We start from the raw sequence: 121,896 nt of genomic DNA, 5'->3' as shown, positions 1-121,896 counted from the left end.
GAAATATTTCTAAACTGATTGAAGTAAAAAACAACAGAATAGAAGTACTCAAATAATAGTCATCCGCGATTAATTTTTTCAGCGAGGGTGAATCGAGAGGTTCTTACAAGAATTCTCGAGCGTTCGACAAGAACTGGCTTTTTAAGTACGAGTGGCGAAAGCAGCTGTGCGAGTGACGATCAAGGAGGCAGCTAAAGCTAAAGGAAGAAAATTTGTGGGGCGGCGACTAGAGTTTAGGCTCCGCGAGGCTTATAATACAATGGACAAATATTTTCGCCGGGCAAACAACAACCCGTGAACCGTCGATTCATTTTTTTTTTTTTTTTTCTACCTTTCTTTTCTTTCTCTTAACCACCTGAACCTCGTCATTTCGGTGGTGAAACTCGTCGCATTTTTTTTTTCTCTAGTATTTTTCACGTTCTTCCTTTTTATTTATTTTTCATTCTATGCAAATGAACGACCTAATAAGGTTAGAAATGATTTTTGGTAAGGGGCAAAAAAAAACTGAGCTTTTTGACAATTCCTTAGCAATGGGCAGGAATGTTTCAAATTTATAATTTCGATCGCAAAGTATGAAGGAAGTCGGAGACTTCAACGATCGCGGATACTTTGGAAAAATCATTTTCTTTCTCTGCGGTTTTCGTAACCAAATAATGTCGAATACTGCAACGTTTCTGAATAAATCTGTCACGTACAAAAGGTCGATAAGCAGTTTGTTCTTTTTCAATTGTTATTATTATTAATATCTTTTTTTGTCTTTGCATTCGTTTTTTTAATTGATACAATTATTTACAGAGCCGTATTGCGGTACATATGTATATGTGTATGGTCATACTTGAAATGATATATTATTGCTATATTACATATTTTACATATTTCCACAATGTTGTTGTTATTATTATTATTGATCTATGTGATGTTTCGTTCTCTAAATATACGCATATAACGACATCGTATCATTATTATAATCATTTATCTACTATTATATGATACACATTTAGAATTGCGCTTTCCTAGTAACCCTAATTCAGCGGTTTTACTGGCCTTTTGTATCTGACATTTTATTAGTTTTCGACATCGTTTTTTTTTTTTTTTTAATTCTTTTCCTAGACATACTTACAAATATATATTTCTTACGCTTTATATGTTTCGGTAAAGGTTACTTACCATTTATACGTTCATTCTCTTTCTTCTGTCAATTTGTTACAATGATTTACAATATCTCAGAATTTCTTTTTCTGCTCTCACTCGTTCTAACATATTTACCTATTACCTACACTATCTATTATACCTATATCCTTAGAACGATCGTTACAACTAGGCAATATACTTTATGATAATTATTACTGATGTTATCATTATTATTATTTTATATCACAATTCACATAATAATTACAAATATATTCTTCTATTCGTTGTAATCTAATGGAAAATCATCACTTTCAACTATTGCCTATAATAGCTAATTATTATTCACATAATATACGTACATAATTATCATTATCATGTACATGCAATTCGTGTATTAACTTTTTTTTAGTTTCTTCATATACATTCATTATATATTATATGCTAAGTTTGTTATCTCCTTGTTGAAATATACGTATATAATACATATATTTATGTTGTAAAGCTTTTTTTTTTAAATAACTAATTAGTCTACTACATGTTATTGATTTATTAATTCTTGTTTCCTTTCTTTTTTTCGTTCGTTCTCTGGTTCAACAGTTTTCGTATTGCGACGATCATTATTTTTTTATTTACACGCTGCGACTAGCTACGTCACGTGTAACTAAAAGTACACGTGTTATATTAACATTGGCGAAAAATTATGTGTTTGCCTTTTCCATTCCTTTGGTTTTCTTTGGTTTAAGTAACTTTGCTACTACCGTTGTTTCATGACGAGTAAAAAAAGAAGAAAAAAAAAAAAAGGATAAAATGTCTAAAAATAAACCATAATCGATTAAAGTAAGAATAAATAAATAAATGATTAAATTTTTGCGTGATGCAAAAACATTGATGCGTTGTACGATTAGAAAATAGAAAAATACCTATACGTTTACATAGAAAAAAGAATAGGAATAGAAGAGAAAAGGTCGACTTTGCCTATTTTTTATGATTTTTGTTTTTTGCTAAGGGTTTGTTCGATATAAATCTGTCATACATTTATCCGAGATAGTCTGCGGGGCAATTACGATTCCTCGGAGCAGAATACCCGGATATTTCACGCTAGACAAACTGAGAGGGTGTTTTCCAACAGCTGGCACAGCAGGGTAAAGCACTTTTTAGGGTGTCTTTGAATGCTTCGCGAAAATCACGGTTGAAATACGCGTAGATTAGGGGGTTCAATGCACTGTTGAAATATCCGATCCAAAAAAGAACGGCAACAACAGCATCTGGACAGTAACAAGCGTCGCCGCAAAGCGAAGTCGTCAGGTACCTGAAAAAGAGAAACGACAAAAAATCGAAATTGAACAACATTCGAGGTCAGTTTCTGTGGAGAAATCTTTTTCAAACTGGGGATGTGTTCAACCGATGGTACAAGAATAAAAAATGATGACCTTTGTCACCCCCACGGTCACACCTTCGTTTTTCACATCATGGCGTTCGAAAAATGGAGAACAGTAAAAACTTACAAGATATATTCAGATTGCAGAAACATGAATAAAATCTGAATCGATCGATCAATTTCAGATAACATTTTCTGCTTCTTATCCTGTTCTTTTCAGACTCATCCTTCATTCGCGAAGCTTCACATTAGGACGCCAATAAGGGAAGTGAAAATAGCTATTTATGAGATAAGTCTGACAATGAGAAGGGGCGTCTTATGACATGGGTGAGTTCCAGAGAATAAGCCGATTGGGGTAACGCTGTGTGACCGGAGAACGAGTGGCGAAGAACGTTGAATCGAATATGGCGGTCCATACGTGAATTTCGCGATATCAAATTGAAACTGATCGAAGACGTTTGTCGTGTGGCATAAAACTGAAAATTCGGAACAATTTTTTGCCGTTGTCACAACACGCAGATACCGCTCACTGTACAAGTGCCAAGCGATTCGCGCAATTCGAACATTATCTCTCCACCCCTAATTCTCTCGGAATTGCTGTATGCCTATATGTATACCGTTCCGTTGATCCGAATTCGGAATGGGCTTTAACGACCTTTGGGACGCTGTGAAAATTAAACGCTTCAGGTGTACATGGTATGTATATAACATAATCGGAAGTACCCCTATATACGTACACATTACTACATATATACGCGGCGGAAGACTGTAATCAAAATGAAAACTAACCATAGGTACGTACATATGTATCCGGCATACATAAGAACAAAAACACGCATCGCAAAGGTCATATTCTTTAGCGTTTAACGTATATATATAATACCTATGTCTACCTGCGTATTTATATTTATCGAGATATGTATACAGTATTGTTCGTGGTTACAGGTATGTTTTGAATAGAGATATACATTCAGTACGCATATTTAATTCTGTACCTATGTATGTACCGTGACAAATGATCATTTCTAGGGGATTCGGCGGGGTTGCAGGCGCTGCAGGTTATAATTTGCATTGACGATGTAGAAGTAGAACGGGCCATTAGTTTCTCTCCCAACAGCAGCAGCAGCTTTCTGATGCTGATGTTTGCTGCCGTTGCTGCTGCTGCTGCTGCTGCTGCGGCGTAGGCAATAGACTAGAATTTACTGGATTTAATCAACACCGCTAGTATTTACCCCCTGCAAAACTTCTCGTTCAAATATTACTTGTATAGATATGTTCTTTCATGTACGTACACATACATTATAAGTTCCCCCGCTGCAAATGAAACAACACGGGCGTAAATTTGATCTCATTTAACGAGGTCCGATGATCTTAAGGTGATGCAACGGTTCTGCTCTACCGACTGGAATATGCATAACTTTTCTTTGATATCTTGTTTAATGAGCAAATAATAATTAGTGGAATAAGCTATCCGAATCTACAGTGATGCCTAACCTTCAATGGATTTTCAGATCGGCTTATTTTTCGAAAGATTTATTGAACATGCGTACATACAATTTTCAAAAATCATTTCTTGTCATCAACTGTGTCGATTTTCTTGGCTATCAGATCTGATAAAAAACAGTTGAATCGATTAGCGGTTCTCACTCGAAAAGATGAGATTAAAAAAAAAAAGAAACAGCTCTATCCATTGTGTTCGCTTTGATCGAAATGATTGATTCTCTGATCATTTCGGATTTTTAGCTGTCACGTTTCGCAATCCTAAATTTCTTTGGCAAAACATCGTTAGTATATACTTGTACAACGTATACATAATCGGAGTTTTCTCAAACCCCCGAGCTTTCGGTTATAACGATTTCCAATTTCAAGAGCGCATGCACCAGTCGCCACCTTTGTACACGTATGTATTATATCTCTGAGTATATTTTTGTTTTATTTCATATTACATAATATTCTGACACCAATATGAAAAAAAATTCGGTAACATATTATACACGATAAAGATGAAATGGAATTTTTCAGCTTACCAAAGAAAAAATGGCAGCCAACAGAGCATGAAGGCCCCCATTATGATACCCAGAGTTCTCGCAGCCTTGTGCTCTGCTCTCCAACTCTTGGTTTGCTGCCGTATCGTCGTGCCTGTAACAAATGAAATAGATAATCGATAAAAACTAAATCATATTCCGATAACAAAGATAATGGATTTTCTTTACTGGCAGACAAAAGAATAGCATGGAGACCAGGTAGCTCCGTAAAATTACATTTCATCAAAGTTCGTAATCACTTCCACGGAAATCGTCGCCTCGTGGAAGTAAAAAAATCGCAGGCAGATATTAGGAACGTATTAATATCCATATAGTTTCTTTGATAGATGAGCCGGAGAGAAATCTCATCGATTTCTTTAGTTAGATGTTACGTAGAAGTGAGGTGAACGGTAGGGGTTCGAAATGGAGTGGGTTAGGTCGTAGAGAATGAAGGGTAGCCAACCTAAATCTGCTTCACTGCATTAAGACACGCAAGCCCCTTCAACTCCGTTAACTTTCCCTACCGCCCTATACCGTTACAACGTTATATTATCTAAACAAGTCCGAAAATAGTAATCCACCGAATAAGTTCAAGAGTTACGTTCATTTTTTATCATGAATATGATTTAGAAACGTGTCATATTCCCTTCGTGCGTTTCTGTATTGATATCGATCCAAAATCCTAATCGATTTTCAAGATCTTTACTTATCTTTCCGTCTATTTACCGAATTTGTTTCCATTTTCATCCACAAACTTTTTTCCAGTCCGTCTATTGTTTTAAATTTTTAAAGGATATACGCGACGAGTGCAGATTTTCATCAGGGACAGCTGTTTTGAGATAAAATGGCAAAACTCGGAATCGATTCAGTTCACGATGAAAATACCATACGTATATGTTTATTTCATCATATCCGAAGTTGTATAATATTTGTAAGCCATGTGTAGGTCATAGGCTCATGTTTATTGGTGGGCGAAAATTTGTAGAACAATTCTGGTGAATCATGTTGGCATGTGCTACTTGATAATTAAAAACATAACAAATACAATAATTTCACAAATTACGGTAATGGGCCGCGTTTGCTACATAAATATTCCATATAGTTTCCATATATTCCATAAAGATTCATATACAGGCATCTATATAAATCGAATTACGTGTATTTTTCATCTCTACCTATTTTGTATTCATGTTTTTTCTCCTCTTCCTCTTTCATACTTTCAGCCCACCGCCTTGGTGATTCGTAACTGTACCGCTGGGGTTTTCTCGTATTCCGGTGGTACCTGGTACCGGATGTGCGTCATGTATAGAGTTTCTCTCTGTTCTCTTTCTCTTTCCATTTCGTTCGCGATTTTTTTTTTTTTTTTTTTTTATTAATTTTCTCCCCCTCATTTTGGCCAATTTCATATACACGTTACGCGCTGTAACGTAGATTCCATGTACGACGTCACTTGAAGCGCTGCATTACTTAGCCAAAAACGGAATGCGAACGGAGCGAATAAAATATTCGTTGGAAAAAAAAAAATGAGAAAATTAATGGTGAAACGTGCCGCTTGTTCGATGAGTTTTCATATTTTCGCCACGTATGGTTATTTTGTAACGCACAAGCTCTTCGTTTTCTTTTTTATTTTTTTCTTTCGCTCACCCTTCTTTCAAGAGTAAATCAGATGACGCCTACTTCTGCGACCTGAATTGCAAAAGCAATATAAAATAAGGAAAATAATTTATTCCTCCGACGGTTGAAATTCACTAGATTCTCGGTTGTGTTATTTTTCTTACTTTGTCGATGCTCGTGAAGGCCGAGGTGTTGGTCCTACATTAAGTCAGGTGCCGAAACGGTTTTTCTCACCATAATTAGCGACGTCGTATAATTTTTGATAATAACGAAGTGATCGGGGATATGAGAAGAAGTAGCGGAAGAAGACCCTTCGGTGAAACCGTCGGGGGATGTATACGTAGTACGTAATATACGTGTATAATACGAGAGGTAAAAATGTTGGAAGGAAAGGGGTGGTGCAAAAGAATCGATTAGCAATTTAGCACACATGGTTAATATTATAATGATTATTTGAAGTACCTAATTGATCTACTCGATAAAACATTAGAGAGTCTAAATGAATTCTATACATGCACTGCGTCTGTGTATATGACATGACAACTATACCGATTTTCAGATCCCGGTATCCATCAAAAGCAGCTCCACTTGCATAATTGAGAACATGAGTGGCAGTACTAGAGCAGAACACAGGTCTATCCAACCCACACATTACTAACGCTATCACCATCTTTCTTATAACCATTACGTAACTTAATTTTGAAGTAGGATGTTCTATACACGTTATTCTATATTCATAGACGATATACGTGTACCGCGTTGGGCGTACACCACAATTGACGATTAGATATTTTTGAAATTTAATTTGTTCCGTTTCGTTTTCAACTTGACGAGGCGTCGTTAATTTGAAGTCGTCGATATTCTATAATCGTATGGCGAACCTTTCTCCTCCCATTTTATTCCAGGGATCAAATGTATTTTTGTTCGGCAATTCGGCTATATTTCATAACGTTTTCTTTTTTTTTCTGTTCAGGAATTGATCTCTCGCTCTCGCTCTGCAAGCTGCGCAGGTATTTAGCACTTGACACGGCGGGCGCGCGTCCGTAACACGGCAGCTTATATACATTTGTACATATGTATTCATCCACATGTATACGTAGAGTGTAGGAGAATATTTAGCCGTGACCTAATTTAACGGATTCGTGACCTTTTAGGAAATGTCGCGACAATTGTGTATATCGTGTGTAAAGTGTGTCATTATCATCATCGTCGTCGTCGTCGTCGTCATAATTATCATTTTATTATATCTTTACTTTTTTCTTGATGCACGACGATGTTACGAAAATGCACAAAAGTGAATAAACTTTGCGCTCGGTGTTTTCCCACGATATCGTGAATTTTCAATCGAACTCCGAAAAATTTTAATTCGGACGAAAGAAAGTGAAGAAGAAACATTTGTGAAACGCGATCCCACAGGGGGAATGAAATTCGTATACCACACTGCTTGTGAAAATCTTATCTCATCTTTTTTCACTCAATTTCATATTGAAATTCTAGTCACACCGCTATACCCGTATAATATCAGGATTGAATGAAAATTGATCCTCCAAATTTGAAAAATCGCTGTAATAGATATATGTAACATATAATCTTTACGTATATGTAAGTGAGATATGCGTATACCCCATCGTTTGTTATGTGCAAAGAAATAAGTACAGATTTAGCGAGAAAAAAAATATCGTTGAACTTGATGCTGTAGGATCATAGGTCCCCGAGTTTAAATAACGCAAGAAAAAAAAAGGCAATGGAAAGAAAATTGTTCTTACGTCGAAAAACAAAATCTATCCGTACAGCGGCAGCACATAATCTGTTAACGTCAAAGGCACTGTGTCAATCCTCGTGTGTCGATCGGACACAATGAATGGGGACGAGTCGAGAGTTAGGTCAAAGCACACCGCAGTCGTGGCTTGGGGATGGATGGAAAACGTCAAAAGTTCAAAGGTTTTTTCCCCTTATTTTTTTCCAATTCCTTATTGGTTTCTTTTTCTTTCTATATTTCCTCCGAATTGCCGTTGCAGAGACACTGGAGATGATGTAAGATGATCTTTGCGCCCAAATGCGTACAAAGTTTCCGGAAAATGTGGTATAATGGTCTGAACTGAGAAAATCTATCTCCATAAACGAGATAATTTTACTTTCACAAGAGGCCATTTTTTTTGTTTTTTTGTTTTCTCATTTCTTTTCGGAAGAGGGTTGCACGAACCGTGGATACGTTGATAGATTGAAATAAATCTACGACTACCCGTCTCGCTTACAATGTACGCGATGCAACTGGCGTTTGTCCCGTAGGATTGAGAGAGCGAAAAAAATCGCTGAAAAAATTTACGCCGTACAAGGGGGAGGAAAAATTGGTATGATGGAGACGCTGAAATGAACAAGTTTTATCCATTTTCCGTCTCACATGCGAGTTGCAGATGTTACGTATACATGCACGGATGGATTACATATGTATATGTGGGTGCGCAACCCCTATGTATGGAAGAAGAGCCATAAACTGTGATAAAACACACAGACGCCTGCATAGCTTCATGAGTTTCAGCATCAGCAGCGAGCGCCTCCTTTTATTTCCGTCGACTGGTGGTCCCTTATCCCTGGCATTAACGCACGTCTCACCGCGTTTACGGAATAGCGAGTAGCACGAATGAAGGATCTCTGGGAAAGGATGTATCGGAGTATATTTCCGCACGTGTTGTACTTTTTTAGTTCTTCCCTCTCTATTTGTTTTCCTCCGCGTTTTTTCTCATCCTTTATCAAAGGTTAACGCGGGTGACGAAAATTAATCTAATCCCGGTTGGAAGTTGATCGGTGTACCAACAGTGCGAGTTTACACGTTGCATTATACATGCGTAAAATAGAGAATAAGGGAAAAAAAAAGAGAGAGCCTTAAAAATAGAAAACACGAAAATAAAAATGTAATCGCCATCGCGCGAAATTCAGTGCGCTCTGATCTAATAATAATTTCCGCCCTCTTCCCTCCCACGACGTGTTCCGCTTTTCATATCCGTGCGCGCTTTACGGAGGGCGATAAAAAACGTGGAGGTGCGGAAGACTTGAGCGTCGATGACTCCGAAGGCAGAGTCGATGGAATCAGTGGATGATTACGATTTTACATTTTTGTAATAAAAATTCAAACGCTCTTTTTTTTTTGGAGCACAGGATTTTGATGCGATAATGATTTTTGTAAAAAGCTCATAGAAGATGCGATTAATAGCGCGTGTCGTGATATTTTTATATTTCAACTAATTAATGCGGTATGTTTCAGCAGGACCTTCCATGCGGAAGAAGAAAGAAAAACGAAAGAGAAAATAATTGCTGCTTCAATTCTTTGTCTCGTTGAAAAAAAAAAAAAAAAAATATGGGATCCTCTTACGTTTGTAATATACAGGGAGGTTTAATTTTGAGATGGAAACTTGGAAACTCTACGTACATAATGCGGATAGGAAAGGCGACCGGGTCAGTGAACTAACTCCGGTGCTGCAGCCAGGCAGCTATTATATGTATACGTGTGGTATATAGATATACAGCAGCGGCGGCAACCAGCAACCAGCAGCTCCAGCGGGAAACCCGGGAAAAGTCGTTCGATACCTCGAAACCAGACTACGGGAACTGGGGGAAACTGGGAATATAACGGGAAGCCGGGAATTCACCCCGCGAGCCGTGCAGAAATGCAGACCCCGAGGGAGTCAGTCGGCATCTACATAATATACCCATGCATATGTATATATATATACCTATTTTAGGTAACTTTCTATATGTAGGCATGTACCTACTGCTGCACACTCGGCAATGCCTTCTGAAAGCTCTTCTTCTTCTTCTTGTTTTATCATTTCAATTTTTTTACTTCGTTTTCCCTCCTCTGCTTTTTCGTTTCTTTTTTTTTTTCTTTGCGCGCGTCTTTATGTCATCTCTCTTTTGAGATTCATATGCAGAGAATGTATTATCACCGTAATCGTACTCGCGCGCGTGTCAACGAAAACTTGAAAATTCACAACGTTGCAATTGTAACTATGTACACATCCACACTCGTAAGATTGTACGGGGTATCCGAAAAAGTAGTGAAGAAATGCAACGAAAAAATGTACGTACGTACAGGCATATAGTATATATATATATACATAAAAATGTCTATGACTATAATCGGGGTCAACAAGGTCACGCGAACGTGACCCTGAATATGGAAATGTACCAATCAATAATTCGCTCTGCATCACACGCTTATCTTGATGTTGTGGTTATCATTGTCATTATGATTATGATGATTATTATTTTTATCATCGTCGCATCGTCGTAGTCGGTTCCATCGGTGTCTAGGCGATAAAGAATTCACGTACGCGATTTTCTATTCAATCTGCAGTTCGTGCTGAGATTTGCATAATTGGGAATTTGTTTTACAATCTAATTTCAAAGAAAATAAGGGAAGTTATGTAAAATAGGATACATTAGAATAGAAAATGTAGATTTTCCACTTTCCCGCTTATACGCGCGATGAACAAGAAAATGGGTGTTACTACGTTGTGTAGGTAAGGGGGTCGATATCCGGAAACTGTTACTTACGTCAATAGCGTAGTAGTCGTATTGTGTGTAATGTATATCCCATGTACATATACATAGACAGGGCAATTTATTGTAGTTGTATGTACGTACATACGTATACCCAGGTATTTCAGAATATACTAAACACGTGATCTGTTCTATTTCCTAAAAGAAATATCTCACGATCAAAAGTAGCACCAAATGAAACGGAATACGAATTTACATACTATATGAAAGCCTCCTGCACCTACATTATTATTTGTAAAAGACCACCCTGTAGATTTGGGTTATAGGAACGATCAAACAAAGTCGGTAAATGAGGGGGTTTGAAAAAGATCTGCTGGGAATTCAATTCCACCCCTTTTCCTTTCCTTACCCCTCGCGACTTTCTTCCTCTATTCCTTTACGATTTTGGGGTCACTGGTTCTCTGAAAGGGTTCCAATTCTATTTATCCGATATAAACGACTGCACACATATATACATGGTCTGGAAAATCCTAATGCTAATCGATGTTCAATTTCTCACACCTTATGCACACCTGACACCTCCAACCACCCCACTCTTCCTCATTTTTTTAACCTGATTGTCTCGTGGTAAGATTTTCAAAAAAAATTCCCCTACAACTCTAAAAAAAAAACTATTATTCCACTAAAAACTTTCGAGCTACTTTTTTTTCTTAATAATCAGATACACCCAAAGTCGAAGGGGAGGGGAAATCATTTTTTTTTGTTTGTTTTTTTTTACACTGATCTTCCGTAGGAAAAAATCGCGGTACAGCTAGTGAGAAGTACGTGTAAGTACTGAAATAAATTGAACGCCACAGAGCGCGCGGGGTGAAGAAGCATCAAGTTGAAAGTGGCACGAACGAATCAATGCTTATGTTATACAGCTTGGGTTGCTTCGTTCACTCTGTTCAGAATTTCATGTCAAGAACTTTTCTGTCCTATATATTACAGAGGGGAAGCGAAGCCGTTTCTGAGGCTATAAGCTTCTTCAATATCACGATCGCTCGGAAACTGCACCTATAACCTATACGTCAAGTAGTTAGCTACCCCCTTCCAAAAACTAGAAAAAAAAAAAAAAATACACGTAAACCACCCAAAATAAAAATGAAAAGAATAACGATAACATATTTCAACCAATGTCATATCTTCTAATTTTCGGACGATTAATTTCTGAGACCTATGGGGTGTATGAGGGTTACTCAATATCCGATGGTTAACGTCCCTGAACCAATAGAGACGTGAAACACTTTACATGTACCTGTAAGTGTAACAACGAATATACATTATGAGTGTATCCGTATCAAGTTTCTATATCAAGTTTTATGTGTATAGGCTTAAATATAGATGGAATTGCGGGGTAAATGAGTTAGATGGGTATATAGGTATATTTATGAGGATATACCTATACGTCTGCGAAGGGGTGATAGACGCGACGCGCAGCTTTTCTATAATAGAAAACCATGGCGGATGAAACTTGAACAGCTGACGTCGTGATACTGTTACCGTGACGAAGAGAGAGAGAGAGAGGAAACGAAAGGGATAGAATTCTCGAGTAGCGAACCCTTCGAAAACAATAACACGTAATTAAACATGATTAGTATACGTACATCTCACCCGTATACAACGCATAATTGATCACACAACCGTCATCATCCGCATGATACGGCGCAAATTGTTCGAAGCTGTTGATGAGGAGAGATTGTAACCAAAAAAATTATCTTCTCAAAGTAAAACTAATAAACGGACAAACAAAAATAAATTCAAGGTGATGCGGAATCCCCAACTCCCGTAGTTATCGGTTCCAAAAGTGCGGTTCAAATGGCTTAAGAATTAATTATTCGTCGTCTGATCATTGGTTGTCATCACAGGTTAATCGATTTTGGAAATAGAAAAATTTATGATCTAGGTTTCGCGTTCGCAAAAAGCTTCCGTTCAATAAACGGGCTAGATATTATAGGCGCAGTAGATATATATATAGATGAGGTGAAATGAATTTCCCTCGGGAACTATAGCTGGTCTGTCTTCCAGTACCTCCATCAGGCCTCAATCTTCGCTTTTCCCGTCTCAGTTTAAGCGAATGATGAATTGTCCAGGTGAACGAGAAATCAAATGAATCGTTTTGTGTTCTACCGAATAAAAACGAACCCCGCGTTTCATACCGTAGATTCGTTTGGTGGACGAGATGAATTAATTTCATTTTTATTTGAGCCGAACTCGCGCCAACTGTCAAATCTATCGTCACGCGATCCAACGCCGAGATCGTACATATTCACTCCGTACATTGAAACAGCAGTGACAAAAATCTAGATCATCCAAAAATCTGTAAGATGAAAAAAAAAAAAAAAAATTGGAAAAAGGAGGGGTAACATTTTTTTGAAACTCCAAAGACGCACAGGTGGATCGTTAATAACAATTTCGAAGTTTTAATGAATCTCTCTTCCATGTTTACCGTGGCCATCAATTATTCAACCTGTCGAACAAGGAGATCAATTAGCTACTGAATTTTTCAAAAGAAACAATCACCGCGCTCCACGCGGTCAATTTATCGCACCGTTTCCGTTGTACGTATAGTATATGTATAGAATAGAACCTCGTCAGCAGCTGGAGTGAAGTGGAAGAGAAATGAGGGGGAAAAAACGAAATGATAATCGAACCGACGATAAAGAAAAAAGAAACTTCGCTAATCGTCGGAATTAAAATATTGATTCAGCACTTTTACTTTGTCGGATTTTGTGTTACGTGAGAAAACCGTTCTCACGTAGGATGGACAGCGAAAATGTAGGGAAAAAAGTAAAAATCGAATAAGAAAAAAAAGAAATAATGAAGAAAAACGTTATGTCATACCCTTACTCAAACGTAAATGACAGCCCCGTGAAAATGACCACTTTCCACCGATTAGAATCGCGGCACATAAATCCTGAATTAGGTGCCCATCCATTTCGTTGATTCTTGTCAAAAGAAGATTTGAAAATAAAGGAGAAAAAAAATGATCATTCGTTCCTGACCGCGTTGTATTTCCTCACCGTGGAAAATATAAGTAGGTGTTACTCTCCGCGTAATGTACGACTACTGTACAGAATTATATCATTATTATCATCATCCCTCTCATTGTAATTGTTATAATTATTATCACTTTCATTTCTTTTGTTCATAAAAACGAAAATTTGTGAACATGTGAGAACCATTTCTGATTCCATGTTAATACGATTAAGAAGAAGAATGGGATTATACCTAGAGTTTTGGTTTTATTACAGGGTTGTACTTCGTAAACTATTTGATGAATAACTGCGGTAGAAATGTGCAGACTATAAAACGAAGAACGTACGCTGAAGTAGGTGGGTACATACGGATAGTTACAGTGTGCGATTTTTCACCCACGCAAAATTTTCTTGGCAAGAATTATGTACCGAGGACCGTTTCCTATACGTATATAACATCAACGGTGTCGGTGACAGAAAGAAAAAATGCACCGCAAGTCGTGTAATAAATGTATACGCCGGTGCGATGGATGCCAAAATTTCCATCAACGCAATAACTTATGCCACGCTATAACAATTTGTCTATTCATATATGAATGCAGATATCATGTGTTCAGAATTCAATTTTTGCCGAACACGCAGTTGATTTTTGAGACAGATTAAAAAATGAAGAGCTTACAGCGAATCCTAGAAATATCAGGGTAAGGGGTTTCCCCCAATATATGTTTTGTTACATTTATGCGGTACGTTAGAGTTACCCTTTGTTATAAGTTTTGACGTTCGTTTTTCCACAACAATCTACTCACCATTTTCCGTGTTAAGTTCGGTCGCTGCTTTGAAAGAGGGTCTTCTTGAATCAGCATCACAATTAGCGTCGTTCGGGTGAAGAAGAAGCTGGTGAGATGCTCTCGAATGATTTCTTGACGTGGAAACTCTGTGGAGATGGACGCTGTTCAGGACAGTGTTACTAGATGCTCTGCTCAACGCTTCTCTCTGCCTTATCGCCTCTTTGTATATCTTGCAGTACATTACGATCATCACTATTCCAGGGATCCAGAAGGACACAGATGAACTGATCAGCGCGTAACCTCGGTTCACCACGAATCCGCATACCTGACATTTTTTTAAACGAACCATTTTAAACACCCCCCGATCTCATTTCTATACGTGAGTCTTATCCGCGACTCGTTTCGTCTGGATTCGTTGAAAATCTCAGGTTGAGCACGAAAATAAATCAACACATTTCGAGATGAGCTGATCTATGGAAAAAACTTGGAGAATTACCGTTCCGTCGAGTGATCGTCTTTTTCATTCGATAATATTGGTAATTTACAAGTCTGTTGCAGTCGACTTGTGTTGGATGAAATGAAAAACTTGAGTGAGGAAATGCACTCATCGAATAATAATACCGCGCGTGAACGCGTCAATAAATCGTGATCACTTTTTTTTTTTTCTTTTCAATTCATCAACGTGAAGAATAAAGCTTTCGGTTCGAAGCGGAAAATTGGAAAAGAAAGAAGAACGGATTCCGTCGTGGAGAAAACGCGCGTTTGGAAAATGGGGTTTGAAAAAGTCGCCGCCAGAATGGTGACCGACGATGCCGAGGACTATCGATTTCCGTTCGAACGATTGCTACATTTCAGGGACAACTCGTACAAACAATTGGCGAGATTTGAGAATAAAATGAAGCGTATTATAACGTGTAGGGAAAAGTAAAGACGATTGAACCACCAGCTGATTTGGACCATTCCGTAGGAAAATATTAGGTAAGCAATGTACTTTCTATAGAGTGTTCCAGTTCATCTAGTCGATGCAATCATCCTTTTCCCGATACGTCTTGTACAGCAATTTCAGCAGCGATTTTTTTTTTTTAAATCGCATCTCTACAGCGCGCGTTTCTCGGTAGCGTGTCGAGCTTTCGTCAATATTTTTACGAGATCGAACGACGGGACGATCTAGTTTTCGTCGGCAAGAAAAGGTTTCCAGAATTGGTTGACGCGTACCGCAGCTTTCGTTCGTATTTCAAGATGGACCGATTCATCATGTGCCACCTCTAGATAACGATAACAATGCCATTTCGTACCTCAAGATTTTCGGCTAGAAAGGCGAGGCGTTCCTCGGTGGTGTACCATCCCATAAAAATGGGTACGAAACTGATGAGAGCAGGAAGGAGCCAGGCACTTCCGAGCATCAGCGTAACGGTGGCACGTCTCATGATAATGGGGTATTCGAGGGGTCTTACAATTGCGTAATATCTATCGACGCTTATGCAGCAAAGATGTAAAATTGAGGCGGACGAAAAGTAAACGTCGAGTGAATTCCAAACGTCGCACATGAACCTCCCGAACATCCATTTTCCCGATAGTTCAACCGATGCATTGAAGGTCATGGCGCAGATAGCGACGAGCAGGTCGGCAGCGGCCAAACTGACGACGTAACAATTCGTCGGTACCCTCAATTTTCTGTGTCTTCTTACGCTCGCTATCACCAGAGTATTTCCAAGTACAGCTGTTATCATTATCGTAACCATAACAACACCTTTCAACACTGTAAACGGTACATTTAAGACGACTTGATTATTGTGATGATTTTGATGATGATGATTATTGTTGTGATGTGTTGAAGCCACATTAGCCACTTCCGGCAGGTCAACTACGTCTGAAGTGTACGCTGGAGTTACAGTTTGCGCGGAAGATGCGATCTTTTTAACCAACTCCAAGCCAAAATCGTTCAGACTCTCTATTGTAATTCTTTGAGACACTCGATTTATACTCCCAAGTTCGGGTGGTTTGCTCGGTTCCATTCCTTGTCCTGAATTTTATTTTCCCTTCCTTCTCTTCCCGATTCCTTCTTTATTTCACGTCATTTTTTTTTTTTTTTTTCTTTTATCTATTTATTATTCTTTTCATTAGAGTTATTCGACGCCAGCTGCTGCTGCTGCTGTTCTTAGCTATAAGAAGTTTTCGTTACTTTTAGACAGACGCGACTTTTCCCACTGCTGCGACGCTCTCTGGGTCCATCTCTTTTCGTCAGAACTCCCTCTTCTCTCTTCAAGATTTCGATATTAATATAATTTCGTTATTTTCATAACGTGTTTTCGCGATTCGAGGACGCACCTGTCTTTACATATATCTAAATCAGTCAAACTATGAAACGGCGTATATATATAATAATTATTATATAAATACCTATAGTTATTTCTGGAGTGTGAGATTCAATAATAAAACTCTATATGCATACGTTCGAACGAATTCATTCATCTTTTTTTTGTTTTCGAAACTTCCCCGTTGAAGACATACCCGTTGCCAAAAGTTTTAACACCGAAATACTCGTGCAGCCGGTCATCCAATTCTTCATCGCGTAAATGTAAAATAAATGTACACACATATACCTATGTATGTACTTTCGATCGAATCGTTACCTATGTATACGATACATCGCAGAAGAAACTTATCTTTTATCTCTTTTTAATCTTTTTCCCTTCAATTATAGATTGGAATGAAAAGTGAAAAGAAAACTTGAAAGCTGCTGTTGCTACTGTACCTGCCTTCTTCACGAGTCGTGCTTCATTTTATAATTTCCTCTGAGAGCACTTTCAAATTTATAACAAGTATACCTACTATATAGTAGACAGGGGGAGAGATTCTAAATTTATTATGACAATTGGATTGATTTTTCTTCTCTTCTTTTTTCGCTTCTGTGCGATATGGGTAATTCAGCCTTCCTGAAATAAGTGAGAAAACAAAAAAAAGAAAGTTTTCTTTACCGGGATAAAGAGTACGTATATATACATGTATACATGTGATAGAATTAATCTGATTTCTTCAAAAATTTTCAGAAAATCGTTGTCAAAAAAGAGGAGCTGCGGAAGTTCCTTAATATATGAACGCCCGGAAATTTGATGATGTACTCCACAAAGGTAGCTACTCAGCATTTTTTTTTCTTCTTCTTCTATTTTTCATTTTCATTCGAATCTCTCGGAATTTACATACATTTTTTTTTATAGCTGCCTATTATACTTTATAAATTAATTTTAGCCGTGTTACGAAGACGCACTGCGGTAGTCTCAAATTTTCCTCGAGTCATTTTTCTTTTTTCTTTTTTTTTTTTGTTACTTTGAATCAAGTCGAATAAATTCTGTTGTTTTTTCGCTTTTTTAAATTGTAGAGTCGATTATAAGAAATTTTTCAATCACGCACCTAAGAAAATTGTATTATGAATCATTGTTTTTTTTTTTTTTAATTAATGACAATGCAGACGTGGGCAGTGTCATTTAGATGGGATTAAAGAACATCGCGATTATTTTTAATTTCTGAATGCTGAAGTTTTCATGATAAAATAATTATTGCTGGTGTAGTCTACCGTAGAAGGATCTAACGGACACTATAATACGCGTACATACCACTTGAACGATGCCGGCAGACTGAACGTCGCGACGCACTCGGCACGGCGCCGCGTCGTCGGTTCGTCGTCGTCGACGTTGTTATGGACTAACGCAAAAGAATTCGATTCAAAAGTGGAGAGAACTTTTTCTATCCACGTACATATAAAATGGCGAAACGCGAGTAGGAGACAATTTTCATCCGCAATGTTGAACCTTGACTTTATCGGAGACTGTATAACCGGCGATTCTAGTAAAGTACAAGCGAGATCAATGGGGTGGTTTATTATTCTTGTTTTTCTCGGGGTCGTCTGAACTCAACTTTGGGAGGTTTGAAATAGTGCCAAAGAACAAACCCACGTAACCTTGAATTGGAATATCCGCAAAACAGACCTTGAAAATATTATATTCTGCTCGCGATATCGACGATTCTTATAGGGTGTCCCGTTTTCGAAAAAAATGCTCAAATACATCGAACACTGAGCGTTCAATTTAAGTAACAAACGATGTTGGCTGTAAAGAAAAAAATTGGATAAACACATTTGTTTTTGGGTTTGAATCCTCCTCTCAAGGGCAAATTGAGGCCCGATTCTTGTTTCATTTTTCAACAGGAAATGGAAAAAACAACCGATAATCAACTGGCGCAACAAACGCCCCGAATCCGGTGAATGATTTCTTTTTTCACGTAAAACAATTTTTGTTCGAAACATTTTCCAGTTCAACGCTCAGTCTCCGATATATTTGAGCCTATTCCTTTAAACGGGACACCCCATACGGGGAGACAGATAAAAATCAAAATTGTACACCATTGTATACCTCATATACTGTTCCTGAGATGAACAAGTGGGCGAAATGTTTTTTTCACTTTTTATTTCTTTTGCATTCTTCACGTTAATTGGTCTAATAATCGCGAGTCAAGTTAATTCGAACTGGATTTCAAAAACTGGCGTACCTACTGCTGAAATTCCGGTGGTTAAACTGAGAAAGAAGTGCACCTCTTATCGCCATTGATCATTCAAGAGTCACTAATTGACGGTCCTTTAGACGATGACTCAATTATTTTTTTCACTTTATAGCGAGACGACGGTCTCCGAGCTTGCACCAGGGATCAAAAGAATAAATGTCACAAAGAGTCGCGTAAATTTTCTTGTAATTCTCGCAGTATTATTCGGCGTGTAGCAATTTTTGTTTTATTAATTTCCGCACCATTAGTTATAGCCAATTTATTACGCTCGCTATTTTTCCGACTTCTCTTTTCCCGTCTGGAATATTAGAGTAATCCCAGAAATAACCTACGATATCGATCGGGGGTGGGTACGAAACACTAATTAAAATACTTTTAAGGGGACAAATATCTCGAATACAAACTCCGTTCAAGGATAACGATTTCGAGTACACACGTGTCTGCGAATATGTTATTCGTCAGGCATGTTCGATGGCGTCGTTTTTGTTGTACGCAAAATAAAAGGTGGGTGTGGAATTTAAATGAAAATTTTCCTAAATATTTTTCCCTTCCCACGAGTAAGTAAAACATTCGATACATGCGAGCCGAACGTGGGTGAAGTATGCGATTATATTCGGTTTTATAATAACATCCCACGAGTTATGAACGTAACAGAGATGATTCCGTATCGTCGGATTAATCTTCGATATTTATTATCGATGCGTCGCGAGGTTGGAAGAAAAATTGACTACCCATTTCATTCAATTATTATCTTTTTATTTGTGAACTTCATTATAAAAGTTACCTCTCAATGAACAGACTCGTAATGAACATCTAATTAAAGGACGTTGGATTAAATTTGGTAACTTATTGACTAATGGCTGATTAATGTAAGATTATAAGGTTCTCCAAAATTCCTAATGATTATGATAGCGTGTTGTCGATTTAACTCAGCTGATTACTCCCTTTAATTACGTATTCAACGACTTTCCAAATTTTCATATTACTCTCGTAACTTTGTTAGGGTACTCGACGGTAAATAACGCGATTTAAGTATCAAGTAAACCCACCTCACCTCTGCGTATACGGGGTGTTAAATATCAAAGTATGTTATACATAATGAATGTAGGTCGGGTTGATCGAAACTGACTCTGAAGTAAATTCGAGAAAGAATGAGCGATCTTATTCGTGCAATTTATTTTCACTATTCAATTAGTTCGTCGAATTTCTTGAATTTCGGTAAACTTCGTTGGTCACACACGGTAAACGGCTGTACGGCTTTTAGTACAGATAATTATTCGGACTGCTTCTCAATTAACCGAACGATCATGAATGGACTCCGGGATGTCAACAGAATTAACTCCGTTATTGCGACCGTGTCTGTCAGCTACACAGCGGAGCGTACAATCTCTTTATATGTATACTAAATTGACCGCGATATTCGTGACTCGAACTAATTGCCACTAAATCGATCAATAATCGTTAAGGTTCAAGACTCTCCAATCTAACATCAGTTCGCTTTAATCAAACATTAATAATTACACATCGCCGATCAAAACTCGTTGATTGAAATTACACCCACGGCATTGTGAGTACAAATTTATGTACAACAGTCGGATTCTCGAAAGACCTTCGCTGTTTCAGGTGAGTCGGTCTAACGCCGGTTATGAATATCATCACCACGTACACCCTGCGAGAAGAAAGAACTCGGTTGCCTCGCATATTCTCTCTTATTTTTTATCGTCGGAAAGGGGGTGTAGCGAGACGATCGGTATCGGGGAGCGTAGATCATCCCCGCTCAGGTTTCCTTGAATAAGTTTTAGGCGCGAAAATTCCAGGTCCATTCGCCCGGAAATAAGGGGTAGAATAAGGAACGGAAGAGGCGATGTATGTAGTATATCTTCGCTGTGAGTATACATGACAAAAGACTGAGATACTAAAGTAGCGCGACTTTTCCGGTCGACTTATACTCTCTGCAGGGTGCTACCGATCTTCCGGTGTGAACGACGAAAAAGGGAAAAATGGAACAAAAAATACCTGTTCACCCCAAAGAAATCTCTTCACCTGTTTTTTCAAAGCAAAAAAATATTTGTCGCTGGTCACAGTATTTTTCAGTTTTTCAGTTTTCGAAAATTCAAAATTCAAAAACGGCTGGACAAAAAAATTGGAAAAGAAATCGCAAAAACGTTTTGAACCAAGGGCTGTGATAGAAAAATCGCTGGCAAAATCGAAGATGGTGACTTTTTTTGGTCCGTCGAAATAACGTGAAATTCCCCACATGTATAGTCCAAACCTGTCTCGGGTTTCTCAAGAGTGACCCATATTATACGTACTTATGTAAGGTCTGCGATACATATTTCATCCATGCATACCCATGCACACGTAACGTACATATATCAAGTGCGAAAATTTTCCGGTGCGAACCATCCAGAGTTTTGTGTTAAACGAACCGTTAACTTTTTCCCGCCCCCGAGCGCCCGCTCAGAGATATCTCGTTATTTTTCTTCTTCTTTTTTTCCATTCCCTTTATTTTTTCCTATATTTTCTAGCACGGAATGCAAACGCGGCCTTTTCACAAGTGTACGTGTATAATATATTTTAGGAAGGAAAAAAAGAATTTGTAAAAAAGAAACCTATTCCCGTGGCAGGATTGGAAAAATTCGACTATAAAAGAAAATAATCGATCACACCGACAATTTTCAGATTTGGAGGACGATTTTCATGTGCAACAAAAACAAAAAAAAAAAAAAAGGATGAGGAAATTATAGAAAAGGAATGAGAGAACGAAAAATAAACGCCACACGCGCGATCAGAGAGGGTAAAAATGTTTTATTTATGGAAACATTTTTTATTCGCGTCCCGGTGGACAGACGGAATATGTACGTGTATACGTGTATTTGTGTGCAATGGTTGAGAACAGGGAGGAGATGGCCGTCAGTTTCTTTGTGTGGAAAAAAAGGAAGCGAAGCAAAAAAAAAAAAAAACATAAAAATGTAGATAGAGCTGAGGGGTTTTTGCGGTACAGGCGGAAAGCTCTGCAAAGTGTAGGAGACCTTCGGTTTAAGAAGAAGAAGAAGAAGAAGAAGAAGAAGAAGAAGAAGAAGAAGAAGAAGAAGAAGAAGTAGGAGAATAAGAAGTAGGAGAGGAAAAAGAAAGTAAAAGAAAAAAAGAATAAGTGAGAATGTCTGTCCTTGTTTGCGACCCCCTCGTACTGTGGAATATCGATTTCTAGCTGATGAACTTGACACATTGAGCATTGCAGGGGTGTGCAGCGGAAACCTAGAGAGCTTTTGCTCACACGTATCTTTTGTGTTGCCAGTGTTGGTATTGGTTGTGTATGCCTTGAGAAAGGTCGACGGGAATGACTACACGATTATCTCAGAAATGTGATGAGCTCGTTCAGAAACGCATTTCTTTTTTTTCTTCTCAATTTGTTCCCATGATTCAGTTTGAAATGTGTAAAGAATAGTGTTCGTATGTCGATCGCGTATCGAGTGCCGGGGAGACAGAAGGTCGTGATCCGCGAAATAGTCGCGTGCTTCAAAAAGTAAACACAATTTAAAAAAAAACATTGAAATCACGTCATTCTCGTTGATTCGCGAGTTCGATCGTCGAGTACGTTGACTTTTCAGGGGCACGCCCCACTTTTTACAGCTCGGAAGGTTTAACTTGTCTGAAATATCACGCGGAGCTTTTTGCCAAAAGTCGACATATATTTCTTAAAAACCATCAATTCTCGAGCTACGTTCGCTTGTGCCAAGTTAAATGCCCCACCCTGTATACGAAACAAAAGTTTAATATTCTTTCGTATCACAGTACATGACAGCCAGTTCGAAAGAAAGAGAAAATAGTTTTAACGGAGACATATTTTTCGCCAGAGTTCTGCAGCTTCTGCGTTCTTAAAAAATTTAAACCCTTTCGGAGAATAGAAATTTTCAAACGTAATTTCGAATATACCGATAGTAGAATGCCGATGATTCTTCATCCGGCTTTCAAGTGACTTTCAAATCCGAACGAACCTGTGGATGATTGGCCTCGTTTCGACGATGAGCCAGCACCAAATGCGAATACCAAATTTCCAAAGTTTGCCGACAAGTCCAAAGTTTTTTTTGTTTTTTTTTTTCCTACAATTCAATGTCTGGTGATACCGATGTGAAGAGGCGGGAGTAGGAGCAGCAGGTAGTTCCCCACTTGAGGTGGAAAGAAGAAAGCACTTTAGGCAGTGCAAATTGATCAGCCAATTTTACAAAGTGACTGCGAAATCCGTCTCCGCAGACGAAGGGGCACGTAAATCCTCTTGGCACTTCGGATTTACGCACAAGAGAGGAAGAAGAAGAAGAAGAAGAAGAAGAAGAAGAAAAAAAAGCAGGAGGAATAGAAGGTGAAGAAGGATAAATCCATCACATCACGTCCTGGACGTGTGTCCCCTACGGCTATAGGATAAGTATACATGTATAACATATTATGTGACCTATACCACACGCACGTGTATGTTCAACGCGTGCATCATGTGAATCGGCAGTTTAATTTTATGGCCGAATTTTGTATCATAATAATGATAATCGCGATATTAATGTTATTTTCGACGTCAATCGCAAAATACCATCACTTTTTGTACTCTCATGTGTTATATTGTACGTATTTGGAATTTTGGAAATTGATGTGATTCCTATTTTCCCTGTACCAGATTCAATACCATCAGCTTTTTGTTGTTTTACATATTATGGTAATATTTTATCATCTCGCTGACGCAAAATCTCAGGGGAGGTTGAACGAAAGAGGAAAAAAAAAGAAGGCAGGTTTGGTTAGATGCAAAACCTTCGTCACAATTCCTTCACCTAAAGGTGGGATATTTTTGGTGAAATTTTTCCTGTTCCCGAACACGGTATTTTCAAAATGAGCGCATAAATAAATAAATGAATAAATATTTCGTTCCGAATGATCATTTACTGCGTACCTTATTTCATACCTACGGCTGCGTAAAAATTCCTCATTCTCGTGTAACCTGTATCGATTTCTCGCTGCTTCCGTATTTCATTTCGAACACTTACAAAATATTTCTATTTCCGTGAAATGTGTATTTTTAGAAACTCCACACACTTGAATGTAACACAGATGTATGAAATTTCGCAAAATTCTTTCAATCTTTTTTTCTCTTTCATTTATTTATTCATTTTTTGGTCGTCATTGGAATTGACTATACCTTATAACATTATATCATCACATGTAACATGTGTAATCTGTGCATATAAATTGGTAGCTTGTTATCCGATGTAAGGAATTGAAGAAAGTCAAAGGCGAACAAAAGTCTCTTTTCGAATTTTATCGAAAAGTAAAAAAATTACAGGAACGAAAGAAGGGAATGCAAGAAATATAAGTACGTTCGTACAAAGAATGCAGTGACAGAACGTGAGTCTAGAGATGAATATGAGTACCCGAACAATGTACATACAAATCAGCCCGGTTCTTTTGGAATCTTAAAACCATATTCATATCTCTATAGATATCTCGTTAAATTGAAAGTTGGGTATACTCAAAAATAAAGTGTGAGGTGTTCTGTGTAGATATTATATTGATTCACGCTTTACCCGAAACTTGATTACGGTACTCGAAGAAAATTCACTTTTACATAACACGTATATTTTCCGCGTATGTCGAGTTTCTCTTTTTTCATCTCACATAAAAAGTTTTTCCAAACATTCGAGTAATATACAGAATCCCAAAATATACGTACCTACAATTAATGTACTCCGTATGCGTAATTGGAGGTACAATTAATTCTAACGGATAGGGGTTGAATTTTCACGTATATCTCGAACAACATAACTTACAATTACAGTTCACCAGTTCTTGAAAACTTCAGCGTGATCTTCACCACGGAAATAAAAAGCAAACTTCTCGCAGTTTACACGCTCGGATCCCGGATATTCGTACTAATTGGGTAACGAGGATTCTCCGCTGATAATTAATCACTTGTGTCAATAGATAATATATGCTCCGGCGAGCACAAGTATCAGGTGAGAAGACTTGCACGCGTGTCGCAAAATCGACGTTCCTCGGCGAAATGAGAAAAGGAAAAAGAAACTTTGCGAATATCCTGGGTGATCGATTAAAGAGAAGAGCAAAAAAGTCCCACCACGTTAGGCTGCAAGCCAAATTCGATTACCTTTATGGATCGTAAAAGCCTTTTAAGAACCCCCTGCATCGCAGTATCGGCGGCAGCGATGTGTGCCGTCGCGGAAAAAAGATCGTAACGCGACGTTGACGCGCGAGTTAAGGAAAATTATTTTCATTTCCTCGTAGTCTTTCTTTTCTCGTCTCCTGGCAAGAGAATTTTTAAGTAACGTTTATTCCTTTTTTTTTCTCTCTCTTTTTTTTTTCTCTTCTTTTCTCTGACATTCGAGTGTCTCGTTATAAAATGCTCGGTATAGCGCAGTGGATTGCAATGTAAATGTGCAGCAACACGTGGATAGTTAAATCGAGGCATTAATGCTGAATGTACTCTATACGTATGTGCGGACGTATAACATATATATGCATCTACGTACATAATGTATTTGCATACATGTATAATGCTCGTTAACCGTGACCTGCGTGCGGTGTTCACAGAAATTCGAAGAGCACACTTTTCAGACCATTGATTACTCTATCAACGAGTTTTAAAAATCAAAGAAATTTTAAATTGCACGCAACGTACGATGTGAAGCAGAATATTCCTGTTTCGTTGAAATTCAAAGTCATCGATACATATGTATGTACCAATATGTAACTCACACGTGCTAACGATAAGCTTTCTTTCATCTCGATCTGAATAAATTTTGGAGCGACCGGTTGATTCGACAGTGCGACGACGTACGCGTTTGTTAGTCTCGATCGACCGGGACGTGGGACGTACAGACCAATTTTCTGTACCACGCAGTTCTTTGATTTCTCAATAAATCAGAAGCCACCGATCCTCACTTTCATATCAAGTGGTTCAAAATACGAGAAGATCAGTTTTTCTGGTTGACGCACCGGACGAACTTGGGGCGTACGCGTACCACACAGTCTTGGTTTCGTTTCGGCAATGTGTAATTGGAAAAATATTCGGGAGCGGCGCTTCCGAAAATTAAATCTCGTATTCTATACACTTGAAAAGGAAGACGAAGAAAAAAAAAAAAAAGACGGACACGTACGAAAATGGCGCATTCAGAATATCTTGAAACGGTCAATATACTAGTTAGCGTGAAGTAGAAATCCATAAAATCCCGAGATTTAGTCGAGAGATGAGCGTCGTGAGGCGGGAAGGAGGCACGGGGCAATGGAAGGGAATGATGAAGGAAGAGGCGACGAGGTGGGAAATTTGTATGCCAAGGGAGAAGCGACCATCCGGATCCGAGAAGGACAAAGGGAGAAATGGCTGAATGCAAGCCAACATCTCTGCTGTTTGTATAGAGAGACTCTTCGCTGGAACAATGCGATCCTTACAATAGAACTATTTTTCTACGACTTTACCGGGAGATACACCATATTATCGGCTATACACATCGCTAGGAAATAATAGATATCTAATATGTTATGTACGTTACTGATGAAGGTTCGTTGTAATATAGTAAGTACGGAGATGGAGAACGGGTATACGGGGGACGGAAGGAGATCTGAATATTTTTTAATTTCATTTTCTTACGTATACGCAGAATGTAAGATGTATATAGAGATATATTTAAGCACGAATGTTGAATGAAAGCGAAGAAAGGGAAATTAAACGAAAAAAAATCAATTGAGAATTTTGAAGGAAATCAAGTTCTACCTCATTCCATAATTTATTCAATCCGTGATATGAAATTCGGGGGGGCTGGTATTGTAGGTTGATATTCGATATCAATGAAAATCGATTAAATTACATACCCTCGATTCCCTCTCGTGTCGCAGTATTTACTCGTATAATATACATTACAACGTCAGTTGATCTTTTATTTTGGTTTTCTTATTTTCATTTTTCTCTCATCTTCGTCCGGTTTCGGAGCCGGAAATAGACTACATTATAATTTTCAATTTCTCGTCACGGATGATCAAGCTCATCGATGAGCTAATATGCTCCGAAATCTCGATTTCGAAATTCTTTTCAGTGCCGTAAAAAAGGGATGGAGAAGAGCTGTTCGCTCGGCTTAAGCGAACACAATGCAGACAAAGGAACGTTTTAAATCTACTGATGAAGTCGACCAACCACAATGTGTCCTTTGATCATTATTCGATTAATATTTTCGACAAACGGTTTGGCCGAAATGTTCTTCCTTTTTTCGGATGAGGGATCTCTGTAATCTACTAGCTATTCAAGCGCGCATGCACATAATTGAAAAAGCGAAAGATCGGGCGGCCATTTTGAATGAGATGAACGGGAACTAGTGGTTAAAAATTTTTTCATCATTCTAGATTTATTTAGCGGTGAGTTGTGTTTGAAATTTCATCTGAATTTTAATTAGGAATGCAAACGATGCGAAGAATTTCTATACAAAGAGTCGAGCTTCTGCCATTTCGGAAGCGGGAATGGTGCAGGTATGAAAAGTCCTATGGAGAATCGTAGGCAGCACGAGATCTTCAATTTCGTGAATAGCCCAGAGCGCAAACACGTTCACCCACACCTACGGTAATTTAGGGGTAGTATATTAAAATTTCTTGAATTGCATTTGAGAGATTTTCAAGTGGCTGTGTTTTAATCGAACCTCGTTTATCGCGAAAGGCGTTTTTATAGTATTTACGAAACGACGCTCTCGATTCGTACGAAATTACTGGAAAACTTCGAGTTATTTTAACGGAATGTGACTGAAAAGCTCACTTCTCAGGAGAAAAAAATCTCTACCCAAGTGTACAAAAAAACTTATACGAATTGCATTCTTAAAGCAGACGGAACATCTTCTTTCAACGACCTCTTAATACTGCACAATGCTAGGAAAACATTCCTCTTAAAAACGAATCGAAACTATTTGTGAGTTCGAATGTCGAACATTCGGGGACTCGAAATTCACGGATGCGTATACGATTCGCTATGATCCGACTATTTCATATAACGCGGTGTAGACGATGCAGGTGACGTGGTTTTGTATTTGAACCAGCCGGTGGTTTCGGATTCCGTAAATCGTGTGGCGTCACTGTCTGTGTATGTGCGATATATATAAAATGTATAAAATACATGTATATATATATATATATATATTTAAGTATGTAACGGTTGGATGTTGGCAGCTGGCAACGATCCAGCTCCTCTGCTCCAGGAATGACCTCCGGGATAATACGGCCTTCGCACAGCATGGTTTCCACCGAGAGATGTAATATAATAGAAGGAGACACGGAAACTGCGCTCTTATGGAATCCGGTCATCGTCAGGCGCAACCCGCTACCATCGCATATCATAACCCTTCCATAAACCGCATACACGTATTTGCGATTTCAAAAAAATTTTACATTTCATCTCGTTCGACACACTTTCATGCGGTGCACGCTACCAAACATTTTAAGGGTTTATTTTCACTCTTTTTTGAAATTAATAAAATAAACAATCATCGTTGGGATACGTATTATAGTTCAAAATTATCAGCTCTTGAATGTTTTTGAATCGAGAATAAATTTTAGACTTTTTAAAGGATGTTACGTATCTTGATTAATTTTCAGGTGTGTTATCAGTCCAAGAAACAAAAATGTGGGAATGTATGCCTTGAGAAGTGCATAATGTTCCTTCAAAAACTCAAAATTTGGAAATTATAGGTAAACCGTGAAAACTGTATGAACGTTGCTTCAAAATGAACGTGATTGAGACGTTCAACTTCTTTCAGATAGTTTCTAATATTTGTCTGTGACACTTCTATTCGACTGAAAGTTGAATGCTTTTGGTGTTACCAGAATAGCAAATTCCTCAGAGCAGAAAAAAAGGAATCTTCGAATCAGGTTACACTCGATCCCCCGTGTATGACACCCACTTTCGGAAATTCCGTTGAACTTTTCAGGGATAAGCAAAAGGAGATGAGTATCACGTGCAAAGGTCGTATGTCTGACGTGAGAAATGAAAAACATCGTGAAGTTTCAAATCTGTGAGCCACATTCCCGTTAAACTAATTTTATTTTTACGCACGGTTTTTTCTTTTTTTTTTTTTTTTTTTTTGTTTCGGTGAATCCTCTTTCATTTTTACGCAAGTTACGCCCTTCTGGTTTCCGGTTCTCGGTTTCATTCACTCTCTCTCATACAGTGGGAGTTCTATTTTCATTCATTTTTCTTTCTAATTTGCAAAAGGAGACATCGCAAAAGGTGATGCGCCGCGGATAAAACATGCAGAGGGTATATGGAGCGGGTCTTTTTTATTCCAGGAGGTTTTCTAACCCACGTTTTGTACATAGGTACACACACACCAGCGGTACATGGTGACCTGTTTTAGGCGATGACAGGCGAGCTGCGGGGTTTTAGGTTGAAATACATTATTTAGAAGTATCGAGTGAGACTCTGGAAAAGCGTCGAGTGGAGGGAGGAGGATTCCTTTAAGGTTTTGCTTAGGCACGCGTACACACCAGACTTCACCGACTAGAAAGAGCTTCAAAGAATTTCCCAACTCCGCCCGGAACAAATAAAAAGATAGAGGATGAATACCATGGAATTTTAAATACGGGTGCGCGAAAAAAACTTGAGAAAAATTTCAAGGGGGATTCGAAAATTAGCAATATCCGGAATTCGATCATCTCCGATTCGATTCACTCGATATTTTCACTCAACCATACTTGGACCACAAAAACACCCGATTTCATCTAATCAGCGTGCATCCGTCATGTATAGGTGAATTCTATGGTACCCGTGTACAGGACGGCATTATAATAAGAATTATGAGAATACATTGATGTACGAGTACAGCATTTTCAGAAGGTACGTATGAAGAATCCTTACATCGGAAGCTTTAGAATTTATCCTGCGGTTCCATGTAACACATATATTAATACGGCTCCTGATCCGGCCGTACCTATTCCACATTTTACAAAAGGGAATTCCGGATCTAATGTAAAGAAAAGATGAGGAAAATCTTTCAAAGTCTGTTTCTATAGCATCGCGTATACTAATTACAAATTATACGTAGTCCAATATGTTCACTGCAATCCCGTTATACATTATTACGATGCGGATGAAATTCTCCGATAAATTCAATCGAAAATCATCGGTCAAATGTAATTTAATTCTTATCCACCAATACATGGACGGATATTGAAATTTCCAGGAATCTGAATTCTTTCGAAATTTGAAGGTAGGTAGTACATCAACACAAATACACGTGCTACCTACAAACTAAAAGTAGAAAATATGTAGAGTATTCTCCGACACTGCAAGTACACAAGAATTTACCCGTTTCGAAAATAAGGGCAAAGGTATGAGAACGACGATAACAAAAGTAAAAATTCCTTTCCGTTGCCCTACCAACCCCCCTGACCCTCGGGAGGAAAAAAGGAATAGAGTGTAGCGAAAAAGAAAAGAGGTGTTGGAAAAGCTCAGGCCGAGAAAGCATCGCGCCGCGCGCGTGTATGTATTTATCCAGCTCAAGATCTTCAGGTGAGGAACCATCATCCTTCACCAGTAATAAGGACTCTCTCAGAGTAATGAATCGTCCTTTTGAACCATCCCCGTGAAGTTTGCATCGCATGCTTCTCACCCTCCTTTTTCTCCCTAACTATGTAAGCGTTGATTATAATTAAGTCGCAGTAATTAAGAAAGTTTTGATGAATTTGTTAGAAAATTGTGACTCAGAAATTCTCTAACAACCTCTTTAAAAAAACGACGGCTGCTGAATATCGCGATCATAATTTGAAGAAATTTAAAATAAAAATAACAAAAAATACCAACGAAATAAAGGAAGATCGTGTACACCGACACAAAACCCGGTACATGCCAACGTGTATATTATACCGTATCCCGAAAAAGGATAAAAAGATATCTGCAGATGAACGAAGCGGCTGCGGTAAGGCAAATACGAAATCCAAAAAAAGTGAAAAATAAAAAACGAAAAAAAAAACAGGGTAGCATTTTATACTGGAGAGTGTTGCATGAAAAGTCAAGTTCGCAGGGAAAGGTTTCAGTGATATATTATGCATACCTACGAACTGTGTGTACGTATACAGTATAGGTAATGTACGTACATGTATACAAGTAAAAGCTGAGCAGGGTTGCCAGAGTGCGAAAAGCTGAACCCGCACGGTCAGCCAAGTAGTAAAAATTGGCGAACTTATATAATATAAATACCGACCTCGACCTTCGCATGCGTTTCTTTTACACAGCTATCGTAATCCCGTATACGTTGCACGAGCAAGGTTTTCTTGCACGCGCCAAATGGAATGTGTAGAAAGAAAGAAAAAGATACGAAAAAACGGAAGTTCGAAAAAGTAATACTGATAATTATGCGTATCCGCGCGGTTGACTCGTTACATTATCGATAAAAATCACATCACGCATGTGTAAAGATCGTTGAATCATTTTTTTTTTTCAATTTCACTTTCATTTTACACGTACCGTACGTTCGTATGACAATTACCTGCACGTGCGCCGCACCGTAAGACCTTACACGGTATACCTGTAGGTGCATTACAACGACGAATGCGAAAATTATACTTCAAACTGATTGTCAGCATCGAGATTCAGTCATCTATCGATTGACCTAGTTTAGAAGCGTTCCGTGGACCGTTTCATTTGATGTGAAATTATCAGTGGTGCAAATCTCCATCGATTCCTGACTGCAACAGACAACTGCTGCGATAATATCGCGCTAACAAGAGTAAAAAAAATGAAGAAAAATTCGAATCGAGAATACAAACAAATCGCGGTTCCTCGATCGAAGCTTTCAATCGAGAAGAGAAGTAGGAAGAAATGCGAGAAAGAAAATTTTTTTTCTTTCATTCACTCTTGTGATACATATCATATCATTCGGCCCTACGCAGGTTGAGTTTATTCGAAAAATCTGAAAACACAAATTAGAGAACGAAATCTTTGAGTTCGCGTAACAGGAACTGTAATATACGCGATAGGTGAGAAATAGGTAACGGACGAAATGGATGTGCGGAAGATGTGAAAATTTTGTTGCTGCAGAATAACGGCACTCACATCGAGTTTTATGTTTCAAAGTTAAAAGCGTATTGGTTTAGTGCGGATTGATCACTGGCTTTCACACACCATCAGTTTTCACCCGTTTCGCATGGCGATTGTTTCCCCTCGCGTCCCGCCATTATTTCCGTTACTTGATAACGCTATTTTACCATTGCGGTATCATCATCTGCGGGTTAATATGCGATCAGCGCATATAACTTTTATGTACCCTTTCTTTCAATGGCCCAAAAATTTTGCAATTTATGTACAATAAAACGACAAAACGTCGATGACGGTATGAGTATGAGTACGCAGTCCCTTATTTCATGTATCACGTGATACACTCTACTAAAATGTGTCCTCACTAAAGCTCCATTAACTTCTTGTAAAAATAGAGAGAAAAAACTTAGATTGAAAACTGCAGACGGTTGATAAATCAAGAAGTTTTTTCAAAATCTTTGAATTTCGATTGAACGAAGGACGCGGGTGGAGGGAGAGCCGAGAAAAATTGAAAAATCGTAGAAAAGTGTAGGAAACTAGTTTAGGAAACAGCGAAGAAAAAATTTAAACCAATTATTATCGAAAAAGGTGCGCGCATTTGCTGAAAACTTTAGAAAACTCTCGTAAACTAAACTTGAACGATAAAAGGAAACAACAAAACCCGTATAATATATATATATGTGAAGTATAAAGTTTTGCAAAACTTTATGTCGTCGCATATACTTTACGCATATACATATAATATGTATACATATATTCATAATATTGCAAAGTTCGTAGCAAATATTGATGCACCGTTGCTGCAGCCGGTGCTGCTGCAGCTCGGATTTAGCTTCGGAAATATAATCCCTCTGAAAATCCAAAGCCGAAATTTTAACAAGCGTAATTAAATGAAATGTGTGCAACATATTTTCTCCAAAAAAAATCCGTACGATTCATATTATGTTTTAGAATTAGAACGAAGGCTGTCTTTCATCCAGCGAATTGTAGTCCGTAATTGCACGTGTGATAAAATCGGTGAAGCGTTGAGAATTGAAGCAGAATGTGAAAACCTATAGGTGGGACGAAGGAGAATTCCGAGGACAGGTAAGGGGGCCGGTGTTAAAATGAATTGTTTGCAAGCTTATCGTCGAGGATATTGTTGCTTCGGAGTCATCTTTCATTTTGGGAAAGAAATGCGCGAAATTGCACTGCCACCTGAAACCATTACTCATTCGGTATCACCGCTCCCTTTTTCCTTCTTCCTTATTTTAGCCGACTACCTCAGCAATCACGCGATAACGGCGCAATAACGTAGATACATTATTTATGAAAACTATATCCAAATACCGCTTAATTTGCAGTATCATTAATCACGAATTCCCCCCCAATAACAATAAACGAGTGAATAATAAGGAACAAACAAACGAGGGCGAACTTATCCTTTCATCTTTCTTCTGATTGCTGATTTTTCTTTTCTCGTAATTTATTTAAAAACGTTTTTCCCTCTCCTTTTTTTCTCTCACCTTCTGCACCACTTGATTTTTTCTCCATTTTTTTTTTTTTTTCTCCTCAGTCTCTCTCCTCTTTTTTTTCGCGGACTGACAGTGACGGAGAGGTTCGAAAGCTCTGCAGGTTCAGGTATTTTCTCGGCTTCTGATCTCTCGTGTAAAACAGCAGAATAATTATTCCGGGCGGCGCGCGTGCTGCTGCCGCTGTTGCTCCATGGGGTATGATATGGACAAATGACGAGAGAAGTCGGTTTTTTTTCCTAAAGTTTTTTCACTTTTTTCATCAACATTTTACACCTCGATAAATAATGAGCCGGCGATAACGTTGTATAACGTAACTAATTACGTACCTCTTCATTTTTTCCTCTGCTTTATGTCGCTACCTTTCCGGTTTTAATTTTCTTTCCTATAAATACATACCATATTCCCACTACTTCATTTCGCATTTGGTTCTCCATTTGTTTTTTTCTCTTCCCTTGGGATCAAGTTGAACTTTTTTTCATAGATATAATAATGAGTACCCATACGTATTTTCATGTATTACGTCAAGTTACAGATACGTCTTACGTGAGGGATGAAACATATGGGACGCGAAATGGTATGGGCAGTTGATATGACTGATGACAGATTGTAATCTGATTTCTCTCGCCCCCTCTCACCTTTCCTCCCCATTTCTTTCTCTTTGCCCTATATACTGCACATGTCATATCCGCCGGTGGCGACGCGAGCAAAGGTACACGACTACAGGAGTATAACGTGTATTTATACTTCACACACAACGCGGCGCGTATACGTATGTATGTACATAGGAATGTACGTGCGATATCTACTACACGTGTGTTCGGGAGAGTACGACAAAAGTTGGAATCCCTGACAGCTGTCGGAGAGTTACAGTGATCTCGTGCCTGTCTCGTTAAACACAATGCATAGAAGTGACCCTTTCCCCTCCCCTGCCACCCTTTTCCACCCCCCGACGAAAGGCTTTTTCAACATACAATGCAAGCCTTTATTCGCCATTTCACTCTCTCCCGTTCCTTTCTCTTTCTCTTTACTCTTTACTCTTTCTCTTTCTACACCCTCGTCAACCTTAATCTTACTGCACAGTAGGAGGAGGTGAGAGACCATACTCTAAGCTACCCTAACCAAGGAGAGGAGGAAATATTATGAAAACTAACTTTGAACAAACGAGCAAAGTAGGATATTGTCGGATTTCAACCTCCTCCCCTCCTCTCCCGTATGTACATAGGTACGTACCTACACATTTCGTATATATATATATATATATACTATACACGTATGTAAAACAAAACTTCGAAAGACCCGCGCACCCTGCCTCGCTTGACGTGATATTGTTCATTGTGTTTGTGGTTTTCAAAGGCTAAGAATACGGTAGGATACGAACATTGCGAAAAATGATATAATAATAACGAACACACGAGATAAAAAGGACGGGAAAATTAAAGTAATCAAGGTAACGAAATACGGGACACAATATCTCGTACATTCATTCCGCCCTGCATCACGAGATTCAGATAAGAACTTTGAGTGCTTTGAAAAAGAAAAATTAAAAATACTAAAATTTCGTTCAAAGTAGCTGAATAAATATTAAATTATTATTACGTTCATTCTATACTTGATATTTAACAATTACCTCGGCCTCCTCATCGTGCTCCTTCTCCCAGTCCGAGAGTCAGAAATAACTTCTCCTGTATGTACATACCTTTTCCACTTTCGAAATTCCTCGAGCCAGGAAGAGAGCACGAAAAAAGAGGTCCTTCGATTTAGTTATACCCACGCACTTTTTGAGGGCACCTGGTGCTTGAAAAGATAATTAGAAACTCCCACCAGGAGCGACTTCCTTGTAGATATAATAAGGGAGCGTTTAAAACATTCAGGATGTTCCGCAGTGTTTTAGGTTGATAACTACTATACCAATAGTTGAAGTAACCGTGACGATGAAAGGTAGAGAAAAAAGAGAAAGAAAAAGCTTTCGAAAATCCGTCGAAAAACTTTTCATCTAAATGTTTAATCTGCCCTAATTAGGAATTCTTTATTCATCACCGCCCTTTCTGGGACGCCCTAATTTTTTAATTGAATTTTTCGGTTTCTTTTTTTTCAGTTTCTTTTTTTTTTTTTTCATCATTTAATTTAATTCAATTTTTAATCTTTAATTTATTTTTTCATCTGGTCTAATTTTTTATTTCCTCGTATTCACGTCCAACTTTATACATCAATTGACGATAAAAGAAAAAGAGAGAAGGACACAAGACAAAAACGAAGGAAAAAGAAATACACAAAGAGCAAAAAGTATTTCACCCTCTTGAATGAGCCTCGTCAAGTGGAGTCGAAAAGCTATATCCTGCGACGTCACCGCGTCCCATGAAATAGAACGTTTTCCGGGGGCGACGAGGCAAGATGGCACGTTATAATGTACGTACGTACGTACCGAAGGGATGTTGGAAATTTTTCGAGTTGGAAGAATAGGACCCCAACCTGAAAACCGATGAACCGAGAAAAACACTCCGGAAAATTACAACACGGTTTCAGTATGTATTTACAATTGTAATTCACCGATATTCCTTTCTCCTCGGCACACCCACCCCCTACATTCCAGATTATTCCAGATGTCCGACCTCAACGCTCGACCTACTCCCGCTTCTTTTTCGCTTCCTAGTTTCTACGGTTTTTTCATTTGATTTGTTTTTACGTGGGTAGGGACACCGCGAAATTTAACGATCGACCATTGAAACAGGAGAAAATTAGGGTGGGAAGGTCGGCGACAATTTTACACAAAAATATCCCGCGTTTATCAAAATGCCCTTGAAGGGAAATGTTTTCCAGATAACCTTCGGGTTATAGTTAGACATTGTACAGTTATGGTTATTATACCGGATAAAATTAAATTACAGTTACCTATTTTGGAATGGAGGTCGTATCGTGATTCGCGATTTTAACTTTACCGAGACGCGTGATGCTACGGGTTGTTTCGGAGTTTCCGAGTGGGGGGACGGAATAAGGTTGGAGGGTTAGGAAAGAGGGAGATTTGATTCTGACCGAGGTAAACCTACAATATATATATATATGTAGAGAGAGGTTGGTAAACACGACTTCCGGGAATAGGAATTAACGCTCTTATCGAGGTAGCCCATGTTTTAATTGGCAACAAGGTAAGATGGGGGTGCGCGATTTTCCGCAAAAAAAATTATGACATCTGCCTACGTAAAAAATCACCTCGTTCCGATAGTTTCTTGACGAAAATTTCGGAATTTATTCAAAAATCCCAAAAATCCAATTTTTCACTTCCAACCGTCAAACAAGTTCAGTTGCATGTTGAAGTCATCTCTTGATACTCGGGAAGTTTGAGAACCAAATTTCGAAATTTTTTCGATAATAATTTTTGATTCTCGATTCGCTCAATGAATTTCAAACGGATGGAAAATAGCGTGGTGGAAAATGTCCCGTGGAACGCCTCGTGGATACGTATAATCGAAGGTAACCTTAGCACGTGGAAAAAGTGTAAGGGCCGTTGTTCGCACGAAGACAGCGAAGTAGCGGCGGTGGTAGTGGCATCGGTAGTATCGGTGTGGTGGAAGTAGCCACCTTCTCTATAGTGGGTGGTGAAGTTGCATGACGGTAAAAACACCCGTTACGATAGGATCTATACGCCAGCTACCTATACGTTGTATAACTATAGGTGGCAAAGTAGTGGCAAGGTCTCTGGTAATGGCAACCTCGCCACGAACCGCGACCCAGACCTCGTCCCGTTCTACCACCGACATACCTATAACCACACCAACCCTTTCGTATGATATACTATATACGAGTTTTCTACTTTTACCATTTCAACCCATAGGAAAGTCCATTTTTATTTTATGGGAAGCCATCGACCGAAATACGCGCGCTTCGGATCACATTCGACCTCCGCGCGGTCATCCCGAACGTCGTTGTATGTTTTTCCGAAAATATTCAGATATAGATTTCGCCAATTTTTTTTTTTCATCGATTTTCTTCACCACCTCATCCGATTCACCGCGATGATTATCCTATTTCACAGACCACGCGTAATTCGGAATTATTGATTTTTTCATACATTTTGAATTTTTGTTCGAACCGAAAATTGAGAAACACCTTCCCCTCTGAGGGAGAAAAGTGGTTGCATTTTCATCGGCAAAGGACGTGGGTAAGGAAACGTTGGCTGGCTATTCCCCGCATCGATTTATCGAAAATGTCGGGGTCTGAGAAAATTGATATTATAATTCCGAGTCCCGCGGGTTGCAAGCGGTATAATTTTCTCGTTGAAATATCTTTCGCGATAGAGAATTATAAATTATCTAAGAATTATTTCGCAGTGCGAAGTCAGTTTAACGCGGTACACCCAATATTACAGCGTTGAAAGTCCCCCCCCTTAAATCGAGGCTTTGCAAAGCCACTCGGCGTACCGCCTTCGTCATATCCGCTGCCCTCGAGGTTTGAAAGAGCTTTGCTGAAGATAAATACGATGTATATAGGGTACTCGCCATTGTTATTTTGTTAAGAGAAATCTTTAGTTTTGTACAACCCACGAACGATATCAACAACGCCTACGATACGTGTATATATATATATATATATATACGAATTTCGGAGATAGAGGCCATTGTTCCAATGATAACTATACGATTGATGAGAAACTGCGCGCGTAATTTGAATAGCTGATTAATCGACGATTATATTCGTCAGATTGACATATTTTTGTTACTTTGTTCCTCGCGTTCGCATTATACCTGCTATCCTTGGAATGTGCTTACCATCCCTCGGTTAAAATATACATAAATAACCCGTGAGAACCGATAACGAGTCAGAGTTACATCTATATAATTCTTCGCGTCTCTGATGCTCATTTTTCTACTTTTTCGTTATTTCTCATTATCTTTTTTCTTGTAGCAGCGTACACAGGATGAACCTCATTAGTTGTAAATGAGGACATATTGCATCATGCTTGCCTCCTCTCGCCCCGACGATTTGTCGGATATGACGATTTACTTTCTTACAATAATGACCTGCATCGCAAAAAAATTCACCTCCTTCTTCCTTCGTTACTTTTTTTATTTAATTTGATTAATTACGCTACCGTTATTTCGACGATCTGCAGAATTTTTCCGAATAATTGTTGTACCTACCACTTCATCATATTCACTATTCTCGCCCGTCTTTCCTTCTGCAAATATTAATTGGAGAATCGAGGCTGCGGCTTTGAAGATTTTTTCACTTCGCATATTATATTCCGTGTAGTCTAGACGTCGATTGACTTCAGCCATTATAATGACGCAGCGTTTACACTCGAATGAAGAAAAAAAATAAAATGATCATTACAGAAGTATTACATCTGATCAAAATGACTACATTTCATGATACCGTTTCGTTAACTCTTGATGAACGAGCTTTCATCTTTGGAAGACCGCATTGTTTGAACTTTCCGCGTTGTTCGAGCAACGTAATCGGTACGAACGTAATTCTTCTTTCCTCCGTATATTCGTGTACTCGCAGTTATTCACCACAGAATTACGAACCTCCTCAACATCGTAATGTATGTCTAACTTATATTACCAATCCGTCTTCCCTCGCCTCCGTTTTTATTATGCAAATCTTTGTTATAGTTAACCCGGCGCAGCCTACGCAGGAAAGGAAAACACTTGACCTCCTCCTCCTCCTCCTCCTCCTCGTTCTTGAATTCTTCAAGTTAAACTCCCACTCTGTAATGCTTTGACAAGAGTTAAGCTCGAATCAAATTTAATTTAGGTAGAATAATACTCCGCCAAGTCTACCGCGTAATTACGGTAAACGCACGGTCTACGTGTAATTAATATGTGCCGGCTTATTCCCGAACATCGCTAATGTTCGAAACGTCATTTTTGTTTTAACTTTGCAATTTAAGTTTAAACAAGTTCCTCCGAGACAACGTGAACATTTCTCTCTGGATTAAGCTCCGTATTGCGAGTCTTTTATAACTCGTCAGATCTAACTATTCGATCAGATCTAATCGAGTCTGCATTTTAAGACTTTCGTGTGTGATTAGATCTCAGGTGAGATTCAATTTGAGTTCGGAAAACGTCTAATGAGATCTGAGGCCAGACTCCGGTAGGTTTTACGAGATCTGATTGGGTCTGATTCGAGCAGACGTCAAATTTAGTGATTAGTGAGGTAATGTCGGTTGAGATATCGTTTGGTGTGGACGGTTCTGCTATGATCAAAGCTGATTCGACCTTGGAAAATACCCGATGTACAGATTTTCTCAAGCCTGAATTTCTGCGGACGCAGATCCGTTCGGATCTCCCCGAATTCGAATGAAATTTTTCATTCATTTTGTTCTCAACGAATCTCGAACGGCGAAACTAACGGGTACGACCGGCTTCTACTTCGGTATTAACGATCCCAATCGCAACGCGCACAATTCAAATTTTCACGCCTCAGTTGAACCCGACAAGTTTCCCGTAGCGAGGAGTTTTGCTGTGAGTTTTTGTCGTCACTGTTCCGTTCTCAAGTGATTCAATTTAATGTTGTACACGGGTATATACGCTATAAAGCAGATGAGAATGTGCTCAGTCAGCTCGAACACACTCTACCATACGATCCCCAGGTGACTAGCGTTCAAAAACACATGAATTATTCAAATAACCATCCGATAAATCACTCTTATTTTAATGAAAATGAATAGATTTCGAATTACAATTGAAAGACTTATTTATCGAATTTGTTATTCGAAACAAATTGGCGATTTGATCTGGTATGTATGTATAGTGAACGCAGAACTGACCAAAGTTTTCCGATCGTATTTCATTGTTTCTTCATAGGAATTAGAGAAGCTGATAATTATATATAATTATGGTGCCCAGCTGCGACAATAAATCATCCCCGACGTTGTGAACTAGTCCGGAAGTTTAACAGTGAGAAACTGCGCCTCCTTTCCTCGATGGGGATAACTTTACCCCATGAAATTCACATCTTGGAATGCGCGTTATAATTATCATAATAATAATAATAAACCACACCCCGCAGGATATTCATACCGAATGTAGTTTAAGAGGTTCACAGGTTAGACGAATTCATGTATGCACGTACGCATGTATATTATGGTCTTGAGCTGGGTCATTTCGAAATTCAGGATACACCTCTCGTTCAACCGCGCATACATAAATGTATGTAATTTAATGTTTCACCCTATCTATCTGCATTTTTACCCTCAATTTTGATTATAGGCACGTATCTCATTGCGCCAAAGAATATTTTGGCAAACTATTTTTTTATGTGGTTTAACTCATGCACAACAGATTCGCGATACGAATCGAGCCAATCCGAGATGATATTTTTTGTACGGACGAAGAATGAAAAATGAAAAACCGAAATAACAAATTATGTAGTCACATAAAATATCGTCAACCTTCAGGTACTGGAAAGGACCATTCCATTAAAGTATGGCTAATTTTGATTCTAATGTTTTTGTACACCCTTATCGCATGACAGTTACTATTATAATTATTAAAATTGTTGATGTTGTTATTAGCATTATTTCTTTTTCTCGTGGAAAACGCGAAAGAAAGTCATTTAGATAACGGGGGTAGCGTAAAAATTGCCTGTACTGATATCAGGGCGCTTCGTTCGAAACGATATCTTTTTTTCAACTTCAACTGAAAAGTCTTGTTGTCCAAAATGGAGAAAAAAATTCGATATCTCATTTGTCAGAATCATTAGCGACGGCGATGAAATGTGAATAGCAAAAAAAAATTGAATGGACGGTATGATCGTAAAAAAGGCGTACTACATCAATTAGCAAAGAGTGCATGAACATAAGTTAAATTTGAACAATTCTCGTCGATGGAAAACGATGGATGAATCGAAGTCAGAAGCGCAACAAGAGACGGGAAATGGGAATAAGAAAACTATAGGTACAATCTTACGATTCAACGCTATGGTATACTTAGTATGCGAAAGCGTTTTCAATTTTCATTTTTATTTTTTAAAATGAATGTGTCGATATTTTATGGATAGGTACTATATTGATTGCTCGGGTATTTGCATCTGCCGCGTGTACATACGTTGAGACAAGAAAAAGTATCTAGGAAGCGAAACGAAAACATGAGGGACGTGTTCAATCAGACGAAATATTCTGGAGACACGTCAAAATGCCACTCACGACGCGCGACGGATACGCCCTGAGGCCCTGCAGCGTTCAACCCTTTCGTTTGTGCTATCCGCTGCTGATACTGCTAAACGCTCGCATAACTCAACGTGCGTTTTCAACTGGAAGGGTGAATTTGAACTTCTTGTCGAAGTGCTTATTCATTTCGTTTTTCTCGTCGCCGTAATTAACCTTTTGATTCGCGATTAATTGTCTCGAGGAAACACGACGGTACACATTTATTATTCGTTGGAATCTGGCGAGAAGTCTGGAAAATCTTAACGCTGGAATGTAGAAAAGACTCACTTTGCTTTCATGTTTAACGCGCCGTTTTTCGGGAGAAAAATTCCGGCCAAAACCAATTCTCCTCGCAATTTTTATTTGATTTGTGAGAAAACAAGAAAATTCAAATCGAATTTTCCCCCAAAGCCCAAAAAAAAAAAGATAACGCCTCACTTCAAATCCAGCTGCGGTTGTTCCCTTTAGTTTTTTCATTCCATTTCTTATACTTCCCTATAAAAATGTCACGATTTTTCTAAATCCGTCTCTAAACTCTGTTATAACGTCTGCCCCGATGTGATTCGAAACTCGAACGGGAATCGATTTCGAATTGTATACGATGCATTTATCTGAAAGGTTGCTAGAAACACCCGCGACTATACCTATGTACATTGTACTAAGCGGGCGTTAAATCGTTCAATATAACTCACCATTGATGGCATTCAGTTCAGTCGGCGCTTTGCATTGTGCAGTGTGTAAAGCAAGTTCCCCGGTGTCAGCAGCTGCCTGAAGTAGGAGCTGTTGATGATGATGATGCCTCGTCGACGCTCTGTGTTGATGTACACTGTTTAAAACTATGTTGCTAGACGTGCGACTCAACGCTTTCCTTTGTCTAACTGCTTCCTTGTAAATTCTACAGTACATCACGATCATCACTAAACCAGGTATCCAAAACGATACGCACGAACTCACGATGGCGTACGCTCGGTTCACCACGAGACCGCAAACCTGTAACAACGGACAGAAAAAGAAAGAAAAAAAAAAAAAAAGAGGGAAATCGAATGAAACGATTGAAATTGATTGAATTTTCAATTTTATCGACTAGATTGAATGCCGTCCAATCGAACAACGATGACATTTGTAATTATATTCAATAATCCTTGTTTAATTGGTACGGTCACGTATCGAAAATCAAAATTCAACGAAATTATGACACCTGTGACGGTGAATAATACGATTCACCGTTGGAAAATGGCAATATTTAATTTCGATCTTTGCGACATTGATAAAAACAGGATTCGTATAGGTCATACGTCACGAATCGGTGAAATGAGCAGATCAACCGATCGATGGATATTTATTGGATTTCGTCGGACGGATATTTACCTCCGGATTGTTGATCATGAATTCCAGGTGTTCCTCCGTGGTGTACCAGCCCATGAATATCGGTATGAAACTGATAAGGGCGGGAAGAACCCATGCAGATCCAAGCATACAGGAAACGGTGCCCTGCCTCATTATCACGGTGTATTCGAGTGGACTAACGATGGCGTAATACCTGTCAACGCTTATGCAGCATAAATGTAAGATGGAGGCGGTCGAGAAGTAGACGTCGAGCGAGTTCCAAACGTCGCACATGAATCTCCCGAACAGCCATCTACCACCGGATAATTCTACCGAGGCGTTGAAAGTCATTGCACAAATTGCAACCAATAAATCAGCTGCCGCTAAACTAACAACGTAACAATTCGTCACAACTCTCAATCTACGATGTCTTCTTACACTCGCTATAACAAGGGCATTCCCAAGTACGGCTGTTGTTATTATCGTGCCCATAACTATACCCTTTAACGCGACTAATAGGGCGTTCACGTTGTCTGGTAAATTTTCAACCGTCGGATTACCCACTGGAGATGATGACGTCACGTTTGTTGTGTTTACAGGAATAGAAGTCGGCTCGTCCCTGCTAGGTAGGGTCGTCGTTCCCGATCCAGCTGAAGCCATCACATTTAACATTGCTTTTCGAAAGGAACGAAGCTGAACTTAAAAATGAAACACTATTTATATCTCTCTCTTTTTTTTTTTTTTTATTCCCACATCGTTAAGCTGTACACTGTGGTCGCACTTTGATAATTAATTTTATTTTCCCACTTTTTCTTTTACACAATGATTTCAAATGATTCACTGCGGATCGTTCATTGATGGGTTTTATTGAATTTTGATATTTTCAAATAGGAGAGAATAGTTTTTTACCAAGTTTTCTGCGTTTCATTCGGACGAAATGAATTGTCGCTATTTCAATCGCTCGTTAGCATTGCTCGAAGCCGCATTTGTGTTTATTTTGTTTTTCCTATAAGTTTTCATTCCAAAATAGCGATATTTGATTTTGATATTAGTGTTTCTCGTTTTTCTCTTTATTTCACAATTTCAATTTTAAATCCCACTTCGATACCTTCGTCACTGGTTTTTACTTTTTCATATATTCCAATAACGCGCTGCACGAGTCGTCGTACTACGGGATGCACAGTCTTTTAGGTATACGTGTAACGTGCATCACGATGCCTAAAAATGTTGCAAAAATATTCTTCGAAAATTCATGAATTCATTCGAAATTCCTCGATAAAAAAAAAAAAAAAAAAAAAACAGCAGGGAAAAACACGACGGCGCTATAGTGAGGATGAAAGATAAAAATGTTCTACACCTTTGGTATGATAAAGATAAAATCGATGTACTAGCGACCGTTGCGATGAGAATCGGAAAACAGGACTAACCGAGGATCAGAGCGAAACAAAAAAATCCCAGTTCAATTAATCGATGAGAAAAAAAAAAAAAAAAAAGACGTACAGTAATTTTACACACGTTACGAAATAGCCTGACTTTGATGGAAAAGCATGATGTGTATACGTGTCCCTATAGTTGAGGGTTGTTTATTACTGAAAATAGGGATTTGCACAGGTTTACCTAGATATGTATACATATGTAAATGAAGCAGGTAACTAGCACGTTTGCAATTGACTCTGGCCGTGTATGTTGACACTGGGACCGTATAATAACGACATAGTTTCATCAAAGGGAAAACAAAGCGTCCAATATTCCACCTCGAATTATAATTCCTCAACTCTTGACTCGACGAGCGTCAATCTCCGAATTCGCATGCGTTCATTTTTCGCGAAATCATAAAACTAATATTGAAAAACACGTAATACAGCGAGAGAACGGATTACCGCTCGTTATAACGCCGCACAAGCGGCTTGATAATTCGTACCTACCCTGCGATTTATCAATTATTCTGGCTATTATTTATACCACCTACACGAATTATGAATAACTCGGGTATACCTAAATTAAATGTCTAAATATAGCTAGTTAGCTGAGTTATAGTTTGACCAATAATCGCGACTATGAAACCTAGTTGATATTTTTGAAAAATTTATCGCACGTCCGTGTTATACCGTCATACCGTAGGCACTGCGCGTAAATAAATATTTGTTACAATAAGTAATTCGTCGTAGCAAGATAATTCGTATGGATATATCCGGATTCGTGCGATATCGTTGATAATCACGTAACGCGTTAAGTAATACAATATTCACGAAGCGTGTCCACGTGATACAAAACATATTGAAGATGGGAGGAAACCACATAAGATCGGCCGCATAATACCGTTATTAATGATGTAACCTGATATTCCCCATACATTATAGGTATAGGTATAGGTACGTACGTAAAATAACCTCGTCAGATTTTGATGTATACGACGGGTTAATTAATTGCGAAAAATTACTGGGTAAGATTTGATTGTATAATTAAACACGGCAATCGCAGCAATTAACGGGACAATTAGAGACAAAAAAAAAAAAAAAGAAATGTGGAATAACGAAACCGGTTAATTAAAATAATCCGAAACACGGGTCACGCCCGCCGTGCTTTTTCACTTTATTTCCCTCCACCGCCCCGGCAATAGCGACTGCAGAAAGACTAAGAAAAAAATCTAATCAACCACCCCCTCCCCTCCCATGCCGCCCTCCAGCTGTTTATCAGTATGTATAATTACCTCGTGCAAGGTACGTATAGAATATGGATATACGTATACATACATACATATATAATGTCATACGAAATGGAAGAAATTTAATTAACGCTCCTCTGTTATTTTGTTAATCAATTTCTGCGATAAATCGAATGCTCTTGAAGTGTTTCGATATTTAACGGTTATTGAATTTTTCCTATCAATTGTAAGGGAAAATTACCGGTTGCGAAATTAACGTTACTTTTGTTGTGCTTCTGTTAAACAGTGGCGGCTTTTTCATTCGTAACGTTAGTAATGCTAATAATAATAATTATTCTTGTTGTCATGTTATAATTATAATTTCAATGATGATAGAAACGATAACAATAACAAGGAACGCGACCACGCACGCTCGTAAACGGTAAAATTAATTATGAATGACTGTTTTCCGCGATGAATAAGATGTTTTATAGATATACGGTTGTACCGATCGATGATATATACGTGCATCCGGTTTTCGTGATACTAATTTATATACATGTATAAAATATCGAAAATAAATGAGCTCCTGTTCTGCGGGTATACGATAAAAAAATGTGTTCTGATTGTGATGAGGCTGCGTCGCGATATGATATGTATCTACAACAATGAACCGTTTTGTACCGCGCGAAATTCGCGATTTGTAGGCTGCGGCGGATCGGGGCGCACTGTCGTCTCCCTGCTTACCCCCAGACTCGGGGTGCGCGGCCTCCTGGTGCCTGCGCCAGACCCTCGGAAAACAACCCCCAGGACGCGCCGAATACACCAGGTCGCGCAATAGGCATATAGAACTATTTTCCAGGTGTATACATACGTATGTACATATTACAACGCGTATCGGTAGAGATGGAACATCGTATAGAAAAATCGTGCAGACTCACGATGCAACCGCGATCACCTTACACGGCCTGCCCAGATTTTTGAAAAGTTCTGCCCAGTGTGCGAGAAAAATTTATTCTATTTTTGGAATTGCTTTTCTTTTCATGATCTATTTATTGTGCTGACTAGTATATCCTTATACCTGTTATCGTACACCGAAGATTATATTGTAACTGTAATGACAGCAGGTTACTTGATCCAGCTCTTGATTTGCTCCACGCCGAGATGCGCGCGTACGGGTAGGTTTTCTATACCTCTATTCTCTTCCTGGTGGCTATATACGTTGTTGAATTTCTCACGACCTATTATCATTTTTTTCCATCACCCGGAATTCCTTGCATTACTCTCATTGTTTATGCTTCGCTTAACTCGCGTAGACCGTTTTGGAACATCGATTAATTTTGCTACAGTCATTTTCCCACACCCGATCCCCTCATGTAGCTACTACTTCGATCCAACGGAGGATCAAATGTGAATTTTCATCGTCACGTCGAATCGCAATTGTGGTTGATCGGGGGTCGAATGGTTGAGGTGTGAAATTAAAGGATGATGTAGATGAAAAAATTTTTTTAACGTTTGGAATTGGCAGAAAATATGTTAAGCAGAAACTTAGAGAAATGAAAAGTTGCGGGATTGTTTTTTTTTTCTATTAAATTTTTAATAAAGACATAATAACGTCGGTTTTCGAGAGTCATTTAGAGGATTAGAAATTCTCATTCGTCACCGATATTCACGAAACGTCTTTTACCCCGTCTTTATTTTATGAAACGAATTCGTCGAAGGAGACCAGAATTCGAGTACAAACGTTGATGATTAAAGAAATTCTGCGATTTGTGGGGTTACATACAAGGTTCAGACTGCTTGGATCGCTCTGAAACATCAATATTTGTGCCTCGAATTTTGCATACCTTCGGGACCGCAAAAGAAAATATGACTCGCGATGAGCGAGATGAAAAAATGAATTTGACAAAACATGGAATTGCAAAACACCTTGAACATACATTTTTTGTTCGGCTAAGACCTGGGCAAGATTGTTCCTCAGCCGAAAATCAATTTTGATGGTAAAACTTGAAATTCAAAAATAGAGCCAAAAACGTCGTCTGCGGCCAAGAATTTAAAGTTATCTGCGAATATAGGAGTTTAGGAAAAATGCTTTGGATGCAAAATCGAGTTAAGTAAAAAGTTTTTCAATAAATGTAAGTCAAACGATTTCAGCGTATCATATTTTGCTTCGTAATTTTGAGAGCACAAAGTTGAAGGAGGTAAGAGTAGAAGTGTAAAAAATAAAAAGCAACCAAAATTTTTATGACTGGGTACATTATTTTTGGTGCACATGATCTATACATCTTCTAGCGGTATACCTATATCTCACGCACCAATTGCCTTCGTCATTCAGACCGTGGTATCTACGGTTATAGCATTATAAGGTATATGGTAATAGAAGGTCGCAGCAATCGATACCGAACATGCGACAGTCCCAGCGCAAAGTAGATGTCTGTGTGGCCTTGAACTTGGTGTCGGAAAAACTATTCGGCGGAATTTGAAAAATTTCCCACTCGGCGAATATCACCCCATCGCTTCGAAATCCCGCCGTTCATAAATGTACGTATATGCGTTCGAATCATAAAGATCAACATTTCCCACTGTTCATGCAAAACCAATCTCGGGTATGATGATCTACCATCCCTTCAAAGAAATATGAAGTGAAAATTAATACAAAAAAACAAATATCGAATTGCATTAGAATTCAGTGATGTTGAAAATGTTGTATAATATATAGTAACACTTGATTGTGACTTTTAAACAAAATCAACAAAAGAAAGTGCACCTTTTTCCAATGTGTACCGACTCATACCGACCGCCGATGGTTTATCGTTAGCTGGAATAAAAATCGTCCAGCTGCTGAAGCTGCAGTCAATAAATTCCATTGCAAATACGAGCAGTAAATTCGGTTTTTTCCCACGGCTGGTAAGTTTGAAATCGCACAATACGTTATAGATTTGGAGGGACTGAAACAGAACAATTATTTCACCGCGAGTATTTTTCAAAGTGAAAATTCTACTCTTCAGAAGGCAAAATCAAAGCAGTCAAACCTTTTAATGGTCGTTCAAGACAATTTTTGAGCGATTTTTGGGCATGAACAGCGAGTCCGTGGATTCCCCACGACGTAGAGACCTTGACGGGACCACGATGAAGAACATTGCTCAGCTGCGAGACCCCAGCATGTTTTTCAAACAATAATTTCTCAGTTACAAATAAGTTGTCAAGCAATAGCCGAGTTTATTTTACGTTTAAATGAGTCTGCTTATTTTGGTGTTTTTACACGGTACTTTTTTTTAAGTATATAATATCGTACTGTAATAGAGCTTGATATAACTCTGAATATACATCACACGTAGGAAGAAGAAAATAATTTACTTATATTACATTATCTGCTTAATTATATCACATGCATAATTTTTTATTTCATTTTGCAATAGCGACTAGATAGTTCACAATAAATCATGAATTCGTTTTTTTCCCCCACGAGAAAGGCACAAGAATTTGGTGCATTTCATGGCACTACTTTAGGTGTATAATCTTTCTTATATAATAAGCATAAGTTCTTGGAACATGCGGCGATTTATATTTTATATTCAATGAAGCGCCAAAACTTTTTGATACCCTGAAAACTGAAAATTCGTTCTCCCCTTTCTTCCCGAAGCATTCGCTGATCTATAAATTTACAAATCGATGTCTTCCTGTTTAGCTTTCGGTGCTATTGCTTCCTTGTTTTCATTGTCAGGTTCCTTAATGGTAACTTGAACGTCAGAAATGTCCACCGGTTCACTTTCCGCTTGCTCATTTTCAGCACCTTCTTCGGCAGGAACTTCAAAACCTATCGTGGCGCTGATTTTTTGACTGGCCTGCTTGAACGAATCGGACAGCATCGTCTGAAATGCGAGTTCGAGTTGACTTATTCAAATATTTTTTTCGCCAAGTTACTGATTGATCGGTTCGATTAGTAGTTCACCTGTACGACGTTGATGCACATAGAAGTCAAAGCAAGGCCGAATACCAGGTAGACGATTGAACACATCATGTACATGGGGTGCTGCGAGAGAGTGAAAGTTGTGCGAATCGAAACATTTCAATCAATAGATTTCTTGAGATATGGGTAATGACTCACCTCGGGGACGAAATCACCGAAACCAATCGTACTCATGGATATAAAAACGAAGTAGAAGCTCTCGAAAAAGCCCCAGTTTTCCCAAATATGATAAACGGTAGCACCAACGAATATGTAGCCTAGCAATATCGATATGGCTACTGATATCGGGAGATTGAATTCATCGTCAATTGCGAAATTGGACATCGCCGGTGTTCCCGGAGTGTCTGGAATCGGTATGTTCCCGTCCAAATTAAAAACAGCTGGCGGCTGAGATTTCTGCCTCTGAATTTCTTCCACGTCTTCTGGGTTCATTTGCGAGGGCCTTCGGAAAGTCGCAAAGTCGTAGACGAGCTGCACTCCTTTCATCACTTCCTGTGGGAGTTGACGGAAAAATTAACGTGAAACTCATTTGAAAATCGAACAATCTTTTTTTTGTACTTCTCTCTCACCTGAACAGGTGCGGTCCTTCTCACTTTACGACAACTACCGGTGTAATAAAGTCTCCTGACGAACGCCCAAAGAAATTTTATCCCCCGCGTAAAAAGCTTACCGAAATCCGCCAGAATTATCAGAAACATCGGTATCCCGAATATCGCGTAAACTATTGTGATGGCTCTTCCGGTTAAGGTCCTTGGGGAGATGTGACCATATCCTGGAAAACCGAAAGGAGAATCAGTTTTTGCACGCAATTACTATTTTCCTAAGTTTAATATCACAGCTGAGGCTTGGTCAGGATGAAACAGAAGGAAATCATGGCGGTTTGAATCAAGCCCCGCTCACCGATAGTGGTGATAACGGTGAGGCAATAAACCACGGCGTTTAGGAAAGTCCAGTTTTTTTGACCGCTGTAGGAATGAACACCGGCTTCGTGTGCATTGTGAAGTTGTTCTTCGAATTCCATTAGTTTTCTACGAGCCATGCTCTTCCAGTCCTCTTCTCTCATATTGTGGCTATAATTCCAAAGATTATCGAGAAAGTCTCTCTTCACTCTCTTGACTCCGCATTTGTAAAATGTTTCGAAGGCTCCCTCGGTGAATCTGAAGACGAAGGCACCCAAACCGCAGTATATAATTATCAGGATAAGCTCTCCTATGCAGGAGTTTCTTAGTTTTCTCAAGATCGCAGTTTCCCGTGGATTCTGATTGACGAAAGCCTTGAATTCGGAAACAATTTCCCTCAACGCCCTCAAGAATTCCACGAAAGAAACTTTTTCATCTCCATTATAAGATTCTCCAGGGGGAGTGATTTTTCGATCCGGATTGATTTCATCCGTCTTTTCTTTCTTCTTGAAAGACGGTATGTTAACAAACCAAGAAAACCAGGACCGTTTTGGCTGCTCAAGTTCTCGATCTCGGGTTTTGAGGATTTCTTCGGGATCCGCATGGAGAACACCGACCTTTCGTTTTCTCAGGATTGCCGGAATCGAAGCTTCATGTTCGGTTTTTTGATGGGAATAACGTATATCGTCCAAAGGATCGGATTCGAGGATACTTCGGTCTCTTTTCAAGTAATCTTCTTGAGCTTTGGCGAAATCCTGAATCAAGCTATCGTCGCTAAGAGGAATTATCTGCTTTTTCATCTCGGAACTTGATCTCTTTATCACCTGACGTTGGTCGGTTAAAGACTTTTGTGGAAACGTCTCGCTCTTTATCATCCCTAAATCCTGTTGTTGGTCGTCCGTATCGCTTGGATACCTGTGCCGACTAACCGATCGTTTTTCCCTCGACTTGGCCGTAGAGTCCCTACTCCTAGCTCTGATTTTCGAACTTTCGCGTTCCGCGCCCTGCGGATCTCGATGACCTTTTTCCCCCTTTTTTGGGCTGGCTTCATCTTCCGTACCGGTTGAATACCTGTGTTTACTCGCGTGTCGTTTTTCGTGGATCGGTTTTGGCCTCGATTCGTTGTTCGAAGTATTCCGATCTTCGTCGGTGTCAGTTGGCACGGCGTGACTGCGACTTTGACTTTTCCAAGTTCCTCCACCCTTCGCCCTCGGACCTTCGGGAGATTTCTTCCTGCGAATCGACTGTAAGACTTTTTCTTGATCAGCGTCGCTCGAGTCGCTACCGTAACTTTTTTTCACCTGAACTAGGTGTTTGTCTCTGGAACGCTTCTTCGGTCGTAAAGGTTCAGTGCCCTGATTTCCAGCCGCACCGTAACTCGTACCGATTATTTCGCCGCTCGGTTGTTCCTTCGTTTCTAAAACCTCTGAAGGTTTTGAAAAATCGGCATACGCAGCGCCGGGTACATCGATAGCGTCCTTCCCAGCTGATATTGAAGGCGATTCAGAATCAAGTGGGTTTACAACGGTCTCGTCAGCCACGCTGCTAAATTTAGTAGTCTCATTGTCGGTGGTCGTCGGGACCGGGTTTTCAACAGTTTTCACTTCAGATTCACTTTGCGTCTGGTTTTCTCCAGCATTTTCACTTTGCATAATATTCTTGACAGCTTGTGCAACTGGCGCATCGTCTTCGAGACTTTTTTTCTTCGGCGTCGAAGACGGAGTACGAGGGGTGCGGTTCTCCTTCTGCGGAGTAATCAAGTTCTGATCCGGATGCGCGCTATTCTCTGCCATATTTTCGGTGTCTTCCACCATCTTCTCCATCTTGGCTCTGGCCTTGGATTCGTCTTCTCCAGATTCTTCATCTCGTTTCGGAGGTTCCGGGGTTTTTTCACGTCTCCTCGCCGCTGCCTTTCGGCGTCGATGCACCGTATAACTGTCCTCCATTTAAACCACGAAGAGAAATATTTTATATACGGCGTCCCGCGACGCCGCTCCTTACGTCTTTTACCGCAATGAAACTCGAAGTCATGTACAAAAATAAAACTAAGAATCCCCCTCTGATCGCGTCGCGCTCCCACCACAACCTTCGACGAACTCTTCTGATCAACCCGCCTCACCCGGATAACGCGACGCCAAAGCGACGCGACGCTTTTCGACCTACGGAAAGCGTCGGGTGGCACCCGGTTTTGCCGCAGTAGCGTCTGAGTATCGAACGAAAACTCGCAGCAGAGGGAAGACCGCTGGGCGTTCGAAACGCTTTGTGTTTGTGCAGCTTTACGTTATGGCGGCGAAACATGCATGGGAATGACCAACTCGTCCCATTGAAATTTTATACCATTCCAGCGATTCGAACCAGACGGAGGATAGAATTATTCAAATTCTGTAAGAGTTTTACGACAATGAGAGAATTATTCAAAAATCTCAAAGATTTTTTGGCAAACTCTTTGCGGTGTCACACCAAACTCAGAGCCGATCAGAATCACTCAGAGAGACAGGAAAAAAAAAAAGAAAAAAAACATGAAATAAAAGAATATAAACTCAACGGTGCCAAAGTTAATAATAAACAAAGCACTTCGCGGCTCTCACCCAAAATTTCACTCGTTCGCTTCTTCAAAAATCATTCAAGTAACGGAGTTTCGTGTGGTACAAAGATAACAAGTTCCGTAAATAAAATTGGTACAAAAAAAAAAAAAAAATGAGCGCAAGAGGAATAAATTAGTATAGCGAGCGGATCTGAAATATTTTTCAATTTACATTTTGGGAGAAAAAAAAATAAATATCAGAGCAGCGCGGCCACTCCGGGCTTTTCGAATTTTTATTTTTTCAATTTCTTTTTCAGGTTCCAAGTACCGAAAACCGGGTGACGATAGGAATGCAACCGGCGCGTAAAGCTCCGAAGAGTTAAAAGCGATGCCAACTGATCTGCCCACGCTATCTATTCTCGTTTTGAACTCCAATAATTAAAGGTTGCGCAATAAGCGTAGAGTTTCGGCTTCGATAAAGCGATTAATAATGAGAAAGAAAAATCGCCGCAGAAATATACGTGAATAATACTACAGTGAACTATTCAAATGGCGTGAATCGTCCACTCGTTAAATCGACGTAGACCATCGCCACTCGCGCCCGCCATCCCTCGCATATCGTATCTCACCCCACGCCACGTATGTGTAATCGAGCGTCAAATTTACGTACCTACTCACATGCTAATATTTTCAAACCAATCAACGGTCCATAAATTTTTGCTCTCGATTTTATGCCCAGAATTTTTTTTAATATCACGGAAAATATTACGGAGCTGTAAAATTTCGTATTTTGAACAACTGGAAATTGTTCGATTTTCATGGTTTTTATGAACCATATACTATCTGTATAAGAAATTAATTTTTGCGGAGGTTTTCGCGATGAGAAGTATACTCTGTCGTAGAATTATATATTTTCAACATTCTTTTCGCTTGAAATAACGTAAAGTCACCGAGAGTCGACGGAAATAGATTTTATGATATTGCTGCAGTTTGAGTGGAACTTTATGCCTATTTGCCGATTCCCTTTGCTTCGGTAATTGACGTTTAGCGACTATGTGAAGTTTAAGTTACGTGTATATTTTCCAGAGGTGTAACGCTCCGACAAAACGATCTGTGAAACTCACCAATTTCAAATAAAATTTTCCCATTACAATTTTATCGTAAAGTTCTGCACGAATCGTTTCACTACGCTACGCGAGATGTGTAGTCAAACATATACCTATATACAATCTTACGGATGTCCAAAGATATGATACACCTAAAATGTATACCGGGTTGATTGATGAACCATCTCATCGGGAAAACTCAGATAAACATGTCCGTTTGAAATCAACATGAGATGATGGATTTTCAACTTGTTGAAAAAATAAAAAACGTTCCCCATGGCATCGGAGTCGGTGTTGAAATCCACCATCGTTACCGTTATTATTATTAAGGGCGCGTGTCAATCATCGGGATCGGCAATACATCGCGTGATTTATCCGCGGGTATGTCCTCGTTATTTTTGACTATACGTATATAACCCATAACGATGCGTGAGTTTAACGACTGACAAAATATAATACGTCTTAGCTTCGGTATAGAGAAAACTCTGTTGGACGATGATAGACTCGAGCCAACGAAATAGTTTGCCAACTGTGTCAATGGTTGAGAAAATATTTCGTCGAATGAGGATCTTGAAAACTTGACGGTACAACGTTATCAAGCTTAATACGTGCAACAAATATACTCTTATCGGATTGATCGTCCGGTTAAATTACTGATACGATCTGAACAACGCTGTCGTTGAATTATTGTTATTTCTAACATTCGTGTCCATGTGTATCAGATTCCATTGCATTCGAGACTTGTGCAAGGTCTTCACGTAGCCAACAGTTTCGGATTGCTGCAGTTTGATTGGCATAATAACACTGGCGACGGATCGACTGGATTCTGAATTAACTAGATACGCATCCCTATCGATTTTGAAAAGTGGCGTTCCTTATTATGAAATAATTGCGCGTATCTGAGTTTATTTCACTCGTCGTTTTAGCCGGGCGTAGACACCCATTCAAAAATACATCTAGGAAGCTGAAAGCTAATCTTGTTTCCTCCCACTGATCCGTGAGCGGTAAGCACCTCTTCAGAGTTCTCTGTTCTCTAACGTGTTTTGTGTTGTCGTCTGGATGCGATGGCGATGTATTTTTAGAAGGAAAAAAAAAGAACTTTCATAGATGCTGCGGTTCTAGATTACCTCTGCAGAGTATATTTGAATTCTTCAATCGCCTCGTTTTAGTATACCAATGAATCTACAAAGCGTGGGAATTGATACGCATAAATTAATCAAGCTCACCTATGGTGGTGTAAATTGTACCGCAGTAAAAAACCGCGTTCCAAAATGTCCATATTCTTTGCTCGGTACCGTCTTCGTTCTGCTCTTTTATACCGTCTTTGAAAACTTCGTAGAGTCGAGCCTCGTATTTGATGAGGTGATTCGTTGCCTTCCCTTTCCAAAGATCGGGATTGTTGATCACGTCCGGGTCGTACCAGAGATCTTTTATTACAGTGAGGGTGTCGTTTCTGCAACAATTTAATTTTTCGTTCGATAGTCAGCGAGGACTTGGAAAAATCATTGTCCTCGGTTAGCATGACACCGTTTCCAGGACTAATCCGATTGCCGCCGTTTTCTGCATCACTATATATCAACGGTATAGTATGCTCGTGTGCACTTCACGTGAAATTCCAGAGAACAGTCAGGTCGGTACCGCCATGCAATATTGATTTCACCGCATGAGTTTTACGTTTCGATATTCGCCCGGGCTTTATAATACCACATGACTGAACACGAATTAGTCTACGGTGTAACGATCGGTGTTTATGGGAAAATAAAAAAAAAATGAAAAGACAGCACATTCGTCGAATCGATCGCCGCCGAAATTGTTGTTTTTTTTTTTTTTTTTTACCGTTTTGAAAATTAGGGTACTGCTTCGATTTTATCGTACTTTGAGTTGCGTCCCTGACCTGCGGTTGAAAATTATGCGGCACGAATATGGAGAAAAAACGAAGAAGTGATGAAAGAAACTTTTTTCAAGAGGTTTTCTCACTGCAATCGATGTTAACAGCCAAGGCTGCCATGTGGCTCTGTAGTTTGTTTAGTTCGAAGATTGCGCGGCACATTTATTAGACGATCACGATATAGATATAGATCATATACGTAAGAAGCAAGCTTATAATTTTAAACTTTCAACTACACGCACTGTTTTATAAAATGAAAGTTCAACGAATGGCGTGATACGAGGAATTTCCTTCATATGAACTAGAATGAGAAGTATACGGTATCCTATGACTGTATCCCGATTGTTCGTTAAGCTGATGAGATAATGAATGAGAAACGGAGGAAGTGTTCAATCAATTATAAAATTTGGGGCACGAAAACAATCGCGTAATCGAAGGACGAATATGACATCTCACCTATCTTTTCTCATATCTCTTCTTTGCCGATTCTCGTAAGGTCCTTCAACCGTGATGAAAATAAGGGCGCCAAGTACGCTGTAGAGGAAGACAACAAGGAACAAAAAAATATGCGTGAACCATCTTTTGCTCCACGAACTGACCTGAAATTTCATTGTCAAGTCACAAAAACATTCGGAAGTTTTTTCATTATACTAGCTTTTCGCTACAGCTTTTTTACCTTCTCGTAAAGCCAAAGAGCACTTTTTTCTCCAACACTGAGTCCAGACTTCGTCCAATCTTTGATACCCCTGAATTGGGTGAACATGAAAGCGCTGGCTTTGTTTGCATAAATAACGTTCGGCTGACCGGAAATCGGTGTCATGGGCATGGGAGTTTGTCCATAGGGTGTTCCTACGTATGTCATTGGTGTCTGGGGATACCCCATGTATTGCCCTGGTACCGGAAGTGTGATTTTCGGCCTTGGGGGCAACTGGCGAACACGAGGAGAATTCGACATCTCGTCGTTTATATTTCACCAGTGAAGAAAGGTAGGGAAATGAAGGAAGAATTTATATGTTCCGATACACCAATCTTCTACACTTTGGCTTGGGATTCCGCGATGCCTACCAGTAGACAGTTTACTCACAATTTTCGTATTCAGTTTACACGAGCGGTAATGATGGGTTTGAGAAGTTTTGCTAGTATTCTCGTAGTGACCGTTCACATTGTCCAACAGATTTAAACACTGATTCATTAGACGATACGTAAAATGAAAATAAAATAAAAATTAATCAACAAATAAAACAACAGCGTATACACGTTATATATCCCTTGTGGTTTTTCAATTACAGGTATTTCAATGGGAGTTAATAATTAGCTGGTTTCTATTTGGCAAATTACGTCATTCGTCATCATCATCTTCCGCATTGTTACATTTTTTATCATTTTGTAAGAGTTCTTCATTTTAATCGGTTGAAACAAATATTGACTCAACTTCGATTTCAATTATTTCAAACGCTCTTAATGAATGGTCAGAATTTGAGAGGTATTTTATTTTTCGGAAAGAGTCTGTTGAAAACAGATAACAGTTTTCTGTGTAGAAAAAACATCCGCACCGTATTCGCGAGCTTGTCGCGTCGACGTCGCGGCGTCAACTGGCGTCTGAACGGCGTGGTCGTCGGCGTCGAGAGTCCTTCGAATTGCAAGAGCTTTTATTGGGTATAGATATCCCTGACTATCGGGAAAAACTTTGAAAGAGATTTGCCAATCTTACGCTAGATTCTATTTGCATAACTACGAAACAATTCCTGTTCATTTATGCTACTTGATCACATTCAACGTAATGTTCGAATGAAAGATCACACGAATCAAATTTTCCGAGCCCAATATCACCCTCGATTAATTTTCCGCTTCCGTCACTGCGGAATTGCTATTATTCTGTTTTTTTTTTTTTCTTATACTCTGTCTTTCATCTCGTTCTTGATCCTCTTCACGATTGTCCGACCCATAATAAGATCACGTATACCCTACCTCACCAAAATGTCGTCAACACGCATGAACGTTTCTGGCAATAAACGAGATGGTATCTTCACTACAAGTCTGTAGAATGTTCGCAACTTTTTCCACTTTCGTGACAAATTTATATTCGTCCGTTAAAACTATGAGGCACATAATAACGTAATTTACTATTGATACATAAAACCAACAAGCAATCATCACGATGGGAAACATATTGCTAATAACAAATTGAAGATAAAATATTTCAGAATTCGTAAAAGGAATCAAGTCTACCTGATTCAGGGTTACCTCTAAATTACAGCAAGCAGTTGAAAGTTTCATACTTATAATATTGACATGCCTTGATTATGTACCATGTAATTAATTCCCGAAAGTAAAATAAACCGTATATACTTATATACCTAGACATAAAACTTAGTTTACGTTGCAAAAACTTGAGGTTTATCTAATTCACTTTCGAACTTCGTATGTAGAGAAAAATTATTCAGATTCAGATTTTCAAATACACGTTCGCCGAATATTCGTCAATTTTATCATATCTATGATTTTGCAATATTGCCCGTAACCTACATCGGACGATTTCTTATAGTCATATTCCCCTCTCGAAGTATTCCAAAGGCGAAACGATTTCGAACGAGTATCATGTAGGCGAGATTATAATAAATCGTCGTGCAAGTCGAGCTCCGCAAACTATTTTCGTCGCTTGGGACAATTTTTATCCAACGCAATCGTCACTTCAAAAGCGCGCTAGTTATTATATGTGTACCTGATCTTACAAATTCAGATATAATTTGTGACGGAAAATTCATGACATGCTTGCGCCATGATTGTATTTGGCTTTTAATATTTCTCCCGGGTGAAATATTGACATTCCCTTTCAGGCTTGAAGTAAAAGTGCACTCACTCCGCTCCTATTCTGCGTAAATAAATCGATAAACCGCGCAGGAGATAAGGTTCTTCCATTCTTCACGTATTGGCTTGGGAATATAAATTATGATGTACACGTAGTTTTCTATTTTACTCTGAAGATGATATAATTTTTGAAACTTGAAACTGGCAATCGCATAACAGAAATTGTAAGAACCGTTTATCATCATGGAAACTCCAGATGCTGAAGGCACGAAAATAAAGTTGTGAAAAAAAGCTGAAATAAATATTATACGTTTGAATACACTTCCATTGAAATAAATCTTTTCCGAAGATGACGATACTCTAACAAAACTCCCTTATTTCAGGTATTTAAGCAATAGCGTGAGATAAAATACAAGCCGTGGTTTATTTTATTATGATGTGGTGTTTGATACTTCTGTTTTCTGATTTATTTTGATTCATTTTTTTCTCTCTCCATTCACCTATCTCTGCGTGTGTTCGTTTCGTAAAAATTATCGTGGTAGGCTCGTCATTCATCTGTCAACGTTTTTTTACTAGAATCATCAACTGTGATTTATTTTTTATAGGGTGAATGTATTTTATTTGGCATAAATCATAACTGCATCATTAAGGAGAATAAAAACCAACGAGTAAACAAAAATAGATACAGAATAGTTTATTATGTTACAGAGTGAAACATTATTTACACACTGTGTACATATCGGTACACAGATCGAATTAATTCTGGCAAATGGAACTTTGAGATCGCGAGCCACTCCTATATGGTAACGATAATTTCGTATTTTGGCCACATTTTTATCTTAAAATGAGCGATTTATCTTTTATAGTTTTTTTATCTCGCTTGCAACCCTGATTTGATCACAGCATATATATAACATATTAATTGACCCACGTTAAAAAAGGATGCTTCAAAGCTTTAGCACAGAGGTCAGTGCCTTAAGAAGAAGAAGAAGAAAACGAAGAGGCGCCACAGCCAAAAACTCAGGAAAGTCGCTCAGAGCTAAATCTGTGATGCCTGAATCAGCGTCGTGTAATCGGTATATAACTAACTGAGAAACCAAGGAACTCAGATCACTATAATTGTAACTCGCGTGGTTGACTATCTGGTCATCTCCACACATACACCCATGAAATGAATTTTTTCGCAGCATACGACCTATAGTTTGTTTGCATATGGTCCTGCAGTAACGCTTCACCACGTGGTAGCCATATTTCTGATAATAAATTGTAGACCGTCGCATTCGAAAGCTAACAAATGCAGTCGGTAAATTCACTGACAATGAGTCTTGAAGCTGAAAACAATGACGGTTTTTTGTTCACTCAAAAATGTACGGAGAAAATTTTTTCGGATCTTAGCATCTACATGTATTCATCGTTATACTTTTTATAAGTGGTTGTTCAGAGTTCCACGAAGTTGTCGACGAGTTTAGGGCTGGCCACTTTTCTTTCAGTTTAAAAAATATTTGTCAACCTCTTATAATTCAGAGAAAAAGTGTCTGTAGTCAGGGTTTAATTTTAGTCTTCATCGTAGTCTTTTGTCCCGTTTCTCGATAAGATGTGAGTGTCGCCTTGATCTTTGGCACCTGGCTGATTAATAGCATGGGTATCTTAATTGGAACTGCGACAATAGAATAATAACTAAATAAAGATTACTGTTCATAATCCGAATTTCATATCCATTGAATCGTGTTTTACCAGTAACAGGATAATTTTAAGTAAGAAATTATGAACGTGTGGAAAGATAACGAAAAAAGTCGCGATACTTTATACATGTTCTTCTATCCTTCGTTACGGTTCGTGTATGTTGCATTTTTTTCATAATGTTACCTTCGCTGATTGGAGCAGCGCCAGCAGGTATCACAGCTACGTGTAGCAACTCGAATTATTTTGCATTCTTAATCAGCAGCAGATAACGTAAAGTTATTCTTTGGATTTCTGCCTTAACGTTTTTCGCATATATCTTTTGAGGATACGAAGGGACTCTTGCAGCTAAAAATGCCAGCTTCTAATTATCCATTCATTCATTTGTGTGTTTCATCCCTTGGTGAAATGGTAGAAGAATCCAAGCGTGTAAAAACCTGGCTAAAATAATTTATATGGTATGTCACGTTATGATATTATGTAGCATTGAGTAATTATACCAGTACGAAGTATACTTACTCAATGTAGGGCTGACCACTCTTTTTTAATTTTCAAAAATATTTGTCAACCTCTCATAATTCAGAGAAAAAAAAGTTGGGCTCTCATTAAATCAAAAAATGCCTCTAACTTTTTTTGGGTCGAGGTACAAACGAACAAGAAAATGGTACAAACAATTGGGAATCTATTCACTTTGAGAAAATCCAAATTTTCAAATTTTGGGTGCCAGCCATTTTTGAAAACGCTGTCACTTTTAGTTCATCGTGGAAGAAATAAAAAACAGAATGGTACAAACAAGTACAAATGAAGTACAATCGATTCCAATTAAAAAAAAATGTATTCCTAAGTCGGGTGCCAAGTCCACATTGGTGCTAATTACGCTATAGTTTCAGGTAGGATCAACTATGAAAATCATCGTAATTTGACCAGAAAGATATGCACACGATATTTATACTTCCATCCTAAGCAGTTGAATTTTATTATTTAATTTGCATCGCAATTACCGCAGTGATAACACCTTTGGGTGTAGCCAAACCCAAATTATGTTATCTGACGAATCCGTAAATTAGAAAGAATTTCAAAGTATGAACAGTGTTGGATAAGGCTTGTAGACGGAATGGTGCACAAGGATAAGTTAATATGATCCATAGAATCGAGTGTCGGTGATTTTTTAAGATTTTACAATAGTTTTTCACAGGTCGCTATTCGAGGTCTGATCCCGAGAGTTTTGGGAATCACGATATTCTGCATTTTGACTATGATATAATTGCCATGATATTTATGCATACTTGTTGTTAGAGAAAAAGAAAGAATAACTGTGGATTTTGTGTAAAACTCGGGATTATCTAGGTAGTAATCATTAAGAATTTATATTTGAAAATCCTTTTGTGCGATTTCCTACGAGGTCGACTTTGCCCTGTCGACTTCGAATGTCGCGCACGCATTCATTTGACAGCTACGGGTATTTTGACAGTTCGCTTGCAGAAGACAAGTGGATGACGAAATTTGTGTTTCCCCATCGGCCGGGCGTTTGGAACTATCCATACCATCTAGGACACCTTATCTATTTAGCGTAGCAAAGATCGTGATTACGTCTAAACGAATTACACAACAGGTATGCGATTTTACGCAATGACATGCTATTTTGGTTGCCTCTTCTGCAGACCTCACGAACCTCACGTATCAGGTTATCTCTTATCATGAGGTTGGATTCAGTCAATAATACCTTGAAATGATGCGGTTATTGTGCTCGAAGCTAAAAACTTCTCACTAATCATCAATCGTGGAAAATCAAAATAACATGCTGCACGGATCGGACTCCAAAATCACTGGGGTTAACTCAAAAAATGTGTTCCTGTCATCTATGATAGTAAGTGTTGAATAGAACAGTTGACCTTAAGAGTTAAGAGCTGTTTACACACTGAATGATTAGTAGATACATAGATCCTGTCGTGCAATGACTACTAGCTTAATTGCAGTCTGGAGGTGTTGCTGGGACCGTATGCGACCTGACTTGCTTTCCTTTGGACACGTTGAAAACTAGACTCCAGAGCCAACATGGATTTATGAATTCCGGAGGATTTGGGAAACTATACCAGGGAATTTTTCCTGTAATGATCGGTTCTGCCCCAGCAGGTATTACCTTTAGATTGAAATTCTCCCCTCAAATGCTTAGGGATGATTCATATTTCAATTGCAGCATCTTTGTTCTTCATAACATATGAGGGAATAAAGGAATATCTTCAGCCTAAAGTTCCACTTTCTTATCACCACTTCATTCACATGGGTGCTGCTTCTCTTGGTGAAATGGTAAGAGAAATCAGGTGTTAATTTTTTAATTTTTCAGCAATACCATTCGAGAGACATACTTAAGCGAATCGATCAATGTAGGTCGCATGTCTGGTTCGTGTGCCGGTAGAGGTAGTAAAGCAGCGAAAACAGGCGCTGTTAGTTGATAGCGAGACTCTGAAACTGAAAACTTTATACCGTGGATATGGAAGCACAGTATTGAGAGATTTGCCTTTTGGTCTAATACAAATGCCAATGTGGGAGTATTTCAAACTTTGTTGGAAACACTATGTAGGCAGAGACTGCACTCCGTTTGAAGGGGCTACCTGTGGAGCTCTTTCAGTTGCAATCGCTGCTGTGATAACTACACCTTTAGATGTTGCTAAAACCAGAATCATGCTGTCCGATACTTCGGCAAATAAAGCAGAAGTCAAAATATCGACCATGCTGAAAGAAGTTTACAGAGAACATGGATCAAAAGGGTAAGTCCGTGATTAAATGTGAATCATGCACTGAGTTATCAAATTATTAAATACAACAGATATATTTCATATGATACATTTTTTACAGGCTGTTCGCTGGCTTTGCTCCTAGAGTGTTTGGGTTCACGTTGGGAGGCTTCGTATTTTTTGGGATTTACGAACAAGTTAAAGCAATGTGTGGCACAATTTTTCCATATAATAGTGCTTCTAGCAGATAACGTTTCAAAAATAGATATTTGGAAAAATAGAGAACTTCAACACAAGTTGGACGGTAAAGTATCGTTTACTGAATTATTAAACAAAACATTGAATATCTTTCATCACCTTTGATATGAATAACATTCTTTAATACATATCTGCCGTGCAAGTTCTTTAAAAATTTTTGAATAAGCTATCCGTTACCTCAACGTCTGGTCACTAGGCTTACACTGGGATTCAGAGTTTCTCAGCAGGATCTCGATATTTAGATTATAAACTTTTTAAAGAATTATGATGATTATTTTATAATGATCGAGTACTTTAAATGCCGCGTAATTAAACGAGAAATAAGCTACTCATGTACCGTGTACTTATTTCACCAAGCTTTTCAAGTTATAGCTTCAATATGGAGAAATGAATCTACATTCTCAAGTAAATCGGCTGTACAAAATTCCCATGAACCATTTAACATACATGTATATGATCTACAAATATTGTTACTTTTATTGTTATTACAATCGATTAAATAAAATAAATAAAAGGTAAATATGCACAAATATATATTATCGTAAATAAAGTAAAATTTTGCTTTCCCGCAGAATTTCGTTGGATTTTACTAATGACGAAACGTTATTTTCACCAAATTATAAGCTGTCCGTGACCTATGAAATTTTTATTTGGAAGCCTACTTCAAAAATATAGTGCAAAAACTTGATGTGTGAAAAGAGTAATCAAACTCATACACGGCAGTCTTATTTCGTCTTGTCATGTATTATTACTTACTTTTTTTCGTTGTTGGAACCAACAGGCTTTAGGTCCCTCTGATTAGCGTCCACAAACTTGTTCTTCAAATTTAGACTACTATCTAAAGTATTTTGGTCAATGAGACTCTGATCCGATAGATAAGAATTGGTTTTAATCAGCAGTTTCTCTGTGGTAACTTTCCCCTTTTTTGATATCAACTCGGCAGTTTCATTTTTCTCACCAGTTTCCATAAGAGATTTATCTGTTTTACTGCACTCATGATCATTAAGCGAATCTACTTCTACGAGTTTTCCTATTCTACTTGGTGCCATCAAAGCTAATCTATTAGCAGATTCCTGATAATCATTAAGCATTTCTCCACCACTTATCTCTCTCTTTTTTCTTTCTGCATTCGCTAGTATATCTCTGCCAAGTCCAAGTTTTGCTGCTTTACCACTTTCATCCAATTTTGCCGTTTCTTCGTTCGATCCGCCTTTTTTTGTCTTTTCACTCATTACCAAGGCGATAGGAACTGGTACCTTGTTACTTATATTTTTATTATTTATGTTATGGGTATTGTTATTATTATCAATTTTTGTTAGATCATTTGAGGCATTGATTTGGGCATGATTCACATGTACCGGAATGTCGTTAATATGGCTAGACTTTGGAATTTTTTTAACTAATGCACTGAGAATCGGACCACGGGATTTTATCATGGTTTGCTTTTGATCTACTTGAAACAAGCCTGGATCCTCTGGTGTCTTCAGATCGACTTTGTTTCCGGCTGTCTCATCATTAATTTCAACGTTTTTCACTCGACCTTCCACTATCTTTGATAATTTGTCTTCAGTCAGGATATCTAGTACCGGCATGGGTTCAGCCTTTGCAACGAGTTTGTTGCTTAAATTGTTGGCTGCTACATCAAGTGGCTTATTAATTGGGTCATAGTCTCTGTTGTCTCGTTCTAAAACCTTGTTTTCAATGGTTTTACTGGCCAGTTTTTCTTTTTTTTCTTTTTCTCTTTCTTGTTTGAAATTATTACTTATTTTAATTACTTCTTCCAACATCTGTTGCTGATCTATTTTATGCTGCTGTAGAGTTTTTCGCAGCTCTTCTTCACGATCATCAAAAACTCTGGCTGCCGCCAACTCTGACTCTTCCTTTTTAATTGCATCTGAATTTATTAAAATGTCATTTTTGTTCTGAATCTTTTTCTCTTCTACTTCTAACTCTTTGACCTTTTCATCAGCATTCAAAACTATCAGTGGCTCTCTACTATCTTTTTCATCCTTCTTAATTTTGAGTTCCAGTTCATCTTTATGCGAAGAATTTTCTAGCTTGTTCTTATCTAACTTTTTGATTTCCTCAACTATCTCTTTTATTATAGGAGCAAAATCCTTAGGATTTGAAGTTACGGCAATGACTTTCTCAGTCACTACTGCTCGTTCAACTGGAATTGGCGGTTCTTGACGGACGTCATCTTTCGGGACTTTCTCTGGTACATCAATCTCATTTACTAAGACAGGCTTGAAATTTGCTGGAAACAATACCGGCAGCTCATAAGCACTATCTTGTGACAAATACCCAGAGGGGCCATAGGTATTTCGAAGTTATGAAACTCACCATCTACTTTGATCTCTGGAAGAGTGTCTAATTTTGGTAGCGGGGGTAACATCTGGGCACTCTTCTCGTTTGACAAATCTATGGGAATGTTGTTCAATTGGTGAATTGAGTCTCCTGTAATGACAGTGAGCTTTGCATTAGCCGATTCCTCCATGGCATAGAGATTGGCATACGTCCCTAAGATGATTATCCAAACTCCTATGAAGAGGATTGTCTGAAAGAAGTAAGTATTGTACTTCATGAGTTCATGCAATGAGAGATTTTAAGAACTTGATTACCTGGGCTAGTAGTCTTTCAGAAGTATTTTTGCTGCTTATTGAAATAAAGAATGCCGCAGGAAACATAAGGCAAATCATTACACCTATTGTGGATCCAACCAATCCTAATACAAACTCAATATTTGGTATTAGGATTCCAGTAATTAAAGATACTCCAACTATAACAAAGGTAAGCCCTTTGAATTGACTTTCAGGAATGTAATTGCTTGTCGTCTCGTGTGAATGAGCCTGAAAATTTGTTTGGATTGAAACATTGTTGGCCATTAAGTGGTATTAGTGTGGTTGATTAGACTCACCCAACGAAACAAAAGCGAATATAGACTTGCTCGACATGGAAAAATTACCAAAGGAAAACTGAATGCAACTGATAGAACAAAGCCTATTTTTATTACGTCTGATGACAAACTCGGTTCAAAACTCATCAGGATATTTCCTGAAACTCAAATATTTTTATGACAAAAGGCATCAACTTAGAAACATTTGCTGCTTTTTGTATCTTTGCTCACCTGTAAATGGTACATTACAGAATGCAATGTACCCAAAGAATCCCACACAGACATAAACAACTGTGCAGATATTCAGAGCTACATCTACGACTCGGTTCATTTTATCAAGAGAAACATTTGGAATCGTTTCATAAATTTCAAATAATTGAGTCTGACAGAATAACGCCATTGAGAATATCGGTAAACATTGTAGAATACCCGAAGGACGCCAAAAAAATACTTTGTCATACCAATCTGTGGCAAATATATGAGCCATTGATTCCATCATTACCTGCATCAAAAAGTAGATACTAAAGGCCATGTTATTAAGTGAGAACATTAATGCTCTTTGAAAAAACTATGCACCTTTAAAACAAGACATAGATAAAATCCAATAGTAGCTGTACAAATGCTAGACAGACTATCAACATTTCTTAACAGCCCAAGTGGCAAGATCACAAAGCCACCTATCAAGACAAGGAGACTAGTGCGGATGTCTGCAGGAGTTTGGTCAGTCATTTTCCCTATAATTTCAGGTCCAAGATCTCCAACAACAACAAAAAATGCAATGCAAGTCCCCATGAGGAACCCAATGATAAATAGCTCTGCCAGAAATTTTCCTGCACGTCCAAATGCATGAAAGGCAAGAAACTCAAAATTACGTCTACGAGACATCACAGCTGACTTGACCAAAAAGTGACACGCAAATTTTGATAGAATGCTGCTGACTAGTAGCATCAGTATCGACAAAACTATACCGCATTGTTTGAAGCAGAACGGCATTGCCAAAACACTGACGCCTATCACACTGTTCGCCAAAGTCATCACATGGGATAGATTTGTCATCTTTGCGCTCAAAAGAAACTGATTTCTCAAACATAAAAGAAATTGTCACAGATCTTACGTATCACAGCAGAGCTGCGAATATACAAGTAGTTCTCTCGCAGTGCTTCAAAGTTTATTTGTTTGAACGATTATTATTCGGTCTTATTCAAATCAATTAGTTGTTTCATTCAAATGAATTATGTATTTCGATTTTAGGATCAGGTTAGGTTATATTCAACTCAATAAATACGTTCAAGATAAACACGTGGCATTGATGATAAAGAACTGAGTCGGTATTTGGTATCATTTTTAGATTATTGCTGTTGCAGAGATACGAATGACGTCGCACAAATGTCCAAGACACAGCTGGAAATACAATGAACATATTTTTCAGCTCATAACTGTAATGTAAACACCCCCACCGTTTAGCGCTGTCATTTAATCCGTCTTGTATAATACTGCTCTCCAATAAATGACGTAAACGGGATGAAGTCATCGATAAAGCAATAATTGAAAATGCATTTGATCTATCACATCTTACACGATTAATTATCACATTGTTATCAGTAATATCTTATTCGATTTGTTGCCAGAACCCACAGGTGTTTGTCACATCGTAACAGCCTACTAACTACTGACTGTCAGAAAACGAATGTGCGCTGTGTATACCGCTACATCACAGCTTTTTTTCTGCTTACGCCACCACTGCTAGATGGCAGACTTTCATAGACCCTGGTGGGATTTCGAAATTGCTTATAATATTAAGAGCGCGCGTTTTCTTCAAACGACAGATAAGATTGGACCATCTCCTTTTTGAATCATTAACTAGCATTGGACGGACACATCAGGACAGAATTTGCGTATCACGGAAGCCTGATGCGTTTCTTAGCTCTACACAAAACCGCGCTATTTAGAGAAACTATTACGACACTTTAAAATTGTTCTCTAAAGCTCGAATTCTGAGAATCGAGGCTAGACAGTTTTCACAGTTTTAAGTGGGTCTCAATTAAACTATAAATATTATTACATGGGTATTAAGTTCAAGTCACTTTTCTATCTATAATACAGAACGAGCTCGCGCCGGGACGGGGCATAATTCAATTTTCAATCATTTCATGAAGGACTAGTGGAATAGAAAAAATGAAATGAAATAAAAAATAATAAAGTCATCTTTTTACCAATACTGGACATCTTTATTTTCATGCGTCAAAAAATCTAGGTGGACCATTCCCAATAGCATACAATACATCCATGTATACCGTATACGTCTTACAGTAATATCAAGACTGTGAAAGGGTATAATATATCAGGGAATAAACATATGTATTTGTATGCTGAAAATGGATGAAATTTCGTTTTCGAGGATATATATATAGTTATAATTCAAGCACTGCGACGGCGACTTCTGCTTTTGAATGTGGCCAGTTGAGCAAAGCGCGGAGTTGAGAATTATAAGCCACAAGCCAAACCGGCCAGCCGCCAACATCAGCTCAGTCGCTTTCCGGTCGGCATTTTATAAATACTGCAAGCACGAAACCAAACTCATAGTAGAATATAGATATAGCTGAGCAAACAATTATCACATAATCCGGGGATTTTAAGTGCAGTGAATTTCACCGAAATAAAATAATTAATTAAAATCGTGCAGCATACGAAAATTCACAATTGTTCGATTAATCGGAGTGTGGTTTCAAGCTTTAAGTATATCAAATCAGATTATTAATCAAGTTTAAAGTGTACGCGAGTAGGACTCGAAGATGGGATGAAATAATATCTTCGCTTGTCTTCATTACCGTCATTATTATAATTGAAAGTTATTTTTTCGAGATGCGTTGCACTGCTTCATATAAAGCCTAGGGTGCTATTTGTGATTTTGCATCGTGAAAGTGTAATGCAGGTGGGCGAGTATTTAGAATTGACGAAAATCACAGAAATCTGATGAAACAATCCATCCGGTGTACGGATCACAATTCACGAAGTGCAGAAACTCAAAATATATAATAAAAAAGGTATACAACTGACAAACAGAGAAATTGTTTAAGAAACAAAAATAAATTTGAAAGAAGCGTTGGGGTTCCCAATGACGTGGTAAAAGCATGACGCGGAAGTTGTTTAAATAAATCGTGAACAGGCGGTTTAAAAGATAGAATAAACACGTGTAGCGGTCAAAATTAAAAATTGTGGTGTTGTATGAAACGTTATCGACGTCTTGGTAATGAAAGTTAGGGGAATCTCGGCAAATTTTTGGATTTGGATTAGGCTCAATAAAATATCTGTGATGAAAAAAAATCCTTGAGTAATATTCAATGTCGAATAGTCACGATTATTTTTTTTTTTTCACATAGCATACTATAGTGACGATGTTCACCAATTCGGCACTTTGGCTAAGAGCCGAGTGATCATTTCAAACGGTTTCGAAATCTTTTGTTGTTCGCTATACCGAATGATAATCTCCGGGACATAAAATAACGAATATCTGTCTCGTTGGATTGAAGAATTCAGGGTGAAATTTAGATGAGTTAAAGGACGGAAATTAGAAATGTTCTATTTTATGAGATAATATATCCCAGAATTACAGAATCTTCATTGCTGGCGAGGGGCCAGATTTATCAACCATAACATATAATCCTATTACAAACAAAGTATGGCAATAATCCTAGTTTATTAAACCGTTTTTCGTTGCTCGATTATACAGAATATCATACGTACTTGACGCGGATCGACGCAAAATCCAAGGTCGGATTAGAGTAAAAATATTATTTATCATATCTGGACGAATTACTACACCCTGAGATCATGAGTCTGATGAAAAAAGCTATCGGGGGATCGATTCACAGGATACGAGAATTTGAACTTGAAAAGGTAAGAATTGCAAAAATCATTAGAAATTTAAAAGAAACTATTTTGTTATACCGGTTTTTCCATCATACGGTGGGTTTCATTTCCTCGAAGTGATCAGAGAGATGCCGTGCTCTTCCTATTTCTGCATTGCTCTTGTTTAACATGCCGCGCTGTTGAGTGTCACAGAAATAGAATCAGAAATAGAACCACGCCTGCTGCAGACTATGTCTACTCCAATGCTCATAAGTCTCGACAGTTTGGTCCAGACTTGTACATTACTTGAACTCCAACTGAATTCGACCAATTTTTTTCTCTTCAGTTTTAAATCCACCGGGGTAATCGAAAAATTGTTTCTGTTCACGTACATCGATTTGGAGATATTCTGAACTCTATTTGGAAAGCTGCTGATGACAATAAAAATGAAAATGAAACGAAAATGAAATTTTGATTCTCCGTGTCATCTCATGGACAAATTCGTCGTTTCGAAATTGATAATTTATGCAATTTTGAATTTCCACAGCTGACGATATTAACAGAAAATACATGTAGGAGCTTTCGTAGCGTTAGCAGCTGCAGACGGTAAAAGTTATTTTGAAAGACAAATAAACACTGCCCACGTTTACAATTTTCTCTTGTATAATTGATCTCATATGTAGGAGATCGGTTTCGGTGCTTTGGTGTAAACTATATCAAATATTGGTCTGAACTCTGATATTTCAACGAGCTTTGCTAATTGCAGGAGTGACAAAATCTCGCTCGTGAAAAAGTATCGTTTTTAAAAAACAAGTTTCTCAATTCAATCATACATCGTCTTGTCTGGAAGGTACCAGAGAGATAAATGACCGTACACCATAAGAATTAGATTAATATAGTCCCTGGATGATGTGAGACATGAAAAAGTGGCCAATGAACCAGTCTGGGTTCAGAGATTCCTTCAGATTACTCATCACCAGGAGAAATATAACGTACTAGTACGCTGGAAGGTGGCCAAGCTTTGAATTTACTTAACAACTCATAATGAAAAACAGTATAAATTTTCATTGTTTTCTAGGTGAACTTGGGCGATGAATTTGATATACTTCAAATCGTGGGCGAGGGATGGTTCGGTAAAATTCTACTTACGGAGCACAGAAGTACACAAACTGAAATGGTACTAAAAGCACTTCCAAAACCGTATACAAGTATATCGGATTTCTACAGAGAATTTCACTACGGTCTTCATCTATCAGCGCATAGGAATATAATAACAACTTACGATGTCGCCTTCGAAACTGCTGGTTTTTTTGTATTCAGCCAGGAATACGCGCCCCTAGGTATAACGCAGATATGAGAGAGAAAAAGAGAATACGAAAATCTGGATATAAAAAAATGTAAGAGCGTTTCTGATATTCTTTCTTTTTATTTTTATTTATTCAGGCGACCTCACATCCAACGTTACCGAAACTGGCCTGGGCGAACTTCACGCAAAAAGAGTTGCGAGACAACTAGCAGCAGCGGTTCACCACATTCACAGCAGGGAACTGGTGCACAGGGATATAAAACTTGACAATATCCTTGTCTTCAAAAGTGATTTCTCTCGAATAAAACTATGCGATTTTGGCGAGACTCGAAGGGTGAACACAGTTGTCAGAAGACACAACGAATGGCTACCTTATTCACCACCGGAAGTCCTCCAGATCGATACCGACGAAGCCTACAAGTAAGTAATCTCGCGATTTCCGGGTTCCAAAAGGAATCCACCATTTCAGAGCAAAGATGTTCTCTCTTTTTCTCAGGGCTCTAACTGCTCACGACGTTTGGCAGTTTGGAATTGTTATTTTCGTCTGTCTTACTGGATGTTTACCCTGGCAAAAAGCGGCCACGGATGATCCGAGGTACGCAAGGTACCTTAACTGGCATTCGGCGACGCTGAATATCGCCAAAAAACCTAAACTTTTTCAGCTCATCACCTCCAGAGCCCAGAGGTAAGTCTAATTATTGGATGTTCCTTTTATTTTTCTCATATTGCGTGCTCATTAATAATCTACTGTTTCCAGAATGTTCAAAAGACTGTTAGACCCTAAGCAAGAAAAACGACCAGTTACCGTCTTTGAAGTAAATAAATACCTCGACGATAGATGGTTGGCGAAACTCGGGGCTGAAAAAGCCTTGAACGGTGAATTCTGATTTTCTGAAGCGTCGCAACCATCCCAAGAATCTTTCAAACAAAAATTTTCATTCGTTTGCTTAGGTGGCGCCGACGAAAGAGATGAGCTCTGTCCTTCGATGTACAGCTTCCACAGTTCGTTGGAAGAGAAGAACCAACTGCTTTTTACCTTGACTCAGTATGGTATCGAAACAACGGTGGATCGATCGCGTAAAAAAGATCGTATTCGCGAATGGATACAGTCGAGCGCGATAAGAGAGGAGAACGAGGACGAGGAAGAAGAAGAGGAAAAAAATGAGGGAACAGAGGAGGAAAATTTTTCCGATAACGCCGAACCTTTGAACATGCGGGGAAAGCATTTTCCCGAGCGAAGGGAGAGCGCGAAGTTGACTACGGCTGGGGAAAGAAGTTCATCGAATTCGAAAAAATCACACGATCATAAAATTCCTGAGTACGTGAAAAAGCCCGGATACGCTACGCCGAAACCGATCGAACGCAGGAATCCTTTCGCGCCTAAGGTGGCAAAGGAACGTCACGCAATAGCCAAAAGTGCCAATTTTCCAAACGGTGATCCGAATCTGGCTGTCAAATTGATAGCACCGGATAACTACCGGCTTCCGGAGGTAACCGATCTGCAGAAGGCGCACAATATTCCTCAGGGATATTCAGGTTTTGGTGTTCTCGATCATTACGACAATAACAATCGTCAGAATTCTGGACAAAATCAAGCCCAAAACGGTTCCGGAGAATCGAGTGCACGTCAAAGCCCGTCGAAATCAAGTCCTAGTCGGTCTAATTCTGGAAACCGGAAGTCAAAAAGCCAACGAAAATCTTCCAACACAGAAAAATTGTCCAACGGTCATCGATCTTCACCCAGTCGGAATTCGAAGACCGGCAACGTGCAGAGTCCAAATAATTCCTTAGTAAGTACGTCTACTAATATGGGAAACGGCTACACGATTTCTCCGGAAATGGCCAGTGGCCAGAATAATCCAGATTCAGGAAATATCGAAACGTCAAATTTCAAGCCAAAAAGTCCCCAAGTTCCTATGAGGAAACACAGATCCCAAACAGCCACACTTCCGGTACTCCAGCCAACCGATGCCGGTATAAACCTGAAATCCAGGAGAAGCCAGACGACTGTGTTGCCAGCAATGCCGAGTCCAGTTCCAGTTCAAATTCCTGTATCAGTTCCAGGGACGGTCGTCAATTCTTTAACAATGTCTGTAGCATCTCAGTTGGTCATGCAGAGTTTCAATTCCCTCCAAGCTATGAACGTTGCCTTACCGGTCCAGAATATTCCTCAAGGACTCGGAGATCACGTTGCAGATAATAAAGAAATTCAGACTCACCAGCGGACCAATCCAACTGCGGCTGCGAGTGACCTTCATCGACAGATGATGATCACAAATGTTGAAATTCCAGCCGGGGGAGGAACCGTCAGAAACTATGGTAAAGACGTCTATGAGCATTATTACAACGGGATAGCGCCACTGATTAATAAACCTGTTTCTAATTTGGAAACTGCTCATAATGCGCCCAATCCAGCAGCAGTTAACGCCAGACACAGAGGATCGAATTCGGGGAGCGGAAGCAGATCTGTTAGCAATTAATCATTTTTTCTTCCGTTCCTTTTTTTTTTTTTTTATCGCTCCTGCAAATTACGATATATAGGGTTCATTTTGTAATACGAGAAGAAAATTTTTATCCTATCATCATATTAGACAACGATTATTTATTTACCATGTTACATAATTATATATAATACGATATGTAAAATATGCAATTATAACGGAATGTACAATTATGTATTTATGTATAAACTGTATGATATTTTGTGAAAATAACCGTCTATTTTTTACATACATAAAGTAGAGGTAGGGACTTATTGGACAAAAAAAAAAAAAAAATAACTGACCTAGCATTGCATCTCGGAGATTAACCCGACAGCTAGGGACCTCTCCCGGGATGCTGGGGGAATACTTCGTTGCATATATTGAGAATCGGGCAATGGCGTAGGCGGTGATTTAAGTGATAAATTCATTTTTATCACATCGTGGGTGGCAGCGATTTTCTATTGGCTTAAATCGAGCTCCTCCCACTTATCTGTTCCAAGTATATACGTACTACTACGAAAATACCGAGTGTGTATGTATAAAATGTATACGTACTGTGTACAAATTACATCTTATATACCGCACATATGTATACAATATAGTGATGATATCACCTATCGAAGCGTATAATTTCAACTCACACGTGCACGTTTCCCTTTTAATCCTAATGTACACCGTGTATATTCGTCTATTTTTGTATATGAGAAAATCTCTGGCAATACGCGGGATGTCACCTAAAATTAAATCCCCATGCATGAGGTAATACCGTACCTACGTACGAGCGTAAATGTCGTTTCATATATAATCACGTAATTCATTCATTAATACATTAATTATAACTCGTCTCGTCCAATTACGGCACTGCTTTTCGAAAACGTCAAACTGTCACTCACGCAAGACGGATATCAATCCATTAAACACTATGATAAATTCCGACCTTCATCTGTCTAGTTAAAAACAATTATTTCATATGCATATGAAAAACAAGTATCATCCTACATCCAGGCGCGTATACACACGTATATCACGTTAATACGGAGACTTCAACGCTTTTATAACGGCGGACGGAAAAAAACCTATGCGGGCGTTGAAGTCTCCGCTTCGCGAGCACTATCATGCATATAATACCCGTGTGGATTTTATCTGATTGAGAATAATTGTAATTAAATTAATGGGTTGAAGCTCTGGGCAATAATTTGATGATATTGTGTATCGTATAATGATAATTCTCATGGTAGGAACAGAAAATAAAGGAAACCTGAAATCGATAAATTTCTGTGATTGTAAAATCTTATAGAGGAGAGCTCTCGAACAGTGTTCCACATGTATATATGTCCGATAATAATTCTCTTCGCAACTCTGAACTGGGAGTGTCCTCAAGTCTCGACCTCCTAGTTGGCAGGTTGAACCTCATCATCGATGTAGGCTCGGCCTGAAGTTACATTATACATTAATGTATACACCTACCTTTCGATAGAGAGAGAGAAATATATAAGCGTCTTTGGTGGGAGAGGTCAGTCTGCATCTCGCAGGTTGAAAGAGTAGGAAAGGGGTGGGGGGGGGGGGGGATGAATTTCAAGAAGAAGTATAAGAAGTAGAAGTAAAAGAAGAAGAAGAATACAAAGAAGAAGAAGAAGAAGAAGAAGAAGAAAAAGGTGGACACACATCGGATATTATATATACATAGCATAAAATGAGTGGGGGATGGGAGGTAACGGCAGATATATATCTAAGAGTCGAAGTGCCGAGGAGTGTGTGATAAGGACTCTATATATCTATATCTATACATATCTAGATATACGTACATATACCTATACCATTACTACTACTGCTACTTTTCTCTTGCTATCCTACCAAAGGATTGACTCTGGAGATGGGCTAACTCGGAACTCGAGGTAGAGGGGCTCAGTCTCGCGACCACGTGCTCCACGGACGCACGGTACCAGATTGCACGTACATCCGACGCGTTCTAATCCCTGTAATATCGCAAGGTGTATCCCATTATGTTAGAATAATCATCTCATGTGCTCCAATGTTTTTTGAATTTTTATCCATTTTTATTTCTTTATTTTCATTCAATCAATAGTAAGGAACCGTAAAAGAGAGGAACGTATACATGTCATCGTCGTCGTTCCGTGATATCTCTAACAGACAAACCAAATTGCGTATGAGACGATTATACTCGCGACGATCGTTTGACTAACCACGTGCGATAAAAATTGTGCACGCTGCAGATACGTACATTTGTCTTATGCACGTACGCATCAATTACTTTTCATTTTATTTAGAGACTGAAAATTAGTTTTATGAAAAGTGTTCGCACGTTCAACGTTATACAGATTGTACAAGTGATTACGTCGTTTTATGTGTTGCCGGAAGAAATCGATGAGGATTAAGACTGATCGAAGACACAATCGATAAAGTATGTGCGCATAAGAAGGTTTTCGAAACGAATGTTATACGGGTCGTATACGTACGCAAGAAAGTGCAGGAGACGACGGTTTCACCGAACCTGAAATAATAGATTCCATTATTGAATGACGATAATTCTCGTTAATGAATCGGCATGTTAAAAGGAACAGTTTTCAGAAGAAATAATATCTTTAATAGCGGATATGCAGGCAGTATTTAAATTAACCACCGGCTATTCCCACCGCGGGTAAATAATCAGCACTTGAATGGGGACACGTGTGTAATTTATAACTAGATAAATAAACTAAATGAAATGAACTATTAAATTGAAATTAATCGAGAATTCATAATGAGAATGTGAACGCATACGATTAAATTCCTTCCATACGTTAAATAAATAAACAAATAAATAAATAAGTAAAGAACCAAATAAATAAGTCGAACCGGTTGTGAAACATATAATCTTTAATATTTTTTAATTCGGTTGATCCGATCATCAGGAAGGACGTTCATGAAAATGCATGTTATAAGGTATAAAAAATGACGACGGAAATCAAAAGCCACGGTGAATAGGGGGGCGAATGGACCTGGGGGAAATCCAGGCGGCGGGGGTCGCGGGGGCGAGTGCTCCGGGCGACGCTATTTCCCCTGTCAGGTGGTGGACCCCATCCGCAACTTTAACTTCCTCTACGGTCACACCTGTTTCTTCAGTTTCTGCTAATACCGACGTGGTGAGGATCATCTCGACAAATTTTTTCTCCGTATTGATTCAATGACTTTTATAGCTATAGAAAATGAAAGATATATTCACAGCACAAGGTCGCCACCCGATCCGAAAGGGATTTTTTTTTTTGAAACAGAAGAGTTCCCATTTTCTTGTTGAATGGTACCATGAAACACACAGGCGGGAATCGCGAAGATAAATTCACTCGTAATTTCTGAACGCACATATAATACAAATTCCGCAAAGAGCCAAAGCGGAGAATATAACAAAGCGAAATTGCCTGGAGCATGAACTCCTGCGGGATGACGGATAGTAAGATGCGATGAGGATTAGATCGTCTCTGATGCTCTTGCTGCCGCTGCCGCTGCTGTCTGCCCAAGGTGACACTCGGCGTCATGTGTTGGACGTTTCCGTTTTTTGCTCCTCTCCCGCAGGACATTCCTTCTCACACGTATATACCTATACCCGTGCGCGCGTATATCCTCGTTTTAATGTCGTGCCTACCGTTGATGTATAATCCATGGTGAAAATCGCTAAAAAGTTGCCCGCAAAACGTACACGTAATATTATGTATCGTACACGTAGCTGCGTATCTTCGTGGCTTTGTGCATCGCGTATGAAATTCTGGAATACAAGGAGTCGAGATGTGAAATTTTTGCAGGATGAGCCGCACTGTAAAACGCGGTACACTATATAGACCGCACGTATGTGCGGCGTCTTTTCTTAGGCTTAGCTTCTTAATCACAATATATCATGGCGCCAAGTCGGCAGTAAACGCACATGCTACGGCAGACTTCCATTGTGCTTGGCACTTTGGTTATATACCTCTTACCAGAAGCAATTATTGATTACCGGGAACCGAGACTCGAGGAAGCCATTTCTTCAGCTTTTATAACACAATACCCGTACCGGCAGCACATAGTCGGTGTTATTATACACCTATGTATGGTTGCCGATACTCCGACCACCATTTTGTCGATACTCCGGTCGCGAAATTCCGCGATTTTACCAATCGGAATGATTTAGAAAATTTTTCAACCGCATATATACAGAGGCGACTTTTCTTTTATTCCAGATGAATCAGCTCTGCAGGGTTTGCGGGGAACCTGCCGCCGGATTTCATTTCGGAGCATTCACGTGCGAAGGTTGCAAGGTAAGGGTGCAGCGTATAATAGCAAATATCAATTGAACAATGAAAAAAAATGAGGAAGGATAAAAAATCAGGAGCGCGATGTATCCGAAATAAAGTAAAATAAATTTAACATTGTTAAACGTTATTGTGTTTCAGTCATTCTTTGGTAGAACGTACAACAACCTCGGTAGTATATCGGAATGTAAGAACGGTGGTATCTGCGTGATAAACAAGAAAAATCGTACCGCTTGCAAGGCGTGTCGTTTACGTAAATGTTTAATGGTGGGTATGTCAAAGTCAGGATCTCGTTACGGGCGTCGTTCAAATTGGTTCAAGATCCACTGTCTTCTTCAGGAGCAATCGAACCAGGTTCAAACAAGATTAAAACCTCCGAAACTGCCGTACGAAAAATCGTTCAGTCCGCTGGACGCTGCTAACAATAACAACAATAGCAACAGTAATAACAACAACACAACAACGTCGATGGTTAACAACCACGGTTACAACCATCACGAGAGATTGCAACAACAGCCAAAGAGAGAACTGGGCGAGATACAAACGCGGTCCGCGTCACAAGTCGTTGATATTTTGAGACAACAATCCAATTCCGACCCCCAAGTATTGAGACCCCAAGAACTTCTGAGGCCGGATCATTCGTCGAGGTCGTTTCCCATGTGGAGAGGACCTCCCTTCTTCCATCCAGCTTTAACGCACATGCAGTTGTTGAATACGCCATATTTTCCGTTCCAACAACGTTTCATGATGCCCTACGTCGGTCACATGAACCCTCCGCAGATACCTGTCAAAAGTTTGCTCGAGAGTTCCTCGAGCGAGAGTGTCAGTCCGAGGTCAACGCCTTCCCCGAAACCTGAAGAGGTACTTCGGTCACCACCGGAATTAGACAGAGCCGGATCTTGCGACAAAAGTATCGCGTTTCTCAGGTCGTTAGGACCGGAACAAGACGCCCCGATCGACCTCAGTATGAAAAACGCAACTGTCACGGGGGGTAAAAGCACGGGTAATTCTGAACCGGAAGTCGCCACATCGGAAGAAGAGAAAACATCGGATACCGAGGACGAGTCGAAGGAACGAGAAACTGAAACTGGGCCTCCCTTAGACCTGACCAGAAAGACATGATCTTTCTCAACGTTTCTTCTTCTTCTTCACTGTATACTAATTATAAAAAATTGTACATAGACTTTTTTTTTTTCAAGTGCCAGTAAACCACGTGATATTTTATAATATTTATGTACGTACATATAACTACTAATTACTTAGATTCCGCAGTGATCGGTTATAATTATTTTCACATCATGCGACGAAATATGTATATTTTCTTTTACATTTTTCTTCCTGCACAGCAAAGTGATGAAAATTCGCCAGTCTCGCGTATTCGATGGCCAGTGTTTTTTTTTTCTTATTATTTTCTTCAAATAAATAATTTATACGAGCGAGTGGAAGCTGTTTAATTTATACACCGTCTATTGAATTACTTTAATAATTTTATAAATTATTACGATTAGGTATGAAAGCGTAATACTCGTTACAATTTATAGGCCAGTACAAAAGTATAAGACAAAAAAAAAAAAAAAAAGAAACAAACTCGAAAACGAAATTTGAATGCACAGAAAAAAGGAAAAGCAATGCTGTATATAAACGTGCGTATGTATTATATGAAAAACTAATTGAATGTAAATATCATAATATAGTTAAATTTATTAATAAGTGGAATAAAAATTATGACACATTATCGCAGTACGTAATCACACATAAAATTTAGTCGAATTTTTCTTTCTCTCACAAGGATTTCAAATATATGTATCTATGGCGTAATTTTGATTACGATCGGATCCTGATTCTACAAATCAAGCCGAATATTCAGTTGGGTAATGAGTCATCGATATATTCGAGGATGTAGCAAGAAAAAAGAGATAATAAAATAAAATAATGAAGAGCGATAATTTTCGTTTTGCCTACGTTTTATGACACGCGTGACGGTGATATGTTTTATGGTATATCGGATTCCTTGCGCGGCGTGTGCTGCTGATTTTTATACATCTATATGCTTAATGTCCGTTCTTTTTCTCTCGTAAATAACACGCGTATACATATCCGTACGTCTAGTAGGGATACGAAACCATGCAGTTACACATAAATACGGACGAGTATATACGCTTGCAACGTTGTCCAAAACTTTGGAATTATCGATCATATTCACACCTCGCGCTTATACATGTAGCTATACGTATTATAAAAAAGAAATGCGCCTCAAGCTAGCATATAATTTTCATTACACACGCTTTTTTATTCGGTACACAGTACTGTACGTTCAATATATCTATGACTGTACTAATGTATTCTCTTATCACACGTGTCGCATACGAACGTGTAAAATTTCAAACTTACAACTTCGATCCTTCGCTTCGCTTCATTTTATTTCATCTCGGTTCACAGCTCTCAATCGCGTCCGAAGTAACACGAAAATGTACACTAAGAAAACTGGAGAGGAAAAAAAAGCAGTTCAAAGCTCGGGGCGATATTTCCGTAGCCTGAAAGAAGTCAGCAGTTTTTTATTCACTTCAATTTTTCCGTATTTCTCAAACGGTTCACGACGAATATTGTAATTATGCTCCATTCTCGAAAATTCTATACATGACAGAATTATCATACTTCAAGCAGGTGCAGCGTGCGGACTCGCCTCATTGTTTGATGTAAAATACGAGGACTGAAAGCATTGACAATGAGTCGAAGTGAGCAATGAATATCATCTGCAAGGTTGGTACTATACCGATTATAGAAGATCGCGAAAAATTAAGATGAGGGATTTGAGGGCCTTGAGGGATTTTGGAAACTCATTCGACCTGCATAAACGATTGACGTGTCTCGCAATATGTCACACTAACGCCTCTCATTATTTTGTTAAGACAAACGAAATAACAAACGAATAAAAAAAACACAAATGAGGGAAGAGTCAACGATTAATAATCAAAATCGTGAAGAACCATATTGATAATAATAGTAATACAGCGACGTTGACGTGTACGTACGCGAAGCTCATTGGAATCCGTGCCGATTCTATTTTATAGTACCTCATCACGTTCCAGTATTATACTAAGCATATTGGTATTTGAAATTCTGAGATATGTTTGAGGACTCATCCGAGCGGTCCAGATGGACGAAGCAAACCTTCACCGGTCGTACGACAATATTTACAGAGAGCTTATACATATACCCAGGTATATACGTACGAAGAGAGCACGAGAGACAAATATGACACGAGTGAATTTCAGTCCCACGTATTAATATTAACGCTATGGCAGCCGAGAGCACTCGTCGAGAGGAAGTGGAGTACCTAGACTAGAAAAATTCACCGGAGGAATAAAAAAATAAGAGACAAAAAGAAGTGTGTTAAAAAAAGAAGTCAGAAAATTTTTCCATCCCCGTTGAAATTTTATCTTTACATATCTTTTTTGACACGCGTATATGTACGAGAGAGGAAAGTCGGGTAATATCTGCAAAATCAAAAAAAGGACAAGAGAATCAAATCAGTTCGAAATCTATGCTGTCTTGGATATTCTAATTATATACATGTTTATTTATCTTGTTTTCGAAGACGATTCATTCGAAAATCACAGATTGACCTATACGCTTTTTATATAACGATATTACGTATATATATATATAATTCGTTTAACCGTTCGTTTGAAAAGCAATTAATTTTTACGCACTTCATAAAAAACAACTGCATATATATAATGGTAGCATAGATTATTTGACCCAACATATTCGGGTAGTTAACCTCGCCTTAAGGCAATCATAAATAAAGTAAAGAATAAAAAAGAAAAAAAAAAAAAAAGAAACATTTCGAAACCGTAGTGGTGGGTATATAAATAGATACAAGTGTATATACTATACATACATCTCATAATCTAAGTCTCCATACAGCTAGTTCAGATATCTATAAATTATATTAATCGATTTCACGCGCACATAGATTCCAAAAGTCTCCCTTTGAAATGCTAATATCCGAAATTTTGTAAACGACATATTTATTGTAATGAACTCGGGGCCCCCGACAACGCCGATGAATTTCGTTTCCTTTCATATTTAGTTTCGTCTCATTCCCTCCGATCTGACCTACCCCCCCCCCCCCCCCCCCCCCTCTCCTCCCCCGCGCGTAGTTGATCATTTTGAAACGCGGTTTCCATACCTTCGATGTAATTTTTTTTTCTCACTTTTCGTTTCAATTTTTATTCTCCAAATACAGTTCACGAGGGAACGTCGGCTCCCATTTGGTTTTCCCATCACTCATTTTCAAGAAATATCTTTTTTTTTTTTTTTTTGCTTTTTTTCGATTCAATCATTACGTGTTAACTATTGCGCCTGCTGCGTTTGGATTCCACAAATTCCTCGTCGCATACCGATCATCTGTAACACCGCGATCGTCCGAGCTGACCGTCGCGGTCAAAGCGTAAATGATCAATTAAAAAAGCGGAATGAAATTTAAAATACACGGAACAACTCAATCCTCCGACAATGAAACGATCGAATCGATCGTTCGTCGCTTCGAAGCGTAGAGATGGAGAGAAAAAATCAAACGTAAATAATAAAATGTACAAAAGGAACATTGGACAGTGTTACAGGTGCAGCTGCACAGTTGCAGACGGTTTAACAGAGCAAATATGGGCGTGACAAGATTTCTTCTCGCAAAAGTCAGATGAAGTTATATTTATACATAGGTACCTATACGTATACTTTTAACATCTATGTAAACGTAGAGGCACATAGCCGAGGTGCGGCAGCAGCGGACGATGCGGAAAGGTGAAAAAAGTTCGAAATTTTTCATCCCGAAACTGCGAGAGATTGGAAAATGGCACGGATCGGAAATTATTTTATTTCTCGTGACGGCGGGGGATCAGCGACAGAAATTCAAAATAGTCGGCAGTTAGTTTAAGTTTGATAATTTTCATCGACTCGTGATTTTACCCGGAGGGGACCGAGGCTTCACGGGTTGTGGTACCTCCGGAACGATCGTATACCTCGATAATATTAACCATCCTATTCCTCGGGGTCTCGCCCACTTAACCTCGTCGCATACAGCGTTACAAAACTCCTATAAATACAGAGAGAGAATAACTTAGGTATCCGCAGCTTTTCCGCAACGTGGCGATAGTATAATATGCTATGGTAGCTACGACGCGATATATACCCAGGATGCGAAAAATAACGTTGCGCAGCCCAATATACCTTCTCCACTATCCGTACATTCGCGTATACGTATACGCACGGTGTTGCTTATCTCTAAAACGAGTGGTTATTAATGTTCACATTTCACGGACAATAGTTTACCGGCAGTTGAAACGCAACTATTTTTTAAATAGCGTTCACATTTCTAACCGCGATCTTCCCTGCGGTTGGTGTACGTAAGTACGTATAGGTACGTATAGGTACGTACGTACGTATAATCGCAGCGCAGGTAAAGATATTCCTCGAAGTAAGAAAATGTATTTCCTTTTTTTTTTTTTTTTTTTCTCTTCATTCGTTTCATTTATTTTCATTTGATTTTTATTTTACCAAGACGGATAAGAAATTAACCGAGCTGGCACAACGTTTGCGCGCACATAGACCTCCGGTATAGAGAAGATAAAGCAAAGCAACTCGCGGTACGGCCTCTAATCGATTCAGGAAACGAAGGTTACGTTTTCATATAATTTAAAAGCCTGCCAGGATGCTGAATACTTCGAAATAAGAAACGAACAAACGCACAAAACGGAAAGCGGAGAGGGAGGTAAAAAGAGAAAGAGATAGAGATCATCGAGGGAAGAATTAAGAGTATGAGAAGCTTTATCCTTCAGCTTATTTACTTACTCTCTAATTAGAGTCTGACGTTTTACACTTGTGAATCTAATTATAAGTCCAAAGTCGCTTTCATTTATTATTTTTTTTTTCACTCAATTCACCGGCGTCATATAATGTACGGTGTACAATTATAATTTAATTCAACGAAAGAAGAAAAAAGAAAAAAAAGAAAAATTTGAAAAGAAAAAAAAAACGTTCTTTTTCTTTTTCTGGTCAAGTGATCGTCTAACAAAAATTCAGTCCGCTCATAGAATATTATTCCACGGCGTAATTATTTATCTGATTTGACGGATTCACTTGCGTGCGAGTTGTCGCTTTTTCTAATTCTTCATTTTTTGTTATTTCGTCTTTTTGATTTTATTTTTAGTTTATTCTATCGTTCGCTTCAACTCGTAGATGGGCTTATAGCGTGTTCAAGATAAATAGATGGAAGCGGTAGGTACGTCATATTTTGAGTGACAGACTCGGTTCGCCCGATTGAATCCGCGATGGCGTATAATCAACTTGAGAAATCACTTATACCGGACGACAAACTGTCGTTATACGAGAGTCTTAATCAGTCGCTGTCGCTCCTCTTACACTACACTGCAACGATGGATTTTTTTCTCAAACTGAACAAATATTTGACTGAATAAATTAGCGAAACTAGGAAAAAGATTAACCAAGTCGATGCTTGTGTTAATAGTTATCCCAATATTTCGAGTATAGATCGGTAAGTGCGATTCGGTAAAGTTTTATTACTCAACGGTAATCATTATCATCGTCAACATTGTACGGGAAATTTATAACGCGATTAAATCTCCGTATGATAAAATCAGTTGAGATAAAAACAAAAATTAAAGAAACATTTAAATGAACGAACATGTATGTCATACGTTAACGTTGATTCGATTTTTTTTTATTTCGATCCATCTCGGACGAAATATAGTATAATACGTAATAAACCGGGGATTTTTTTTATTAAAAAAAAGCAACTGGGAAGGTTACGGTGAAGCGTGACGAAGATGCGATAAATTTTCTGCAATTATCCTTAATTAATAAGTAACTCGCAGTAGTTAGCGGGGGGTAGCTGTGCTCAGAATTTTATTGCCGGTTACCGGATATTTAGGGACGCGTTTTCCGTCAAACAACCTCAGGTACGGTGCAGGCGTACCCCGTACGTGGAAACTCCTGTAAAAGGGAATATGCGATACAGCCGGAGCAAAAGTTGAGCCAAAAAACCGAACAAGAAAACAGCGATCAATAAATATTAGATTTTATAGATAACCTTCGGGGGAAAACACGTTTTATATTAGTGTAGGTACATAATACGCCGGTTTGTCCCTCGGTAGAGATTATTATAATATTCAAGACCTAGTAATTATTTGCTAATTAGCATTCGGTGTCAGATCTCGCGACTACATCTCAGATTATTGATCGTAATTTTTTTTTGTCTCATTTCTATTTGTTCGCGTTTTCCGCAACTCATCTGCGTGGAATATTTCGACGATTATGAAGAAAAAAAAAAAAAAAAATTTCTCCCCTCTGTCGAGTCGTTTTTTGAAGTCAATAGGATTTTTATACTCGACTCGAAGTCGAGTGCGATGGATCAACATTTTCGCCGTCTTTTGGCAAATTTTCCTTTTTGAAAATACGAGTTTACCGGTCAGTTGATCGTAATAACGTAGAGAACAGCCGAGGCGCGTTATTGTTATATATTTCCGTGTTTTCGTGTCTTACGTATTGTAACGTATCGGTTACAATGAGTAATTGGAAATTGAGCGGGACGAATTCACGATACTTTATTAGGGTGCGTAAGTAGCACGGAATACGTGTAGTATACATAGTTTATACACCTGACGCGATTATATATCGGTGATCTCTGATCGATTCGAGGCAGTGGGTGGTCCGGTGGCTGGAAGTATGCGGATGGCTGCTGGATCTCGTGGTGCGTGCAGCATGAGAGCTGGTACGGCTATAGGACGGCGTAAGTTTACTCCGCATGCAACGGGCGGCTGGTATGAAAATGCAAACCGAGTGACTCGGAAGTTCGAATAATACAAAGTTCAAGTTGACAAATGCCCGCTCGTGTATTCCTTGTACGATCGCCGTCGCGGGTATAATATTATTAGGTATATGTAAGTGGGCAAAGCGCTTCCCGAACTACCGCCGCGGCGGCGTTGAATATTCACTTTTCAACGTTAATTAATTTGATTAATTACCAAGATCAGATTACCAGCTGCTACTAATTTACATGTGTTATATTTATAGTCGCGATGGAAATTAAGTTGTTTATTTCTCAATCGCAAAATGAATGCACGTAACATGATGTTTAACCATTTTCGATTTTCGTGATCCAGAAGGAAAGCTAAGAAAATTATTCTCGCCTCTGACACGCTCGTTCGAACTGTACAGTCTCAATCACCTCGACTTCCCTATGAGCTGAACGATTGGATTTCTTCTACTTCGATTATAAAACCAAAAAAAAATCAATTGATAACAAATCCAAAGAGATAATGTTATCAAAGCTCATGGAGCAGGGAAGAGTTGGTCACGCAATCCGACCGTACGTAACGATGTGCAACGGACGTATAGAATCTTCATCTTATCTACCGATGCAAATTATTCGTGCCTCCAGTTGGGATTTATCCGGCTACGTCTATCGATCGGAGTTCAAATATCGCGTAAAAATTGGCGAGATAAAAAGGAGGAAAAAGGATAGAAAAAAGCCGGGAGAAGTGCGGAAGCCAGTTCAGCCACTCGGCACATCGGACGGTGGCACCTAATGCTTCGATCCTTCGATCTCGAGATTGGATCATGAACTCTTTTATTTTCGTCGCTCGCTCTTTCTCCTTCTCCATCTGGAGTGCGCGACTCTGATCTTCCTTCTCGCTCATCTTGTGCCGATGTGCAGCGTGAAGCTGCTGGTTTTAGATGAATCTGTGAAATTATCACTAGCCGGTAGCGTGCGTGGAACGTGCGTGCATTTTCATCGGGTGCGTGCAGCGGCCGAAGTGGAAGTTTTCGAAGCTCACGTCACGAAATGCAAGTTGCAACGGCTGAAGGAACTGAATATAAAAGATTCGAGCGGAGTCGACTTTGTAGAGGTACACGAGAGCCATTGGAAACTAGTCGCTGAGCGAAACGAGATTTTTCACGAGATAAGGGAAGAGTCGAACGATTCCCTCATTGTCAGATGTATATCCTTTTAAGTATATAATACAGAGGAATAAAACAAATAAAACATAAATAAAATAACAGGACACCTGCGCTACGGTGTCCACACCTTATTCCGTATCCGGGCATCGCATGAGTAATGTGAAATCTATGTATGGAGAAGAACCTCGTCGATAAATAAAGTATATCATAAAAATTCACCAAATGAAATTAGCGATAGAATGATCCGGTCGAATCTATTTACCTGAAACAAACGAAGATAAAGTGAAGAAATGAAGACAAAAAACAGAAAACAAAATTGACTAAAAATGAACAAGACCACGGACAGGTTCTGCAAGGCGGTGGATCATCGATCGGATATGATTACGAGATAACGTATAACCAGCGATTTAACTAACACCTTGTCGAAACGTTCTTTCGAAGTTGCAGTGGGGAGAAAAAGTAAGCCATCGCCAAAACTCGATTCAAAACTCGAATAAATCAACGAATCATTCATTGATTTATTCATTCATGATCGGGTGAAACGGGCACCGCGCGTATACATGTTGTAGTTTTATATACAAATGGTTTGACGATGATCGAAGCGTAAGGAAATTAAGCTGGTAAAAAAATCTCCCGGGGGCTCGAGTCTCGATGTTATACGTGCAGTACCTATATGTACATAAAAATACCTGCTATATATAAATATCTTTTTTTCACGTACATATAAAACCTAATTATCGTAAATATCTCCGTGCAGGCGAGGGAGGTGCCTTTGGCCTTTAATGTTAATTTAACTTGCCAGACGATTAATGATCTCACGAAGTGGTTATGTAGCAACTATCGCGAGGTTTGCGTATATAGCGAAATATCATATTCTTTTCGTATATGCACCTGGATTAGATTGGAACCCAGACCACGAGACCTCATTCGTTCGGATGAAAAAAGGAGGATCGGTTAGATATCCTTATTACACGTGTGGTTTAATTGTTCGTATTGTAATTATTATTCGGACGAGGATCGAGGGGAGGAGAAAGGTATAAATGGGAGGCAAACGGCTGCGAGTTGTTTCGCAGATGAGACGAGGATGACAACTATGAAGATGACCAAGATAATAAACACATCATACGCTCGAGACGCTCGGAACGGACACGGAAGCTGCACACGAGCGCATCTATATGCGGTTTCTGCGGCTGCACCTTGAAGCCATTTGTACACCATACCACGAACCACTTTTCTGATGACATGGTTATTATACGTCATTTCACATTAGTCGCAAGAGTTTTTTTTTTTTTGTTTTCTAATATTTTACGATACGTTCGACGTTCATCTACATTTCGGACACTTGTACGCTACTCGACAGGATGCGCGAATAAATCTTGAACGATCGCTAATAATATTCGGCAACTAGTTGGGATATATTTCCTTATGATTGCTCGACCCTTTTTAGAACCTTTTATTTATTTGTTTTGCGAACAATAAACGACGCTTGGTCGTTTTTATCTGGCTGCAGAAGTGAAGTTAGCACGCTGGGCATGCTTATTTGGCGTCGGACGCTTGAGCGGTTCGCTTCGTTCCGTACGTTAGAGTGAAAAATCGACGGAAATTTATTCAACGTTAAAAATTAATCACTCCCACTCGAGAAATTTGATTGAAGAATCTTCTTTGTTTTAAGCGAATAATCGATAGTTCTGGTCAAACGGTACCAATTGCTGAAAAACTATGATTCTCTACATACTGATGTACAGACGTGACGGCTTTCGGAAAATCTGCCGAGCAAGGTAATTTCCAATTTTTATTCTCTATTGTACTATTCCACCATTTCTCGACCCTTCGACAGGGCATGATCATTTTTTTCTTTTCATTTTCAGAAAACTCTTCACCTGAGGCTACTCCACATTTTTGGCACCCTTAGGCTTATCTTCCATGAGGGGGGGCGGAGATTTCTACTCGAAATGCCAGACGATTGGTACCAGCAGTAACGAGAGTGAGTCGCTTGATTTTTATTTTTTCTATCGTCTTCACGTTTCTCTACCTCTTCACCGGGTCATCATTCGAGATGGATTAAATTCCCTCGGCATATTGTTCGAGGATCTGTCAATCATTAATTCCGTGAAACGGTAACGAACTTTCAACTCCGTGATATTTTCGTTCAATTTTTTGGGCTGCAACGGTGCCGGAACTCAACGGCAACGGTAAAACTACGCGCTTAATCGGCTCACGCGGTTTGAATGATTCGGTAGTTCGAGGTGATTGATTTCATTTATGTCGATCAATGATGGGTAACTAATCAAGTGCCAAGTATGTAGATGAAAAACGAAGAGAAACGACAACGAGACTCTTAACCGCGATCGGGAGCTCCAAAACGGAGTGGGGGTAGCAGCGCTATCAATTATTTCCCATATCTGTAACGTTGCGAGAAGTTTGTAATCAAGTTCAATGAACAACCCTTGGAATAGCCCTCGTTTCTGCTGAAATTTATCGAAATCGGTAATCGGAGAGCTGTTAGGAACTAGACTTAGAAAAAAAAAAAGGTCCTCGCGTGGTTGCGGAATGGGTACGGTAGCCGACCGACATGACATGTGATCGGTGCATGATATTCAACGAATTCAGAGGGAAAAGGTCAAAAAACTAGTTTCATTTTCACACTGTCGTGAAGTTACGAGTTGGAAAGGTTTGATCAATTCTAATCATATTTCAAAAAAACTGTACGAATCCCATCAAATTCCGAACGATCCATCACACCGATAATTCTGAGACCTTCTACCTCCGCGGATCATCGCTCTTCGATTATTCTTTAAAATATTCCCCGGCTTTCGAGATGGCGAATCGTTGATGACCTGCAGGGTTTTAAAAAATCGTTTGCCGAGGTCGCTGACGTACCGAACGACTTCACAAAGTAGCGAATCTTACGAGTCAAGGTGTCACTATGGTATAGGGTCATATTTCATTATGCCCCGCGGAGTATCACATGCGGCGTGCCTTTAGCACTGCACAAAATACCGCGCGCAGTTGAAAATATTCCCGCGAGAACTTCGTGGTAAAGGTCGTGCAAGAAATATCCTTGTATACGGGATGTAATCCCGTCGGTGTCCAGGTTAACCTCCTGAGCGATCTGTAAGGATGGCAATTGCTATAGACGCGCAGACTGGGAAAAACGTGCGAAATTGCTGTTAAAAATTTCAAGGGAGAGATTTTCGAACGAATCATCGGCAGGATTTCGACACGCCCGCCTATGCCGATATCTTATTTTCTACTTCGCCGTTGTCATTATCATCCGCATTGTTGTTATTTTCATTATTTTCTCTCGCTCCCGCGCGAACAATGAAGTTCAGCTCGAGATGAGGATTCCAACGGCTTCAACGAAACGCCGATTTTCAAACGACGCAAAAATATACCCATCTCTTTTACTGCAACGTCCCGCAGCAGCAGGTAGGTACGCACATACAGGATACGAGAATCGTTTTTAACTCACCGTTAAAACGGCCTTTGTAACGATGCTATGACGATCAACATCCAAAGTCAAGTCAAGCTATCTTATTAACACCTGCGGGCATCTTTCATACAACTTGTACATATATGTATACGTAATTGGGCACGGTATGTACAATTTTCACCCAAGTACGGAAAAATTTCAAGTCCTCTTTCCATACTGTTGTTTATTTATTTTTTCTCAACCGTGTTTAGATCTGTAATATTTGAGTGGAATCTTCAGTGGTTCGTATAACGCTACGAACCATTCGAATTGAGACGTCAAGATCCAGGTGAAGCGAGTGAGAAAAAAAAAAAGAAAAGCAAAAACGAAAGGAAAAAAGACTCGAGAAGAATAATTATCCGCAAGACTTTATTGCACGCTCTTGCAACGGTTCGCGAATAATAATTATGTGAATTATTGAGAATCATATGTCATATCAGTTAGACACATTATTATAACCGTATGTGATCTGAACCAGATACACGTGTATATGCATGTGTACATAAATAGCACGTATTATATTATGCTGGGAATTTACTGTCCAACTGTTCTTTACGCGTCTTTTACTCAGGTAAATAAAGACCATTCATTTTACGACCTGGGACTAATTTATAACGCGGTGTACGGAGATAGCTATGTGGGGTTTCTTTATATATTTTAATCTATAATATTTTAACGGACAGATCAGTTCAGTCGGACCCTTTGTGCTTTAACCCTTATCCTTTGTAGCGTTCACCTTTGACCTTGAAGTACACAAGCCGTATTCAGACCAAGTTCTCCGTGCACACCTCACGGTGCAGATCTCCTTTTCGTTCGCTAATTTAAAAAGCGTCGGCTTTTTGATTTATTCGTTGGAATTTTTTTTCGTCACACATTTTTGCCTCTCGATTGTTTCAGACGAAAGTTTTGACGATGAAGATCGACGAGATTTCGTTCGGAACAATTCTGGAAAGGTGGGTGAGAGTACGAATGTACTTTTTATTTTCACTTATTTTTATTTATTTATTTATTTTTTTCTCTACTGTTATTTAACGCTTCGGTATTAAATTCGACGAAGGATTTTATGTCAAAAGCAGGGATAGGCTGATCAATTTCGAGTCGGACTGCTAACGAGACTATTTTTCATAATGCCAAGCGTTGCTGCGTTTTAAGTATGAACGAAGTTTAAAATATTCTGTTGAAGCGTACGATTTCATGGTTGTGAAATTCTCGGTTACAACGACTTCGTCTTTTTCTTCTTCTTTTTCTTATTTTCCTTGTTCTTTTATTTTTCTTTCTTCTCGCTACGTACACACGTACGTATGTACACATTACCGCGGTATAAACTTGCGGCCAAAGAGTGTAATACAGACAAATCGTAATCCTAGTTTCGAGAAATGAGATTCGATTAATATCCAGATGATCCTTGTCAAAATATAATTACTACACAACGTCGTAATCTAACGTCTAATCTTGACTAATATTTATCCGTGATGACCCTCCCTACACCTCACACCGCATCGGTACACGCATAACCGTATAACTTGCATATAAGGTACATGTTATGTATAAAATTATAGTAAAAAAGTGAAATTTTTGTCCACCGTATACTTTCGAAGTAACGGTGCGATTTTTTCAAATAACATTCTCCACCTTTACCCACGTATCTCCGTGTATACGTGCGTTTGTGTACGAGCGTATTCGTTTTCTTTCATATTTTATATCTTCCAATTTATAATTCTACGTGATCCGAGCCCGGGATAGGGATATAATCGGTACACATGAGTTTCTGAACTGCGGAGACCGATTGTCAGTCGGACAAACGACGACCACGTACTTTATATTATAACGATCGCGTCACGGTACGATCGCAAGAATATTACAGCAGTTAGCATGATGATTGCTCGACGCAACGCCTTGAACAGGTTCGTAGTTCGCTGCCGCCTATCACCGTCTAGCTGACTGACTCAAATTATCGTACGATGATACCTCGTTACACCTTCCCACCCTTCGTCGAACTGTACGGAAAATTTCATCGGAACAAGAAGAGGTACCGCGCGGAGCCTCCTTCTATTCTCCTTCTCTCGTTTTTCTCTCCGTCCGGTTTTTTTTCTTTTTTCATTTTTTCATTTTTTTTTTTTTTCTCTCCTCTCGTAGCAGAGATCGAAGCCGCGTCGGACGAAATGCTGACGAGAGCCGCGTAATTCCGTTATCTCGTACCACGCCGCGTCGAGGTATACTAAAAAGGAGCATGAATTGATAATCCCCTCGTATAATAGTAGAAAATGACCTGTTATTGGTGGCGATAGTAGGCGCGACCGAAAGGCGGGTGGGATCAACCCGAAGAGCGTCTCGGCTCATGGCACAGTTGTATATCATCCTAATGTCGTTCGGTGAGTTCCATATTCTCCGTAAGATACGATCACGCTTTGGATCAATTCTTTGGTCACGTAGAGACCGAGACAAAGTACCTACGGTACGTGACCATCGATTCGTACGGCAAGGTGTGTGAATATTCTTATACCATTGAATCGGTTGTGGAAAAAATCGAAATGCCAAAAGATATTCCTGCGTCTTCGTTTCTGAACGTCGGAAAAATATTTGCGGTATTTCCAACGTCGTCGAAAGTTCGACGGCCGAAACACCAAATAGAACAATTTTACGAAAACTATTTCAAATTCTGAATCAAATAGCAGAGGGAAAATCTCTTTCGGTTCTGGGCTGGTTGGCGGTGGTTAGTTTTTTTTCTTACAGACCGATCATTTCGCGCGGGTCAATCTTACGAAGCGAGTTCAACAATTTTTCATATTACAGTACAACAAATTACGCGAGGGACGTTCATTCAGTTCCATCTGCACATCCCGTCGTACTTCCATGTAAACGTATACTCGTGATTTAGGAACTTCGAGGCATTGAGCTCTGCAGGCACCTTAAGCTCACGCTTACGTTGCTCTTACTGCCGCAGTATAACGATTCCACTCGCTCCGACGTCTAATTACCATACCAAACATTCACTTTATAATATATGGTCCCCCTATGCCACGGTGCCAACTACGAGCCGTTAATAAGTAGGTATTTAAACGGATAAAAGAATCGCTATGTGTCCCATGCAATATCTCCGACTAATGTATACGTAATGGAATACCGCGATGGCTGCACAGGTCACGTGACGATTCGTCGATCAATTACAAGTGCACCACATACCTCTTCGGGTACAGTTTAATTCGATCGATTTTTTTCTTCTTTTTTTTTTTTTTTTTCTTTCGGACCGCAATTTCGTTTTCACGTTCTAGATCTTATTCCCCGTCGACCGTCGCGACGATTGCGGTGATCCTGTACCGAATGTAGAGAGAGAGAGAAAGGGAGGGGGAGGGGGAGAGGAGAGAAGAAGAATGAAAAAAAATCAGACCCATCTTCGTGACACGATTACAGCAGACGGTACCGCACTGCACTGGTTGTAAGGCATATCGTACCCTTAGTTTTTATGATTATCACGCGCTAGGCGTCGTCGAATGGGATATGAGAGGACCTCTTTTATCGGACCCGCGCGTTCTCATTGACCATTCCCATGTTAATACACGGTTATGCGTAAAGTATGAAGGCGCTCCGACAGTTTGCATAGAAACTGAGGCATTAAGGAACGGACCACCGACGTTGAGACTGGATAACCGACCAGCCCTCGTGATCATCCTCATGAACAATCTTATAAAACAGCTGACCGTCCGGCTTCTATACAACGCTTTGAACTTCAACCCTGTTCAACCTTTCGATGTACACGCAACCTCTACCCGGAGTTGGACAAACGGAAGAACTGCCGATTCCAATATCTTTATTCCTTTTGCTCTTGGCTTCGATTTTTGCTTCTCCGATGATCGGATCACTTCCTCGTATTCGTTATGTATTTGAGTCTCCTCATTGTTTCGTTTTTCATCAGACCGAACTGCACAACGCCGATCGTTTCCAAAGACCCTCGGATATTCCATATTTGGAGTATTTCAATGATCGTTAGTTAGCCGGTTAATTACACGGTATAAAATTCTCGACCACTAATCACGGTGAATATGAAAATTCGAAGTTTCCTTAACGCTCGAAAATTTATTGTATTTCTGTTCTCGATGCGGTACAGGAAATAACCCGTTACGATGCTCAATTTTACCATTTTTTCTCTTCATCTCGCTCTTTACACAAGATTGTCCGTACACTGCGCTGCTATTTGATAATTTTTTGTTTTTTTTTTCTCATTTTTTATATGGCATATTGGGTGCGGATTAGTCGTGGGTCGTCCATTATCGCCATGGGGTACGTAATAAATGCCCTCCCGTACATATTTCTTCTTCTCTTCTTTCAAAATTCGAGAACACGGACGGGACAACGCGATCAGAAATACGAACGGAAACGAGTTGAATCCAAAATATAGGCACGATAGTCGATCGTATATTTTCCATACACCGCTAAGAAAATCTCAGAACTTTCCAAGTGGAAGTATTAAAAATTTCCTCGACTCGGAGATCCGTTCGCGCACGTCAGGCTCACAGCTTTTACTCGCTTTCGGTTTTATTTATCCTCGTAATATACTCCCACGTAACGGGTGTGTATGAATAGATAATGTTCCGGGGGGAGTAACTGGGGGAACGGAAATCACAAACGGGATAATTTTCATCGCGATCGGAGATCGGAAATGACGTTATCTCTTCCAATTGTGAAGCTCCTGCCGCGTCAAACCGACGATCGGAATAAAGTCTTGCAAAATTCTTGATTTTCGTATAACCAGGCAAATTTACTTGCCCCCTCCCCCGTATGTCATGTGTGCAAAACGAGGTTAGCGTGCATAAATTTGGAATACATTTCATTCGCGTATGTCATCTCGAGGTCAAGTGCATATACGTGAGTTAATGTTCGAGTGATTTTTCGCATGACGAGTGTTTATGGCATGATGGAATTTTGAGGAAGAGAGAGATGTATGAAAAAGAAAAAATAAATAAATAAACAGAAAAGCCCACATCGAATTGGAAAAATGAAGAGGAGTGCGGGTATATGCAGTGCGCATTGGGCAAACATATAACGAAACGAAACGAAACGAAGTTGGAGCTGAGTTTCACATTAATTAAGATTTCCTGTTGACTCTTGGTACCCACCTCGTATTGTATATCTATATCCATATAGTTTGAGTACCTATGTACACTCTCGGTACGTACATAGGTATATGCGACTATGTATATATATATATACAATATGTAAACCGCACATACCGACCTTCTCTCTAAAGAGGTCGAACGTGTTAAGGAGCGCTAAGGAAGGCTAAGGAAGTCTATAAAGGAAGGCGTGTCGCGTTGTAGAATCAAAAAAAACATTTTCTTCAATGCATCCCCGACCGTTCTAAGTGGCTACGACATTCACAAGGCCCTCTCGCTAATTTTCTGCCATAAAGGATCCAAGATTTTTGAATAAATATATGTTGTATACCCGCGCGTATCTACCTACATGTGCAATGCGCACGTACGGACCAAAAAAAAAAATTAAAATGAGTTAAAAAATAACTAAAAGAAAGAAAAAAAAAAACTCCGAGTGTACAACATATAAGGTGTAAAGTGAACCGATGTGCTTACAGGGCAGACGATGCAACGCATTTTATATCTCATACGTACATACGTGTAGCAAAACAGCTTTTATATACTTTTTTTTCCATTTCATCTTTTTCCTCCGAATATATATATACTTGTATACACATAGTACACGAATTCACACGATCTACGTTAATTTATTTCACGACCGACGTTAATTCATTTTATTCGATTCTGTTTTTTTTTTTTTTTTTTTCGCTTCTTTATAGACGTTAAAAATTTGTTTTTGTCGCAACAAATTACGAACACGTGTCGATTGAGAAAGACCTCGTCAATTTTCCGAGTAAACACTTTTTGTGGCAAACTTGAAAAATAAAAAATAAAAAAATGACAGAGAATTCGAAGAGCAACAAACGAAAATTGTCACCCGCAGGGAACGGGCAAGAACGTTGCGCGTTTTCGCCCATTAATTCCGTACGAGTCGGTATGAGAGGGCTCGAGGACTTGATGGTCCAATTATCGCCACGTATTTATTGTATTTGTTCATTAATTTGCGTCTGTACGTAGCACCGTGTTTACGTGTGTACACGTATACCTACGTAAGTATGTATAGCCATGTTCACGTTTTACGTCCGGTCGCGTGCGCCGTGCTTTTAACGAGCTGGTGCAGCTTCGGTATATTATAACCAACTCAATTCAACTTAACTCGCCCAGCTCTTAGTCTTACCCCGAAGGGCAGAGATCAATCAAACTCGTACTGCCCGTACCTTTATCAACGATATACCGCACCTTCTCACCGCGACATCGACCGGGATTATTTCCGAGAAAAATTATACTCGCAAGATCACCCGGTACACGAGCGCGCAGTTTTTCAATTTCATTCGAACTAGTTCCTTTTTTTTCTCATAAGAAAAAGCGAAGTACAAAATACGTGTGGAAAATATAAGGTACTTTTGAGGAATGCGTTGACATTCGATGTAATTTGTCTACTACAAATTTTTGACCCACCTGATTTTTTTCTTTTTTGTTTCTAATTTTTACCAATTGCAGTTGTGTAATAGTTGGAGATAAAAAGACCATGATCATCGAAATTATATTGGACGTATCGTATTAGCTGTAAGTTAATAATTATTACTCCTAGTATTATAATTAACGGAATAAACAACGAAGTGTTCCGTTTAATGTAAATGTATAAATATTGGTGAATAAATTATTTATCGTTTACGGCTCGTTTGGTCAGCTGAAACTTATATTTTGAACGCGTGCCGAACAAATTATTAAACTATAATAATCAATTCGTTAATTTGTTGGTGGAAATTATCATAGTTGTTAATTATTGGCAGATCATCGAACGAAGAAATATTTATCTCCGATTTTTTATTCTTCTCGTTTTACTACACATTCAAAACCACGGTGTGTTTTTCATCAGATTATCTTCCCTTTTTTCTTTTGGCTTCGGTTATCCTTGTTCTTTTTTTGACACATCTTACCATTCTGACATTTGGAACAAACGGAAACCGAATTACAGAGTTTTCGAGTTTTCGGTGAGGCATGGGTATAGAGTACAAAACAGATTCGAAATGATCTGGATAAAATGAACCGACAAATGTCCTTATAATATTATCATTTCATGGTACGTATACATAGGTACGTATGTATCTACGTATACATAGTTGAAGAAAAGTTTGAAATAAAAAGACACCGATATAAAATTAAATAAATTTTTCGAATCGTAGTACCAACCCCCTACTGGGATATATCTCTTACCTTACGCTTAAGACGTTTACGAGGTCCAAAACATTTGGATGTTTACGACAATCTACCTGTATAGATATAGTATATCGTACAGGTATAACTAAGACAATGAGATGAAAGATGAAAAAAAAAAAAAAAAAAAAACTAAGAAACTTACTGGGCTAGACAATCGTATGCACAGGAGAGAATTCAAAGAACGGAGCTTCTTCTTTTCCTATTAATTGTTTCTTCTTTCTTTTGAATTCTTTTTCCTCTCTTCTTTTTATCTCAAAGGACAGACGTCCCACGGTGTCCTCTCTCCGAGATGAGGTGACAGGTGGCGCCGTACCTAAATTATTAAGCCAACGCAAACGCATTCTTCACATACCTAGGTATTATGTTATGCGTATAAAGTATACCCAAATCTTATATATATATATATGCTATTCAGAAAAACCGATTCCTCATCATCTCGTATAATTAATGAAGCTGAAAAAACGCATGTAGATGAAACACCCCAGCGTACATATCGAGTACGTTTCGCAGCTTGTAAAATTTGAAATATACGGTACACCTGCTATTACGATGAACAAAAAATGGGGAATTCTCTGATTTTTCCGAATCCCCAGGGATCGTCATCGTTGAATGGTGCGTTCACTTCCTGTTTCTATTTTATACATATGTATACAGCATGTGTATCGAGTATATGGTATTTATGTATGCGATGGTATGTATATCCAATACAGCAACGTTGGTCTCTGCAGCACGCGCGGTTCCGTCGCTGGGCGATGTGGTCAGCTTGGTTCTCCTCTTCCTATACTTGGTTGGTTCGTTGCAGGGGTTACTTGGAGTCGAAGGTCACGGCTTGTACGAGAGAGCGCGTGCCGGACAGAGAGGGCGTATTAGTTTGTGTCCGTAAGGCAAAGATGCATGTTCCATACACGATTCTATCCCTTAGATTCCTATATCTACTGAATCCTGTGTCAGCTACTAGTTGTAAACTATAGAAAAAATTATATCGCAATTATCGAATCGTAAAAATAATCCGATAGCTGATCCGGCAGTCCGAGTTCGGGATATCATCGTTGCTTGGAACAAATCGATGCTCCGTCGTCAGAAAAAGGCTGAGGAATTTTTCGAAACAAATCAACGATTTCAGAGAAAACGTTGTTCCGATTTTTGAGAGAAAAAAAAAATTCAGTGAACCGGGGAAATGGGAAAAAAGTAGCGGTTTGTTCTCCGTGACAGTTTGAAGATGTCCATCATTATAGTATACGTATATAATTGCTGTAGTACGTTACATAGCTCATACATGTATGTGTACCGACCTCAAAGATGTAATAGCGTTTGGTCTTTATTCCAACATAAGGTACAATTTACTTATGGATCAAGATTTTCACGTTCCACAGCATGCGCTGTGTCATATCTTTAATTATACATACATGGTCCTCTGTGCGAAATCTGCATATTACAGTCTACGTACTTGAATGTATATTCATACTCATGAGACGCATAATTTTCCATGGTAATGAAACATTAAACTTTTCATTCAGGTCCAATAAGGAATAACGAAGGATGCAATGATCCTAATTTCAAATCAAGTACGTTCTAGACTCGTACGATTGTTACCATTCCATATCTTTTTTTTTTTTTCAAAAATTTAGAAGTTGGAAAAGTGGCTTTGCCATGTTCACGGAACTCGCAAACTGTGTCAAATGTTCCTCACATGATACATGGCCTGTTCTGTTCCTCACCAGGACTTTCTGGCAATTCTGTTGACCCCGAAGTTTTTTGAGCTTTCGGAATTGAAATAAAAGCTTCGTATGATAAGATTCGTTCAGCTGTTATTTACATTTCACAACTGGCCGGTTTCCCTTCGGCCACCCTTTACACCACATACGTAGTGTATGGATAGTTTTTGTTACATGAAATGAGATTAAATGAAATGAGCTATATAATTATAATAAAGGATGTCACAGTATAGGCATTAGGATACGGATATAATTTGCGGAGGGACCGTAAACAATTAGAACTCCGGTAAAAGATCATAATTGACGTCATCGCGTGATGTCAGGCTTTTGCTGCATGCGTGTACGTACACATCTGAAGCGAGACACCATTTTGAATGAATTAAAACTCGGTTGAATGTAAAACAGCAGCAGCTATTAGAGCGACCATACAGCGGTCGCTGATGATTACAACAGTGCGGGAGGGATTTTGTAGTTGGATCGGACGACAAATTGACGAACAAAGATGACTGCAGATCGACGATCGTGGGGGAAAACGAATGCTTTCAAATTTTCAAAAATCGTCTGATATCGGCAGCGAACGACGCGATACGAAAATCGATGTTCACCCGTACATTTCGAATTCGTAGATTTGCAAAAAAGAAATCCGACGATCCCTGAGGCGTAGAAAATATCTGATATCAATAAATGTAATCAGTATTATAATTATTGTTACTACATCATTATAATCATTACGTACCTATTCTCGATTCTAACGCGCGGCTCGTTTTATTCAATATTCTTACGCATAATAATTATACGGCTGACAAATCGTATCGAAACGCGAACTGAATTTATTGTGGGATAAAATGATCAATCTCACAATGTTATAATTATGAAATTCTCCACTCGCGGTACATCTTGTACCGTATAGACTTTGTAACGTGCAATATACATTTCACACGTATATAATAGCGCATAGGTCAAAGATCGCTCGCTGACTCGGATCCCTCGCCAAAAACGACATACCATTTCGGACGGACCCCATTCCGTGGTCAAAGATTCGATCAGAAAAAGTACGACGATGAGAGAAAAGGAAAGGAAAGAAACGAAATCTGATGAATCGGTTTTCATTGCATATATGGAAAAAGCTTTCCATCCACGGCAATATATGATACACTGTGGCTAATATACTGTGGTGTATTATATGGTTTTTTGAGGCTGATTAGATTCATGAGGCGAGGCGTATAAACGCGGCAGCGACGCGCGGCGTGGCCGTTGTAACGTAGGTACGTACGTAGCTAGGTACAGGTTGACTTGACAGGCAATACCAGAATTTCACAAGACGTAAGCATACATCATCAACGAACGCGCGCGGTCCCATCGCATCGGCTCTCTCAAGTCTCACGTCCAGACCTCAGGGTCAGCCGCACCTGATGCCCTGACCCATTGCTGGACGAAATCACACACCGACTTCTCTTCCTTTTTATTATTCTTCTTCACATTTTTTATACACCCGGCTATATACCATCGGCATACGTGTACACTCGCGGCGCATTTGTACGATGAACCAGCTGCCGCCGTTGAATGATGATGATATTTCTGCATCATCCTATCTCGCGTGAATTCGTCGTACCGACGAAGTCTCTTGCTCTTTCGAAAATCGAAGGAATACCCGCTCGCTTTTTTCTCTCCATCCGCTCCGACGCCTCCGTCGATCACGATTCGAGAATAATTTTATCCTCGATCCAACGATATCCTCATTTCTGTCTTTTTTTTTTTTTTTTCCATCACCACCCCACAGTGCGTTCGTCGGCGGAATATCGATCGCGACCTTATCATCATCGATGCGAGGAGTGAGACGGGGCTGTCGTGGAACGGAGTCACGAAGCTTGATGAGTTTTGACTAAAAATTTTTTTTCTTTTTTTTTTTTCTTCGAGCATTTTTGTTTCGCTCACCTCACGCTCTCGGACGTATGGTAGTACCGGGGTGAAATTGTATGGGACCGTTTAGTCGCGGACATCAAATTAAGACAGTGCAGTGCGGTTCTTTTGATCATTTCTTATATGATCCATGGGCGGATCTAATCACTGTATCGCATCGATCGACTGTTTGAATCGATCGAAAACAATTAACCCGAGGGATGTGTGTATATATATACTATAGGTAAAAAAGAAAGGCGTGTAAAAAGCGTTTACAGTGATCGGACTCATATTGTTGTAACAATGTTATAAATATCCTTTGTTTTTATATCGAAGCACAAAAGAATTTTAAGGAAAGATTGACGACCGTGATTACTTGTAATATATTCAGACGCGTCGCGCGGCTCCGGGTCGAGTCCCGAGTTTTTAAAGTGGTGCACGATACGGATCGGGGGTACCCACCATTATATGCTTGTTCGAATACACGTGAGCCTGGAATTTTCAAATCTATGATTTAGAAAAGTAGCTGAAATAAAAAAATATGAAAATGAATATTTAGTGCCCCATCCCAACCCGTGCACAGGTATACATATATGTATACCATGTGTATAGGTACGCAAGCGAGTTGCACCTGGCGTTGCGTAGCGCGTATCGTGGATATATTCAGAGCCGTGAAGATGAAAGTACGTTTAACAAGTAGATTCAGTATAAGGGGCTGGTTAGACGGTGGTGGCGGATTCGAATCCATAACTCCTTTAAGCGACTGTCAAGCATCCTCATTCATTGCGGCAATTAAAGACTTGCCCATTAATCCGCGCCCAGAAGAGCTGGACGGATCTCGGCGGGGGTCGTTGTGCAGCCTCTCAAGCCCCAGCGCCTCCCGTCCTCTTATTATGGTATATGAATGCATAGGTATACGTACGCGTCTTTACATACATTCGGCGCATATACTTATATACATATAATGTACTACACCTATTGAGATGCCGCGTGTACGTGTGCGTGTGTGCGCGGCGGTACATATACGGTGATACGAAACTACGGTTGAATAAATAAAATGAAAACATGGCGTCCGTGTCACCAAATGATCACAGCGGGAGGGTTGAAACGAAACGTATACGGTTTTAGTGTAGGTGCACCGTCCGGCCACGGTATTCTTAACGGAAACTCTTTGAGGAAAAGAATTAAAGAGCAAACGATTATCGTGATCCGAGCGTATACACTGCGTACAGTATCTTAATACGACGGGAATAATAAACGCTTTGATAAACTTTTTTATTAAGGAGCTTTTACCGGTATATTCCTTTTTTCTTTTCTCTCTTTTTGTTTTCGCATCGGAGGTAACCGAATTTATAGTTATTCTTCGTCGAGGTGGTTTGTTGGGGAAATTTATTGATATCGATTCTCGGATTCGTCGATTTCCCGTGAAAAAGTAGCCCTTGGCATTTTATCGAATTTCAACGGAGTCTAGCGATTGAGAATTCCGTTCTTTTCAATCGAGCATGTTTCTTTGCGTCGAATGAGATCATTATTGGTGGGGTGATGAATTTAGTTTTGTGCACGAGCGTCTCGAGAGGGAGAATATGGTGATTCGGAGTATTTCTTTTTTGTTTCATTGTGAGAAGAATTCCGTTTCGTTATCTCCACTCTCGAGATGGACGCTTGGATTACGGTGGATTTTAAATAATATATTTCGTCGAAATGTTTTATTACCGTTTGTTAACCGCGACGCGTCTAGTAAAGAGCTGACATGGGTGCAGCGACTGTTGTCACGTGTCTAGGAAGCGGACGACAAACTGCAGTAAACCGTAAACGATATAAATGAGGTACATGAATAAGCACTTTTACGGGAAATCGAAAAATAACGTACAACTATGAAAAAAAAAAAAAAAAAAAAAAACAAAACAGAAGAAGAAGAAGTCGAAGAAAACAAATATGTATTTGTAAAAAAGTATCCAGACTGATTGACGACAATGATTCTTTCTCAACGAGTCATGCTTCCCTGTACACCTATATACGATGAACGAAATTTTGAATCTCCTCTCGTCTGTCCTTATCGTCCACCTTCAGACGAGATATTTTACTTTAGACGCAATTCCACGGACGACCACGACGATGACGACGGCGACGATGATCGTGATCGGTGATTAACTTCGCAACTCAAGGATTATTTGAAAGAAAAAACAAAAATCCGATGGAATAAAATAAATGATAAAATAAAAATCAATCGCTGTAACCTCTGTGCGCCGATCGTCCTACCACGAGAGCTGCAATGTCATCCAGTTTATCAACGATGAGGATGTCTTTTCTGCATCACGTCTCGTCGTCGTGTCTACCTTGGTATCAAGGATGATTGCAATATTCTCTTCTCCTTTTTTTTTTTCTTGTTTTTTTTTTTCTAACAAACGCACGCACGTATATGATATGATAATTGCAACGGATCGGTGGCGGAGCGCCTTTGGCGATCGAATCCAATCGAAAAAACGCACCAAATATATCGCCCCTGCGAAATTAAAAAGAGTTTTTAGTAACCCCCTAAAAATCCCATCCACCGATTCTTCATCGGTGGCATGCGTAACTTGCGTACACGTTGCGTACATGTACGTACGTATACGTGTATACGTATAAACAATAAAAGTAATTGCGGTAACATTTCTGCGAGTCAATTACGCGCACTCTGACCTGAGACTCCGAGTGTCACGGAAAGTAAGGTAAAGTCACGTGGACCGCATAAACGTGACACGGCGTGAAATACCCTCATAATAGGCGAAGTCGGTGCGTTCTCGCGCGCCGCTTCGCCGCCACCGCCGCCGACGACGCGCAACGATAAGAAACTCCACGATTACGTCGAACTGCGTCGGGGTTACGTGTATTTTTATATCTCCTTACCGAAGAGAACAAGAATCGAAGCCGATGGAAACGAACGGCGTTATCGAAACGGATAATTTTCCGCAGCGCGGAATTAAAAATGACGTCACGGTAGTCGGAATAAAATTTAACGAAGTTACACCGAAAACTCCGAAGTTACTCCGGAATTTCGCCATTTGTTACGGAATTCGCAATACCTTCGCCATTCTCTCATCTCGTTACACGAACGCGTAGGCAAATAATTATTTCGGTGCTACATACGCGCATCTACAGGCAGATAATCCTAGTGCGAATAATTTGCGCGCGGTGGATAATACGTGCACGTATATCCGAACACCCGTGCACGTGTGGGTATGCAATCTTGCAGCGGTGTAGGGAAAGAGATTGATTTTCACACCACACATCGCTACCGCCGCTTCTGCACGCTGCTGCGGAATATTTATGTCTATATGCACCTAATACGTAACTTTCAACTGCATTTATACGTACGTATGTATAGGGATATATTCCGAGCAAGTGGATACGTAGGTACGCGCCGCTCCGGTCGACGATGGATTGCCGGTGAATCAATCCCCGGCGAATCGACGAAGGGGATAATATCTCTATTAATAACGTAATTGCAGGCATATATATATACCTATAGAGCTGTATACCGATCGAGGTTCTTCGTAGGTTACATACAACGTTGCGCAGAAAAGCTCGTCGCCATCCTCGATATCTAAACCCGCAGCGTTTATTACGGTATATATAATACCATAACCGATATCCGTAACGGCTGATGATTTTTTTCGTCCAAAAAAATCACCGATACCATTCCGACGTATTTTTTTACGTTAGTTAATTCGCGTTAAAACCCCCTTGTAATAGAGCCGATGACTCGGGGAAAAAATACATATTCGTGCGCGTATGAATATATATTAATACGTACCATATGTGTATACGTGTACGTAATATTAGCCGCGGGTTAACCATTTAATATAAAACGCGCGGAGCTAAGAATTCAAGACTATCGTTCTGAAAAGAGTCACGCAGCGGGAGACAAACTGGAGGTTTTTAACGACTCATTTGCGTCCCTTCCCATGTTTACGGTTAAACTGATCAATTATTTTATTTTATTTTATTTTCCACTCTCTCTCTATTACATACATACATACGTACGTACGTACACCCATACGTACATACCTGTACGATATAAGTGCACTATGGTTTCAGTATGTTTATTGAGAGTATCACGTTTCTGTCCCATTTTCTAAACCGTTATTTTTCCCTCATTCCTACATGTATATGTATATGTATACCTTGGCTCCTTCTTCTTTTCTTTCGCATTTTGTTCCATGCGTTACTCCGTATGGATTCTCATCGCATTTGTTCATCGTGATTCATTACGTACGTTACCACGTATCGTTTGACTGAATTTTTCTCCTTCCGAAGATTTTTCTATTTCAATCGTCGACCGTCGTGCGATATGTTCGGTGAAATTGACGATTTCCTTTTAAATGTCGAACGGTTTTTCCGCTGTTTCAGGATTTGTTTTTTTATTTTTTTTTTTGTGAAATTTATTTCAGTTACTATAAATAGACGTGTTGTTTGCGGCAAGAGCCTGTAAACTCGGTCTCATCAATATATATGAATAATATAATCTTATCTTTACGACGTACAGCTAGCTCAGCGACTTGCTCGCGTCTTTCTATAAAAGAGCCTATAACCTAGCTGTTGGATGCCGTTGGTGTTGCTGCTTTCCTTGGACTTACAATTTTACAATTCTTCTGAAAGTGGCGAAGCACGATGCTGGGTCAAACTCTGCTATATAATAAGCCAAGAAACGCGAGAAATTGTGGATAGAACGTTACAACTTTATAATACGCATTATGGACGTTATACCTATATACACAATATTTTACGACTTTGGACAACTTTGATCATTTCAGAAGCGCATGCATCAGTATTATTATCATCATCCTCATTTTCAGTCGGTCTTTTTTCTTCTCTTTTTTTTTTTTCATTCAAATCTCATCCCATTCTTTTAACTTTTTGTCAGTCATCTTCGATTCTTTTTTTCGCCCATTTTTTCTCATTTCATTCTCACATAACTACATAAGCGCAATGAATTCAGGTACGCGGTACGGCGAACATACAGACACCGTATTTTTGCACATCAATAAAATAAGAAAGAGCAAAACTTACGCAGCGGATCAATGAGCAGAAACGACCCCGGAGATATTTTTCTTCTATTTTTCCGATCTGCAGAGAAGCTGAGGATGCTGCCTGAGGTATACACGTGATGATACGATGTTTATACGTCGGTATGTATCATTTCATTGCGAGAAATTATAAGATTTTGATTGACGATCTTGTGGGCAACGATCACGTTATAATATGATAGCAATAACGATAATAATAATAGCAATGAAAATAATAATGTACGGTACATCGCTAAGACAGGGTGATATGTCGTATGATAATCGTATTTGTATAATAGCTCGAGCGTTCCTATATACACCTATGTACGTACACGATAAAATATCACTCGCGATGTTCGTCGATCGAATATCAGAAGTCTGTTCTGCGATCGGTTGTCGAGAAGGTAAAAAGAGTTGAAGAAAAAAGAGCAACTGAAATGGAATAAAATTAAGAAAGAAATACATGGTTACGTTGCAAATTTTTTCATCGTACACCTGCTTTCATTTTTCGTCCAGCGCGAATCGTGATCCGACCTGATTAATCCTAAGGAACTATGTGATCCTATCGGTATCTCGATTATGAATTTTGGAGATCAAATAAATGAAAAAAATAAGAATAGGTATTGGAGATATCGCGAGTAATTGTATGCAAATAAGGAATCCCGAAGGTATAAAGTTAAAAAAAAAAAAAAAATTGATGAACGTCACGTCGTCGTTTTTACCGATGGGCATTTCAAGCCAATCAGCGTCTCTCATCAACCCCGTATCCTTAAAAACGTTACAGTGATCGTCAATATTTCCAAATATGTATAGTAGAAGATGTTCCGTTATCATTAAAATACCTTCACCTTATTACGGATTTAGTTAAAATGAGAAACACTGGTTACCAATTGATCCTTCGGGTCAATGAAGCGCTTGAATTATTACCATTGACAGGTGTTGCAGTATACTCTTCACATCGAACTCTTACCTATATGGTCATCCGTGTAATATACATACCCGATCCGTTGCACTATAGGTGTATTATGTATTCGGCATTGTTCGTACAATTTAGTATATCTCCATCTTTTCTTTCACCAAGAATAATAATTGGATTATTCATTTTACTCCGACGATTTCTTCATCTTTTCATTTTTTTTTTCTCTCAACCCTTCGGTAAAAAAAAATTCTAATTCAATAAACGTGAGGATAAATTGATACGGCAAGATATGCGTAATGTAATATTCGCGCGTATATGTATTTTGTATATTACATACATATATCGGTTTGTACGTAAAAGCTCGTGAGCGCGCATAATGATAAATGTGAAATTCATAAATATAAATGAATCTACCTTTCTTCAATGATATCATGATAAATGGATGGTGCTTTTCTAACGTTTGTTAGCTGCCTGTGTGAAATGAATATTTCTAGGTATATCCATGCGGTATGAAATCGCTCGTGCGTCGTGCTTTCGATATCACAAGAAACTAACAGATCGCCGATACTAGTTTTTCCTTAAATCGTGACAATCTATACAATTTCGAAATGAGAATTTCATTTTTTCTCCCCACCTTGACAAAAAAAAAAAAAGAAAAGAGAAAGACAAACGGGGCATTGTTCGAAATTTAATTCTCGCGACACGTATAAATTTACATAAACGAATTAAATGGATGTGTAAATTATTTATTTTTTTTTTTTCGGTTTTTTCGGTGCATCGTACCTGCCTATGGCCATCATTAGAGTCAAAGTATCATATTACCCCACTAAAGTGTCTCTATCTGACCAAATAAACTTAACTTCTTGATGTCGGATTAGTTTACTTATGACGTGTGTAGGGATCAGAGTAGAGGAAAAAAGAGAGGACTGACCCGATCCCTACTTGCTCACTTGTTTTTATACGTATAGTCGAATACGCGTACATGTGTATATTATACTCGTGTGGCCGGTATATAAAAGTCCTCAAGATAGGATCTGGTGACATTCCAAGCTATTGTTTATGCCCCGTGTATATATACGCGTCTAGACGTCGTCTCTACGAAATCGTTGTTATATAACAACAAACAACAACTAGCCAGCTAGACTTTAAATATTTTAATTATTTCAAAAATGTGTGGGGTTTTGTTTTTTTTTTTCTAATTTTTTCTCTTTTTCTCGATTTCATGGGCTCTTTTTTTTTTATTTTTAGTTTTTTCCACCACCAAACGACTGGCGCCAACCCGGTGCGTCCGTGTACGTACAACATACGTGCGTGTTGTCATAGCTGGTCCAAATTAAAAAGAAGGAGTTGAATTTCTCCGGATGAACATTTCTTTCCTCCTTCTCCCGTTTCGTTTCTTCTTATCCTTCTCTTCGGCCCTTATCGAAACTGGAATCAAATTTCTACAATCTTTATGTACAACACCTTACACAACGATTTCTGGGGAAGATATACCATATACCGTGTAATATTTATTCGGGAAATTGTCAGAGGGTGTTTCACTTATTCGTTTCTTCTTTTTTTCTTTTTTGCCTTCTTCTCTTCTCTTTTCCGGAACAGCTCGGAGCGTTGATAATAATTGATCCAGGAATCATCCCGACCTTTATACGAGATTTATTCGGATAAAAAGGAAGAAAAAAGTTCGATCGTCGTATACACAGGGTCGTACGGCAAATATATATATATAGATATATGGTATGTATTTATACTTGTGTTACTGATAATTTATTACTCATATCTTGAAATGAATTAACCTTTAACGGATTCTAATAACTCTCTCCTTAAGTATTCTTGGGTTCTAAATATGTACATATATAGATATACGTAAAAGTGTGGTACATGACCGTGTGTACACCTGTGTGTATAACCATTATTTAGAAAAAAATTTTATAAGGCGGCGAGAAAATCTCGAGAGGAAGACAGAGAGAGGCTGCAAGCTGATTTTAACAACGGTAGTTACTGTGACAACCCGTTCGCACATATCGCGGTTATAATATACATACATGGATACGATAATACGGAGATGCGAAGAGAAAGTATTTCGTACTTACATGATTCTCATTACAATTCGAGACATGAACTACCGAGTTATACATACACAGACGCACCACGATCGCAAGTATCAAAGCTACGGTTATGCAACAACGTGCACATCTTCCATTTTTCACCATCGCGGTTTAGGTATTGTACGTGAAAAAAAAAAGGGAAAAATAATCGCGAGCGAATGAAGAAATTAATCGACATCGAGGCGACGGAGGAAAGATTCGGTTGGTAAAATCCCAACGGATGATGAATTTTTATGTCTCATTTTTCGGGAAGAAAAATTATGGAAATTCGACGGACCGGAATTCAAATTGATCGTAAATTTATATCAATCAAAATGAGTCGAGGCGGAAAGAGAAAAAGCAGAGAGAGAGAGAGAGAGAGAGAGAGAGAGAGAGCGAGATCGAGCTTATCATTTGGATTCCTTTGATCGTTTTTTCCTCTTTTCCCCTTGTTTCTTTTTTTCTTTTAGGAACTCGTGTTGCTGTTGCAGGCTGAATACTCAATTAAGTACTCAATTAGCCGCGCGAGCGTGTGTGGGTATCATGTAGGTATACGAGGTAGTATGCAGTTTGAGAATGAATGATTCGCGGGAATTTTGCTATATATATCTATATAAATGAATATAAGCTCGCGTATAAGACACTTATAAACTTCAGATCTTACAATGCGGATTATAAGGTCGTTAATATCTCAAACATCCCGATGTCTAAAGCTATGCAAGGCAGAGATTCAACGCAATATTATAGGGATAGAATTTTCTCGTTAGATTCTCGTACACGCGCGTATCACCTCGCGCTCGCATGTGGGTTACACACACATTCGTATAAGCTCGCTTCTACGTACGTGCACGCGTGCGTTGGTATGCGCACGCTACGCTAATTACGGTAGGGGAGTCATTGCAGATGATGAAGTACGAAAGTCATCTGTACCTCTAACGCTGATTAAGCATCTTCACGTCTTCATTAGACGCAATCTAATAAAACCTTGAACTATTTCACCCTGTGCATGGGATATAAAGATATGGGATACGTACGCATGCGGTACTTTATGCACATAAATCCCATACGTATGTACGTACGTACGTGTATCACATGCGCGTTGTATCTGGGTCACTCTTGCAAAATATTCTCCGACTTTTTTTTTTTTACAACTTTGCGAATCTCAATTTTGAAAACAAATGTTGTTTGAAAATCGATGTACCGAGCGACATGGCAACCCGACATCGCATTGTCGAAAGGCTCTTCGAAAAAAGGGAAAGAAAGAAAACAGACTTTTTTCCTATCGGAAAAAGAGACATTTTCAACTATTTGGATCGCCTCGAGTGATGTGATGAAATTTCTCGCCCGGTCATAGAAGAAAAAAAGAAGAAATCGTTGACGATGAGGTCTAACGTGCAGGTGTGTCGGAGTTTTAAAAAATGAACCATATACTTGAACAAAAAGTTACGTTTATCACACACTATACATTTAAAACAATGCGTGAATTGTATCATCGGAAAGAAAAAAGTAATTTCTCACATATTTATTAGATTCTTTTACTTCTTCTTCAATTTTTTTTTTTTTTCTTTTTCCACTATCCGCATGATAATTAGTCGTAAGATTGGAAACAAGATTCAGGAATGAAAGAAGTGATAAACTACCGTCTGCACGTACGCTAATTCTCGTATCTGTTATATGTTGAAGTTGAAGGTATGTTCGTACATATAGCCATACCTTATGCAGGAGAATTTATATACCGTATACACATGTTATTCCGGATGACGATGTATCGAAATAGTACTTTATGCGCACGAATACACGGTGTTTGATTCGTGAAATTCATAACGAAAGGATGTCTTAACGAACCGAAATGCTGTTTCAAACAAAATCTTCGAGTCACGTGGATCCCTGAACACCCTGTAGAGACGTATTTTGACTAAAAATCATATTAGCGATTTATATGCATATAATGTATCATCGTTTGGTGGCATCGATTCGGTTTGAACTGAAATTGAATTATCGTTAATAAACGTTGTGATTAACTTAATTAAATACCGTGACTTTGAATAACCTATGAAATTTATTTCTCAAACTTCTCCATTTTATTTAACGCTGATATACGATGTACGGTACAGTACGGTATGCGTGCGGGGTCAATTTCGATCATACAGTTTTTGACTTTATCGCGGTTCTATTTCGCGTTGCCTCGTTTTTTTCCATATTTTTTTTTGGTTTATTTTAATTCATTTTTATTTATTATCGGAGAAAGCAGATTGCGACCGTGTGGATCACCTGAGACTAATAAATTTGTACGAAAAGTGAAGAAATTTCAACTTTCTAAGATTACATATGTGATGGCAATGCGAGAAACGATCGACTAACGGATTATCGTGATACAGTTTGGTTATAATTAGGTTGTAATATTAATGTATACCGTTATATCCTGATTCGTTGATGTTTCGAACGTTTAACAAGTTGGATTTCGAACGACAGCGAGGAGGACGACGAAAGAAATGATAATTAGAAAAATAACTCTGCGAGCATCGCGTGAATTTTCCGCATGTGGTCAGTTTTTTTCTCTTTTCGTTTCATTGTTCTTTTCCCGTACCGGCGTACTCGACGTTCCATGTAGTTGCGGATATTCTTGTCTCGATTATTTCTAGGCTTATTGTAGGGAGTTAAAAACGTGAACAGGATATTCAGGGATCGGTATCGCACGTGCAGGTATGGTTAGATCGAAAGATCTGAAGATCGTGCGCGATAGCGAAAGATAATATCCCGATAATCTCAAACCATTCCAGCGGCTCAGGTCAAAGGAAACTCACACCCGCGCAAATAAAATTATAAGAAGACGCTCAACTATGACCTTTCAAATTCTCTCTTTCTTTCTCTTCTTCGTTCTCATGTAACATCGTTTTCTCTCTCTCTCTCTCCCTCTCTCTTTCTCTCTCTTCGGTGAAATGAAACTCTTGGAGCAATTGATGGATTATCATTAAGCAAAGATTACTTGATCGGAAAATTCTTTGAATTTTACAAATAATATCCAAGAAAATGTGGAAAGACCGGCGGAACCTGATAGAGAGCTGTCTCCACCTGCTGGTCTGAATCTTCACTATTTCTTCTAACTCGATGATCCAAACCATTTAAATTATGCCCGATGATTTTTATTTTCCTTTTTTTTTCTCATTATGACATTCATGATCTAACGAAAATATTCATGAGGAAGCTATAACATCGGCTGTACTCGAATACTCTATTCCATTCATTCTCTTCTCTTTCTTCTCATGATCCAAATTGCACACCTGTCGATCCGCACAGCGGGACGCTTTTTAATTATTATCAATCTGACTAACTAAGTAGTGTGATAAAATAATTCGAATCGGAGGTGAAACATAATTTAAACCTGAATGTTATACGAATAGAAAAAAACTATCACACTCAGGTGTTCGTATAAATTTTAATAGGGTTTTTGAATTTCCTTTTTGGAATCTATAGGTATAACAGATCGTCGTCTCGCGCTTAACGTTATTGCTATAAACGCGTGGAACGGCGTTATTCTTACTGCCATGCATCAGCAGCGCGGCTGTTCTTCTTATTTTTTTTCCGTTCTTCTCCTTCTCCTTCTTCTGCTTCTTCTTCTTCTTCTTCTTCTTCTTCTTCTCCGTCTGGACTGTCCGCGCGGTCAAGTCAAGCGCGACCATTCGCAATCTGGCTGCGAATCTTGGGACGATTTGTCAGCAGCCAAGCGGTCCGTGTACCGCGTTATCAAATATATATCGAACACTGGTCAGCCAGTCGACTTGTCCCTGTATTTACTGCCCTGTGAACATCTCAACGAACCTGAATTCTCATTCCGATTTATATTATATTATGTCCTTTTATTTTCGGATTCCTATGCGCGAGCTTTTTACTTTGTCCTCGGCTTCTTTTTCGTCTTTGCTATGGATGTGGAAATTTTTCTCTCAAAAAAATATTTTAGATCCACAAAGACGCTGCTGAATATAATCCAGCAATTTTAACTCACGGGTACAAAAAATTCACACCTCAATTTTCAAAATAGCGAAGTGATAGATCTGTTCAGCGAGATCAAGATCTAACGCCAAGTATCGTCACTCATTTCCAGCTCGATTTCTATGTTTGGATAATTCATACCGACCAATCATCCGAGAATGCTCGTTCCGCCGTTGCGGTCGGAGTTCCCGAAAAATTTCTGAACCTCTCCCAGTTGACGATAATTTCTATTCTGCGGCTAGGATAACCAAAAGTTTGCGACCGTAGTAAGTTTGATTTGAAAAAAGGAAAAATTCGCCCAAGGAGAAAGGTAATAACGAATCGGAAACGAAAGATCATCCGCCAACTCGACGGGTCGCGGAAATCCGATCGGTGTTCATATTTTGCTCATTTGGCCATAAGAAGACTAGAACAAAAAGGATGTAATGAAAAGAAGTCGACGAAGCGAAAGAGGAATAAAAGGATAGTTAGCTGCAAGGCGTTTTCTGCGTGCGTGGGTCGCGTTGTACTGCACATGTAGATATAAGACGTTCTATGTAGACATTTACTCGTAGGTACATAGCTATCGTATGAGCAGACTGAGATTGCAGAAGGCTAAATGAAATTCCCGTAAATCAATCATTTTCAATGCGTCTTCTTCGCTTATAGTCGTCGTTCGGTGGGTTAATTAGTTACTCATTACAGGGATTATTACTTCCTACTCGTACGGAACGTCTTGAGAATCTTTAGTATGGAAGTAGCGAGCTTTATAACACTTCGCGAGTATAATAGACGATAGATTTGTTAGTGTTATTCAACTCCTGGCAGAAAAAAAAATTCTCTCCAAACTCGTCCACCCAATTATCCTCATTTCGGTTTCACGTGCGTATTGTAACCCTAGTTTTTCCTCGTATATCAGAGTCAAATAAGGTCAGAGGAATCAGGTACGAGTGCAAGTTTTGTGAGGGTGCGGAACGACATTAAGTCACAATAGAAAAAAGAGGAAAAGGAATGCCGAAAGGTACGACAATTTATTACACACACGCAACTACTCGGGAAGAGAAGAGAAGAGAAGAGAAGAGAAGAGAGGAAAAAATCCAGCAGCACCAAGCAGCAGGTGCAACTTGCACAGGGGAATGAATTTAACCTTCAACCCCATAAATATATCGCTCTTCGAAAAATCTTGGAACTATCTTTTGTAGAAAAAAATACTGGAGCTAGATTATATTGAGATATACAAGAAATGTTATGGGGGTCGCTGTATACATATAACGCCTGCAGCTCTTGAGATGCTGGCAGATGTACAACAGCGGCTTATTTAATTTTTTTTTTTTTTTCCCCTTACTTATTCTTCCTTTCCGAATGTCGTATATTTCAGAATTACCGCGATTCAGTAGCTTCTGTTGTGCTGCTTATTCTTTTTTTTCCCCTCATTTATTCGTTTTGAAATTTTTTCTTTTTTTATCTACTCTGCTTACAATTTCATCAGCGAAGGCCTATTCTGGGTCGTGATAGGACGGTATTCATATTCCACTTCTTTTTCTCCCCGTGTTCATATCGCGACGTGGAATTTAAACTTGAAGGTATCATATGTTATACGGGATGCAGCCACAAATTTATTTATCGAAATTGATGTTTCTGGCTACTCGAATCGGATAGAGAAATTCAAAATCAAGTCATTTATAAGCCTGTTTTTGATTACGTATACACGCGAGAACACGATAAAATCGTATGTACCCTCAAATCTGCGTCTCATTGATACACAGATTGTGAAGTGTAGAGGGATCTGGTGTCGTTCTGTAAATTATCCAAATGGAAATTTCATTTTTTGAAAAATGCTCTGCGGTTGTTCTCGTTCTTTGCGATTTTAATTAATGAGTTGAAATCATGGAAGTCCGTTGATTTGGCAGATTTTGGATAACCTCTCCGAAAAAACGGAATATAAAAAAAAAAAAAAAAAAAAAAACGAGAAGATAATCGTAATTTATGAGTATCACACAGTTCAAAATTCGAATGAACTAAATTTTACGGCCGGTTAAATTATTTTGACATCTCGTGATATATAATAAATAATTCGCCCGTCATGTTTACGATAGGCAGAACGCGTTAATTTTCTTGTTTGTTTTTTTTGTTTACCATCTATGTTAAAAATGTATAGATAAATTAGATGATTGAATCAAACATGGAGTTTTGTAATTGTTTTTTTTTTTTTTTTTTCGTTTCTTTCTTATACGAAATCTGGCGAGCGAAATCCATTGAAAATTGTCTGATTATAAATTTCAATACCGAATAATTGAGAAAGGAAATTAATTAAATTCATTATCCGAATCTGAAATTTTGACAGGCGACGACTTTGAATTAATTGAATTAAGTATAAAGCTTTATCGCACAAATTAAACACTTGGTACAGACGCAGTCTGAAGATAATCCCCGCTAGCGCAAGTAGCGAGTTCTATCCATGAGGAAATTCACTTAGGACTTGAAAACGATCTAAACTTTCGTTTAGCCACTTAAGTAGATACGGGATTGCTATAGACGCGGCCGTATAACGTCTATAAGAACAAACCACACGTACAATACCCTAGAATGAATAATCTGTTCTGAAATCGTGTGAGATTTTTTCGAAAAAAAATGACACAACGAAAAAGAGTCGATAACTGGTAATGGGATCGTTACGCTGCAGTTTATAGTCTAAAAGACAAATTTTAGAAATCGGTGATCTCACGTTTTATAATGAAGACGTTTCATTTTTCCTCACGCGTATTTTGTGGAATGAAAGTTCATCACATTTTCTACCCTTTCGGGATAGGGGCAGGTAAAGTTTTTTTTGTCAACGGGGTGTGCATCATAAATATATACGTATGAATAAAATATTCTTCGTACGTATGTAACGAGTGTGCGTAACAATACGTGTATACGTATACCCCTTGAAGATAATAATTTTAGTTAGTAGACATTTTCTCGGGGACACTAAATTCTATAATCCCGCGTAGTTTAATGACACGGTGCCTCTGACACGAGGCTACAATTATTATCTCCGGAGCGCGCGCGCGCGAGTTGGGACCCCAAGGTGACGTCACAACGGTGCCTTCTCACGCCCTATGACCGGGCGCCACGGATCACGATAGCTGGCTCAGGCCCAACATCCACTACTCAGCACGAGAACCACGTCCTACTTTTCACCAAGCGATATTTATAGCCGTTATACTCTTATTATTTAACCCGTAATTTACCTCCCACCTTCGGTTTCTTCTAGTTTCGATTTTTCTTCCTTTTTCTTTTTCGCCTCTCTTTTTATTTATCATACATGCGAGTACGATCTTTCAGGCATATTTTATCCTCTCCGCATGAGATCCTCGCGGTGTGCTCGTATTGTCCATGGAAAAAACAACCCCTTCATTTTCAGCGAATTGGTTTTCGATTTTAGCTGAATTTAACTTGGTGCTGAAATGAAGTAATGAAGTAATCTCGCAGATTCGGTGTACCAGAACCAAACCAGATGAAAGAAATCACTCAGGGTTTCAAATTGTTAATTCAAAGTTCAAAGAATCGAGATCGAACATTTTCCCTAGCACAAACGCAGTTGGATTCTTCGAGGCATTTTCTGTTGAATTTGCGAAGAGATCTTTGGCCTTTGAAAGTTGAATTATCTGTTCAAGTTCTAGCTTCACATTCTCACTCCGTATATAATGATCAGTTTTCGCTATTTGCTCGGGTCATTTCTAGCATAGGCAACACGTGGTGTTGTTCGCGAGGCATAAATTTTGAAAATAAAAAAGAAATGCAATTTCTAGTTTCTCATCGACTCATTCATCTAATTGTCGGAATAAAAGGAAAGGAGGAATCGTACAACTGATGCACGTGTTAGAAGCTTCCCGAGTATAGGAGATTTGAAAGTTCCCCGTCTCCGTTTTTCGACGAACTACCATATATTATAATGAATTCAGATGTTTCGCACGCTATACGAGGACCTTTTTTTCGTAAAGAAAATTAGAAAAAAAAAAATCCTAATCAAAAATACGTAACCATGGAAATGGCGACAGGATCCACAAGGGCATAACTCTTCATCCCTTCCATAATGAACGTAATTTCTCCTACAATAAGGATAATGATAATTAGCAAATCTATACCTGAACGTGTGTGCGCCGCAACGTTTAATGGAAGATTACACATATGTTGAAATGTAAGTCTCCTATGGGTATAAAAGCTGACATTTTCTAGAGCCGATATATCGCCGATAATTACCCAAGAACCTGCACAGCTTAAAGGCTTCGGGTTAGATCGTTGTACGGGATAAGTGAAGCTCTTGCCTTGATACAATCTGATTTATATTGGAGACGCGTTTACCTATATACAAAGCACGTATGTGGACGTGTGTATATGTATACGTATACATCCGTACAGCTGGTAGCCGGATAGCGGAGAGTAGTCAACGGTCGCATATAGGATGTACGTGGTATACGGGAGCTTCGATCTCTAATACAGTGTTAACATTTACCACGCGTTAATTGTTATTTTATTCAAATTGAGAGATCCAATTGCCCCAACGATATTATTTATCGAAAGGGATATGTATTTTTCTTCGAAGCGCAAAAAGCTCGCGACTTCAACGACGAACGCTTTTCGTCGTTCTTCAAATCGTCCTTCGATCGGATCGATCCCGCTTTCGTCCGATTCACGTTCGCGAAATCGGCTCCGCGTTTGCCGAGAACAAAAAAAATATGTATATATAGGGAATAAATTCTCCCTCCTATCGATTAATGAGCGCGATGATTATCGCATCACGCAATGCCGCTTCTCGCCCGTTCCCAGATGTAAGTTTATTTTTATTTTATTTTTTTTCTCCTAAAATTCAATCCGGTCAGCCACAGTATGACCAGATGTTCGAAGAAACGCATAAAATTTTTTATTAGCGCAAAAGTATTAAAAAAATTATAGCCCATTCGATACATCGTTGGTCTTTTGTAATTACCGTTTCATTTTTATTTTTGTCCTGATCTAATTCCAGTTTAACGAAATCATACGGTTACGTATTAGAACCCGTAACGTGCCTCGATAAATTCACCCATTAAATATTTCTGACGGATAGATTACACGTCCGTATACATGTAGTGTGAGGTATGTAACATCGAAAGTTTCCAACCGAATGTAGGATATACATACGGGTATCATACATCGAGGTATAACCCTGGGTATAGAATATCAATAAATTTGATATTTCACGCGACATCTTTTACGACCGTGTGACACGCGTACGGTAGATCTAACCGTTGAATATGCCTGTCTCATGTCTAACGCGCTGCAGGTTCATCGCACGAAAAATTGCGGAATATATGTACGTATTTTAGACTCGGGTCGGAATCAACGTCATAATTAATACCGTTATCAGAATACATATTCTGTCGTTTTTTTTTTTTTCTTGTATTTTTCTCTTTTAAGTACAGGAGTTTTTTTCGGTTTCTCATCTTGACTTTTTTCAGTCCATCTGTAGATTTGTATCAGAAAAATTTATTCGATTCGGCGATTGAAGCTGGTCTAAGAGATGCTAATGCGAAGATTTTATCGTAACTATTATTATAATATGCCCTGCAAATAAATATATTTGTATATTTATGTAATCAAATGCCTGATAAATATAACGATGAGGTAATATTCCGAAAGTCGGATGAATTATGCGTATGCTTCGTATGGGTGATTTTATTTCTCTTTGATCTTTCGAAGTATCGGAAGTGTATAACCTGAATGCTTCGGAATACTTGGATTATTTTATTTCAGCTCTTTTATTTGTTGCGTCGTTTTTCGTTGTTTGTTTTTTTTTTTTTTTTTTGTTTTTCTCTTTCCGTTTCGGACATTTGCATATCAGGATAGTTTAGATAGCGCATGATGCAGCCCCGAATTCGGTCATTTGGGTACAGTGACGCCCGTCCCTGCTTTTACTCGTGATCCTCTCATGCTTTTTGGGTGGTCCCGTTGAATCCGTCACAAAACCTATCGTTAGATAACAAGCTAGTGTCACAGCTAATGAAGGCAACTTATAAACTCTCTATACGGATTTAGTGGAGCACGAAGATCATGGCTGCCGCGCTACTGATTAAGAAACAGAAGAAAAAGAAGAAGAAGAAGATAAAAAACGGAGAAAATGGGGTTGTATCTCATCCTTTCCCAACTTCTCCGATCCTCATCCGGGTAACCGTACAACGTTAATAATTGTGAAAACTTTTTTCAGAGTTCAATTTTCGACCGTGTCGAGATTTTCGTCGCTCCGAGCGATACGTAATACTTATACGTCAGCGGTGTCTGCGACGACTTCGCCTAACGAGAAAAATAATAAAACGAAAGAAAGAGAAAGAAAAAAAAAGAAAAGAAGAAAAACTTGAGAATTTCAGGGCACAATGCACTTGACTTCTAAAGGAATAACGCGGTGCGCGCAATGTGCCGCCGTCGGCGTCAATAGGAATTGCGCTGCACCCGACATCCGCGTCGATCGCGTCGCGTCTCAGAATCCCATCGCATTGCATCGGCATCCTCAGCTGCGCTGCTCGCTTATTCGTACGTCCGTTATATAGAAGAAAACCGATGGCGAAGCTAAAAGCTATTTCTACTGTTACAGGAAGACGTCGTGAATGGAAAGGATTTCATGCCTTTCTTGGCAAATCGAGCCTACTGCACCAATGGAATATTGGTAAACCGACAACTCGTATCACGATCTGTACCGCGAGCATCTTTTTTCCCCCGTCAACGATATCGGCTACGTCCGCGATTCGCAACGCCGTCTATTTTGAAATTCCGCGAGCGCGGTGTAAGATTTAAAGTGTTATCGTCAAATTTGATTTTCTCCGAGAAGCGGCCTAAATACGTTAAACGATACACTCGATCTGTTCCACCGACAGCAGTGTGTGCGGGACGTTTGAAAAGACATTGTATTATTTATTGATTTGTGAATGAAGATTCCTCCGGGATTCCTACCGTCGTATATATCTTTGACAAATAGGATATGGGATATATCGCGTACTTTATACGTATATACTCCTTATACAGCGTATGAATTTGCATTATGGCGAGGCGATTCTGCAGCGGAGAGTTGCAGAGGACGCGTTATAGTAAAGGCGTTTCTCATACCGTTATGCCATAAATTTACTCCAATCATTTTCCGTTTAGCAGTATGTCTGGTTAGTATATACGGTCGTCCGTAGTTGTTGGTACTTGTTACTCACCCTTTCATGAGGTTAAGAAAAATAAAAATATACGTTCCGCAGCTTTTACCATACACCCAACCTCACCTCACCTCGTCCTAACCAACCTTACTTTATAACTAACCCGTGTCTACGTACACCGGGGGAATAAGGTGTTGATCGCATAATGGCGGGGGCTGTCGCCTCCGATCGCCTCTGATCGCCTCTGATCTAAAGCCGATACGGTAATCACGGGGTGGCATCTATCCCACCGTGTACAAGGTTTACCTGTAATGATACTCGGAGGGAAGAAGACTTCATCCGCATTATGTGTATATACATGTGTACGCCGATGTATGGGGTATTCTTTTCAAAATCGACGCACTCTCCGACCTAGAGGTCGAGCTTATTTTTCGGAAATCCGGACGGAATTTGCCCAATCTTTCATCCGTTCGGTTAATTTTCCTCTTTTTTTTTTTCTCCGACTGACCCGCTTCGAGTACTTTTTCCCGAACGAGTATAGCTTTCGTAGTTCGAACGCAGGGGTATAAGCTTACGAACGTAGATGGAGTGGGTACGGTTATGCAGTTAGGTATACATATTTTGTTTCAAAACTCTGCTACGGATCGAGTATATTGTAAACGCAAAGAACACGAAAGGCTATTTAGTTTTCAAAGGATAGGGTATATTTTCTCAGGCCTTTTGACTTTTTTTTATCTTTTAATAGCAAGTGCAGTTCAACATACATACAGGTAGAGTAGAATATGTAGATCTATGGACCGTATTGCATACACGCGATGTTATACATACGTTTCTCTGAAGATCGTTAAAAACTTTTAATAGAGTGAGAAGAAGAAGAAACGTAAAGAACTAGGCGATGTGTTCTAGGAACGTACACTACCGTACGTATTTGTTCGAATACGAGTGAAAAACGTA

The 121,896-nt window shown here is 39.0% G+C and overlaps 6 protein-coding genes across 14 annotated transcripts; 3 read left to right on the top strand and 3 right to left on the bottom strand.

The window, feature by feature from the left end:
- Window positions 1–716: 716 nt before the first annotated feature.
- On the bottom strand, window positions 717–46,441 carry LOC105689478 (octopamine receptor beta-3R). Of its 6 annotated transcripts, none has more exons than XM_020854253.2 (5): window positions 46,390–46,441; window positions 43,104–44,279; window positions 42,428–42,725; window positions 4,537–4,648; window positions 717–2,440 (listed from the first exon to the last, which is right to left on the bottom strand). In XM_020854253.2, exons 2-5 carry the CDS (start codon window positions 43,731–43,733, stop codon window positions 2,230–2,232), a joined length of 1,251 nt encoding a protein of 416 aa, XP_020709912.1. In that variant the 5' UTR covers window positions 43,734–44,279; window positions 46,390–46,441; the 3' UTR covers window positions 717–2,229. The 6 variants fall into 6 exon arrangements, with proteins under 6 accessions (XP_020709912.1, XP_025602522.1, XP_025602524.1 ...); XM_025746737.2 differs by lacking the exons at window positions 42,428–42,725; window positions 43,104–44,279; window positions 46,390–46,441 and adding exons at window positions 14,471–14,777; window positions 15,748–16,784; window positions 16,853–18,099; XM_025746739.2 differs by lacking the exons at window positions 42,428–42,725; window positions 43,104–44,279; window positions 46,390–46,441 and adding exons at window positions 14,471–14,777; window positions 15,748–17,015; window positions 17,208–18,099.
- A 2,459-nt stretch (window positions 46,442–48,900) lies between these two features.
- LOC105689513 (TWiK family of potassium channels protein 18) lies at window positions 48,901–57,696 on the bottom strand. 2 transcript variants are annotated; one of them, XM_025746725.2, is made up of 7 exons: window positions 56,769–57,696; window positions 56,549–56,691; window positions 55,431–55,657; window positions 50,245–50,447; window positions 49,814–50,167; window positions 49,658–49,738; window positions 48,901–49,577 (listed from the first exon to the last, which is right to left on the bottom strand). In XM_025746725.2, the coding sequence occupies exons 1-7, from the start codon at window positions 57,045–57,047 to the stop codon at window positions 49,368–49,370; spliced, it is 1,497 nt and encodes a 498-aa protein (XP_025602510.1). In that variant the 5' UTR covers window positions 57,048–57,696; the 3' UTR covers window positions 48,901–49,367. The 2 variants fall into 2 exon arrangements, with proteins under 2 accessions (XP_025602510.1, XP_012261996.2); XM_012406573.3 differs by lacking the exons at window positions 55,431–55,657; window positions 56,549–56,691; window positions 56,769–57,696 and adding an exon at window positions 50,576–52,670.
- Window positions 57,697–61,165: 3,469 nt separating this feature from the next.
- On the top strand, window positions 61,166–64,093 carry LOC105689475 (S-adenosylmethionine mitochondrial carrier protein-like). The gene is made up of 6 exons (XM_012406506.3): window positions 61,166–62,192; window positions 62,265–62,447; window positions 62,557–62,713; window positions 62,778–62,887; window positions 62,969–63,348; window positions 63,437–64,093. The coding sequence occupies exons 2-6, from the start codon at window positions 62,379–62,381 to the stop codon at window positions 63,564–63,566; spliced, it is 846 nt and encodes a 281-aa protein (XP_012261929.1). The 5' UTR covers window positions 61,166–62,192; window positions 62,265–62,378; the 3' UTR covers window positions 63,567–64,093.
- On the bottom strand, window positions 63,392–68,179 carry LOC105689474 (putative sodium-coupled neutral amino acid transporter 10). Its single transcript, XM_012406505.3, has 6 exons — window positions 67,046–68,179; window positions 66,701–66,971; window positions 66,491–66,627; window positions 66,195–66,422; window positions 65,917–66,130; window positions 63,392–65,830 (listed from the first exon to the last, which is right to left on the bottom strand). The coding sequence occupies exons 1-6, from the start codon at window positions 67,523–67,525 to the stop codon at window positions 64,326–64,328; spliced, it is 2,835 nt and encodes a 944-aa protein (XP_012261928.2). The 5' UTR covers window positions 67,526–68,179; the 3' UTR covers window positions 63,392–64,325.
- Window positions 68,180–68,947: 768 nt separating this feature from the next.
- Window positions 68,948–74,335, top strand: LOC105689479 (putative serine/threonine-protein kinase YPL150W). 2 transcript variants are annotated; one of them, XM_012406511.2, is made up of 7 exons: window positions 68,948–69,513; window positions 70,200–70,366; window positions 71,397–71,658; window positions 71,762–72,044; window positions 72,121–72,309; window positions 72,382–72,500; window positions 72,576–74,335. In XM_012406511.2, exons 2-7 carry the CDS (start codon window positions 70,301–70,303, stop codon window positions 74,102–74,104), a joined length of 2,448 nt encoding a protein of 815 aa, XP_012261934.2. In that variant the 5' UTR covers window positions 68,948–69,513; window positions 70,200–70,300; the 3' UTR covers window positions 74,105–74,335. The 2 variants fall into 2 exon arrangements, with proteins under 2 accessions (XP_012261934.2, XP_012261935.2); XM_012406512.2 differs by lacking the exons at window positions 68,948–69,513; window positions 70,200–70,366 and adding an exon at window positions 70,878–71,328.
- A 1,665-nt stretch (window positions 74,336–76,000) lies between these two features.
- On the top strand, window positions 76,001–80,351 carry LOC105689480 (nuclear receptor subfamily 1 group D member 2-like). Of its 2 annotated transcripts, XM_048649397.1 has the most exons (4): window positions 76,001–77,250; window positions 78,319–78,396; window positions 78,532–78,657; window positions 78,730–80,351. In XM_048649397.1, exons 1-4 carry the CDS (start codon window positions 77,101–77,103, stop codon window positions 79,510–79,512), a joined length of 1,137 nt encoding a protein of 378 aa, XP_048505354.1. In that variant the 5' UTR covers window positions 76,001–77,100; the 3' UTR covers window positions 79,513–80,351. The 2 variants fall into 2 exon arrangements, with proteins under 2 accessions (XP_048505354.1, XP_012261937.2); XM_012406514.3 differs by having other exon boundaries at window positions 78,532–80,350.
- Window positions 80,352–121,896: the final 41,545 nt, after the last annotated feature.

This window comes from Athalia rosae, chromosome 2 (assembly GCF_917208135.1).
Source record: "Athalia rosae chromosome 2, iyAthRosa1.1, whole genome shotgun sequence".
In the NCBI taxonomy this organism is placed as follows: Eukaryota; Metazoa; Arthropoda; class Insecta; order Hymenoptera; family Athaliidae; genus Athalia; species Athalia rosae.
The sequence above is the reverse complement of the archived record's forward strand: the minus strand, read 5'-3'. Positions and strand labels throughout refer to the sequence as shown.

Excerpts from the sequence above, each read along its gene's own strand:
- LOC105689478 (XM_012406508.4), bottom strand. The coding sequence starts at position 16,467 with ATGGAACCGAGCAAACCACCCGAACTTGGGAGTATAAATCGAGTGTCT. Across the intron at positions 14,778-15,747 it reads TTCTAGCCGAAAATCTTGAG|GTATGCGGATTCGTGGTGAA; the intron begins GTACGAAATGGC and ends AAAAAATGTCAG. Across the intron at positions 2,441-4,536 it reads TGGCTGCCATTTTTTCTTTG|GTACCTGACGACTTCGCTTT; the intron begins GTAAGCTGAAAA and ends TCTCTTTTTCAG.
- LOC105689513 (XM_012406573.3), bottom strand. The coding sequence starts at position 52,520 with ATGGAGGACAGTTATACGGTGCATCGACGCCGAAAGGCAGCGGCGAGG. Across the intron at positions 50,448-50,575 it reads CACCGTTATCACCACTATCG|GATATGGTCACATCTCCCCA; the intron begins GTGAGCGGGGCT and ends TCGGTTTTCCAG. Across the intron at positions 49,578-49,657 it reads TGTGCATCAACGTCGTACAG|ACGATGCTGTCCGATTCGTT; the intron begins GTGAACTACTAA and ends CTCGCATTTCAG.
- LOC105689475 (XM_012406506.3), top strand. The coding sequence starts at position 62,379 with ATGCTGCACGGATCGGACTCCAAAATCACTGGGGTTAACTCAAAAAAT. Across the intron at positions 62,714-62,777 it reads GATCGGTTCTGCCCCAGCAG|CATCTTTGTTCTTCATAACA; the intron begins GTATTACCTTTA and ends TTTCAATTGCAG. Across the intron at positions 62,888-62,968 it reads CTGCTTCTCTTGGTGAAATG|GTCGCATGTCTGGTTCGTGT; the intron begins GTAAGAGAAATC and ends CGATCAATGTAG.
- LOC105689474 (XM_012406505.3), bottom strand. The coding sequence starts at position 67,525 with ATGACAAATCTATCCCATGTGATGACTTTGGCGAACAGTGTGATAGGC. Across the intron at positions 66,972-67,045 it reads ATCTATGTCTTGTTTTAAAG|GTAATGATGGAATCAATGGC; the intron begins GTGCATAGTTTT and ends TTTTTGATGCAG. Across the intron at positions 66,628-66,700 it reads CTGTAATGTACCATTTACAG|GAAATATCCTGATGAGTTTT; the intron begins GTGAGCAAAGAT and ends TTTGAGTTTCAG.
- LOC105689479 (XM_012406511.2), top strand. The coding sequence starts at position 70,301 with ATGAGTCTGATGAAAAAAGCTATCGGGGGATCGATTCACAGGATACGA. Across the intron at positions 70,367-71,396 it reads GAGAATTTGAACTTGAAAAG|GTGAACTTGGGCGATGAATT; the intron begins GTAAGAATTGCA and ends ATTGTTTTCTAG. Across the intron at positions 72,045-72,120 it reads GATACCGACGAAGCCTACAA|GGCTCTAACTGCTCACGACG; the intron begins GTAAGTAATCTC and ends TCTTTTTCTCAG.
- LOC105689480 (XM_012406514.3), top strand. The coding sequence starts at position 77,101 with ATGGACCTGGGGGAAATCCAGGCGGCGGGGGTCGCGGGGGCGAGTGCT. Across the intron at positions 77,251-78,318 it reads TTTCTGCTAATACCGACGTG|ATGAATCAGCTCTGCAGGGT; the intron begins GTGAGGATCATC and ends CTTTTATTCCAG. Across the intron at positions 78,397-78,531 it reads TCACGTGCGAAGGTTGCAAG|TCATTCTTTGGTAGAACGTA; the intron begins GTAAGGGTGCAG and ends ATTGTGTTTCAG.